This window comes from Crocuta crocuta, unplaced genomic scaffold (assembly GCF_008692635.1).
Source record: "Crocuta crocuta isolate KB4526 unplaced genomic scaffold, BGI_CrCroc_1.0 scaffold32, whole genome shotgun sequence".
NCBI lineage: Eukaryota > Metazoa > Chordata > Mammalia > Carnivora > Hyaenidae > Crocuta > Crocuta crocuta.
In genome coordinates this window covers 6,744,699-6,888,877 of record NW_027529424.1, presented here as the reverse complement: position 1 = coordinate 6,888,877, position 144,179 = coordinate 6,744,699, and the positions used below count along the sequence as shown (strand labels likewise).

The following is a 144,179-nucleotide window of genomic DNA, read 5'->3' as shown; positions in this document are numbered from 1 at the left end:
GCAGATTTCCAGACTTTACCCTTTGGTTTTTGATTCAACAATCAGTGGGTCCTAAGAATCTGAATTGTTTAAATACCACGGGTAATTAAAACATAGGTGGCTTATGTTCCAAACTTTGAACCACATTGGCTGTCCTTGTTTTTTGAGATTCAGAAGTAGCTCTGTGTTCTAAGATAGTCATGTGACCTTATGCTTCTCTTTAATGCATGAAGCTACAGTCTATTAATAAAACAATAGCATTTAATTTAAAATATATACTGAGAACAAAAGACCTATTTTTGTACATCTAAAGTCGATATCATGTATCTTATTGTTGAAAGTTCTATGGTAATGTTGTGCTTTTTCTTCAAATAATTGGCATTGTGAGGTTCTTCTATCTTCATTTTTTAGTGGTTCAATATGATTTTTTCTTTTTTCTCCCTGTTTCAGCTTCCTATTTAATCTGCTATTGCCTGTTAAATCAGCTTCCCTTCATGGCAAAGACTGACACCGCATTTGTTAGATTAAACATTTTTTTTTTTATCTGACCCAGCTCTGAGCTCCATCTAGTTCATTACCTCATTGGTTGGATTACAGAATTGCCAGGATGTCACCCAGTGGGAAAATGGGAAAATCAATTCATGCAAGAAGCCTAGTCCTGGGTGTCCGACTACAGAGTATCTCTTTTTCTTCCTCCGAGCGTATCTGTCTCAGCACACCTGGGTATTCCTCCCCAGGGCTAAGAAGTTCAAATTGTCCTGCTTTTAATTAGCAACATCCCTTTCCCCTGATATTACAGGTGAACATGATTTATTCTCTTGTATATATTCCTAAGAGAGAGACTCACTGAAAAAAGACGCATCACTGTAAAACGAAGAGGAAGCCAGTGGTGAGGTGCCGGAGAGGTAATTTCTCTCTATTGTTCTAGGAGGCTTGTAAAATAAGTGTTTCACATGATATAGCTCAACATAGGAGCTGGGAATGCTTTTGTTTCATGAATTTAGATGTTTCAGAGATGCATCCCCATCTCCCTGACAGTATCTGCTAGTCTGGCCCCTGGTGTCACTGAGTTGGTCTTAATCTGTGTGTATGATATCTCACAGAGGGCAGCCCATGTGTAGGCTTAATTAGGTCCATAAAATTCCCGATTTGTGTACGTGTGCCTTTTTCAGAGGCAATGTTTTTTAACATTTCATGAGATTTCTCTGTGGAGTATATGATACCAAACGATTAAGAACCACTGAAGAAATGGCCCGACATGTTGCCCTGTAAAAAATTAATCCCATGTTGCAATAGTGGTTATTTTTCAAGGGGACTCCGTTAATTTCCATAGGAAGCCAAACTTAAAAGGAAAGGTTCTTCCTCTCGAGGAGAAGTCTTATTTTAGAAAAACTGCAAGATGATCTCCGCCCATCAAGAGCCTAAGGGACCATCACCTCTGAATTAGATTCCGTGAACTGGCTTGTGATCATCCACATGAACCAGATGCAGAGTGTTTCATTGTAATTACGTCTCACACTCAATTTTCAGGTATAACTTTTTAAGCGCATTCTGGCTATTGATCAGAGAAAGTGGCTAGTAAAAAGAGACAACGCATACAAAGTTAGTTACCCCATCCCTCTCCTAGTCTTTAAGGCTTTCTGATACAAGGATTCTTTATTTTAAAAACAATGCTATAGTCAAAAGGGCAGGTTAATGGCTCTTGTGTAAAGGCATCGGATTTCAAATGGACACTGGAGAGAAATGGGATCTTAATGATACCTTCACATTTTTTCATTATTATGGACTGGCTGAGTCTTCTGAGTTTTACCTCAAGAAAGTCACCTTGTATGTCCTGTAGAACTTAGACTGGGATACAATCAAGGGCTTCAGGTCTGTCACCTAAATCAGGGGGATAATGAGACCATATTTTGTACAGGATTTATGTGAAGATTCACACACACACACAAAAAATATCCAAGCACACGATCAGAACAGAGTTTGGTGTGTTTATGTTCAAATAAGTGTGCTATGATTATATTACAACACCTGTTGAATATAACTATTGAAAAATGCAACAATGAGATACTTGGATTAAGAGTTCATTGCCTTTTACTTTTTGTTTAATCTTCATTGGGTTAGAGTTTTGAATGCTTTGCTGGGCTTTGGACAGAGTGAACTTCTGGCTAAATATATAGACAACAGGGGCCTATCTTAATCTTTGCTTATTTGTGTTATTTTTCCTTTATCCTTTCCTTCTCTTATAGCTTCATGTCGATTCCATATTTTTCTGGACCCCTCCTCCCGACCTAAGAAACTTTCCCTGTATTCAATTTCCTTAGGACTCTATTTCTAACAGGGAAATGATTTTTTAAGAAGCTTATCCTGTATTCAGTTTCCTCAGGACTCTATTCCTAAGAGTGAAATGGTTTTTTAAAAATTATTATTATCAAAGCTGGTAAACATTTTGTGCTACTGTATAGACAGTGCTGATAATATTTGTGGTTTGCTAGGGCCCCTTGGAAATTATGTTTATCAGAAGGAGGGGCTCTCCTGGTAGCAGTTTGGGACACATTGAGGAAGTTACTTTAAAGACCAACAGGCACTTTATATAGAAACACTATTCTACCCACCCATGGGCATAATGACATACATTACAGAGACAGTTGAGGGTCTGCCTCCAGATCCAGGCTGCCTGGATTCTGTAGCCCAGGTCCCAGTTACAAGCTGAGTAACCTTTAAAATTTCCTTAACCTCTCTGTACGCAATTTCTCATCTCTAAAAAGAGGAACAGAGAGTATCTATATCAGAGGGCTGTTATAAGAATTAAAGCTAACACAGCACAAAGCACTTAGATTAAGAAGTGCCTTGTGTGTGTGCTCAGATAAGGGTTTGCTCTTCTTATTTCTAGAACAATTCTAATTTCAATTCTGTTTTCACAAAATCATTTCTAATCAGAAACGAATCCTGCGTCAAACCAAGTACCTTGACTCCGAATATAGACTTATCAAGGCATCTTTGTATATGAAAGTTCATTGTGGTTTTTTTTTTTTATCTCTCGTGTTCAGATGAGAGGATGAAAGGCTTAAAATATAATTAAAGTCACCTGATGTTCCACCCAAACAGTGTGCACTGCACTTACTACTCAAGAAGGTGTGGACACATTGTGATCATGATAGAACGCTGTCAAAATATCTGAAGCCATTCTTCTCCACTGCATCAGACTGGCCAACAGACAGACCTATTGTCACCTGAGGACACGGCCATTAGCAGAACAGCGGATGGGCCTTGTTTCTAAAGCAAAATAAGTTAAAAAAAAAAAAAAAAGGAACAGGGACAAACCAAATTCCACTGTGTCGTTCTGTTGGATCTCAATCTGAGTACAACCAATTTCTTTAACCTAAGAGTTTCCCTTGCAGTTTATTTCACCTCTTTCATATACATTGTAGAGAAAGGAGATGAGCAGTGAAAAATTACTTGTCTAACATTTTTAACTCAGATCACATGGAACTGCCCACTTATACAAAAACTAGACCACACCCCAAATGTACGTCCAGTCCCAGCCCCCGGAACAATTGCATCCCTGAGCTGACCCTTTTCCCCTTGCTTAGGAGCACAGGAAACAGGTTTTCTGGGTACAGCCTTGTGTCCATGACCCATTGAACGGGGCCGCTGTGCCCTGCCTGTTTAGCAATTTGTAATCAATCTGTGGCACCCGTGATGGCAAGGCATTACTCTGGCACACCGCAGAGCGTGTTTCTAACAGGGATTAAATATTTACATGTGAAAAAGAAGAGCCTTTGTGGCTGCTCCACTTTGGGTTAAACTACAGGCCTATCAATCTTGATGCGGTGGGACACGGGATCAGGAAGTAATTTTTCCCTCCACAGAATAACTGGATTGCACAGTTAGGTGTATTTTGGGAGCGATGCTTCTGCACAGGGAGAGGAAAAGATAGAAGAAAGACTGCTCAAACTGTAATGAATCCAATCAACCTTCCAACTATGACTTCTTTCTTAGTGCATATCATGGGTTTTCAATCTCTGCCCTCCGGCCTCAGGCTGATGAATCACACCCAGTTCTTTCCTGTTCCTCCTGCTTCACTATCATTGAAGAAGCTGACACGTATCTCTGTAACAGCAGGACAATATGGCCGTGGTTACAAGAAGACTTAGGTTTTATGGCGGTTGTGCTTTTGTTTGCTTGCTTGAGAGGGAAGACAAGGTTGGAGTTAGTGAGTGGATGGCTATCCTTTATGCCATCGTTTTGCTTGTATGGAAGACAGAACCCCATTTCTGGAATCAAACAGAGAATAGATTTTTTTTTCCTCTTTGAAGTTGTTAGTTGATGTACAACAGGCCATCTTCTTGCAATGAGAACCGTGGGCACATTAAAGGCAAAGACAGTCTGATATTTTGGTGCTACTACAAAAGATGGCAAGAGGTGTTCTAGAAGTACACTATCCAGTATAGCACAATAGAGCACAGGTGGCTAGTGAGCACCTGCTACGTGGTTTGTCGGAATGGACACGTGTTGTATGGGTATATTATGCACAAGATCTCGTAGACTTCATATTGGCTCCATTACGGCTCAATTATTTTATATTTATTGCATGTTGAAATGAGGATATTTTGGATATATTATGTTAAATAAAACATATTATTAAAACTAATGCCATAGATTTTTTTTTTTACCTTTTAAATGTGACGACTTAGACAATTTAAAATTATACATGTTCACATTTGTGACTTCTATTATGTTTCTACTGGGCAGTGCTGCTCTATACCATACCACCTGATGCAGCAGCTCAGTCACTGAGGTTAGCAATCTTAGAACACGGAGCAAGTACTGATGGGCACTTCTTGACACAACTGCATGTCAGAACGCTATTTGTGTTCTCATAGCTTGAGAGGAACAAAATGACTTACTCCAAGGACTTCCTTGGTGAAGGTGCTCCACGTTTTCCAAATGTCACCTGTTGAATATGTACATAATCCCAAAGACTGTTTTTTTAATTGAAATTCTATTTTCCTAATTGAAATTGTTTTAATTGAAATTTTAATTGAATAGTTCTGTCTTGTGAAGACAAGAGTTCTATCTGACACACACAATGCCATTAGCTCATGGGTAAGAGAATTAGGGATGATCATTAGACAACGTGAATTGAGGGTGCGTGTGTGTGTGTGTGTGTGTGTGTGTGTGTGTGAACACAGGTGTTTTTGGGCATCTCTTGTAAATCTTCCACAAATCAAAAAATCAGGGGATTTCTCCATTAAGGTGTTGGTAGTAAAAGGGATTTTTAAAAGTGACACAAAATGGGATGACTAAGGACCCAGGTGAAAGTTAAGAATCAATGGTCTGGTAACGTAAATTAACATGCCATCAGCATAGGTTGCATTATCTTATAATTTTTTAATTAATGTTTGGTTGTCAGTATTGAACAGAAGGTGAGCAAATAATGAGAACCATCTTTTTAATTTTGGTACAATTATTATGTATTACCTCCATTTGGAATGCCAATCAAACAGGTGATGTTTGGTCCATAGGATGAGCAAGAATGTGTCAAATATGATGGTAATTTTAGGTGATTTTAGACTTCATTGTTCAAGGTTCTTTGCCTATTCTAAAGCAGGGAATAAGCTGGTTAAGACCTTATGTTCTGCATCATTTGAAATGCTCATGAAATGCCATGAGCTGTGTCACACAGCTCAATTATATGCTATAGAACTTCACAAAGTTTATAATTAACACGCCCAAACAATTTTTGCCCTGTACCTGTTTAGAGTTTGAATAGTGACTGGTTTACAAGTCTCCTGCATGTTTTAAATGCAAGTTTTATTGACTGTTTTGGAGGAGATTAAACCCTTAAAATAACATACCGATAGCAAAAGACAAACAAAAAGGAGAAAACATACGCAGCATAAAAGTATGACAAACTGAACAAGACAGTCTTTGGCGACTGTAAGTTCTAATTGCAGTTTGATGGTAGGTGAAAATTTATTTCTCTTACCTGTGAAGGGCTGGTAAATTCTGTTATCTAGTTCCAAGGATTCTGGCAAAAGAGAACTAATAAAGCCCCCAAATATCAAAGTGCTTGGCACAAATAAAAGTTCTGTATAAACCAGCAGAAAAGCAGTGGCTGATGAAATGAGAAGTTTCCACCTCTGGTTTATGCTCCAGTGAGATGTAAGATATGGTCAGTGGATGACAAGCAAAGGAGTTTATTAAAGAGATTCCATGGGGTGCCTGGGTGGCTTAGTCGGTTGAGCATCCGACTTTCGCTTAGGTCATGATCTCGTGGTTCATGGGTTCGAGCCCCGCGTCGGGCTCTGTGCTGACTGCCAGCTCAGAGCCTGGAGCCTGTTTCAGTCTGTGACTCCCTCTCTCTCTGACCCTCCCCTGCTCATGCTGTCGCTCTTTCTCTCTCCTAGAAATAAATAAAACATTAAAAAAAAAGAGAGAGATTCCAGAAATGTCTGCCTCTGAGTTGGTAAAATTCTGAGTGAGCTTAGAGAGTAGATAATCTATTTCACTACAATTAGTTGGCACAAAATCATCCTTTTTCTTCTCCCAAATTATATGCAAGGACCACTCTGTAGTTAATTTGCATATGTAAATATATAAACAATGATAAGAAGTGTGTCTCTAGATCCCCAAATCCCAATATATCCAGTAACACAAGATCCTAGTATATTGTAATATGGCAAGAAGGGAAACTGAGGAATGTCGCCGACACAAGATGGTATACCATGTTTGTGCTTTCCAGGGAATTCTTACAGCCAAAGCCTGAAACGCAGCCAGGGGAAGAGGCTAACATGCAACAACACAATAATAACTGAATTCCTACTGTGGCCTGGCACCATGCAAAAATCGTGGGCAGTCCTTATCCAGAGCGGCGGTCACTATTGGACTATTACACTATTAGAAAGTACAAGATAGCATGTCATTAAATATAAGCTTGTGTGGTAAAAGTCAGATGATGTGATTGAGAAAATGGAGAGAGTGTTACTGGCAGAGTAGATGGAGAATGAGTTCAGGGGGACAGACATTGTGTGGTGGCAAATGGCATACTAGACCTTGTGGAGGTAACTGTGGTCCGTGTCCTGAAGGGCTCTGGGAGCTCTGCTATAGAATTTGGAGACTGTCCTGTAAGTATGGGGAAGCCACCAAAAAATTAGGCCGAGGAAGGATGTGATTGGGTTTGCAGATGGCAGTTGACAATGGCCACGTGCCCACAGGATGGTTGATAGGTGGCAGGTAGGGAGGACATCAGTAAACTGGCCGTTGCAATGAGTTCAGTGAGAAAATGAATAGAGAGTATGACATTTGTGAGATACAGAGGATAATGGCTTTGTGAGCTCTTCTGAGAGAAGAAAACTCACATCTTGATGGCTGGTTAAAAGGGGGCATTAGTGAGATCAGGCCACCAGAATGACTCTGAGATTTCTGTTTTGGGCAAGTTGGTGGATACAAGAGAAGCCCATTTACGGAAGGGCAGAGGGATGATGATTTCTGCTGGGAACTTGTTGGGTTTGAGGTGCTTGTAGGAGATCCAGGGATAATGATCTAGTAGAAGAGTGGATAAGAGAGATGTCAGAATGTCTACTCGCCTACCACTCAACACCCCATCGGATCCATCGCATTTAGCATGATAAGAGATGCCCAAAACCTTCACACACTGCTGGTGGGAATGCAAGATGGTGCAACTGTTTTTGGAAAACCATTTGAAAAACGTTACACATAGAGTGGCCAGACGACCCAGAAATTCCGCTCCTATGTGTCGTGAAATGAAATATATATTCATGAAATAAAAAACACACGTTCGTGCAAGATTTTATATGTGAATTTTCACAGCAGCATAACTGATAATAGTGAAAATAGTGCCCACAACCCAAATGTCCGTCAATATGGACAAACAACACGTCTATCTATACAAGGGAATTTTAGGCAGGAAAGCAGAATGAGGTAGTCGTGAATGCTACAATATGGATGGACCTTGGAAACCTTACACTGCGGGAACAAAGGCAAGAAACAAAAGGCAGATATGATGTTATTCCACTTATATGAAATGTCCAGAACAGGCAAATCCATAGGACAGAAAGCAGATTAGCAGTTATCAGAGGTTGGCAGTAGGGGGTGGGGGTATGGGGAGTGGTGAGTAGGAGGAAATAGAGAGTGACTGCTACAAGGGCACACATTTTTGGCGACATTAAAGATGCCAAATGGACTGTGGCTGGCTGCACAACTCTGTGAAGAACCTACAATCTAGTGCGTTGAGTGCCTTCAAGTGTGAATTTCACAGTGTGGATTATATCTCAGGAGAGCAGTTAAAAACAACAGGCTGTCGCTGTCCAGGCAGGTGAGTTCTTCTCCCACTGGCCCGCAGAACACGTGGTTCAGGTGCGAGGCAACACGACACAGTAAGTCCATCGACCGAGCCTCCGGCAGCAATATCCGGAAGTGCCAAATAAAATACAACAAGCCTTTTTTAAAGATGTCAGCTGAGCTCACAGGAAAGACAGGGGTTGCCTAGATATTAGAACAAGTACTCTTTGAGCAGGTGAGCCATGGGAGGAGAGGAGGGTGTTGCCAACAATAGCCACAGGGCTGGGTTTTATTGCTGCGCCTAAATGGCAGATAAGACTGTGTGAAGAAGATGCTATAATGGAAGCCAGGCTTGGAGCCAGATGTCTGAAGGGCTATGCACAGAGAAAAAGGGACTGGAAAAAACCTGCTCACAAATGTAAGGAAACAAAAACAATCTTATTTCTTGTCGGTCTCAAGGCAGAGCCAAGTATTCTTCTAAAAAATCAGAATACCATCTTGTTTCTTAGGTAGGGTTGGAAGTTAAATTTCTAGTTGAGAAATTCACATAAAACCAGTCCAAGGCCAGTGCTGTTCCTGGGACATTGGAGCGAATCAAAGTCAAAACCTCTCCAGCGAGGCCTTCCCTAGCCCACGTGAGCTGAGACCTAAAATCCTATGGAAGATGAGCTCACAATCCAAGGCTGAAACAGACACAAAAATCAAACTCATTGCAATCAACAATCTATACATTCAACAACCAAGACTATTACCCTTTTACCCCTAGAACTTGACAGAGTAAAATCAAATCTGAAAGAAACTAAAAAATACAAGTTTTTAAAGAGACAGGTTATTGGATAGGTCAATGACATAAAACAGAGGCATATATGTTAGCATAGATAGGTCTTAAAAACAGCACTGAATTAAAAACACACACAAACAGGGGTGCCTGGGTGGCTCAGTCGGTTGAGCGTCCGACTTCGGCTCAGGTCATGATCTCACAGTTCATGGGTTCGAGCCCCGCGTGAGGCTGTGTGCTGACAGCTAGCTCAGAGCCTGGAGCCTGTTTCAGATTCTGTATCTCCCTCTCTCTCCAACTCTCCCCTGCTCATGCTGTCTCTCTCTCTCTCTCTCTCTCTCAGAAATAAATAAAATATTAAAAAAAACCACACACACAAACACACACACAAAGAACGTGATCTCTCTAGCACAATACCACTTATGTGTAGAAGGGAAGAATGGGTGTGGGAATTGGGATTTAAAAATAACAAAATGGAGTAGTAATAGGCTCCTGTAAGGATGGGAGATGACTGCAGCTATGACCTAAGATCCTGCAGCACAACAGGATGCACACGGGCTCAAGAAGCAGATACCCTCTATTTACATACTGGTGCTGCTACCTCATTGACTGGGTCATGGTTGGCTGGGCAGGTCACTTAATCCCTACGTGCCTCAGTTTCCTCACTTCTAAGTGACAGTTGGTTATAGTACTTACCTCATAGGAGTGTGGCCATGGCAGTGGCTTAAAGCACTAGCCGTCCAGTCCTGGACCACCCTCAGCTGTCAGCCCCCTTGGGGAGTTGCATTCCCAGAAGACGGCTGCCTCATCCTAAGTTACCCTCCCTTTGTGTGTGGCCTGCACCTCGGATGTGACATTGCAGAGGCCAGACTGGCTGTTCTGCTGGAGATGCCTCTGAAGGAGAAGCTTTTCCCTGCTCTTCCCACTGGGAGAGAGAAAAGAACGCAAAGAAGCACAAGGAAAGACACGTCCCCAGGAAAAGATGGCAGCTTGAAAAAGAATGCAATGGAACTTTTGTAGTGAAAAATACATAGAATTGTGGAAGCTAATACCCAATAGGCAAAGCGACTGTGACTTAGATGTGGCTAAAGAAAGAAATTAACTGGAAGGGAATAAATTATGAATATAATACCCAGAATGTAGCAGAGGGAGTTAAAAAATCTTAAGAAATGAAGAGACACGGGAACAGATAAAAACTCTGACATAGGTCTATAAGAATCAGAGTTCAAAGGAAAGAGCAGAGAATGGGAAGAGGAAATATTTAAAAAACTATAGTTGATAATTTTTTTAAAAGTGATGTGAGGTACAAATCTTTAGAATGAAGGCACGCATCAAGTCCCAGAAGGATACATAAAATACCCTCTGACCATCTCATGGTTAAGCTGCAGACCACCCCCAAAAAATCTTAAAAGCGATTTTTGGGAACAGGCTTATCTAAAAAAAAGAACAATTATGCTGACAGCAGAAATCTCAAAAACTACAGCCCAGAAAACAGCAGAATGACCTCTCCGAGCTGAGGGAAAATCACCGCCAGTTGCAATGTCCCGGTCCAGCTCCTCTGCTATTCAAGAGTGAAGGAAAATGAAGACTTTCCTAGATCGAGAGCCTATTCACATGCCTCACCTGCAAGACCTATTAAGAATTATTTTGCAAAGAAATGTAAGAGAGATTTGTTGTGACCTGTCATGCAAGAAGTAATTTGGATCAGAGACACTGGTTGTCATCTGGGTAAACGGAAGCATTGATTAAAACCAATACCGATAATAACAGCACCATAAGAAATCACAAGTGATAGCAGCAAGAACAACCAGAACGACTGATTCCAGATGGCTAAAAGTAAAGTTAAATAAAAAGGCGACTAGAACATTGTAAAAAGAAGAGAAGCTAGAAGCAGTATTTCCCACCTGTTCTTTGTAGAACAAACGTTGCCTGTCGGTCAGTGTGCCATGTCAAAATTGTAACGTTAACAAGGAAAAAGACCCTCTTACTATACACGTTGGATTTTTTTTTCAGCAAGTATAAGTTAGAAGGGCTTAATTTAGGGGTGCCTGGGTGACTCGTTGGTTAAGCGTCCCACTTCGGCTCAGGTCTTGATCTCATAGTTCGTGAGTTCAAGCCCTGCGTCAGGCTCCGTGCTGACAGCTCGGAGCCTGGAGCCTGTTTCAGATTCTGTGTCTCCTTCCCTCTTTGCCTCTACCCAGCTCGCATTCTGTCTCTCTCCAAAAATAAATAAATGTTAAAAAAATTTTAAAAAAAGAAAAGGACTTAATTTAGAAAGAAAAATGTTGGTTATTCCTCTAGCATCGACTAAGCGAATTGTTAAAAACTTCACCCTCTTTTCTGAAGTCGGGCTCTACGATGAAAGAGAAATAAAGATACTACCTGTGCCCTCGGGTCTCGGTTTCCTGACCTGAACTTCAAAGTCTCAGAAGCTGTACCGTAGATCTTTAATGACTGTATCATTTGTTCCTACATGAGTCAGGCAAAGTGGGTAGTGATCGCTGTCTGATGACTTCTGGCAGGCTTGCAGCCTCAGCGTGCATACGTGCTCCAGGAAAATGGCAAAGCTCCCACTTTGCTTCATCAGAACTATACATATTCTCCTCCCTACCCATTGAGCAGGGAGTTACCACCTGCGGTTTCGCCTCTCTCCTCCCTGGGATACGAACATCCTTTTTCAAAACTGTCAGCGCCAATGGAGCTGAGTGTTCAATGGAACAAGGAATGAACGGTATTTCTTCGGTGTGTCCTATGACTTGTAAGAAGAGGCAGTATGGGGGCACCGGCAAAGTCGGTTAAGCATCCGACCCTCGGTTTCTGCTCAGGTCAGGATGTCGTTCGTGGGTTTGAGCCCTCTGTCGGACTCTGAGCTGACAGTGGGACCCTGCTTGGAATTCTCTCTCGCGCTCTTTCTCTGCACCTCCCCCACTTGCTCGTTTTATCTCTCTCTTAAAATAGGTAAATAAACATTAATAAAAGAGACAGAGAGATAGCATGGTACCTTAGGAAGGTCATAGGCAAAGGATCAGAAAACCAGGGTTTGGTTCCATTCTTTGACTGTAGAGAGATAGGAAATCTGTATCATTTTCAGATACAATCTCAAGCCTTGAAAGAAACTTCAAGCTTTCTGGGTTCTTCTACCACAGGCTATGCCCGTTCTTTGTCTTTCTGCATGCTCCCAAACACACACAGGGCACACACGTGTGCCTTTGCCCCGAGCCACACATTAGTAGGAATGTTTGCTAAGCATTGGTGTATGTAAAATGTTTTATCAACTGTAAAGTTGTGTGTATGTAAATTTATCTGAAGGTCTTCATCATTCATATTAATCACAGGAAATAGTTTTTTTTGCTTCCTTTTGGCTGTGTTATATATTCTTCTGCGTGCCTACTGTCTGGCACCCCTTGCCTTCTCCCCTTGAAAATGTCTTCTTTCTGGTTTTCTTCCTAGGACTTTCTCCCCCTCTTGTCTAAGAAGCCTTCATTGTGGTTAATAATGTGGAGTAATGAAAGGCACTGTTTGAGGCCTTACCTACCTACCCCGTTTAGCAGATTAGCTAGTACTTGTAACAAGTAGAATGATTTGATCGCCCCATGCAGAAAGTGCAGGACATTCCCTGTCTCTTCAGGCAACTGCATGGATCCCCGGTGTCTCTGTGTTTGTGTCCTAACTGAACTCACAATTCTTTTTTAAGTAGGCTTCATGCCCAATGTGGAGCATGAAGTCACAACCCTGAGATGAAGAGTCACACACTCTACTGACTGTGCCAGCCAGGCGCTCCTGAAGTCACAATTTTTAAGGAACCCCGAGGGACACTTCTAGAAACTTATCTTATTGCATAGCAAGCAAGCTCTGGGGAGAAATTCCAGGTAGCTGGAGGCCTTAGGAGGTCCCCACAAATACCATGTGTCGTACCTGTCGCACGGATTCGGAAAGGCAAACTTGCTCCCCATTATAACTTGAGTAAGGACAAGGCAAACTTTTACTCTGAACAAAGAGATGATTCATGTCCATAGGGTAAATAGCAGTTTGTGCATTCATTAATGGTTAGTGCGTGATCTAGTGAAGACTGAACTTAAAACACACAAAATGGGCTCTTTTTTCTGTTTTAAAAGTAATTGCTATTAAATGTAGACAATTTGGGATGCCCAGGAAACCATAGGGTGGAAATAAAAATATACAACCCCCACCCCCTGTCCACAACGGCAATAGAAACTTTAGTGGTAGGAATTGTGAACTTAAGGTCAGGCATCATGTGGTCATCTCGGTGGCCAAGAGGAGATGCTGGTCCATGCAGCGTGGCCACACAGCTGGGTTCATAATCCCTTGCTACTGATAGTACTCTCTGACATGTGTGTTGTGGGAACCTAGAAGAATCGTCATGCTAATATCAAAGCTGTAATGATGCTTTAGACTCACTTAGGCCTTACTCTGGGCCAGGAACGCTACATGCATCAACTTCATCAGCCCCACATAAGTCCTGCACATCCGTAGTGTCATTAGCCCCAGTTTTAAGATGAGGATGCTGGGGCTTAGAGAGGTGGTACATTTGTTCAAAATCAAGTTTACACGGCTACTGAGCAGGGACTAAAATAGACCTCTGATCAGCCTCTTTACTCTTGGGAGCCTTGGTGGACATTTCCTGCTTTCCTGAGCTACTGGAGCTGGAAGGGATCTCAGCAGTCACGTTTTCCAAATTGTTTATTTTATGGAAGGGAAAAACGAGAATCAGAGATATGGAACAATTGGCTGAAGGAAATAGAATCAGTTAATGCCCAGGATCACCACCCCGGTGTCCTGGCCACAGCATGGTATTCACGGGAGTGAGCTGGGCTCCAGCTGGGGGAAAAGGTGTTTCTGATCACTGGCCAGGGGCACTATTTTATACTAGTCCCTAAACATCATTCCCTACATCATTGTCTCTGGTCATCCTCGATGACGCACACAAATGTTCTATTTCATTTACTTTTTCCATATGGTAACACTTCACCCAGAAGAGTACAGTTCTAGCCTCCATGATGATAAGATACAATTCTGAGAAACCGAAGGCAGCATCTGAAAGCCAAAACTCTAGTCCTACGTAAATCATGAGATGGACTTTTGACCGTCCAGTTGCGAATGCTAACATACTGCACGTGTGCAGGAGCAGATCAACTGCAGGACAAACTGGCCTGAAACCTATGTCCCCAACCATGGGGAGGAAACCTTTTTTTTTTTTTTTTTTAGCAAAAACTAGATGAAAGATAGCAAGCACTTTAACCTTAGCTCTGGTGAGAGAGATCCAGGTGAAGTGTCTTCATTATCTGCACAACTATGGAATTCTTCTATTTTCTATCCATTTTTCAATCAACAGAAGCTCCTCGTATTGAAGGGCAGAGTAAGGCACAAAGGCAAAGGAATCAGGCAGTAAGGGAAAAATTTAAGGTCACAAGGTGAACCAGTCTCAGAAGCCAAGAAAAGAATTCCTAAGGAATCATCTGCAAGAAACAATGGATTCTGTCTTCTCCAATGTTCCGAATGGACAAGCCCATGTTGGGCAATCTCACTGCTTTCTTCTTGAACTCCTTGTTCTCTGTCTCTGTGTCTCACCCTTTTACCTCTTACACAACATATTTCTTTAACCTCATACTTGTATTGAAGAGTAGGGGAAAGGCGCACAAAATGTATGGCTCAAAATTCTTGTTGCTGGAGTATCAGAAGGATGGCCAAATATTCCCATTGGCTGGGCATCCCCTCCAGTGGGTATTGCTCAATGCAGCTATTGTATTTCCTGAGCACAACGTACAGGCACAGCCTTCTCTTTGCATCTAAACGTGCCTTTAAAGAGTGTCCCCAGGTTTTCCTGTGTTTTGGAATGTCTTGTCTCACTGTGTCACTTAGAAGTGACAAAGAAAGCACCTGTTCTCTTACTGGCTTGTAGGTGTGTTTTTAATTAGACCTATGTATTTGGAGGCATTTCGGGAGCAGTTAAGCTTTTTTTCCCTTTACATGTAGAGAAAAAAAAATCCCAATTACTTCACTTCCTGTGTAAGGCTTTGTTTGCAAAGGTTAGAAACGTTTTGTCGTTGGAAGAGACTGTATCAGCCAAATGTGTATCGTGTTCCCAGTGATGTCAGTTCCATGATTTTTAACAAAGAAAAACCATCTGGGGGTTGATAAATATGTTTGCCAATAATCAAAAATAATAGTGGTTTTATGGACTCTTTATCTGACTTATTAGAAAATTTGGTAGGTGAGGAGAAAACTGCCAGTATTATAAATTTCAACATCACTTAAGGAAAAGTGCCAGAAGATTCACATGTAAAGCTCTCGTTTGTGATGTTTTGTCTCTTCCAGCGCTCTGATCACTGTTACAAGTTTGGCACAAAGTAATGCATTAGACCTTTAACGTCCCTTGGGTACTAAATGCAACCTCCCCATTTTGAATATTTGATGGTGGGTTGGTTTTAAAAAATCTCCCACACGTGTGTTTTCCCCCATGATAGTTTATCAATTCCATTATCATTTAACTAAGTAGAGTGCCCTAGAATTGCCGAAGCTTCCTGAGGAGTTAAAGATAACCATCATCAATAAATATTTATTGAGCACCCTCTTTATGGTTAAGAGACTGTGCCAGACGCTGTACAAAATTGGATTACAGCCCCACAGCCGCTGCCCATAGGGGCTTGCAATCTAATTACAGATGACCAGAGGAGATAAGCACGGATGACAAGCTCTGGCTAGGCAATCACGTACTGTTCACCTAAGACAGAGAGAGAGGCAAAGAGGGGAGAGAGAGAAAGAAGAGAGAAAAGATAGTGCATTTTATTTGGTTAAAAAGATGACCCTCCCCACTTCTTCTCTTTCTATCCTTTGTGTTTAATGTAATCTGAGTATAGGAAACTAATTCGGATTTGGGTGAATGTTGTTATCAATGAGGTCTTATCCAGGAATGATTAAATCATAGCCACACATCATCATTTTTCTTGTCTTCTCCCTCCTTGTCTTCTCCGGGCGTCACTCAATGCCATGTGGGCAGAAACAGGTAATCTCCAAAAAATAGCCTCTTTAGAAGGAACAGTGCTTAGGGCCTTTGATATGTTTTGTTGTTTGTTTTTAGGGTTTTTAATTTGTTTTATTTTAGAGGGAGAGAGAGCACAAGAGAGGGAGAGAGAGCACAAGAGAGGGAGAGGGGGAGGGAAAGAGAGAGGAATCTTAAGTAGGCCCCATGCTCAGCACGGAGCCCAATGAGGGGCTCAATCCCACAACAGTGGGATCATGATCTGAGCTGAAATCAAGAGTCAGATATTCAACCAATGAGACTACCCAGGGGCCCAAATATGATTTTTCAAAAGGCCTTTGATATGTTCTGAATCACCAAGGACGTAGGGAGGGTCAGCCTAGAAACAGAATGATGAAGAAGGGTTAGCAAATACCCACCTATGTTTTATATCAAGAGTTCTCAAGAAGGGGCTCCTGCACCAGCCTCATCTGGGTGTTTGTTAGAAATGCCAGTGAGAGTGTCTAGTGCGACCCCGCCACCTGGGCTTCAGCTAGCCCTGCAAGCGACTGGGTACCCTCCCTAGGAGATTCTCTGCTACGTATACTCAGTGATCACAGTGGTTTTGAGACAATTTTGTTGCTACCCCTATTTGTTGTCAGCTGTATAAAAACCCAAAGCAGAGACACCCCGAGATTGTTGTCTGACTGGAGTTGAAAAGATGTCACCATAATTTCAAGATAAATGGGACTTATGACTTTAAGAAGAAATGACTGGAGAACCTGGAAGAAAGAGAGAGAGAGAGAGAGAGAGAGAGGACAAGCAGGCTTTCTGAAAGGACTTGTTCCTGACTTAGGCTCAGTTTGCTTCAGAAAAATCTGCAGGTAAACACAGGAGCAGAGGCCTCTGCTGGTTGTGACAGTGTCTTTTTGGCTTCTACCAGGGACTTCATGATGCGTAACAGCCACTGCAAGTGTATTGTCCCCAGTGACCGATGATATCCATTCACCGATGAAGACATCATGAGTGACAGTGATCTCAGATGGTGGAAAGGATGGCCGGCCAGTACCTGATGCCAGGAATCACAAAATTGGAGGTCTCCGCCTTAGCAGAAGCAGAGATGACAGGCAGCAGGTAAACAAGACCAACTGGGAGAAAAGGGAAGCCTAACATCCCTCCAGTGAACAGGAAATGCTGTGACGTGTGGTCCTTATATACTGTGCAGGTGTGGGACTCAGTCATCCAAAGAACGAGAATGCAAGGGCCAGCGAGATATTTGGGGGGGCAGATCAAGAGAGGGCCAACAACTTTTGCATGCCTCGTCTCATTTAACACTCGCATTTAGGGAAGTTAACTGATTGCCTCAAGTTCCCTATAGCTTGTCAACATGGGAGCCAAGACTGGAGCTCAGGTCTGTTTGACTGCACCCCCTCTAGAATGCTCACATGGATAAAGTCCCCACCGCATGTGGAGCCCTGAGTCAAGGGCTATAAGTTCTTTCTTCACTAAATCTCAGGATGGCTCTCTTTTTGGTAGTGACTGTCACCTCCAATGTAGGAACCAGGCTGAGGGAGAGAGGAAGCAGTTTCATCAGCAGGAATGGGGGTCCTGGAACACAGCCCTGGAGCTCCCACCATCCACTCTGGTTTGGTGGGGACGTCAGGCCTCTGGTCGATGTAAAAGCAACGTTGGATCTCAGTAATGGGGAAATCACATGGGTGCGAGTGAAGACACTCTCTGGTAACAGCCTTGGGCCATGCTCTGATTGTTTTTCGGGGGAGACCTTATGTTATTCTAAGTAAGTTTCTGGAGTCCAGAGAAGGACCCTGCCTTTAGTGTCTCATGGGGATGACGGAGAAGAGAATAACATGGGGAAGAAACTTGTCCGTTCTAGGCAGCTGGTGTTTATAGAGCCCAGGCCTGCTCTCTCCAGAATCACCAAAGTAGCTGCTTCCAATAAAGAGAAGAACCAACAAACTCACTAGGACAGAAGATGGAAAAGCCTCTGGATTTAGGGTCTCAAGAACTCCTCTTCCTGGAAGGGACTTGCTCCAAATTAGAAGCATCTCCAGAGACCTCTATGACTTATGAATGACCGAGCCAACTGGGGGCTCCGATATTTTTGATTCCTCATTTTTCAAGGACAATTCTTTAGGCGAAGGTAAGCCCTTCTAGAAACATAGGACTTGAAGGTAAATAGGGCATTCTATTAAGAGTTAACTAAAAAAAAAAGAATATGTGTATTTAATTTCAATTTAGATTCATAGGGGCATATTATTATACATTGGTATTTCTGGATGCTCAACAAACATTTAATTTTCAAGTGAATTTACAAGCTTCTCCCCCCCCCAATGTTTTATATAAAGCAGTTTAAAAAAAAAAAACTAACTCATTTAGCCATAATGTGCACATATATATTCTTCGAAAAAAATTTTTTTAATGTTTTTTATTTATTTGAGAGAGAGAGAGAGACAGAGTGAGCAGGGGAGGGTCAGAGAGAGAGGGAGATACAGAATCCGAAGCAGGCTCCAGGCTCTGAGCCAGTTGTCAGCACTGAGCCGGACATGGGGCTTGAACCCACTAACCGCAAGAATATTTATGACCTGAGCCGAAGTTGGACACTTAACCAACTGAGCCTCCCAGGTGCCCCATATTCTTTGACATAATTGTGTCTATATGTCACACAGCTATCCATTTATAGAATTAATTATAGTTTTACAGATTTAAGTAATACAAATATAATGTTTATAGACTTATTAATATTAAACACTCACATCTATGTGTAGCATTGATATTGAAATGACTGCAAAAGAAAACATTAGATACCTTGTTTTCAGCTTGCGCTTTGTTATGAATCAGGGAGTCCCATTTTAAAGATTTGTTTGCTTTGAAATCCTCAGGAAAGTTATCAATTACTATAGTGCATTGGTTTCCTTGATAAAGAATGATGCCACTTAAAGAAATACTGGGTCATTACAGCCTAATGACAAGCATAATTAGGGATGTCTGTCTCCAAATTTCACAAGAATAGAGAAAAAGTTGTTCGCCTGACCCACATCATGCTACCCCATGGAGTAATTTAAGCCCGGGCTGAATCGGGGCAGGGACAGGTGTAATTGGGCTGCTGTCTGCTCCTTCCAGCCTTGCAATTACCATAATAAGATCGACTACAGAGAGGTCAGAAGCTAACGGCCAGTTTGGCTGTGGCCTTCTAAGACTGTCATCGGTCGGAGAACAAGGCGTCCATTCGGTCAGAAGGCACAGCTAAATAGATGCTGTAATTGGCCCTAGTGACAGGAATGTCTGCCGGAAGACAGCGGAAACAGGCAGCAGCATTGAAAGATGAGGAGCAAAGATGCAGTAATGTGGGATGAATGACCTCAGTGAATTTATAATTATATCATAAATGGGCTGGGGAGGGGGGCATCGGAGGGTGGGTGACTATTTGAAAAATATTGTGCATTTACTGCGAGTTCGCTTAAAACTAATCCAAACACATGGCCATTACCAGTTCTCTTGACTGGTCCAAAGTGTCCAGGTCATTGAGCCTCTCTCCAGGGAAGAGGACGCTCTCCCAGTCAATCTGCAGTGTGTCCAGGAATAATGAAGTTTCCTAACCAACGACCCTAGGAAAGTGGACTTTGGAATGGGATTCACGAGGAGGAGTCCCTTTAAGCACAGACTATCTCATTTCTTCTGAAAGCAAATATTGTGGACACTCAGGTTACGGGGCGATCCATTCTCTCAGTACACATATTATGCTCAAGGATGAGATCACGTGACCTTACCCCTCTTTCTTTCTGCTTTGGATCTGCAGGCTCTTCCTAGGGTCTGAAAGCAAGAGCCCATCAATACCTCCTGCTGCCTCCATCCTTTTCTGTGTAGGTCTGTGCACATCTGTCACCTTGGGCTCAGTCCCTCGTGTGAATTAAAAGCTTAAAGAATTCTTTACTGATGCTTCTCTGCCATCCTTTCCCCCTGAGTATGAGTTCCAATTCAACAAGAACTTTCTTCAAGGGGCTCCTTTTTGATAACTTTCTTTTGTTTTACTTTTCTTTAAAGTTTATTTATTTATTTTGAGAGAGAGAGAGAGAGAGAGAGAGAGAGAGAGCACATGCATAGGGAAGGGCAGAGAGAGGGAGAAGAGAATCCTAAGCAGACAGCCACGCTATCAGCATGGAGCCAGACCTGGGGCTCAAACACAGGACCTGTGAGATCATGACCTGAGCCGGGATCAAGAGTCAGACACTAAATTGAGCCACCCAGGAGCCCCATAACTTTCTAATGCTGAACAGTAGTTGCATTTCAGCGGCAATCTTCAACAATGCACTCCAGTGGCATTCCTAGGAGTCATGTAGCGTAATGTAGTAATGTGTTTTGGAGGCAAAGTACCACATGTACTGGAAAAAAGGAAATTGGGCAGAGAAAGTAGAGGCTCTAGTTACTCTGACTGTTGGCCTATAGAACATAGAAATGGCCTCATCTCCTACGGCACGCGCGCTCTGTTCCCCTAGGCATTTTACATATGCATTGCTTTAATAGCCCCTGAAGAAATGACTGTTGAATGGAACAATGAACAACATAAAGAGATCTCTAAATGCAGAAGGACTCTTATGCATTAATAGTGGGTGACCATTGTTGAATGTCGCTAAAATCTTTTCTGGAAAAATTGTATTTCCTTATCTAGCTGTGTATCGATGTATCTATCAATGTTCGATGTATCTATCTTTCTATCATCTATCATAAATATAAAGGAATAAAGAAGAAGCATTTAGTCCAGCCAGGTGCAGCCAGGTGTAGGAGTGTGTGTGGAAGTGAGAGAGAGAAAAGATATGCCTGATTCGGGTTGGAATTTCTGGAAGAATTGAAAACTTGAGAATAGGCACAAAGTCAAATCGTTAGGCAAATGGGAAGAGGAGAAGTGGTGGAAGATGATGTTGAAGAAGATGGAAAGTGGTTGCGTATTGAAATGGATTGAAATTGTAACCAAACGCTTCACTTCCAGGATGCTATCTGATGATTCAAAGATGGGAGTATCTGGTCAGATCTATGTTTGTGGTAGGTGTACCATTGGCAGACTCAGGAAAAAAAAAAAAAAAAAAGGAAAAAACCCCAAGAAACAGGAACCCTAGTTAATTCTGAATTTCAGATAACAAGGAATAACACTTTGGCACAAAACGGACTTATTCTAAAATGTTATTTGTTCTTTATCCGAAATTCAACTATAATCGGGCTTCCATCATTTTAGTTTATACCCCCATTCAGGTGATGGTGTGGGTGATGGGTTTGTAGTCAAGGAAACCAGTTAGATGGGGCAATGAGTGGGTTGAACTGAGGCAGGGCCTCCAGAATACAAGAGGAAGCTGAAGCGACTTCCCAAAGGACCCAGCAAGGCAGAGCCAGATTTGATCCCAGCTCTCTCAACTTGAAACCCCTGCTTTGATCCCCAGCAGTCCACACCCCCATAGCTGTAGCATTCACCCCCAGTTTCTTCAATACATTTGCAGACTTGAATTGATCTGAATATTGTATCATTATGATTATGCAAAATCACACCATCGGATACAAATCAACCTCAAAGACTGGCTTTCCCAGTAAGGTTATCCCTTCTGGATCAATCAGTGGCCACCCCTTGCTCCAGGTCAACCCAGGTTACTTCTCTTAGCAACTGTGCTATAGGCATAGTAGATTTTGTAAGGGGCCTGCTTCGCCCAGGGACAAATTGGAGGAAGTTGGAAGGATTTGAAGGTGACGATTCACTATGGTTTTTTCTTCTCTCCATTGCTAATGGAGAAAATCCTTATTGACTTACTCCTTTTAAAAAGTTTGGGGGCCCCTGGGTGGCTCAGTCAGTTAAGCATCCGACTTTGGCTCAGGTCATGATCTCACGGTTCGTGGGTTTGAGCCCTGCATCAGGCTCTGTGCTGACAGCTCAGAGCCTGGAGCCCGCTTCAGATTCTGTATTTCCCTCTCTCTCTGCTCCTCTCCCGCTCACACTCTGTCTGTCTCTCAAAAATAAACAGTAAAAACAAAATTATAAAAAAACTTTGTATTTGCATATAGCTGACATACAACGTTATGTTAATGTCAGGTGGACAACAGAGTGATTCAGCTTTTCTATGTATTATGTTATACTCATTACAAATGTGATAGCCCATTTAATTATCACATCTACCATAGGAAGAAGGTTTTATTATTATCTTTAATTTATAGAGGAGGAATCTGAAACACAGGTAATATCCCCAGGTAAGTAAATTGGGGTGCTGCAGAGTAGGATGGTCAACGAAGCCTCTGCTGATCTATCCCCAAAGTGTCTGGCTGTCTAAAGATGGAATTGAGAAATGTTTAGGATCATTAAAAGTTAGCTCTAAGCTTTAAAGTTATTGTGGGAACAGATCTCAAAAGTATAGAGACACAGATACAACTTGGGAAAGAATTTCTTATTAGCTGTGTGAGTTTGAGAAGTTTACTTAAACACAGGGGTTATAAAATGGGAAAAACCCTTCTGCGCAGGCTTTTTATGAGGAGAGCATGTTTTTTATGAACCAAGAGTCTTCATAAATTTTGTTATAAACATAGTTTTGGGATGATATTTTTAACTTGATGGTAATTTTCTGCATATGAGCCAAATAGCATAATCACAATTTGAAATATTTAGTTCTATTAAATATTCAGTTATTACAAGGTAATTAAGATGATTCACGATTGATTTAGTAAAAAGATTTTATTATATAGCATTTTATTATACAACATTTTCAGCCCTATTTTTTTCTAATATACTTTTATTATACTTTTTAGAAAGTGGAACTTGTCTTAAGGTTCATCTCCCTTGGACTGCATCCAAAGGGATTTAGTTCTTGAGTACAAAAATGATGTTATTAAATGTACTCGTCACTACCTAAGGTGTCCCTCGTCATGCACCCAGGACGGGACAACATAAAGCCTCCAGTGTTATAGAGTCTTGATCTCACTCTCCTTGATAATAAGAGATAGTAACTAAATAAATGTAATAGATTCCACAAAAATAATCAGATGAAAGATACATGTACATGGAATGACCAGATTGGCCAAGCTAAACGTACAGTGATTAACTGACTCGTCCAACTCATTCAGACTAGTGATGTTCCCAACTTTTGAGCAACGCAGTAGCATAACAGAAACTGAAGCTGCTTATGGTGAAAATACAGAAAACTTAAATCTTATTTCAAGCATCTTTACCTCTCCACACCTCTTTTGTATTCTAAAACCCTAATGACTCAAAAGATCTTCAATAAACGCATGCTCTGTTTTGTTTTGAAGTAACTACAAATGCTTCTGAGTTAGGAAAAACAACAAAAATACTACTTCTTCAGAAAGAAAACCCTTCCTTTTTGTTCTCTGGGAAGTATACAGTTGCTTGAAAGCAAGATTTTATAGCAGATTAAGAGAGGGCCCAAGTCCTTTTACCAGTTTATCTGCAAGTTCACGAAGAGTCAAAGAAATCAAAGAAATGAGGCAAACCCTCCATCGTTGTTTTATGACGTCTGAAAGTACAACTGCAGACCTTAGGGCAGGAGCCTGGCAGATCCGCATTATTTTCAGCTTGGCTGCAAACACAGGTAATTTAATAAAGCAGTTTGTTTCTAGTTTTCCTGGACCATACAGCCCCTCTCCCTTCCCTTCCCTGTACAAATTCAGAGGCCGGCCCCAGGTCAAATTCGGAGGACAAGTCCCTGTAATATAAATATGCATCACTGTTCAGTGTTAAGAATGGAGGGTGAGATCCATGATCCTGGCCCGTGGCTTTTTTACTTCTTTGTTTTTGGAGAGAATGTTGACTGAAGCCTTTAAAAGCATTTTAGGTTGGCACACTTTCAATTTCTCAGCCCAGGTGGCAATTATCTGGAGAAAAGTAGTTGATTGCCTCAATAGAAGACTTTCATCTGGGTTTGCCAAGGCATTTTTATTATAATGAATTAATTACCTTTACTAAAGTTGTAGGTAGAATCCCATTTTTATGGTACTTAATGGATGGGTTATGCTACGCAATTGGGAAGCTCAGTGGCATAATCCAGGGATGCTTGTAGCGGTCATCAACAGTAGTGTCCAGGGGTCCAGAGCAGATGTTCCGATCACCAGCTTGAATGTTTGAAGACCAGTTAAAGACAAAGACAGACTGAAAGCAGTCACGTAAATAATTTACCATCACCCCCATTCTCCCCACTTCTATAGCCCAAAACTATATGAGGAAACTTGCTCTACCTTTAGACATAGATGTGGAACCCCACGATAACTCTATATTGGGGAAGGGTGCCTGGGTGGCTCAGTTGGTTAAGTACGTGAATCTTAATTTCAACTCAGGTCATGATCTCATGGTTCATGGGATTGAGCCCCGAGTCGGGCCCTGTGCTTACAGTGTGGAGCCTGTCTGAGATTCTCTCTCTGCCCCTCCCCTGTTCTCTCTCTCAAAATAAATAAACATTAAAAAATCTATATTGGCAAAATCTGGATACAACTCCGTGTTTTTCCAAATTGCTTAATCTGTCTTATATTTAATACGTTTGTTCTGAGTATTCAGATGTTTTGATAAATTCTTCAGTGGCTACAGATGGACTATTGTGGATATTTAAAAAGAAAGACTCAGATTTTAAATGTTTTATGATGACTTTAAGAACTCATTTATCTTTCCTAGTTAGGGCCGGATCAAAATGAGTTTGCATTTCTGGATAGATACAACCGACAGAAGGAAAGTTGGCATGTTAGGAGATAAGGTCAGGATTAGAAACTAACGTTTAGGTAATTAATACTGGATTAATTACTTCAGCCATTGTGTGAGGTAGGTGCTGACTGGAGTTTTCTTGCCTTGCACTCCAGGGCATTAGGGGCACTTCATGCCTACAGGCTGCCACGTGGGGTGCTATGAATTGGAGAACCTCCATCATTGATTCACTTCTGTTTAATGTCTGAAAATGAGAAAAAATGAGATGGTGATGCTGAATGTAAAAAAAAAAAATCCTAAGGGAAACATATATTACTTGCAAAAATAGTTTATAAATGGGAAACGTGAAATGCTAAATCTGTTTAATAACAAAATTCAGTATCTCTTCTAGAAAGTTAAATATAGTTATTTTTTAATTTAAAAAATTTTTTACATGTTTATTTTTGATAGAGAGAGAGAGAGGCAGAGCGCAAGTCGGGGAGGAGCAGGGTGGGGGGGAGACGTAGAATCCGAAGTAAACTCCAGGCTCCGAGCTGTCAGCATAGAGCCCAATGCGGGGCTTGAACTCACAATCTGTGGGGTTATGACCTGAGCCGAGGTTGGACACTCAATGAACTGAACCACCCAGGAGTCCCAAAAGTTAAATATAATTATGAATACATTCATTGTGAGGAAATACATTTGATGCATTTCCAGTGATTATGGCAATTCTTCATCAGAAGGCAGGAGTCATTGTTAATCTAAAGAAGGGTATGTATGGTGACATTCTATTTCCCTTAAGGAGCCTTTGGAAATTCTCATCATTTGAAGGCCTAGTTATCAATTGTCTTATGGGGACCACAAACTTATCAGTTTTTCCCCCAGCTTTTTACCCGGGTCTGCGGACAAAGATCTTACCTCTTGATCTGATGGTTTTTTTGATTAACAGTTCAATGGGTCACGTTTCCTGGTTTCAATTTTAATATAATCTTTATTATTTATGGTTCATAACTTCCTTTAAAAATTTTAGTTTAACCCGGCAGTAGCACTGCTAGGAATTTACCCAAGGGATACAGGAGTGCTGAGGCATAGGGGCACATGTACCCCAATGTTCATAGCAGCACTCTCAACAATAGCCAAAACATGGAAAGAGCCTAAGTGTCCATCAACAGATGAATGGATCAAGAAGATGTGGTTTATCTATACGATGGAATACTACATGGCAATGAGAAAGAATGAAATCTGGCCATGTATAGCAACATGGATGGAACTAGAGGGTGTTATGCTGAGCGAAATAAGTCAGGCAGAGAAGGACAGACAGATACCATATGTTTGTACATATAGGTGGATTAGGAGGAAGCTAACAGAAGACCATGAGGGAGAAGAAGGGGAAAAATAGTTGGGAAGAGGGAGGGAGGCAAACCATGAGAGACTCTTGAATGCTGAGAACAAACTGAGGGCTGATGGGGGTGGGGAAGAGGGGAAGGGGGGTGATGGGCATGGAGGAGGGTACTTGTGGGGATGAGCACTGGGTGTTATATGGAAACCAACTTGACAATAAACTATTTAAGAAATTTTTTAGTTTAGCCCTTAGTGCAGGCTAGCCATTAGGCAATTTGTTCATTTATTTATTAACTTACCCCAAATAAATATCAAATGGTATGGTCAATGAAGACAATTTTTGGTCTTGTCAGCACATTGACCTAGGATGTAATATGGGAGACCTAGTTGATTGTGGGAGAGAAACCAGCATGGTCAAAAGGGAAGAGAAGTGCCTTGAACTCAAGAGTCCTGGATATCTGGAGGCCTGGCTCTGAGACTGATTGTTTGAGTGACTCCAAAGCAATCATTAAACATGCTGGCTTCATGTGTTTGAAAATACAGTTGCACTAGCACCTCACTCACAATAGGTGCTGAATGAATGAATGTTGCATACAGCTTCCTTTTGTCTCTAAACTTCCCTAATTCTATGACTATTATGATCATATGATTATTATAATTCATAGATTATTATGATCGTGATTGTTGAGATCAAAATCTCAGGAATAGAATAAATTGTTGGGTCCACAATTTCAACATTGATCAATGTTTCCTCCAATGGCAAAGTCCAGGGGAAAGAAACCAGAAGAATCAGGTGTGTGAGTCAAGAAGGCCATTCATCAGAACAAAATCTTTTCCTATGGTATACTCATGTATTTCCTTCAGATGACTTATAAATGTGGCTGACCAGTACAGAAAGGAGTCATCTCTGTCTGGTTGACCTTCAGTCCAGTCATAGCTGANAATTGTTGGGTCCACAATTTCAACATTGATCAATGTTTCCTCCAATGGCAAAGTCCAGGGGAAAGAAACCAGAAGAATCAGGTGTGTGAGTCAAGAAGGCCATTCATCAGAACAAAATCTTTTCCTATGGTATACTCATGTATTTCCTTCAGATGACTTATAAATGTGGCTGACCATACAGAAAGGAGTCATCTCTCTCTGGTTGACCTTCAGTCCAGTCATAGCTGGAACTCTTAGTGTGATTAGGTTATGTAGTTTGTAACCACTTTTCAATTTTTTTTTTTGCATAAAATCTGGCACGGACAGCAACTTTGCTTAGTTGGTTGATGGCTATTTTCTGGTTTTATTGATCTGGAGTTGGCCCAAGACCTCCCTGGTGGACCACATATTTGGTTTCTGAATTAAAACAGGAAATACCGAAGCAGATGAAAATGGAACAGCAACAAAGTGGTATTTTCCAAACATGAGCACAATATGGGTGTAAAGTGGAGGGGATTTCCATGACCAGAAACATTCTTCGTTTCTCTAACTCCAGAACAATTGTTTTCCCAATCTGGAATTGTGATATTCCATTGCCAGGCATTGCTGAAAGGTGAGCTAGAGATAAAGACACACCTGAGGAAGGAATAAAGCCAGAGGTTCGCACCCAGGCAAGGGGCACGGTGCACTTGAAGACAGTCCAGGTGTGTGATGGGGCTTGATGTTCATCTTTTTGTTTTGTTTTATTTTTAAAGAATGCCTCAACAGGGCCAAATATCTGTGGCTTCCTTGCTGGGCTCAGTACAGGGATTTGACTGATAATCTTCCCTCTGGATTAGACTTGAAGCCTGAGCCCAGCATTTGGGGGTAAATTTTGCAATCCCGTCTTTACATCACCAGTGAAGGACTGTTCTCAGCAGATACTCAGTAAGCCAAATCGTGTCCCGGCATCGCATATATAACTGGCTTGGACATTCTTTACGGCATTTCGTGCTATGGAAGTTGCCATTCCAGAAAGAGTGCAGATGAACACTTTTTGCAAAAGATTTTGTCATCCGGGAAACTTTACCTGAAGTCTTAGGATTTAGCAGGTGAAATAAATAGAAATGGTTTCCTCTGTTTAAAATATATGATTAGATGTTTTGGTAAGAAATAAAGAGAATTATTCTGAGAACCATGGCCCATGACAGTGTGGTTCCTCATTGACCATGTTTTTGTGAAACATTATATCTCCTCTATAAACATGACCTAATAAAGATTTTTTTAAAAATGTTAACTTCATTGGCAGAATTGAGGAATAATTTATTTATTATATTCCAAGGGGAATATTTCCATAGATGCTTTAGTTCAAACACCTTGTAGTTAAGGTAAATGATACCTTTATTTATCGATAACTTACTTCTTTACCCCAACAGAATAACTGGGTTGAATGGCCTCTTTGTGGTATTTTATATAATAAGTGACAGAAATGATGTCTTCATGGAGAAATTGGCACGAGGTTAATCTTGTGTTTTTCACGTGCCAGTTGACTTCCTTTTTTGGGCAGACAAGTCTCATAAATGCTACTTCGCTCATATGCAGAATGTAAGAGATGTGAGACGCACAGAGCCAGAGAGTTATTCAGATTTCATTTGGCCTCTTGATAAATTAATGGAATGAAATCATGTATGTGAATGCCCCTTTGATAAGTATGCAGTTCTAAGTAAATGTATGGTATTACTTATTACTGTAACTTTTCCGCTATGGAGTACAGCATGTTCCCCAAGTCAGCCCCCTGAGCCGATCTTTTTCATGATAACTCTATCTAGAAAAGCATTGGCTTCTTCGTTTCCTGGTCTTTAGTCATACACTGAGTAGACTGTCTTTGTAGCAAATTTAATGTAATCATTGGCCCAAGTCTAGACAAGGAAATGTACTTTAGCAGCCCTAAAGAGATAATTACTGTGGAGAGCTTGTTATTAAATTAATATTGAAATAAGACATGCCTTTTAGATGGCATAATTCTAAGACAAGGCACCTGTCTTGCCCTTATAAATGAGAAATGCCTTAGGTTAGACCTATTCCTGACAATCAAGTATACTTTCTCCAAATATAATGAGATATGATTCCAGATGCCACTGGGTTCTATCACTGGATGAAACCAACAAGCTCAGCCTTGCTTCGTTTGAGTCTATGTAGTTCTGTGTCTATAGCTTTAGAAAGAAGATCAGCAAAGTCTGTATTATTCAAGAGAAAAAATGTCTATGATGAAAAGTCCCACTGCTGTTCTTTAGTTCATAATTTCATTAACACTTAAGGACATTTACCACAAAGAAATAATTCTATGTATGTCTTGGAATAAGCAGAGTTGAAAAAATTTGATTAGTGCTGCAAGTATTAACATCAAAAAATATATAAACGCCTCAAAATGGATTAAAGATCTAAATGTGAGACCTGAAACCATAAAAATCCTAGAAGAGAGCACAGGCAGTAATGTCTCTGACATCAGCCATAGCCACAGTTTTCTAAATATATCTCCCAAAGCAAAGGAAACAAAGGCAAAAATAAACTACTGGGAGTACATCAAAATAAAAAGCTGCACAGCGAAGGAAACAACCAATAAAACTAAAAGGCAACCTATAGAATGGGAGAAGATATTTGCAAATGACATCTCTGATAAAGGGTTAGTATCCAAAAAATGTAAAGAACTTCTATAACTAAACACCCCATAACAAATAATCCATTTAAAAAATGAGTTGAAGACCTGAACAGACATTTCTCCAAAGAAGAAATACAGATGGTCAACAGGTACATAAAAAGAAGCACATGACTCATCATCAGGGAAATACAAATCAAAGCCATGATGAGATTTCACCTCACTCTTGTCTGAAAGGCTAAAATAAAAAACACAAGAAACGAGTGTTGGTGAGAATGTGGTAAAAAAAGAACCCTTATGCAGTGTTGGTGGGAATGCAAACTTGTGCAGCTACTGAGAGAAAAGTGTGGAGTTTCCTTAAAAAGTAAAAATTAGAACTACTCTATGATCCAGCGATTGCACTTTTGTGTATTTACCCAAAGAATACAAAAACACTAATTCAAAGGAATACATGCATACCCATGTTTATAGCAGCGTTATTTACAATAGCCAAGATATGGAAGCAGCCTCTGTCCATCGATACACACACACACACACACACACACACACACACACACACACACACAGGAATATTATTCAGTCATAAAGAAGAACGAAATCTTGCCATTGCAATGACATGGATGGAGCTAGAGAGTATAATGCTAAGTGAAAAAGTCAGGCAGAGAAAGACACATACCATATGACTTCACTCTTGTGGAACTTAAGAAATAAAACAGATGAGCAAAGGATTAAAAAAAGAGAGAGACAAACCAAGAAATAGACGCTTTTTTAAAATGTTTTTATTTATTTTTGAGAGAGAGAGAGAGCGAGCATGAGCAGGGGAGGGGCAGAGAAGAAAGCTCGGATGACAGCTCAGAGCCTGATATGGGGCTTGAACTCATGGACCATGAGATCATGACCTTAGCCGAAGTCAGATGCCTAACCGACTGGGCCACCCAGGTGCTCCAACAGACTCTTAACTATAGAAAATAAACTGCTGGTTACCAGAGAATAGAGGCGGGAGTATGGGTTAAATAGGTGATAGCGATTAAGGAATGCACTTGTTGTGATGGACACGGGGTGATGTATGCGAGTGTTAAGTCACTATATTGTACACCCAAAGCTAATATAACACTGTATGTTTACTACACTGGAATTTATACATATATATTCCAATTTTGTTCCTCCCATATCCCTCAAAGTGAAAAGTAAAAAGCAGATGTATTTCATCTTTTTGTTTGTGTGTCTCTTGAATGTCAAGGAGCAAACATTTATTTAGAACCCATAGAAGCATAGGTCCTACCTATAAGAAAATACCCATGTCCTCAAGTAATTTGGTTTGGGGGGGGGAATAAGACCTATAAAGACATATAAAACAAAATATGGCAAGGGTTATAATTAGTTTCATCCTGAGGTGCTAATCTGCATGCCCCTGATGGGAAATTAGATCAGGCCACTTGAGACTATGCATGTGTTCTTTTTTTTTAAAACATAATTTATTGTCAAATCGGCTGACATACAGTGTGTATAGTGTGCTCTTGGTTTTGGGAGTGGGGAAGGGGAAAATAGGCTAAGCATGTCTGCTGGGAAAAATAATAAAGAAAATATTTTTCCCTTTTGTTCAGGTCACAGGATAAAGAGGCTTAAAATAGAAGGGGTAGAAAAGTCTGCTTTTTTCCCCATCAGGGAAAAAAAATCCCCATTGTCGGTTCTCATCTGTTGCTTTAGTATCACTCACTAGACCAGAAGCTTGATGATATCAGAGTATACATTTCTTTCCTCCGTTCTTACCACTCTGAGCCCTGTTTGCACGCACAGTTCACCGGGCCAGTCATACCGTCCTGCCCTTCTCCCTCTCAGTCCCCATCTAGAAAACTCCTATTCCGTCGTTAGAACCTATCTTCCACATCTATTGCATCTCAGAGTAGGGTTAGTGGTTTCCTCTATGTCTTCTAAACACTTCTATGTTTGTCTGTGCCTACCTTTATTATAATACAGATAGAAATGGGTTATAATTAAGAATATGAAGAGCTCATCTGAATAGATTTTCTAGAACTTGCTATTGAGATAGTAGCCTTTTATTTTTGATATTTATTATTATTATTATTATTATTATTTAAAATGTTTTATTTATTTCTAGGAGAGAGAGAGAGAGAGAGACAGCGTGAACAGGGGAGGGTCAGAGAGAGAGGGAGTCACAGACTGAAACAGGCCCCAGGCTCTGAGCTGGCAGTCAGCACAGAGCCCGACGTGGGGCTCGAACCCACGAGGCGCGAGATCATGACCTAAGCGATAGTCGGACGCTTAACCGACTAAGCCACCCAGGCGCCCCTATTATTATTATTTTTAAAGTTTATTTACTTTGAGAGAGAGGGAGAGAGTGTGAGCAGGGCAGGGGCAGAGAGAGGGAAAGAGAGAATCCCAAGCAGGCTCCATGCTGTCAGCTTGGAGCCCAATGCCAGTCTCCATCTCAGAAATGGTGATTGTGACTTGAGCCATAACCAAGAGTCTGAGCCACCCAGACATTCCAGAGATGTTAATCTTTTATTTATTTTTTTAAAAGAATTACTACCTCCCTTGTTTTAGAAATAAAAATATATTTTGGTTCATTATTTTAAGAAATTCAAGAAGTAGAAAATAAACAACAACAAATCACTGCAAATCCCACCACCTTGAATCAAGCAGCATTGACTTTTAAAGGTTATTTGTTCCTTTTGAGAGAGAGAAAGAGAGAGAGAGCATGTGCATGCATGCATGGGCTGGGTGCGGGGCAGACAGAGTGAGAGAGTCTCAAGCAGGCCCCACACTGTCTGCACAGAGCCCGATGTGGGGCTCGAACACATGGATGCGGGGCTTGAGCACATGAACCGTGAGATCATGAGCTGAGCAGAAACCAAGAGTTGGACGCTTACCCCAGAGCCACCCAGGAGCCCTAAGCAGAATTCACTTTTAATGAACATTATTTCAGACATCCCTCTGCAACCGGGGAAAGGGGTGTTGCAGAACAGAATATAAATGTTACACACCTTGGCGAAGGAAGATAAGTAGATCAACAGATAGGTAAAAATAGTTTTATACTAATGGGATCATCATCTGCCCGCTATTCTCAAAACAGCTTTTAATTTTACTTTAATTGAATTGGATAAAGAATTTCCTAAAAGTCAAATTTGTTTCACAAGGGATATTACTGCCTCAACTGTCATTTAAGATATGAAAACATTGACTAAAAATAAACACAACAAAAGCTGAAGAGCTGTGATATTCTGAAATTACCTGTTTCAATTTCGAAGCATTATCAATTGACCATTTTCCCTAAAAGCCTTCACAATTTTGTGGCTTATATGACTTTTATGACCTTGACTGCTATTATGTATATATACAAATATACGTATGTTTGTATTTTGCTCAGCAATAACAGTGTTCCCAGGTGTTTAATTATCAAGCATTTCTTTTTTTTTTCTTTTGTTTTAAACCTTCAAATTTCATTTTGTGTTTCTTGGGTTCCTTGTTTGATTGACTGTTCGTGGTAAGCAGTGTTTCATCAAGTTGTTTTGCTTCTATGCAAAAGGGCTCAAAAGTACTCCGTGCTGATGATTTATGTTTGGGCGTATCTGCATTACCATTAGATTTGAGAGGCAGTTTGGTTCCATTCTCTCCCTTGCCCTCAACCTCTTTTGCCCTCAGGCCGCCCAGGTGCTGCTCCATTGTCTTACACCAAACACAGGGAGTAAAGGTAGTTAAGGAATGGGACCTCTCCTTACTCCTTTATCCCTCCCTCCATTAACATTCAAATCTGGTGGTGATAGGCTTTTTCTTTCCAGGCAAGTTTTGCAAATCATCTGGGATGGTAGTTGNTTGGAAAAAAAAAAAAAAAAAAAAAAGGTTTTTAAAAATCGATTTAGGGTTGATAAGGAGAATTAATCTAGCTTTTGTGGTGTAAATTCATAGCATCAGCACTGATTGTCAGTCAGTGCAGAGCCTGATGTGGGGCTCAAACTCATGAACCATGAGATCATGACCTGAGCTGAAATCAAAAGAGTCAGATGCTTAACCAACTGAGCCATGTAGGCGCCCTTAATTTTTTGGTCTTAAGCCAAACCTTAAGGTTATTCCAGAGGAGAGTCTTCTCCTATGACATCCTTATATCTAGAAGGGTTTCAATTCTTCTGTGATCTATGCAAGTAAAAAGAGTAGTGCATGCTGAGGTCAGTGCCAAACAAGAGATTGGTTGCCATCTTACTGAGTGACATGGGGAGACTGTTTTGTGGGGAGTCTCACACTGCTGCATTGGCTTAGTATTCGCATCCAATAGTTTCCTATTTCCTCTATTTTAATGGGCAATTTTCTTTTGTAAAAAATATGCTAAATAGTATTTATGAGCAATTGATTTGATTTTTGACAATACATTGCTATTTTTCCATGTGCATCTCCATGGTAGGACGGGAAGACATGATGTCACCGGTCCAGGAGCAAGGCCTCAGTTAGATATGCCTATTTGTTAGACTAATTAATAGTATGGTTTTCCATGTAGAAACTGCAACTTCATTTAAATAACTAATTACAAGCAGTGTTAACGTAAACATTATGATGTCTACTTGTGATTACCCTTTAGAATACAATTTGAAGACATAAATACAATTAGATGCATTTATACAAATACAGTGTAGATGCTACTAACCTCCCCACAGATTTACACCCCATGTTGAGCCCTGATAAGCAGCCCAGACCCTGCCTCTCTTCAGGGATGTTAGTGTCCTTTTCTGCCCTGGGAATGTGGTAGGAGAAGATCCTCAAGATCTACTCAATTAGGCTGCGTGAACTTCAAACTCTGTGGAATTGAAGCATGTGGGTTGTTACTCTTCTAGAAAGAAGGCTCTTTGTGCAAATTGACCCAATCCCAACTCTCCTCTCCCCTTGCTCTGATTGGTCAACATTACCTAGTGAAGAAACATATTCTATTATACTTTTTCTTCCCAATAATGGGCATCCACTTCCCTCATGTCTGCATTCCTAAGAGAGGCAACTTAAGTCATTCTTCAAGTGTGTTCTCCACCAAGCTTTCTGCCTGTAGAAAGAAAAACCTACCAGTTTCTCTCGATTAAAAAAATTCTTTATATAAAAAATCAAGGTATGTTTTAAAGTTAGAGTTGAATTTAAAGACAATTTAATTCAAGGCCCTACTTTTACAGATACTGAGTCTGAGTTCCAGAGGTAAGTCACATTATCACAGAGCAAATTAGGAGAACTAGAGCCAGAATCTGGGCGCCCGCTGGTGCCTTGTCACATGATCAAGTTTTTGTTTTTTGTTTTTTTTGTGTGTGTTTTTTTTTCTCTGCATGGTCAGATGTGGTCAAATGGAATGTCTCCTTCAGTTTCTGGCAAGCGCCACTATGAACTATCACTAGCTTTAGCAATGGGGACTTTTTTGTTCTATAGTTACATACATACAAAAATGCAAGATTGGGCATGCAGATAAACCTTTTGTGTGTATAATTAATAATTAATAAAGTGTGCATAATTCACACTTGAGTTTCTGTATCTCATTAGAGGTAGTTGTCTCACCTTTAACTAGAGAAGACAAGCTTTATTTTTGTAGCGCTTTGCCCTATTATGTTCAACAATAATAATTCACAGTGACAGATGTAATCCACCAAACTCATTATTTTCAACCCTGATCCATTTATTTTGCATTACCAATACAGTTTTGATGCCTATCGTTCCCTGGACTGGAGTGCTTGATGAAATGTTTTATTGCAATATGTCAGAGTCTAAATAATTAACAGCAAAAATAGGGCTGAAGCCTTCCAAACTCACGGTGTGTATTATAAAATCGTATGTAATGCACCCTGTACTCACAAGAACATGTCCTAGAGATGTGGTTTTGATAAAATGATTACATTTGGGGAAAGAAGAATGGAATATATCTCCTATATCTCCTATAGCAGGCCACATCTCTTCAAAGATTAAATAAATACACACGCGCACACACACACACACACACACATACATATATATTACTCAATCTATCAAAGAGAAAAGTAAACAGGATTCAAGCCTGTTTTCTTTTGCAAAGCTAAAAATCTCCCAAATCTATTGTGAAAAACCCCAGCCACAATTTAACACATTGCACTACGAAAAGAGTGTACTTTCTTTTCTTGATTTATATTTGGTCGCAATCCTCGAGTGGTCCACAGGGATATTGTCGTGTGGTAGGCAGCGTAGAGCTATGTGACTTTCCTTGACTTTAAAGGAATCGCAGGGAAGTTTGAATTGCAACTAGTCAACCTTGAAGGGAGAGAAACTAAATGAAACACCTGTTTTTCTGATTACTGTACCACAAGGCCTTTTAATTAGTTTGTGGAAATAGAAGTTTTAGTTATTGAAGCATATGGTTATTTTCCTCCAAGAAAATGGACATGTGACTACACATCATTAATTTGTGATTATTATTAAAATAAGAATGTAATTTGAAAGATTGTACATTAATAGATATATTTTCCAGACTAGAAAAGAGCTGGAGAATAAGGCAAGAGGAAAATCCACATAAAAATGTCAATCTTTTATATCAGCACCATGGATTGGCCTCCACGGTGTTTAGAATATTTATTTTCGCAAAAGAACTTCAGTTGGAAATGAATACAAATATTGATCATGACTCTATGGATATTTATTCTTTTAATAGCATCTCATTCCTCTTCCTCAAGTACTCAGAGAGCAATAAATCAGCGTGGGAAACAAAGGCCTCAAAAATGGGAATGGCCAAGATAAATACAGTTTTAACACATTCCGTCCATATTGTTTTCCTCATACAGAAGCGGGGGTTTCTCTCCAGTGTGTTTTAGTATTTACTGTAGGAGTTTGAAAATCCTACTGGGCCTTTGGGAAATTCTTCCACTCAGCTAGATGTCATCGTCAGGTCATCATAAGACCCTCAAGGTCTTAATGTGATTGTATGGGAAAGAGAACCAATGTGGCTTCTTTGTCATTTGTTCATAATCACCTCTGAAACGAGGCTGTTAGAATGATGCTTCTGCTGGGGCCACTGGATATCAGACTCCGTTGCTTCACGGGCATTTGCGCTCAGGAATCCCAGAGTTTAGATGCAAAGTGCGAGAGATAGTAGCAACTTTGTGATCATGTGTTATATTGTATTTTTCCCCAGTGACTCCCTGCTTTGGGCATAGAAGGCATTTGATAAGTATATGAGGTTGGAGTTTTTCTCTGGGAGAGGTTTCTATTGAATTACTGCTTAGCATCCAATGAAATGAGCACATATAACATGGCAGACGTGTAATAATTTAAGTGGAAGAAGAATTGCAAACGAGACGAGCTTTACGGTTAATAAAATCATGAGAAACTACACATAAACTACAAGCATTAACAGCAGCAGAAATGACTCAACTGTTGTGAAATTTGCATTTCTCTCATTGTTTATATCTAAATATGAAACATACCTGGCAACGGCATGAGACAGGACATGCCTTCTCCTTTTTCCATATTATTTACCCCGTGTGTTTGGCCAAAAGTGCTGATTACAAAATATGACTGCAATTGGAGAGCATGGCAATGTGGATTTCCACACCTATGGCATAAGGCTTGGTTTGTTTTGATTAAAGAAATAATTGTGATCCAATTTCATAATGTTGATCACAATTTCATCACCTGTGCCTGGAAGGAGAGGAAAATATATGAGGGGTATAGCGAAGTGCAAACTCATTAAAGACTGTCTGTAAGAAATTATGATCATTACATTTAAAGCAAAGGTGTGGTATTGTGTTTAATTAAACAAAGTTTTACAAAGTGTTTTATGAAGTTTGCTTGGATTGTGCAAACTTAGACAAGGTGCTTTATTAAAACTTATATTTAATGAACTATTTTGAGAACATATAATTTGGGAAGCAGATAGGTAAATTACCATGAAAAAATGTCCTTGCATAATATTTTGCTTAGTGAAAGTCTTATTCCAAGAATGTGAGATACAGGTTGCCTGTTCAATTCCTTTTTTTTTTTTTTTAATGTTTATTTATTTTTGAGAGAGAGAGAGAGAGAGAGCCAATGGAGGAGGGGTGAGAGACCCAGAATTCGAAGCAAGCTCCCGGCTCGGAGCCTTCAGCACAGAGCCCAGCGTGGGGCTGGAACTCACAAGCTGTGAGATCATGACCTGAGCTCAAGTCCAAAGCTTAACTGACTGAGCCACTCAGACGCCACAGCTATTCAATTCTCGAATGTCAAAATCTACATAGTTTTTCATAAGCTGTTTACGAAGGAAATAAGAAATATTCTAACCTATTTTTCCTTGGCTACAAAATAGATTCTTGGAAGATAGCAAACATTTCAGCAGCAAGTTCTTGATTTTTTTAATGTTATTACACCTACGCCCATTCTCACATAATATTCTTAAAAGCTAGTAAACAAACGAGTCCTAGGAAAACATTACCAAACTTTAGCCAACTGTGCTTTCCTCAATCTCTCTTCCCTCATAGTTTCAGTGGACCTCTCAGTCAGATGATGCTGAGGATGTGGTGGAGGAAGCCAGATACCCTCTTGCTGTTAATCTAAATGTTGGGCTTGAAAAATATTCCCAAGTACTTGGGGGAAGAATTAATTGACCAGCACGGTTTTAGGCAGAATCTGCATCCAATTTTGACCCAGGGCCTGTCATTTGAGTTTTGCTGAGAACTATATTTTTAGAGAGATAATTCAGTTCGTCAGTTGTATGACAAATTTCATTCTTTTCTGGTCATTTAGGGTAGAGGGAGGTATTCATTTTGAGTAGATATAGAGAAAGTCTGGGAAATAAACATTTAAATTTTAACTGAAGAAATCTCAAGTGAATGTTTTAATATAAATATTTTAATATAAACTTTATGTTTAAAAGACATAAGTTACTGAGGTCAGTTTTCAATATGTTCACATACCGCAAAGCAGCATCCCAGGACAAGAGGCTTGGAGAGGAAGAAGAGAATGAGGATTATTAGCAGGGATGTACAGGGAGAGGCCACATGACGTACAAACATAGCATGTTATGCCCCACGCACAGTGTTAATGAGCTGTGAGGTCAGTATTGGAGATGGAGGGATCAGTAAGGCATGGAGTTGAGCACATGGACCCTCGTATGTGGTTGATGGGACATGGAGTGGTAAACTTATGCCAATTGGTAAGTGTCATGGTACCAGTAGGACCTAATGATGAATTCGAAATAGACGAAGACAACTGGTAGGTTACAGAAGTTCAGAGTTAGAAGTTCCAAGCTCGAACACCCAGCTAAGGGTCTTCATAGAAGATTTCTGGGAGTGAGTTGAGTCTGAATGGGTCTATAAAGAGGAATCTATTGCAACGGGCTGGGTAGAGGATGTTGATACATAAAGATGCAATTCTAGGAAAGAGAGCAAACATTGGTAGATTAGCGGCGCATAATTACATTGCATAGCGTTAGGAGGCATTGCAGCTTGTGGAACATTTCATGTGTGATATCTCATATAATTCTTAGTGCAGCCCAGTGAAATAAGGTGGGACAGTTGCTACTATGCAGTTGTACAGATGTGCAAACTGCAGTTCAGCTGGAGCTGAATCTCAAACACATGCACTCGACACTTTCTGGCTGACAGCAATAGCAAAGGTGTTGGGTGGATGGGCTTACATGGGAAGAGCCAGCAGAACAGCAAAGCAGCCCCAGCTCATACAAAAATAGGACAAAAATAACTTTTTTAAAAGCCCAAGCATAATCCGAAATAATTCATGAACTTATGGTAACGACTAGTGAAAAGAGAAACTTCCTTTAGCAATTATTTAAACCTAAAGCTAGGAGGAAGTGCACCAGAAAGATTGGGGGGCAGGGGGAAGGCAAAGAGAAAAAGAAGCATGGCCAAAACAAAACAAAACAGTGAAGAATGGTGAAACCTATCAAGGCATAGCTGAGTTGTATGCTCTTGGTCTTCTCTTCCCTTTACGGCCCCTTGGAGATAATTGTTCACCTGTTGTTCAGTGACCGCCATTCACTGCAAAGCGGAACACGACCTCTGTGCATTTTACTAGGGACGTGTGTGACCTTGCTACCTGGAGATGTGTCACCCAGCACGAGGCCATCTTTCCAATAGGTCAACAAAAATAAATCATTTAAACAGAGTGTCCTCTTCTTTGAGGCCAATTTGTCCCTAGACATGAGTTTGCCTATCTCAGAACAACATACAGAGAGGAAAGAGTTTCAAATGAATGCAAGTATGTTCAATCCATAATCAAATGAAAATGTTTCGGGTCGGGTGCCGGAACGTATTCCTGAATGAGACTTTCTTCAGCACCTAAATTTGGCCATCTGGCATCCTATTTTAAGAATTATTCAAGTGTTTGAATTGAAGGATTTGCCTTTTAATGAGGAAATCATAATTTTATTGTAAATATGGAACACGTTGTCCTTGACTCTGAATGTGCTAACTTCAGAGGATGAAAGAAGTGACATCATTAGCCACCCGCTGTACAACCGGCAGTGAAGAGAGAAATTGTCAAGCAAAAAAGGAGTATTGTCCTAGAATACTGGTCATGTTGCAATGAAAAATACTCCCCCCTCCAAAAAAAGGGTCCAGGCTTGTTATTAAGGGCTGAAGAATGATAAAATAGAAGCAGTGTACCAAGGAAATCTCTCAAACTGTTGATTACAGTGGGAAGATTTCTGAAGTTTTGATAAAGGGTGTAGTGTTCTTACATTGTTTTTCCATGAAGATTCTAAAGTTTACTCGGAGCACCATTTGCTATTAATTGGATAGTCTGATGGTATCACAAATACTTACTATTAATACTAGTTAAAAAGTTAGGATATTTTAAATGCAGTTCAATACTAGCAAAGATAGTTTTAATGAAAACTTCTGCAGGGATATTATTGTATGACTGAGAGTAGTCCTCATTTATTTAGCAGGTAGTATTATTTGACTATTATATGTCAGATATTATTCTAGCTGTTGAGGCTATAATTGTGAATAAGAGGAATATAATAATCTCTGCCTTCCTGAAGCTTATAGTCTAGTGAAAGTTATAAAGAAATAAGTGAACAGTTAATACAATATGGTGATGAGGTTCTGCCAGCATTCTTGGAAGATGAGTTCATAAAAATACATGCTTCAGATTAAATTATTTTTAAACAAACTGCTTTGAATGGTTCCAATACTCTATGTGGATTTAAGTTTGAGTAATTTAATAATAAATTAATAAACTTATTATTTATTAATAAATAAGTAGCCACAGAACAACAGGGCATCAGGAGCCTGCCAAGTGAGCCCCACAGAACCAGGGAGAGAAAACGTTTCCTCCTAGACAGTCTCTACAGCGCCCTCTATTGACAAAGCTTAACATAGCGCCAGGTGGCAAAGGAAGAACGTTTAAAGAGCAGTATACATTTTCATCAAACAGGCAAAGAAAAAAAAAGGATGAATTTGGAATTGAGAAGCAGTAAATCAATAGCCCAGTAATATACCATCACTTCTGCCATAATTTGTTGCCCACACAGATGATCTCTGGTACCCTTGGGAAGGGGCCTACATCAGGGTGTGAATACCAGAAGGCGGCCATCATTGGAGGCCATCTTGGAGGCTGGTCACCAGCCACAGTCTACCAGCTAGTACTCCGTAATTCACATCCCTCTCACATGCAGAATACACTTGGATTAGTTTCTTATTACTGTTATCACAGATTCAGTTATCACAGATTACTGTGTTATCACAGATTCGGTAGCCTAAGACAACACAAATTTATCCTACATTTCTGTAGGTCGGAAGTCTACCCTGGGTCCCTAAGATCAGGGTGTCCACAGGAAAAATGTCTTCCTCTCTGAAGACAGTAGGGGGGAAACCCTTTCCTTGCTTATTCATGTTGTTGGCAAATTCGGATTCTTGGACTCACAGGGCCAATGTTCCCTATTCCTTGTTCATCCCCAGATTCCATAGCCACCCAAATTCTCTGCATCACGTTCCTCTTCTTCTGTCTTCAAAGTCAGCAACAGCCCATGCAGCTCTGCTGACTTTGAATTCATTCTGCAACTGTTTGTATTCAAGGAGACAGAGATCATTGGAGACAGCTTGTACGCTAAGTCTTGGAAAAAAATATTTTTCTGGTTATTATTCCTCTAAAGAATTGTAAATATTCCTCTAAGGAAACAGCAATCACAAAATTACAGTTGAAATGAGTTTGCCTCCTAGTTTGAAAAATAAATAGCTTGGTTACATGATTTATAATGGGATTTTCATAACTACCCAATAAACGTGATGATACATCCGGCACAAAAAAGACATGTTGTGATGTTAGGGGTTTATAAATACATTATGGAATAAAAATTTTATGAAAAGTATTAATGAATTTAGGAATTAGTTTAGTTAATCTGGCTAATTTAGGCAAACATACTGAATAACTTCTAATTTATTGGCCTGTGAGTTTTAAAGGTTTGCTTTTTCACATACTTAGTTTTAATTTATTACAAGACACTTTCCTGCCAGAAACTAGTCTATTTGTATTCCCCCATCATTCACAAGCTACTCCCAATTCAAGCAGCAGAGAGTCTGAGGTTGTAGACTATTTTTCACTTCCATGTTCCTTTTCATATGATTCCATCTAGCAGGTAGGGACCATCACAGTGAGTGAGCTTTAAAAAGCACAGCACATAAGATTCAATTGAATAATGGATTCTATAGGATCACAAATAATGGAGTGATGACTGTGTACGGGAAATTGATAGAAAGGAAAAGCTAAAATGTGAGATAAACCATTAAAAAACCCTTTTCTTTAGTTTTTTTTATAATTTTTATTAATTTCTAGGAGAGAGAGAGAGAGAGAGACAGCGTGAGCAGGGGAGGGTCAGAGAGAGAGGGAGACACAGACTCTGAAATAGGCTCCAGGCTCTGAGCTGGCAGTCAGCACAGAGCCCGACGCGGGGCTCGAACCCACGAACCGTGAGATCATGACCTAAGCGAAAGTCGGACGCTTAACCGACTAAGCCACCCAGGCGCCCCACCTTTTCTTTAGTTTTAATTTTTATTTTGAGAGAGCGCAAGCGAGGGGGAGGCAGAGAGAGAGGGGTCAGAGGATCTGAGGCAGGCTCTGCACTGACAGCAGTGAGCCCAGTGTGGAGCTTCAACTCACAGATCATGACCCGAGCTGAAGTCAGACACTCAACCTACTGAGGCACCCAGGTGCCCCTTTCATTACTTAAACTACCAGCTATATTTTCAATAGTTTCCAAAATATTAGTTAACCTAGAGTATCAGTTACTACTATGTTTTCCAAAGAGTCTGTCTCCTTTGAGAATATTATAAAAGCTATGACTGCTTTACCCCCCAAAATGCACACAGACGTAATTCATGCAATCGGTGAATTGCACGAAGAGGTTCATTTACGGTAATACCTGTTTCGTGGGGATATTATGGTTGAGAGACATTATTTTTCAAGGCCAAAATGTACTAGAACACGACATGATTCTTTAAAGTTAGCCTCCCCTAGAATATTAAACTGAAAAATTGTGGGATATTAAGTATTTCCTGTTTTGTTGGCCAGACAGCCCAAATTGCTTATTTTCGGGGGCATCTCAGCATGTGGCATTAAGAACACTCCTCCTACACCACCGTACACATATATTTACTAATTATCCAATTTCATGTAGAAGTGAGGCTGGGAGGTTAAGCTAAACTTCTTGTAGAGGTTTTGTGCAACAGTGAAGCCAGAAATTTCCAGAATGCCAGTCCACATTCCTCTCTGTACAGCTTGTCTGATGGGCAGCATGAGAAACCAAAGCAGCACGGAATAAAATGCAAAAAGTTACTGATCCAGTCATGATGGCATTGGCTTTTTGAGAGAAAATTAGCCCAGGTAAGAAAGTGCATCAAGAAGCACGACAAGCCAGGGCAGCTTTTTGCACATTCCAGTGAAAGTTTTCAGGCAGTTCTGTCCACGGATATACCCTTAAAGGATGTGACCCAGGTGAGACTTACCTGCTGAAGGCAACTAATCCACAATGAGCAAATTATCCTTCCCCGCGGGGCAAGCTATCCTGTCAGCCGCTTGCTTCAGAAAGAAAACAATCCCGTATTCCTAGAAGAGGAGGGAGCCAGGGGCTAGCGGAGGCTCGTCTACAAATGGAATTGAAATATAAGCTGAGAGTTGCTCGTTGATTTAGGATGAGAGGGTGTTCCAATTAGGTTACTAAATGCTCCTGACAAGCAACAGGTTCTAATAAGGGAACAAGAGTGGCCTCGCACAGAGAGGAATGTAACCAATCTTGGCACCTTAATGTGCCCTAAGGAGACTGTTGGTGGAGGAGAACTGCTAAAATTGGGGCTGATCTGGTTCCGATACGGTGTGGAAGAGCTGAAAAGTAAGAAGTAAAGCACGTGGCCATCAAGACAGAAAATACGTCTTCTTCATTTCCTCCAGCCACTCTTCTCTTTCTGTACATGTGTGCATGGGCCTGCCTACATACACACACACACACACACACACACACACACATTCCTCCCTGATGCACAAACTGCCATACGTTTACGTAGGCTGCACAGAAATGATAGTTTGGGGAGGACGTCAGGAAATGGGACCTCCAGTTACTGACTCCAAAAGAGAATTCAAGGCTTCGGCCATGGTTATTTCCACTTCTACCATGTGTGTTTATGGATAACAAGAACTGAAAGTAAACCCCTCGTCACGTCATTTAACATGGGTGCGAGTATATAAGCACGCGGAAGCAGAGGAGGCATGTCTCTACCTCAGAAACTTAGAATGCAGTTTTGTAGCCACAGTCTACATTGTACAATGCGCTACATTGCATCGTAGTGACAAGACATGGAAAACACTGTCAAACGGATAAAAATGCCATTCTTTAGTAAGCACAATCATTGCATTTTTGGCTTATTTATTTTTCGGTAACGCAGAAGATATAATTTAAAATCAGTATGCTTAAGTCAAATGGATGACAGACAGGGTATCATGATACAGGCGTTAACATTCCAGCCCTGTTTTGACACCGTCAAGCATAAACCACAGATGGCTCAACAGGTAACGTTCAGAATGGCTGACGTTTATATCAACTTTTTACTTCCTGTGTCCTTGGTATAAACCTTTACCTATCTCAATGATGATATGTCTCTTTCAGAGCAAGTTACAGCAGTCAGAGCGAAAAGCAGGAGAATGAAGCTCACTTGTTAGTATGGGATTACTAAAACAGTGGCTTTGGATAAATGAAATGTTCATTTTTTTTAATGTTCATTTATTCTTGGGGGGGGAGGGAGAGAAGACCGAGCGTGAGCGGGGGAGGGGCAGAGAGAGAGGGAGACACAGAATCGGAAGCAGGCTCCAGGCTCCAAGTTGTCAGCACAGAGCCCGATGTGGGGCTTGAACTCACAAACCATGAGATCATGACCTGAGCTAAAGTCAGATGCTTAACTGACCAAGCCACCCAGGTGCCCAGTCAATATTCACTTTATCATCAAGGTGCTGGCAGTTTCATGATAGAAAAAAAGCCATAGACCAGTTCAGATAGATATAAGCATAGATTTAAATGCGGATAGGGATATGCATATACATGCATAGGGATATGTGCATAGGGCTGTTAAACATGCATCGACTGTTCATATCAAATTGAATTACTTATAATAGCCAGAAGGCTCTTTACAACTTAAACACGAAGAAAAACATATATGTACTATACTTCTACATTTGGCCATGTGATTTTGTGTTCTATTATAATTTGGTACTTTAAAATATTTGCACACACAAATCTTAATTCTTTGCTATTTTTTTATTGAGCCTTAGAATTAACTGGTTTATCAGCTATAGTCTCCTCTAAAATCTTGTGGGTTTCCTATGCATCAGATTATAGTCAAATACATTAGAGAAAAGCCATATTTACCAACCTCTTCAAGCCCGGCCCTTCTCTACTTTGGCCTGTGAGTGGGATTGTGTGAGATACTACCCTTAAGAATCTTAGATGCCCTTTTGTCCAGATGAGAGAATCTTTGATTTGCTGACTTCTGTCCACCCGGTCTTTACCAAAGAACTTTCAGCTGCATCCTTGAATTAGTCTTGACCCTAAGGCCAAGTGTTACTGGCAGTCTTGCATTTGTTTGTTTCCTCAAAGCCACTTGTTACTTTGAAGATTTTTGGCTAACTGGAGAGACGTCCCCAGACACTCTATATGTCCATTAAACTTTGATTCAAAAACTCGAAAGTTTCTTTTTTTAGCTTATTTCTCTCTTGCAATACGTTATACATAGTTATAAGACAGCTGGAACCTTCCACATTCCTTCCTGGAATCTCTTTAGCCAGGTCTACAAGTTTTGAGATGCTCTATCCATCTCGTGAGTTACTCAGGTAGCAGCTGCATGAAGTTTCCTGCCACTGCTTAACTGGCTTTTGGATTTTTTCCAGCCTTCAAAGCAGTCTCCTTACTACCTTTCCAGGTTCCACTGAATAGTCAGTCTCCTTGCTGTTTTTCCAGACTCTTTCTACTCCCCTCCTCCTGCGGACAAATGCTCATGTGTTGGGTTTCATTACAGGAACATATTGACTGTATGTGTCCATTTCTTCATCAATTTTTTGATATATACAAACACTACTAAATGACTGGCTTAAAACAATAGCCATTTAATTTGCTAATGACTTTGTGAGGTAAGCTTTTGAAAAAGGCCCAGCCAGGGTGGCTTGTGTGTCCCACAGTGCTCGAGGCATCAGTCAGGATGGCGTGGGATTTGCAGTCTGGCTCAGTGGTTAGCTCCTTCTCCCCTTAGTCTCCCAGAAGAGATCGGATGGGATGACAGGACCCAATGTGGACTCATACGGCGCTGGTCGTTGGCAGCTTTGCCTTGGTTCTTCATGTGGCTTCTTTCTCTTTGTGGTCTTTCCTCATCAAGTAGTCTAATGTGAGATTCTTTCCATGGTGGCTGGTTTCCAAGAAAACAAAAATGAAAGCTGCTTTTAAAGATGAGGCTAAAAAGTCATGCAGAATCCTATCTTCTGCATTCTCATGATGGGAGCCACCTCAGGGTTAGCCCAGATTCCAAAGAAGGGATGTAGGCTAGGTTCTTGGTGGGAAGAGGGGGCACACGGACAGTAGTGCCACAGACTGTCGGTGGCCAGCATGGCCAATCTGCTGTGTGGAGCTCTTTAACTTTAGCAGAGACGGTTGTCATCACTGATCATCATACATACACACCACATGCATATATATGTGTGCGTCTATGCTCAAGTTTAACAGCACATGTGTCTATTATCCTCACTCCTTGTACACATAATGTGTGGTAATATGTAACTAGTATGTATGTCATAGTCCTGGATATCACTCCCCACATGTGGCCTGTGGGAGAAATGGAATTTTTAATTTTTAACTTTTATAAATTGAAATTTACATTTAAAAATTAGTCATTTTAGATATTGGGACTTTTTAAGGTATGTATGGAATAATCTAGGTGATTCAGCTCTTGCATCTAAATTTCATGGCATCTAAACCCAGATCACAAATTTCCAATGAGGGGCACCTGGGTGACTCAGTTGGTGAAGTGTCTGACTCTTGATCTCGGCTGAGGTCATGATCTCACAGTTTGTGAGATTCAGCCCTGTGTCAGTCCCTGCACTGACAGCATGGAGCTTGGTTGGCATTCTTTCTCTCCCTCCTTCTGAGCACCTCCCTCCCTCTCTCAAACTAAATAAGTAAACTTAAAAAGATTTTCGATGATAATTCACCTTCCAAATTGAGTTGGGCTCTAGGTGGCTACTAGAAATTTGAAACTACCTATGTGGCCTGTATTTTATTTCTTTCTTTTTAGACGATCAGAGGGTGGGCTTTTCTGGAGGTGAGAAGTAGGTTATAGAGATTCAGTGATGACCGTACAGTCAGAATAGAGGAGAGCTGTTTAAGACGGAGAATACATAGGAATGTTAGAGATATTGTAAAGCTGAAACCAAAGATTACATTTAGAAAAGGATGCATTGGGGATAAAACTTGTTTGGGAAACTATTTTATTGTAATGGAGTGTCTTGAAGCTACAAAAAAACACTACTTGTCTATTAAATGCATTTTCTTTCTTTCTTGAGAGAGAGGAGAGAGAGAGAGAGAGCAAGTGAGCTGGGAGGGCCAGAGAGGGAGGGAAAGAATATTAAACAGGCTCGTTCCCCATTGCAGATTCTGATACAGGGCTCAATCTCATGACTGTGAGATTTCTTTCTTTCTTTTCTGTTTTACTAGCTGTTATAGAAAACATTTCCATTTAAAGGCACTACCTCAGTTAAATATTTTATACAAATGTCAGGGCAGTTGCTAAAGTATGTTGATAGGATTTTCCAATACTTAGGTGTCCAAAAAACTTCAAAGTTTATCCCAAAAATAAAATATTAAAAGAAAGTGCTTGGTATAAAACTAGTCCTTTATTTATTAAAAAAAATTTTTTTAATGTTTTATTTATTTCTGAGAGAGACAGAGACAGGGTGAGCAGGGGAGGGGCAGAGAGAGGAGGAGATACATAATCTGAATCAGGCTCCAGGCTCTGATCGGTCAGCACAGAGCCTGATGCAGGGCTTGAACCCATGAACCATGAAATCATGAAATCATGACCTGAGCCAAAGTCGGATGCTTAACTGACTGAGCCACCCAGGCACCCCTAAAACTAGTCCTTTAAGCCAAAGAAAATTTTACAGTCTATTTTTTTTTAATATTTCTAAGTGATTTTGCCCTTTATGGTTAGTTAAATTTTCTTTATCTTTGGCCTCTACATTATTTTAAAAATATATTACAATGACTTCAAATGCCAAACCTCTAGAATGAAAATAAATAACTCTGAGAGCATGCCCTCCTCTAACAAGAGTGATCCATCACTCTTGGATATAGACTGATATATCAGTAACTGATATAGAAAAGCATTGTTAAATATTTGTTATAATGTAGTTTTTTTAAAAGAATACGTTGTTTGAAATCACATTGTATCTTTCAGATCCAGAGATAAATAAAATAATCACTTGGCCTTTCTGTAGTGGATTTATAGGGGTGGGGAAAAGTGTTTCAAAACGAGTAAGTGGAAGGAAGGTAGTAAATATATATACAGTAAAACCTTGGATTGCAAGGAACTTGTTCTCTGAGTGTTCTGCAAGACGAGCAAACATTTCTAATAAATTTTAACTTGATAAATGAGCGATGTCTTGCAATATGAGTATATGAGTAGTATGTGACAATGAACTTCACATGATCACAACTGAGTCAATGGTTCTTTCTCTCTCTCTGTGGCATTGTGGGTGATCATCTCCCATGCTTGGATGCTGGTCCCAGGCCATGGAAATTGGCAGAAATCAGTGATTTTTCAGAGAGTTGGAAGGTGCCCACAACTGGCACTAGTGTATTTTTTGTTACTTAAAAGGCACCTATGGACAGTCCTTTCCTTTTCCATACAAGAGTAAGGTTATCCTTCATTCTAGGTAGGCTGCCTGCAGATATAGACCCTTCCTTCTGCCGCCTTATTGCCAGCCACATTATACAAGGTAGATGACAAGAGTTTATGAATACTGTAGTGTAGTCAACATCCGTGTGAGCGTACACAATGGCTCTCTTGCAGAAAAAGATTCCACTGAGCCAATAGATAGCAGTGATTCCGTTAGCGATAGCGCAAGTCATGCTACACAGTGGCCCTCTCTCCTATCTCCCTCACACCAGCCACGAAGGTTTTCATAGGTAAGTGCAGGTCAGTTGGTTTATTTCTCTTGACATTTGCATTTCCTTCCTTAGTTTGTATTATATTACAGTACTATGGTCATTTTTATATGAATATTTTGGCTTGTGGAACAAATCATCTAAGTTTCCATTATTTCTTATGGGGAAATTTGCTTTGATATGCAAGTGCTTTGGATTACAAGCATGTTTCCAGAACGAATTATGCTCATAAACCAAGGTTTTACTATACTTGACTTCTTCTTCCTCCCCTCCCCCTCTCCTCCCCCTCCATTCTCCCTCTCTGTCCTCCCCCCCACTCCTCCTTCTCCTTCTCCACCTTCTTCTATTTTGTGTTTTGAAACATTTTCCCACATGTCTTTTGGTTGTGGAAAACCTGGACATTTTTGAGGGGTTAATGAAGGTAGTTGGGGGTCTTCTGTTTTCAAAGACACTATGATTCAATAGCTCCTGATGAGTTATTTAGCATCACCTAGCTTCTTTTGTATTAAAAATTTGCAACTACATGGATGGAACTAGAGCATACTATGTAAGCAAAATTAGTCAGTCAGAGAAAAACAAATACCATATGACCTCATTCATATGAGGAATTTAAGATGAACATAAGGGAAGAGAAGCAAAAATAATATAAAAACAGGGAAGGGCACAAAATACAAGAGACTCTTAAATACAGTTAACAAACTGAGGGTTGCAGGAAGGGTTGTGGGAGGGGGGATGGGCTAAATGTGTAAGGGGCATTAGTGAGGACACTTGTTGGGATGGACACTGGGTGCTATCCATAGGGGATGAATCACTGGAATCTATTCCTGCAATCATTGTTGCACTATATGTTAACTAACTTGGATGTAAATTAAAAAATAAATAAGTAAATAAACAATAAAAAGTGCCAACCAAAAAAATACTTTGGCTTAAATATTTGTATGTCTCAATATAAAAACAAAAATTAAGCATACAAAAAGATAGGATTAAGAATTGTCGGAACTGTCCAGATAGTTGAGTCAGGGATATCATTTCTTTGGCTTTTGAAAATTTTGGCATTTCGATGGAAAATGATTTGTGTGGAAACGAGAATGATTTCATTAATTGCTTCGGGTCTCCACTTCACTGCCCCACACCTTGAATTTCAGTGAAAGTGGATGGAGTGTCGACATTGAAAGAGATATGTAAACCTTGTGCTCAAGTCAGGATCTGCCCGATGCACAGAACAGTTCTCTGACATGAGAAGAGAAATTTTTCTAAAGACTTCTGGGCTACAGTAGTTATTAAAGTCCACGTTTACGTGACGTTATTTTAAAATGTTTTTACTTTTAATGTTTATTTACTTAATGTTTATTTTTAAGTGAGCACGCGGGGTGGGGGGAGAGAGACAGGACCCGATGTGGGCTCTGCGAGGCAGCATTGAGCCGGATGTGGGGCTTGAGCTCAGGAACTGTGAGATCAGGCCCTGAGCAGAAGTTGGACGCTCAACCAACTGAGCCACCCAGGTGCGCCAAGTTCACGTGACTTTAAAAAACAACCTACATAATTTCCTCTGCTTTTACTTAGTTATGAAGCAGTAGTAGCATTTATATGTAAAAGAATATTTATCCAAGGCAATTACAAGGAATATCTCTGAACATGAAGTTCAATAGCAAAGTGAAATGAAGTCTTAGACAGTATTCCATGAATACGCATATCTTATAAAGTGGGGGCACCTACATGGCTCCGTTGGGCATTTGACTCTTGATCTCAGCTCAGGCCTTGATCTCAGGGTCTTGGGTTCAAGCCCCAAACTGGGCTCTGCATGAGCATGAAGCCTACTTAAAAAAAAAGAAAAAGAAAAAGAAAAAGAAAAAGAAAAAGAAAAAGAAAAAGAAAAGAAATGGTATAAGGAAAATATCTTTACAACTGATATATAAAATATTTTTAAAGTTGTATAGTTCATAGTACACTAACTATTTAAACAATGGTAATCCAGAATACAGCTTGAGGCAATGTCACTTACCTAAATTTTCTTTCTTTTTTAAATGAACTATAGTTGACATACAATGTTGTATTAGTTTCAGGTGTACAGCACAGTGGTTTGACAATTCTATACATCATGCAACACTCACCATAGTAGATGAGTTGTTCCAGTATTATCAAGTATATATCTTATGCCATACTTTTCATCCCTGTGATTTATCTGTCTTGTAACTGAAAGTTTTTACCTCTTAATTCTGTTTACCTATTTCATTTACATCCCACCCCCTCCCTTCTAGCAATCAGTTTGTTCTCTATATTTATGAATCTGTGTCTGCTTTTCTTTGTTCATTTGTTTTGTTGTTAAGATTCCACATATAGGTGGAAATATTTGGTATTAGTTTTCTGTCAGACTTATTTCAATTAGCATAATTTCTTCTTGGTCCATGCACGTTGTTGCAAATGACAAGATTTCATTATTTTTTATGGTGGAGCAATATTCCATTGTGTATGGGTGTGTGTGTGTGTGTGTGTGTGTGTGTGGGTGTGTACAACTTTATCCATTCACCTATGAATGGACACTTGGGTTGCTTCAATATGTTGACTATTGTAAATAATGCTGCAATAAACATAGGGGTGTGTGTGTGTCTGTATATATATATATATATATTTAAATTAGTGTTTTTCTTTTCTTTGGACAAATACCCAGAAATGAAATTGTTGGATCATATATTGTTCTACTTTTTACTTTTTGGAGGAAACTCCACACTGTTTCTCAAAGTGGCTGTACCAGTTTGCCTTCCCACCAACAGTGCATAAGAGTTCTTGTTTCTCTACATCTTTGCCAACGCTTAGTATTTCCTGGTTTGATACCAGCCATTCTGACTGGTGAGAGGTGGTATATCATTGTGGTTTAGATGTGTATTTTCCTGATAATTAGAGGTGTTAACCATCTTTTCATGTGTCTGTTGGCCATTGATTCACTTTCCTGAATTTTCATTTGAACTAGAATGTCCCAATTCCTAATCTTAAACTGGAGAAATGAGAATCAGTTTCATGGGCTGTGATGTTGTTAATGATTTACATTAATATATAACTATATACATAATATGTATAATATATGAAAATATATAAACTATGTAGTTTATATTTAAATATTTGCAGTGTATTTTAGCATATATTATCTCATTTAACTTTATATATCCATTCCAATTGGCTCACAGTCAAAATGTTCTAATCGATTACTGATATTATTACTTAGAACCATAAAAATTGTTATAGAATACTGTGAATGACAAGCATGTATGTTCCTGGCATATTTAAATCATTATCATAGTTAATCAATCAGGAAAAGGGCCATCTAAAACTAAAGAATATGCTAAGATTCTACAAAGGTCCCTGGCTTCACTTCATCAAAATTCATAAAAATTCCTTCTACAATCCCATCCATGGTTAGCACTCTCTATCAGAACCTAGAATACAACTCCTTCGGAGAGATACCAAAGTCATCCCTTTCACCGTGAATCACCTCCAGTCAAGGAGAAAAAGCGCTCCGGGCTCTAGGAGCCTTTCGGAAAGCTAAAGGATCAGGATATGTTGGAAAAAACATTATCATGGTAGAAAACAGTGATAATTTTATAAATATCAGTCAGGTTTCTCCTAACCATAATTTTTCCACTGGTGAATACATAATTGTATGCTGAATGCTCTCCCAAACGTAGAAGACAAAGTACGGCATATTCAAAGGATAGTTGATTGGGGATAGGGCACAGGTTATCATTTTCAATTTTATTATTGTGCATAGTTTCTTTATTTTTAATGAAACTATTTTATGTTTTTGCTATTTTCCTCTGCATCCTATTGCCTATAGGAAAATTCCCTACACAGAATATCAGAGAATAAAAAAAATGTATTACAAGTTTCCAAATGAAATCTGGCCACAAAAGGAAAATAATTGGAAGGTAGTTTTTCTTCTTTCAGCAGGGCTAAAGATTTCCCAGGTAGGGAAGAAGGGAGACTGTAAAGGGAAAAGGGTTGAGACAGATGCTTGGCTTTTGATACGGGCTTTTGTGCTTATGCCTCTCTGCTCAGCCAAGTTCACGATGGGCAAAGGAGTAAATACCAGAATTCCATGTGTGTTAGAGTCCCTCAGAGAAACAGAACCAGACAGACAGAGTAGATTTACTATGGGAATTGGTTCTCACATGACTACAGAGGCTGATATATGCCAGTGGTATAATTCTCCAGGAACCAAGAGCTCTTGTGTCCCAGGAGAAGAGAAGACAGATACTCCACCTACAGAAGAGAGAAAGTGAATTTGCCACTCTTCTGCCTCTCTGTCCTATTCGGGCCGTCAGTGGACTGGATGCTGATACCCACCCACAATGGTGAGGACAGATCTTCTTTCCTCAGGTCACCACTTCAAATGCTCATCTCCTCTGGAAACCCTCAAGGAAATGCCCAGAAGTAATGTTTATCAGCGATTTGGGCATCCTTAAGCTCAGTCAAAACGACGCAGAAATTAACTGTCACACCATGATACACTTGAGGACCTGAAAGGAGAAAGGATCTTTGTGCCCTTTCTGGACGAGCACCAGGAGACCAGGAGGACCCCAGAATGAAACCAAACTGTGCTGAGTGTGCTTGAGATAGAGTGGTCTGAATTCTCAAGGGCCCCCAGGATGGGATCAGAGATTAGAAGTATCACACCCTCAAGCCTGAGAATAGCACCCGAGGTAGAAAACGATCTTGTATGGCCTCAGTACATATCCCACAGACCCAAAGCGGCAGGGAGTTTAAATTAAGTGGTCTAGGGTCCCCAGGAGTCTCAGAGTCAGCAAGAAGAGGAGAGAAGTCTCTACTCCAAGGCAGTGGGATGCCTGCTTGAATATATAAGTATTCCAAAAATTCTTTTTTGAGCTTTGAGTGTGATTTTTTTTTGTAGTCTAATTCATTCATTCATGGAGAGTTGTGTCTTTTAATCTTGTATCTCCTGGGATCATTTGTCATACTTTAGTGCAGGAGAAATGCCAAAGAGCCACTCCCTCTTTTCTTCTTTCCTAACAGAGCCTCAATTTTGTTCAAGTCTCAGGTCACCATATATATCAGGGAAGGCAGGATCCCTACCCAGCCCCAGGAGGTCAGTCAGTTTCAGCAGGCTTTGATAGTGGTTCTCAAACTGTGGTTCCCACAGCCAGCAGCGGCATTTCACAACACCAATTCTGGAGCGTCATCTCAGACTTACTGAGCAACCCAAGGTGTGAAGCTCAACGGTTTGGTTGTAATAAGTCTCCAGGCTACTGTCATGCAAGTTCAAATGTAAGAAATCACTCACTGGTCTAAGGTAATCGCGATCGCGATAACTCCATTCTCCCCATCCATGATTGGTGATGGATACACATAGGACACAATTCATTAGCTGAAACATTTTCCTTATTGTTCAAGGTGGCTGCGCCAGGTTTTCTGTGAACTATAGCCAACAACATGGTAATTGTTACACCTGATCAAGGAAGGACCTCTAAGGCTGTTGTTCAGTCTTCCCTTCAGTCAGGTGTAATTTTAGGGAAGTTATTGCAGTTCTCAAGAGCACTTGTATTTTAGATCTTCTATTTGTGAATGAAATGCACTTGCTCTGTTGTAGGAATTGGAAGCATCAGGATAGGGAAGGGGGTGGTTATACTGCTGTGATTGTAGGTGTACCTGTGTGTGGGAGCGTGGCGAGGGGTGACTTGTAGATGGCCCTTCAGGACGTTCTGGGGCCATATCTTAGACTATGCATTTTCAAGGATGAATCCCCTATCTAGGGCTCAAGCACAAGTTTGTGTTCCCAATGCACAAAACTGCTTGTAATGCTTCATATTGAAAATAGAAAAGATAAATCTAGTTGTTTGAAAAATCATTTTCCCTATTGTTTGGACAGAAAGAGGGCACAACAAAAGCACATTGAAGGTTAACACCTTTCTGGGAAGAAAACATTTTGTGAGCCATCTTCCTATATCATGGGAGTCAAATGAGGCACCCCATTCTACTGATGTAGGGCAGACTGAGAAGGACCACCCACTGATGGGAAGAGAAACGTTTCCCCCCTCCACCCTGCATGGGTGAGCAAGACAGGACTGGTGGCAAGTGGTGTTTTCCCTCAGCCTCGGGCAGGGGAGAGGGTGAACACTCAGAAGGGCTTGACTCCCCTGAGGTCTCTGACAGCACAACATAATTTATAAAATAATTAGGCATAGGTTTTGGCTGGTATCAGGGGTACATAAGCCTGTCAGCTGTCAAAAAAGGAACAGTTTTTCATCAGTTAACTAAAGAATCATCTGATTTTCTAGACAGTGCATGGGCGTGCGTACATCCAGAAGGTGTGCCCGTGTGCCCTACTCTCCTACCGGGTAGGGAGCACAGCGGGGCCCGTGGTCCCCGGAAACTGTCCTGACAAAAGGCATGGTTTGACCCATGTTGTTCATTACACATGCCAGTCAAGGGTCAATTAGGGGCTTACTTTGTGAGCACATCATTCCTTTCCCCAACTTCAGTCTAATCCTTGGATAAACTGAAGAGTTGATGCAAATGGCCCAGGAGAGATTGAGAGTTCTGTAACCACCCTTAAAGGATCATATAGCCTTGACAGAACTTGCAGATGACCTCAAATAAAGGTCTTATTTCCCGCAGCCCCCTCCTCCCCGCCGCCCCTGCTTAATACTTTCATCATCTGTTTTGTGGCAGTACTGTGGATTACTGTTGTTTAAATAGTTAGTGTACTATGAACTATACGACTGTAAAGATACTTTATACATCAGTTGTAAAAATATTTTCCTTATGTCATTTCTTTTTTAAAAAAAATTTAATGTTTATTTATTTTTGAGAGAGAGAGAGAGATACAGTATGACTAAGAGTGAGGCAGAGAGAGAGGGAGACAGAGAATCTGAAGCAGGCTCCAGGCTCCAAGCTGTCAGCACAGAGCCTGATGAGAGTCTTGAACTCATAAACCATGAGATTGTGACCTGAGCCAAAGTCAGCCACTTAACCAACTGAGCCATTCAGATGCCCCTTCTCTCTCTCTCTTTCTCTCCCTCCCTCTCTCTGTCTCTGTCTCTGTCTCTCTCTCTCCTAAGTAGGCTCATGCCCGGAGCCCAACATGGGGTGTGAATCCAAGACCCTGAGATCAACACCTGAGCTGAGATCAGGAGTCAGATGCCCAAACAACTGAGCCACCCAGGCGCCACCTGCCCCCACCTTAGATCACTCCTTAAAGCAGAAGGATATGCATATTCATTTACAAGATATGCATATTCATGGAATATTGTGTAATATATCATTTCACTTTGCTAATGAACTTCACTTTCAGATATATTCTTTGTAGTTGCCGAAAATAAATATTCTTTAACATATACATGCTACTACTGCATTGGTAAATAAATTGGTAAATGGTTGGTAATGAATAAGCTGAACCCAAGTTTTTCCAAAGCTGATACTACACGTGGTGATATTGGTTGGTGGGGAGCAGAGGGAAAGAGTGGAAAAGAAAACTAGTTAGTTTATTTGCTGTGGTGAAGAAAAAGAAACATGTCAAGTTGATTGACGTTCTATACATTCAACAAACTAATTGAATTTATCAGTTTTAACAAGACGTCTGACATACTAAGAAACCTGACAATGTGAGGTTGACTAATTTCCTCCATGATGGTAAATCTAAAAGATGCTTGTATACAAAGTGCAAATGTCAAGGGAAAGTTACAACTGGCCTCTTTTGTTCAGTGTCAAATTCCGCTCCATGTGACTTCATGGTGATTTCAGAATAAGTGACCTTGAGCTAAGTCAACCGGATACAATATTAGAGCAATCCAAGTACTGTGAATATCAGAACACTTGAACAAAAATAATAAGTTCCAGCTTCCACTGTTCAGGAACAATAGTAACACAGGAGGCATCTGAACATTTTCTAAGCAATTTAGGAAGAAAAACAATGACTTCTAACATTTATTTTTTCATATTCTAAATATTTCATGTTAATGTAGGTCTAGATATGAATGTTTAGATCCTACAGTAGTATGGAACATTCGGGTGGGCTGCAATGTTGTCAGATCAACACTTAATAAAGTGTTTCTTAAACTTCTCATGGATGCTATGCCCTGTAAGGGACACAAATCATGTAAGTCATCATCCTTACTTCCCCAGATTATGTAAATTAGGTGTGTGTGTGTGTGTGTGTGTGTGTGCGTGTGTCTGTGTCTGTGTCAAAGAGGGTATAACTCGAATGTAGGGAAGTACAAATGGTATGCCCAGAGCTTCAATTGGTTGGTGGAAGGAGTGGCAGTTTCTTTGTACCCGTGGGGTTTTCATGGGTAGGATGTTCATAAGCAGAGCAACTTTCCCTTAACAGATAAACACGTGTCAAATTGCATAATGGGTTCGCTAAGTTCGCTGAAAAGAAGCCAATAGCATCATGAGTTCTGTATGATTTCACATGATGATGACGACGATGAGGATGGCGGTGGGGGAGGTGGAGGTGGCAGCAGTACAGTGGCTGTGTTTTTGTTTTGAGACTTACACTGATGCCCCAGGGACTCTTCCAAGTACTGTATGTACAAACTCGTTTACTCCTCACAAAAATCCTTGTTGACACACAAGACCGAGAGAGTTTTAGTAACTCATCACAGAGATAATAATTCAAGTCCATCCTCTGGTTCCTATCTACTTAGATCGGATTCTTTTTTAAGTTGCGTGAAAATCCCTCAACTCTGTAAAACATTTTTTTAAAATTTAAAAGTCAACTGTACATTCAGGCATTTTTCATGGGTAGATAAGGAAAACTATTCATAAATTCCTTATGGTAGGCTCAGCGTGGGAAGTACTCTATTGTATCGTGAAAAATTTTGAAATTAATTGAAAACACTTACGATCCATGGACTATTTTAAATACCCTGTACAAAATATCCCAGATTATTTGTAGTGTCTTTTAGGAATAATAATCATCACAATAATGAAATTATGGACACGCCCCCTCTCCCATGCCTTTTCTTCCAACATTGCTAAGTTGATTTCCACTGGGGTTTCTCTCCCCTATCCCAGAGCGAGAGACTAATTTTGACTCTGGCTCCTTTATCTGACCCCAGTGATAAAGTAAACAGTGGAAGAAGTTTTTAAATATAATGAAATCTTGTTCCAATGTAAGAGAGCCCATGTGCTTTAAGAAGAAAAGCAGGCTCTTTAACTCTAAAGTTTGTATTGCAAAGGAACAATTTTACAGTAGTATCATATTGAATAACAGGCAATAAGCCTAATTGAATTACAGTCATTATGGGTTGAAAGAGGAACAGTGAGTAACTTGTTTTACCAAATGCTATGCAATTTACTCCATGTCTATTTAGACTTGATGTATAGACCCAGGTCAATTACTAGGATTCTTCAGTGGCTCACAGCCTCCTCCTTGAGGAAAGGGTGTGCTCTGGAAATAGGGGCTTGTTCTGGGGAAGCAACTATTGAACCAGTCTCTGGCAGTAACATATGTTACTCCTAAATAGTCATATTCACCAATTGCCATCCAACTGACCCGTGAAACAAGGTATATGTTTACTATGAACATTTCTCTCTGTAGAAGCATGTTTTAAGGCATGTTCCTTTATTTTGAAAGATACACTTTAAGTGAAAAGGGAAGAAAGAACAAGACCCCTGGGTATACAAGCACCTTTCCCTCCAAAATTAAAAAAACAAGTCATTGGGGCGCCTGGGTGGCCCAGTCGGTGTAGCGTCTGACTCTGGATTTTGGCTCCCGTTATGATCTCACAGTTTGTGGCTTCAAGCCCCGCTTTGGGCTCTGCACTGACAGCCGGGAGCCTGCTTGGAATCATCTCTCTCCCTTTCTCTCTCTGCTCCTCTGTTGCTCATGCTGACTCTCTCTCTCTTAAAATAAATAAATAAACAGTAAAGAAACCATTTATGGAACCTAGCGAAGTAGAATGCTCCAGAAGAGGCTGAAGTTAGAATTTTACAGACTGCAAATGAAATGTACCAAAGAAAAAAAATTCAAAAGTACCAACTGCACAGCACCTAATATTACGCATCACTTTATGCATTCTGTTACAGGATACCTGGTAATGGAAATAGCCAAACAGCTGATCAACATAGGAAAACATCTAATTTTTAAAACTTTTCTACAGTAAACCAGATAACTATTTGATTGATGTTTATTTATTTTCTTATTTGTTTATTTGTATTTTTCTAAATTGTGTTGGCATCAAACAGTTTTCCCAAATCAGCCCAGCCCGCCTTCAAGGTACAGAGCTGCCTCCCTTGAAGCTCATTTGCAAGTCGGTGGGTGTTCAACACCAAGAACACACTCTCCCGGAGAAGCAGTGCGGTCCATGGGAGATTGCTCTTCAGGATGGCCCGTGGAAGTTAGAATGTGATGTGCTTGATGAGAAAATGGAAATTCAGTAATGACTGATTTTGATCCGGTTTTAGCTGCGGATCCCTCCAATCCCAGGTTCTAGATTCTTTGGGGTCCTTGCTAAGCGTCTCTGCATGTACAGCGTGGAATCACCTGAACCCTGGCTGAAGGGGGCTGAAGATGACATCAGGGGAAGAGCTCTTTGGAAGGTGGAGAAGCTGAGGGCAGGGTAAGGACGGAACACACCAGCTGAGGCTCTGCCGAGGTCACGGCTCAGGGCTGGCCAAGCCGTTCTGGGGTCCGGGGAGGAGGGGAAATGTGCATCCCCACATTCCTTTATGAAAACACCTTCTCAGATTCTGAAGCCAGTAGAAACAGGAACCTCAGCTCTCCAGTACAAAATCATGACTATAGAAAGCCTGTGCTGCCCTGTCTCTCTGCCATTTGTCATATCTCATCATCCCACTGCCAGGGTCACGGTGGCCTCTTCGTGAGCCCAGGGCCGAATGGAAATGATTGTTCTCTTTGCACAAGAATGCAGGAGAATAAAACAAACACCGATGCGTCTTCATTCTAAAATTTGATATTTTGTTCATTGTGGATTTTTTGCATTCATTTATATTTAATATATTGCATTTCAATATTGCTCATCTTGATGACTGACTATTTTGGGCATCCTTTTAAATCATGTGCCTCAGGGGAGTTCCTGCCTCATCTTGTCTTCGTCGGGCCCTGCCACAATTTATGTGGGGGTGGGGCCCAAGTCAGAGACAGTCTACATTCGGAAATGTTCTGAGATCTTCAGTATCAATCACGTTATAAAAAATTAAGGAGGAGGACGGGAGCGCCTGGGTGGCTCTGTTGGTTGAGCTTCTGACTCTTGATTTTGGCAAAATGATAATAAAGAGGAGGAAGAAGAGGAAAGGAAAGAGGAGGGAGAGAAGGAGAGGAAAGGTAAACTTTCCAAAGAATTGTATTACTTTAAAAGTCACTGGAATCAAGTGGAGGTTTCAGTTAAGCAATTCAATGATGTAACCAAATCCCCCCAAGATGGCTGGCAGGGCAGGATTTAAATCAGTGCTTCTGAGGTGTCTTTAATGTAATTCATTTCTAAAACAAAATTATGCTCTGAGGAAAGGTAGCACATGTACAAAGTAGCATTAGACATGACCAAAAGCCTTGGCTATGCCTTTTGACTGTGACCTGGAAATGTCAGTCCCCACAGCATGAGCTGTTTAAAACTCATGGTGAGAAATCAGAACAAGTAGATATTTTGCCACATCCAATTGTGACCTTGCAGAATTAAGCCATCGGGACAAAAAAAGAAATACAGCGGTTTTTAAAAAATGTTATGTTTCTCATAATCAGCAAAAGGTACTTCCGAAGTTCTGATTGCACAAGGCGAGATTGTAAGTGCTACACCAAATTCATTGCGTCCAATCTCTCCCAGTGAACGTAGAGACAGGCACCCATGTGATCCAACAGAACAACTTAGTGATTGGTTTACAAGCACGCAACTAATCAAAAGCCTAATGCCTGTGATGTGAAAGAAACAAAAACAGTATACACGACCTACACGTAGCGGCCACAAGTCTTGGGCTTCTTGGAAGGAGTCCAGTGTTCAAATTTTATGTTCCATTGTCTCCAGGGTTGGCTCATACGTCAAGATGCCCAAGTGAGGCCATATTGGCAATGCTAGCTTACCTCCGTGCCTATTCGGAGGCATTCTAGGAAGGATACTTTGCTTCCTCAAGCATCTTCCCACATTCTCCATCTGCCAAAGGTCAAGGTGGCAATACTTCCATCTCGGGACTCCCAGGAGGATCTAATTTATGCCTGGCCGTGGCAGATAGTCCATGTTCACCAGCTATCTTTTTCTAGAAGCCAAACGCTTCCAGACTAAGATCAGGAACCAACTTGGTCTTGGAAGGAAATGCAGTGTCAAGGTAACTGAGCATGGAAAAATAAATACATTGAAAACAACTCTTGTGTCATCAAAATCTCGGAAGTTGGAACTGAGCTGAAGAGCTGCACAGTCCCCAAAGAGGGCCTGTCCTCTAAAGGTCACTTCATACGTGGCCACATTGGAAAATGGATGAGAAAGAAGGCCCCGAGGGTGGCCGGGATGCAGCAAGGGACAGAACCAAAATTTTTTGAGCTCCCACAGTGGAGGACTGCCACCGATAGGATTTCAGAAGTGCCACGGAATCATGGCTACTTCTTCCCATCTTCCCCCTTCTGAATGGGAATGTCCATCAAGGTTATCCTGTCATCACTGCACTACAGCTGTTGGGGTGTGAGTATGTGGGGAAAATGTGTCCGTTTTAGTCCACGCATCTCCAGATCATAAAGAGTCACATCGAATTTTGATGAAGATTCCACTGAGTACTATCTAGACTTTGAGTCATGTGCAGGGACAGGCCAGGAGTTGGGATTACCTATTGTGGGGAGATGGGTGTGTTTTCCGTGTAGGAAGAAGGGAGCAAAGAGTAAGCAATGAAGTCAAGATCATTTCTTGTTCAGCCAAAGAGCCACATGCTGCCCACATTTCATCACTTCCTTTGTAATTAGGTTGAGGCACCTGACTCGTCCTGGCCAATGGACTGGGAAAGGAAGAAATGACTCGCAGGCAAGAAAGAGCCAGTGTGACTCCTCCATCTCTCTCCTTCCCTGTCACCGACCTTGGATGCTCCATGGTCTAGACCGTGCAGCTACAAGGTGCATGCCTTTACATGAGTGAGAAACAGCTCTCTGAAATTCTTTAACAAGGGCACATTCTTTCATTTTAAGAGAAGAGATAGGGTTTAGAACACAAATACACCTATAAGAGGGAATGCAGTTTGTTTTATCAGAAACGAAGTCAGATTATTTCTTGATATCAGGTTTTGTTCCTGAAAGGACAGTAGCTGTTTTTAAATGAGGAGAGAAAAAGTAGAGGAAACACCAGAGAAGAAAAACAAAAAGGAAGCTGAATGTGTTGATGGGGAATTAGGACTCATGGTGCCTGTGTAGCTGGGCTTTGGACTGGCCCCGAATGTGGGAGTGAGGGGAAAAATGTCCTAATTGGACTTTTTATAATTGAAAAGGAGAAGAGCTATCATATACACAACTGTCCTACATCTGAATCGGGCTCTTTTAAGAGGACGATCTCAAAGAGTTTTGTAAACTGGGCACCGTACTGAAGATCCCAACATTCGCCTGACTAATCCTATCGTGCTGTTTGAAATACAAAGAGGAAGCTTCTAACGTTTTGTAGAAAAAATAAAAAAGATAAACATCACTCCAAAATTAAAATAATTCAGGTGTAGGAAAGTGAAACATAGCCTCATTCAGAGAATAGTGTTTACGTTTCATCGGTCTGTAAAAACAAACCTGACAAATGTATAACTTTGGAATCACTTAGGATATGGGCAGTTATTTTAGTATTATGCATAATGAAAGTTTAGTTGTATAAAATTGGATATAGTGAAGTGTTAAGATATTTCACCAGGATTAAGCTAATCCTTCTCTAACACAAGGGAAAATAGTTGCCAATAAACTCTCTATTTTTAACAGCCACTTGAGAGAGACAAGATGAGACTTATAAAAATCCCTTTCAAGAAGTTTTCCAGTACAATAACAGTTTACACCCAACACATACATAAATACATTTCAAAAACTTTGCCTTTGCCAAGTTACAAAGTCTGACTTGTCAGACTTACATCATGTTTTTAAAAGCATGTTTGAAATGAAGCTTGTCATACATCAGACTTCAGTGAGTCTAGAAAGGACTGTCCTTTTTTGGGAAACTGAATGGCTTCGTTCCCTTTGAGTTTTTCAAAGAATGATTTTAGTAGCAAAATGCTACACATGGAATGAGAAGCAATGCATTTTGTTGCATTTTTTTTTGGTAATACACTGTTTTTACTTATTTCCTGTATAAATGGGCCTCCCCCTAGCCTCTATAATGTTGGTATCAGAACACAGAGATAAATGCATGATAGATAAAATGGTTTGAAACTGAGCCCTTCAATATGGACTTTCTATATTACAGTGTTGGGCCCGTGGGTCAAGAACTGGTGTGATCATCGCAGAAGAATCTGAATCTGGATTTCAAGATTTGCTCATGGGACAGAGCATTTAAATGAATGGTGGGGGTAAATGGTGATGGTGGGAAGGGCAGAGACTAGGCCACTCTGTGAGGGCCAGCCTGATAGCAAGGATCAATTTGGGATAAAGTTGTATTCTCTGCATGTGTGTTCTGCTGACATGTTATGTGATTTAGAAAGATGGGCTCTGGGATCAAAATGCATGGGATCACATCCCTGCCGATCAATTCAGAATGCTATGACCTGGGGGCGCCTGGGTGGCTCAGTCAGTCCATGAGTTTGAGCCCTTGGATCAGGCTCTGTGCCGACAGCTCAGAGCCTGGAGCCTGCTTCAGATTCTGTGTTTCCCTCTCTCTCTGCCCCTCCCCTATTCACACTCTGTCTCTCTCTTTCTCTCTCAAAAATAAGTTACCATTAAAAAAATTTAGAATAGTATGATCTTGGGGTATGTGTCCAAACCTCCCTGATTTTGTTTCTTCATATTTTTTATAATCTCCTAAATATTTTCCTTATAGAAATCATCACGACTTGTGATTATGTTCTAGCTGTGAACACGCAAGTATTGCTTATCATTCCTATTGCAGTGAAAGCTGATGACGGTGAGTCCTGTCTGTGTGTAGCTTGCCATAGCTCTTGCTTTGTGTCCGCACTTTGTTGGCACTCCGTAGAAGCTGGTTAAATAAAGGAATGAGTGAATGAATGAGTGAGATTTTCTGATATATCCATCTTTGCAGTAGGATATACCTAACATCAGGGTGATCTTACTAGGTATGGCCCTGGGCTGACCAAGTGAGCTTTCTAAAATACAGTGTTTCCAGAAATTAAATTCGAACTGTTCTTTCCCTAAAACTTCGTCCTATTTGAATGGACAGTGCTAAGCTTTACTTTTGTAATTCCTTTTCCTCTGGTTCAGAAGCTGAGCAGCACCCTTCTGTCTACACATTCTCCTTATGAGTGGACTCATAGACACAATCCAATCCATCTACTATCTCTTGCTGGCTTGGAATTCCTTCTATCTTTTTAATATGGCTTTAAGTATTTTAGTTGGATTGATTAACTTTTAATTTTAAAGCTTCTCAAATTCCAGTTCCTATTACTTAAGAGGTAGAAGTAGGTGTTTCAATGTGTCTCCTGCATGCCAAAAATACTAGTGCATCTGTCTTTATTAGATCATAGAGCACTCTGTAGCGATAAATACAATACTTGAGTCTAATGGCATCAATAATGTATACAGTTGTACTAGGGCTTTACGAATGAGAATTAAAGGTAGGTTTGTTTTACAAAAAGAGAAACAATTTTATTTACAGATCATATTTCTGATAAGATAAATGACAAGTGTCTAGATATTATAACCCTACACTAGATATTATAAAAACTAAAAGAAATCTAAATTGAGACTGGTTGAAGTCTCTTAAACTAGCAACAAAGGGATGGCCTGACCCATATATTCAATTGTTTCTTCCTCTGTCATCTGCTTTCCAACATCTACCTTCTAATTCTTTTTTAGGGGGACGAGGGGGTGACACAGGGAAGAGATGGAGACACTGAGAGAGAAAGGGAGGCCAAACTTTCCTAAAGCAGATGCGATGAGATGAGCACAAGCACACAGGTCACAAGCACACAGGTCAGCTGACATGTGATGGTAGACACGTGCGGTCCCGCCATAGAAGGTAGGCCGTAGGTGCTCACGGGGACAGTAGAGCTTGACTTCTTAGCTTCCTGCCCGGCCTCTGCTGTGGGACCACAAGGAAACCACTGGATCTCCTCCTCTGTGCTTCAAAACCCAGAGCCAGCGTGCCCTTTGCACTGATACTGTCTCCCCTGAGGGGCGTGCACACCATTCCTGGAAGTAATGCCGGGTCCATGCATAGAGTGACTGGAGCAAGCCCCTGTTCCATCTCCCTGCTCCAAAAATCCATTTAATATACTGTCTTCAGATAGAGGATGTATCAGATATTAAGCTGATAAGAACCGATATTACACTTCATCTTGAGCAAAAGACGGGGTAATGATTATCTTCCAATTCTTAATCCCAAATGCAAACACATCAACCTTAGATTACAAACTCTATGAAGTACACATGTATGAGCATGCTTCACTATCTCAAGACCTCCTCTGTCTGATAGATATTTCTGGATCATCAACTTCTTAGCCTTTACTGGTAAGCATATTAGGCAAATGAGATGATAGAAACTCCCTGAATTCTGGTTTATCTTTGCAACATATTTGTAACAGATGTGGTCGCAGACCCTTTCACAATGCCTAAATTAGCCACGACGACTGTCACCCTAAGTTGTTCGGGGGTGGGTTTTTAAAACAAATCAGTTGAAATTGCAAAATGATTCTCCAGTGTTGAAGGTCTGTGGACTTAGTATGGAAGTTCTCTGTATAGACAAAGATTTTCCAATTTCATTAAAAAAGAAGGTATCGGGGAGTCTTCACTTTGACAGTCTCAAAGTGCCTCTTAGAAAATGATATTTGTAAGTGTGACTTTGACCTTAGGACCTTCCTGTCTGGAGTTCTGCTTTTGTTTATAGTCAAGTAAGCTCCAAGCAGAATAACTTGTTGCCGATAACTGTATATTCTGGACAAAACAAAAAGAACTAACTATGCGACGGCACTGGAAGGAAGCCCAAAGCAGGCAGATCCAGGAAGCAGGCTGATACAGGGAGAAGGGAACAGTGTGTGTGAGCTTCCTTTTCTTACAGCTTCGAGACTGTGGGCCGTCTCCAGTCTACATTCTGCTCGGGTTACAGTTGAGTGGAAACCCACAGAGGTCCCGGCTGGAGGAATGAGTTTGGAGTTTTCAGCAACCAGAGCTGCTGGAAAATGAGAAGGAAAAGGAGAGAGCCAGATTTTTGTGTACAACCTTAGAGTTCGTTATCTTGACTAATAGAGGACTCTGGCACAATGAAAATCTACGGGGAAAATGTGCTGCAGCAAAATAGAGCTACAGATTATAAATCAGTATAATTCAATCTACACACTGATGATGGTCTAATAGCTAAAATACATAGTACTTCATATGCTGAGAGAAATTCAATCCTCTTTTCTCAAAATACAAAGGATGTATATACATTAAAGATTTTTAGGAACAGACTTCTGATTCTATAACTATAATTAATCCTTTTCCACCTGGTAGAGCAATATGGAGACACCATTTTTTAGGGGATGGTCTTGCCAGTGTAATGACTAGTAAACTGTTGTTGCATAAGACTTTAAGAAGGAGAAAAATTAAAAAAAGAAGGAGATATTTCTTTAAGTAACCCATGACTTTTGTCTTTGTATGTCTAATATCAACACATTGATGATTTGGGTTGAGAAACTCTATTGAATTTCTATCATGACTTCTCTCATGGGTCTTGAATTTTTCTTCCACTCACTGATTCGTCCAAAGAATTCATCAGATGGTACCCATCTCTGTGATGCTACTCTGCTTCCTAACTTGATTTAATTACATTTCTTTCAAAGCTTCTCTGTTTCTCACATCACTTGGGGATTTATGCCTCTGGTTAATATACAAGTCACCCTCCTCCATCAGGTGGCTTGCACCCACAGGGAGATTTATCCAGGTTGAGTACATAATAAATACTTAATAATTGTTAAATGAATGAATGAACAGATACATCATTAAATTTCCTACACAAAAAAAGCAGGTCATGTTAAAGAGGCTAGAAAGGAAATTGTTTCGCTGGTCAGAATTTTCTCTGCTAGATGCAGGTATCAGATTTAGCTTGAAGGCAGTCTATCGGAAGAGACTTGGAGGATTTCTTTCCTCCTTGTCTTTGGAATACCAGGCTTCTGGACTTCAGGGAAACAACAAAACTCCAAGTTTCCCATCTTGCTGAGGGAGACACAACAGGCTGAAGGCAGAGATTGGCGTTTAAATTCTGGTTCTGCTGCTTATCCACCGAACCTTCTGCAAATGTCTGACCCTTGCGGAGGCTGTCTCCTAGGTCTGTGAAGAGAATGGATTGCTCTGGGGACTAAGAGGGACAAAAATGGAGCACTTCTAATCAAATAATACATGGGGCACAGTAATAATTATAACAGTCTTGTTGAGTTTTCCTATGGGTTAGGCTCTTACACATATCATTTCAGAGAATGCCCACAGCTGGTAGGTACTATCTTTAAATTCACTTTACAGAAAAAAACAAAGACTTAAAGAGTGGTTCTTTGCCAGCCAGATTCCTGTAATTGGACTGCAAAGTCTGGGCCCATCACTATTTTTCCATGCCACCTCCTTACAAGGTAAGCAGGAGTCGGAAGTAGTTATCACCAACATCATCATCACAGTTTTTCAGTATCTTATTTATGAAAGAGTTGAGCGTCACTGATTTCTGGTTTAAAAGAGGACTATAATCAGCTTCATAGCATTTGGGAGACTAGGGATTGGGAAATGTTTGAAGTTGTCATTAAGCAAAAGTTTGTCCAGATCTCTCAGTGATGACACAGCTTCACAAAGTTGAAAAAACCTGAATGTCCACCATACACAAATCAGAGGATTGTTTTGTTTTTCCCAAAGAACTATTGTCTAAACTGCCTGCTAGCTCCACAACCTAAGAATTTGTGTCTGTGTGTGTCATAAAGATGTTTAGAATATGCTTACATCAATAAAGATAAATGTTCCTTGGAGTTAACTATATTTAGAACATGGCTTGTTTTTAAGATCTCATCAAAAACCAAAACCAAAACAAACTCACACACACACACACACACACACACACACACCCCAAAAAAAGACTGCCCAAAAAAGTGTTAACCACATGACACTGTCAACTTGGAAACCTCAGGGGTTGAGTCAATGATGGTAATATTTGAGATAGTCAATGATGGTAATATTTAAGATCTTGGCTCCAGGATGTCTAGTTGTATCTGATAGACTGGATACCCCCATAAAGGGCTGCCCTCCCACTTCACCTCTGCTTGGTAAATGCATATAAAAAAGGATATCCTGAAAAGCGACATTTTTTAGAGACATTACCCTTCACAGGCTTTAAGGATTGCCTGGTAGAAGACAAGCTCATGCCCTTTAACTCCACCTCCATGCTCGAAGGTTGGATCCATCAATTTTCTCTTTCCATAAATATGTCTAAGCTGTCTCTTGAACTAATTTATGTTTCTGTTCTTATTTGGCAATTTACTTTCCTGGTTGAACATCCCAAACAAACAAAAACAGCATTTCTGGAAAGTCTCCCCTATCCTTATTTTATTATTATCTCTTAAAGTTTGCATCACAGATCTAAATATTTTGTACTTCTTTATCAAATGAGCCAATGCCTTCTTAAGTTTGAACATGCCATGGTGGGAGCATTTCCTGTCATCATTAAAAGCTCAGTGAGATTGTGTTTTAGTGCTTTTCATGTGTTAGATGTAGAAATTGAAAATATTGAGATTAGGAAGAGCCTTAGGTTTCTAAAAACAAATACTATGAGCTAAAAATCATTAAGAGCTCAAGATTATGGTACTGTTTTCAAATACAGAAGGAAGTTCTAGACTGGTTTCTAAGTGGTGGGTTTCTATTTTAATTACATTTGTGAGTACCTTCTCCTGAACCCTATTTATTAAATTTGCAATATTATTTATATACTATACAGGCTCAGGTAAGCCAGGCAGGTAAAATATATTACTAAAAAATTTCCAAATTTTAATCTTGCAATTTGCATCTGACATGTTGAAAATGTGAGTAAATGAAGCAGCGTTTCATAGCTCTGGTTTCTATGTCTGCAGCATGAGTTCGCTGCACTATGGATAAGCCTTAATAGATTGTTAAGAAGAGAGTGAATAGACGTTGTTGGACTATTGCAAACAGTAGAAGGAATATCCCTAAGCTTCCTCTCTAAGGTATTTTATTTTATTTGGCTACAGAAGAATTATTTCAGACGTGGTTAGATTTAAAATGTTAACCTCCATATCTTAAGGCTAAAAACTGTAATGTATCTGGCAGTCTTGTGAGTGAAAGGGTATTTCTTCTTTTCTAAAAATGTTTATTTTGAGAGAAAGAGAGAGAGAGCAAGAGAGAAGCAGAGAGAGAGGGAGAGAGAGAGACAATCCCAAGCAGGCTGCATACTGTCAGCACACAGCCCAATGTGGGGCTTGAATTTACAAACTGTGACATCATGAGCTGAGCTAAAGTCAAAGAGTGGGATGCTTAAACAACTGAGCCACCCAGGGGCACCCAAAAAGGGTGTTTCTTTATGTCTCCCCCCAGTCTGACTGAAATTGTGAGGAAAGCCAGACTTCCAAATGCGAAAGCCTATGAGGCAATATGATGGGTCAGGTTTTCTAAAACAGTGGCTACCCGATTTGAAATGTCCAGGATCTGGACACCTGTACCCTTAACCCCCCCCTCCCCCCAACCATTTCTTGGGTCCACCCTTTTTCCTGATTGTCTTACTCAATAACTTAGGAGCTGTACATCTTTGGCTGCTGTTGACTGGTCCAGTGACGGACCTCTGACGTTAGCTGGGCCAATTAGACTCTTTCCTTTGGGTTTTCCCAGCTGGTACCAATGAAAAGAATCCATTCTTTGCTAGTAGTAGTAGCTAAATGGTGTACAATTCACAGGTTGTTAGTGGCTGTAGTGGATAGACTTTATGTAATATTATTAAGTCTAGGTGCATCATGTGGTCATATAATCCCTTACCACTGAGTGTGAGCAGGATCTGTGACTTGCTTCTAACCCATGGAATATGGTAAAGATGATGGGTGCTACTCTGGAGATTATAGTATAATATGAGTCCATCTTGGGCTGCTTGGCATGCTCGATAGAAGTTGGCTACTCGCAATGTACTGATTTAGGCAGGTGTATTAGAATCTCTCCCTAGTTTAAGCTGATGTTTTCATGTCAAGTACAGGCTAAGGTTAAAAGTAACCATATAAAAATCATTGGCTCTACCCTTTTGACTTAATTTTGTTTCATCTTGTGAATTTTGGTCATTTAAGTGTAAGAATCATGGGAAGCCCCTAGCCTCTTTTCTTTCTTGTTTTTCAGATCTATTTTCTAAATTTTAGTCTGAATATAGTTCACCTCAATTATCAAATTGCTTACGTCCTTGCCATCAGTAAATAGCAGCAGTTCTTTGGTTTAAAAAGTCCTAAATGTCTTTCCCAGTCTCCTCATACACAGCAGGTAACAGAAATATTGTGAAACACAAAGTCATCATATTAACATAAACTATGAGAATTTCATTTGACTCTACAAAATTACTTAATAATATCATGGGCTTGTAGTTAATTTTATGGTTGTTATTCCTTTCATTCCTGGACATAATAGCATTGCTCAGCTGGCCCTTTCTTGTCTCTCTTCTGCCCAAAATGCTAGAAGTTGGCTTCTCATAGGGATATTGGTTCAGGTGTCCTAATATCAATGTTTTTCTAGAAAGACAAGTCTTAATGGAAAACAAAGAAACAAATCAACAAAACCTCATCCTGAATTGTATTGCATAGAGCATATCCGTGAGGCCGGCATAGGACTGGGTGGAATGGAGTACGGAGGCCTTCTCAAGCGCACTCTGCATTTGGTTACGCTTTCTGTTGTGAGGTTTGGTCTTAAAAACAACGAGAAAGACACGATTGTTAAAGATGATCATCATGTATTGACTTAAGTATTCATTTGAAGACTCTTTACTTAAATATTTTAAACATAGATATACGAAGCACACACTTAATAAATACTATTGGATGATAAACAAATTAGAGTCTGGAAATTTGTAGAAGAATTGAAATTCATGAGGCACACAGATGTTTCTATGTGGAGCCTTTTCCTTTCTTCAGTCAAGAAATACCTCTCTCCTGTGTGCTGTCAAGCAAGTGCTTATCACACAACAGATCAGTGAGATCAGTAGATGCTTTGATTCGTAATAACATCTGTATTGTTCCTATCAGATCACTGCAGACACGTTTTATTCTCATTTTATAGATGCAGAGCTAAATATAACACCAGAGACAGAGTTACTCAGGACAGATCACCCTCCCGTAATGGTTCCCGGGCACCACATATCTCTTAGTGGGTGCTTCCAGAACAAAAGTTTCCATGAGCAAATCAGCGCGGCAAATGCTCTTCATGGACAGTAATAACAAACCGCAGCATATGGTAAAAGTCTCTGAGAAGCTCTAATATAGAAAATCAGGCAAGGAAAGGACAGAGAATGGAGAGAGAGTGAAAGGGAAAAACTGCTTCCAAATTAAACGATCAAACTTCATTGTCCAAGGTAGACTTTTCCCCAGCACACTTCCTGATATTCTTTAGCCCCTGCCAGCAAACTTGCCCTCCCCACCCCATCTCCAAAGCTTTTCTCTGGAAAGCAACATGAGAAGCCAGGCCGCGGGTCGTTCATCAACAAAAACCAACGTCCACTGGGGTCGCGCTCTGTGCCAGTCACTGTGGTAGGTACCAGATGTTTGGCATCGGGCTGGAACAATGGCTCCTGCCTGCCCTCCATGAGGAGAGATTAGTTGAGAAATAAACAAGCAGTTGCAATGAAATATGATATAAATGGCAATCAGAGAAAGATAAAAGATGTTAACAGCGGACATCAGCGGGGAGTAACATAAGATGACTTGGGAGGGGGCGTGGAAGGCTTCTTGGAGGAGGAATTAAGGAAGATGATTTAATCTAAAACCTGAGTGGTAGGTTTCTCTTATAAAAGAGCGATTTCATTGTAGGACAGAAGGCCTAGAAGGGGATCCTTTCAGTGTGGCTGTTGGATAAGCCTTGGACAGGCCTTGATGGATCTTTTATTTTCTTTTAATGAATCAGTTTATTGTTTTTTAAAAATTTTTGAAATGTTTATTTATTTTTGAGAGAGAGAGAGACAGGGAGACAGAGACTGAGACCGTGCCGGAGCACGAGTGGGGGAGGGGCAGAGAGGGAACACAAAATCCAAAACAGGCTCATGGCTCTGAGCTGTCAGCATAGAGCCCAATATAGGGCTTGAACTCACGACCTGTGAGATCATGAGCTGAGCCGAAGCCAGAGGCCCAACCGACTGCTCCCCCAGGCGCCCTAAGTTATTGTTATTGTAATGGTTCCATTTTATCGTAAAATTTTTTACAAACCTTTTTAAAATCTCGCTTCACTTAAGTGAACTGATAGGTGGCAGCGTTCAGGAATATCAAAGGCAGGGATGCCCACATTTCCATCTGACTTTTGCTAGACTTGAGAGTATTATATGACTGTTCATTTAGCAGCAGTCTCTAAATAAGAAAATATTGCAACACATGCTTGAGGTTTTTTTCAATTAAATTTTAAATGAATGTAGAAATCTGTGCGCTTACTCCCTTTAAATGGTTTAAATTTTAACAATACATTTTGCATTGTGCAATAAAGAACCAGCTGTAAATGCAATGAATATTTGTTTATGATGTCTTGGTGGTAATTGGGTTTAGGAAGGCATGTAAAGAGCAGTTTTCTTCAAATGACTTATTGGAAATGTAAACAGAGGACAAGTTTCCTTTCTACAGGCAAGCTTCCTTTCTTCAATCCCAGCCGTGGTATTAGGAATAAATTGCAGCTCAGATTTAATACCGAGCATAAAAGACCCTTGTCCCAGATGCATGGACATAACTTATAATTACTATACTATGTAAAGTATGCTATTACTATTTGACTTACATTTGCTATAATTACTGGGTATTATTCTTCAAGTAGCTAGGAATAAATGATCATTAACAGATGATGTCCTGTGTAATTCTGATATACGATAACCAGCACAAATTTATTCTTCCCTCTGGAGGTAAAATGCTTAGCTTATAATAACAATTTGAGAATGGGGGTGGGGGGGGACTAGAACCTGCTTCCTGAAAATGTTTTGCTGCTTCTAGAAAATTCCGCGAGTTTATTTTCCTTTACCATTTTTTTAAAACCAGTGTGTGTTTCTCTAGTTAAGAATCATGATCCATCAGAACCTACTTCGCCCCAACTGTGGTTCGACCGTTTTTTTTTTCTTTTATTGCTGTAGGAAGAGAATCACAGGATGACACACAATTGTCTTTAAGGTTAGAGATTCCATACAACTGGGATGCTTTTTTTTCCAGTGACTGAGTTTTCACCTTCAAATCCCAGAGGTCATACAAAGGTAATGTTTTCCTTAAAACATACCTATTAAAGTGACCTAAGCCTTAACATAAACAAAATCTTTTAGAATGCAGACATCCGAAAAATCCAGGATTTCAGTCCTGACTCCCATGTTCGAATATGAAAAGGGGGACAAGGCGTAATGAATTCCTCCTGAAGCAAGACTCCTAACCTTAATTTGAATGAAGTAACCCGATGTAATCGCGCCTGCCCCCACCCATCCTTAGCTTAGATTTTCTTCTTTTAATGGAAAAAGAAATCACTTGTCAACCATAAATACTAACTCTTACCGATGATTCTCTCTTTCCATGTACGTGACGTATTCCAACCGTGTTGACTAGTAGGTCATTAAAAAGGGGAGAAAAAATCCCAACCTTCCATGGCCTAAACTTTGCCCACCGTATTATCCCAGGGGTACCTTTTCCGACAATTTGACTCAGTTATGCAAGTCTGTGAATGAGTGTTGTCTTAAGATACGATTAAAATAGATAAGGAAGGAGGACAGAAACGAACATTTATTAAACGCTTACTATGTGTTGAGTGCCTTTATAGAAATAGCTTTACTATTAGTCACTTTGTTTTTCAGAAGAAAGTTTAGGAAGCCAGCACCCTTAGTCTTATTTCTTATGTGACTTGTGGTTTCCTGAACTTTGCAAGGTTCTTGCAATCCACCTTGTAAATTCGCTGAAAGGCTGTTTGTCTCTCGTGCTGGAACTGCCCGGACATGATGGACACGGGACCGTAAAAGCTGGATGGCCTGATTCATCGCAGGCTCTCTGAGAGGCAGAACTGGTGCAGCCAGTTTCTGGATGGGAGACCAACTGAGTGAGAAGTGGAGTTCACTGAATGCTACCACTTAAATTAATTCCGCTGTTCTTCTATGGTAAAGGATTTCATTCCACAAACAGGGGCTGTGGCTCTGAAGACATGTGGGAGAGACCTCCGGTGTAAGGAAATATCACAATTAGCTATTCTCATGCCACTTGAAGGAAGGGCAACAAAGTATGCGGGGGAGATTGTTTTCATTCCTGTTCTTTCTTTAGCCTTCCCTTTTTTCCATGTTTAAATTGAAGTGTAACTAACAGACAGTGTTATGTTAGTTTCAGGCGTGCAATATAACGATTCAACAATTCTTTACATTACTCAGTGCTCATCCCTGTTCCTTTATTTAAAAAAAATTGTTTTGGTCATAAAAAATGCACATTTTTTAGAAAACAACGACATATAAATAAGACAATAAAGGTTAAATGTAGTGCTGCCGCCAGGAAGTAACTACGTTCATTTAGCTATCACTATAAATAGGCATTTAGAATTGGAATACTATCATATGTATTTTGAAAATTGGAGATCGTAATGCAAGCAGGACAGACTAAGAAACCTACTTTGCCTGAATCTCTCTTAGGTTTTTATTCCCATTGTAATTAGAGAAGGCTAAAATTTGGCCTGGCAAGCTATGTAGCCCTGGGGGGAAAGATGTGTTTGTTTGTTTGTTTGTTTGTTTGTTTGTGAGGCGTCACTGGGAATATCTCCCGGTGCTCTTAAATGTACTTGACAACTTGATTTTTCATGGCCGCTTAGGGTTTAGTCCTACGGACATAACGTGGTTTATTTAAACAGCCCCGTGTTATTGGATGGTTAGGTTGGAAGCAGTTGCTGCTGTTGTTGGGACTGTAAGTAATGCTTCAGTGAACACGTGTGGAAACTCAGAGCAGCGACCTGGTGTGGTTTGCTGCTGTGCCATAGGGTCCTGACTTAGGAACGCTCAGGAAACATGTTTTGAATGAGTTAGTAATTTTTTTTTTCCTGAATCTCTTCTTATTTGTTTGATAAAGATTTCTAGAAATGGAATGACAGGGTCAAAGTTAATACACTTCGATGAGATTCCACACAGGGGACTGCATTTCACCTCCCCATTAGCATCACTGGGAATCCATAGAAAGTGGGACTTCTTGTTACTGAGCTACTGATTACATGGAAGTATAGACATTGTACAATATAAACATGACCTCGAGGTCCTCTGTACAACAGTGGAACCCTCCTGATCTTCCATTTCTACCTGCCAGACCAAACCAATTCAATGTCTTCTTCCCTTTTAAAGATGTTCTTCACTAAGTTTTAAAAATTTCTCCTCTTGAATTGCTCAAAACTCTTAGTAATGGTAACGCTATGTTTCCCTTTCAATATATTATTTAGCTGTGCTATTCTTTTTCTGTGTGTGTGTGTGTGTGTGTGTGTGTGTGTGTGTGTATGTTGGGGATACTTTTGGCCAGCATTTTGGGTAGCAGTATCTTATTTCCTCAACAAGACTGGAGTCACTGAAGATGGAAATTACATGAATTGAGAACACATATGATAAGGTTCTAATACCTGATGACTCTGATTCTGTGCAAGTGACTTAGCTCCCAGTCTCCTCAACTGTCAGCGGGATTAATGATATTGTCCTCTCACGAATATTGTAAGGATTAAATGGGAAGATGTATGCAAGTGCTTGACACACAGTCGAGCACATATTAGGTGCTCAATAAATTTCGGTTCTGTTATAATCTTGACCTTGCCTGGAAGTGCGTAGACATCATGTTGGAGAGTATTGCATGACTCAGTGAACTGGAAATATGGCCTGTGGGGTCAGCTAGTGTCCCATCAGGACCAAATAAACAAATGGGAAAAGAGTGATATAACCTCTCAGGGTACTTACGTTCCTACCTCTAGGATGTGCACTATCAGCACTGACACTCTACACTATGCTTCTTTTAAGTGCCTCAGGAGCAATCTGTAGTCAGAAAAATAAAAACAAGCAAACAAACAGGACAGTGTTTTCAGGTAAGTTCCTCAAAGCATCTCTGGATGTACACCTCCAATCAAAGCACCTGCCCGAACCCAAAGCTCGATGGAGGCTTGTAAGCATTCCCTCACTGGGGGAGAACATCGTGTTGGAAATTCACCTGGCCTTCTTTTAAATACCATTGGTAAGAGCATATTGACTCACTTAGTATTCTCATGGCACTCGTTGCTTAACTCTGTTTGCCAAGATCCCTTTTGATGAAACATTTGGGAAAGATTGATTAGACACGAGAATCCTGTTTTCTTGGCTCCTGCTGTCAATGTGTACTACCACTCCAGAAACAGAGCCTCTTTAAAAAGCTCACTTAGCTTGGGTCCCTGTCCCAGCCGAGTTACAGAAGCCCAAAATGTGACCTTGAAAGTCACATAGCCTTATCGAGAAAGAACTATAATTCTGGTCCTAGAGATTCGTCAGTGATATTTGGGAGGTGGGAGGTTTTGTTTTGTTTTGTTGACAAAACAAAACAAGTGGTGGTTTGGAAGTCTTCAAAAATTGCATTTTAATCACAAAAAAGTAATTTTCAGAAAAAGCTACAAAAGGCTGTGGCAACAAAAATGATAGGAAACAAGGGATAGAAAAATAAGGAAAGCATCTCGAGGTAAGTTTTTAAAATTTAAGATCCATATGATGAAAAAGATTTAGAAGTCAAACCTTGCATTTTACATTTTTATATTTTGCTTTATAGCAAGAACAAAAAACGACCTAGGAAAATGCTTCCATGTGAGATTGATTTTTCCTATTAGTGTCAAGTAATTATTTTCCAGTGGAAAATTTGTGAATGGACAGAAGGGGTAGGCGTGTGTCCAATTTCCATGTGATGGAGAATCTGCTAAAGCTTCTAAGAGGGGCACCTGGGTAGGTCAGTCGGCTGAGTGTCCAATTTCAGCTCAGGTCATGATCTCATGGTTCGTGGGTTTGAGTCCCCTGTCAGGCTCTGTGCTGACAGCATAGAGCATGCTTGACATTCTCTCTTTGTCCCTCTCTCTTTGCCACTCCCCTGCTCATGCTCTCTCTCAAAAATGAATAAACATTTAAAAAAAAAACCCTCTAAGACCCACATTTAGGGAGTTGCTGACAACCTGCTGGGAGAAAGCCCAAGTGGGTCTCTGAGATGCAGCATTAGGAGTAGATCACCTCTCCAGCAATACCCTTACTTCTTCCATTCCTCTTCCATTTTCTTTCCTTTTTCTTTTTATTGGCAAAGTAGCATCACAAAGGTAAACCCAAGTTAGTTAGGGACAGAGTTGGGAATAATTTTTACCTGAGAGAAGAGGATGCAGAATGGCAAGAAAAATTTAAACTTACTGGTTTTTCTTTTTCCTCTCCTCTCCCCACTTCTCCTCTCCTCTCCTCTCCTCTCCTCTCCTCTCCTCNAAATATAGGCTAGTTGTTGTTGATGAAGGCTGTTTTCTTGAAGGGAATTCTTTATAGAAAAATAAAACATCAACTTGACGTGACAGTGAAACCAGTCTCAAAATCGTTGCCACACTGTCAGGTAGAAAAGGAAAGTGCTCTGGGAGGGGGAGCTAAGACCAGTTTGGAGAAGACTCAGAATGACATGGATACCGAACGTACCAGAGACTTTTCATGCTTGTGGGCCTGGTTGGTTCTCAGGGCCCTTCCTAAACGGCAGTGATGACAAGCACACGTCACTGTCCTTTGCACTGGAGTTAGTGTCATTCCATAAGCATGCAGAATACAGCACACAGAACATGCTGCACGGTCTCACTGAGCCTTGCATGTCGGACACAGCCCCTCTCTTTCCGTGTACGGCCAAGCTTAAAGTTCTAGGTACTGGAGTGTTAAAAGCAGCCTTGACAATTACTGCACTCCAGAGTTTGCCACCATGTCATGACAATACACTGGAAGGACCCTGCATTCCCTTTGGTGTTTCTTGGGAGAACTTGAGCGTAGTGATTCTGTTCTTCAGATACTTTTTGGGGGATAAAGTTCAGGCCAATAGAGGCAAGTATACTGATACCAAAAAACAACTAACAGAGAACTCATCTGAACTCTCTGAAAACCTGTCTGTCTTGGAGTTTCATGGGTGGAGGCTAGAACCCCTTCCCTGCCGCCCAACTGGGCAATCTTAGGCAGGTCACTGAAGGCTCCAAACCTGTTCCCTTTTCTGTAAAATGAAGACAGTGATGGATTCTTGAAGAGTTGTCGTAAGGAGTGAATGAAATTACTTGAGACGTAAGGCATGCGCTTCCCTGAGTGCCAAGGAAACAAAGGACATTCAGAAAGATGGCAATTACTACCATCTCCAAACAGTCATCTTTTCTCAATGTAGATGGGCCCTTGAATTGTGGGGTCTCAGAAAACGTGTTCTTGTTCCCTTAATTATATCAAGGTTTCAGGAAATGGGGTGTCTTTGTCTTCTTTAGACCATAAAAAAATCCTATCATGACCATCAGAGCCTGCTGCCATTTTTCTACATTTTGAACACGAGGACTTTGCTTTTGTAGAAGCTGCACTTTTGTGGAGTTGGCTGGGCATGGCATCCTTGGGGAGTGAATGCATGGTGTTCAGAAAAGACACAGCCACTGCTATGGTTACTGAAGCCACCTGCGCAGTATGTATCAGAAGTGTTTCTGCAAATTCAGCATGCAGGATCAGAAGACCTAAGAATCACAAAGTATGCTTTTTGGGGAATCCTCAAATTGCAAATAATGTCTAGAGAGACTAGACTCTGCCAGAAACAAATTGAAATGGCATTCTTCTGAAACATCAGGGGGATTGTCTTATACAGAGGAAACCATCCAGGGAAATCTACCGAGCCTTTGGTGAGAAAGCAGAAAGAGGGGATGCCCAGCAGAAAACTCCCATTTGGCTTTTGCTAAGTTGGAGACATTGACTCATAGTCCAACTCTTGCCTTTTTATAGTACACTTCCTAACTTGCATTTTTTTTTTGAAAAATGTAATAAAAACACAGCATCTTATATTCATGGGCTTAACTATTGTTATTATTTTGTAAATACATAGGATTTGTTCATACTTTGTAAGACACTGAATTAATTTTCCATTCTTTCTTCATCACCTTCCTCTTAGGCTTGTTAATCCTTTTGACTTTGATTATTGTAAACATTCATAAAATTAACATTTTAAGTGGCCATTTTTTATAAGTATCTGTTTAGTTTACAACTGCAAATAAAGCTTAGGAAAAATCTTTCTAATAGCTGCTATTATTTTTTACAGGGTAGAAATAATGTCGCTTACATTTGTAGTGACATCAAGTCAATGGAATTTATTTTCTCTGGACCAGGGGCCAGAGGAAAATGAAACTGCCCTTTCTGCCATTTCCTATGGAATTAAGTTCAATCTATCTATCTATCTATCAGCTTTCAATTTATCTAATTTTTCTGCCTATCTGTTCCTCCTTGCTTACAGAGCACTGTGTATTCCTCATATGCAGGGACTATGTTCTAAATGTTTTCATATCCGAAAAAATAAGCACAATATTTGGTTCCTGATCTAGGTGGAAATCAGCATGTGAGTGAATTTCCTGGCCTTGACTAAATGATGTGCTTGCTGGAGACGGTGAACGAGTAGTATTCTTTCCATTGCCGGTGTCTAGCATAACATCTGATACATAGTAGGTCCAGAATGTGCATTTGTGTTAAATAAGCAAGTGAACACACTCAAAAGATAAAAGCTAAGCATTGAACTTCACTGTCTACCTTTGGCAACTATCGGACTCCTTAATGTGTTACATGTTGGCTTTGAATCTTTCAATGGGACGGAAGTGATTCAGCTACTCCTAGTTTTTCCCTTTTGTGACAATTGTCTCCAGGAACTAGTCTAAGAGTGGGTGATGTGATGCCGGGGTTGGGAGACCAACAGGTATCTATATGCTTGAGTTGATTTCTGAGTTGGATTTTATTGTTGTTACTCAGACTAAAGGGAGGAGGATTTGGGACTGGCATTTGGGAACAACCTAGAAACAATACTTTTAAAATGCGATATACTATCTGGTCTTGTGTGCATTTTCTTGTCAAAAATAAATTGAGTATCAGAGTAAGGCTTTATTTCTGGTTTCCCGAGTCTACTCCATTGATCCACATGCTAATCTTTTATGCTTGTACCACTCTGTCTTGAAAATTTTAGCGGTGTGGTGAATTTGGGACTAAGGAAGTATGAGTTCCTCACTGAATTTTTCCTTTAAAATTATTTATTTATGTGTCTTGGGTACGTGGGTTCCTTCAATTTCCATATAATTTTAGAATCAGTGCATCAATTTCTACAAGATCTGGACTCTTGACCTGGATTCCACGGAATCTGTACATCAACTCAGAGGAGCATTGCCATGGCAACAAGAGGGCGTTTTCAAATCCACGAAACCCGGGTGTCTTTCCACTTATTTAGGTCTTTGTAAGTTTATTTCAGCGGCATTTTGTAGTTACAATACGGAAATCCTGCACTTCTTTTGTTAAATCTATTTCCAAGTACCTAATTCTTTTTGTTGCTATTATAAATTGAGCTGTTTTCTTAGTTTTTGTTTCCAGATTGTTCATTGATGGTGTAGAGACATACAGTTGATTTCTGCATATTGATCTTGCATTGTAACCTTGCTGAGTTATCAGCTCTAACAGTTTTGAGTGGATTCTTTAGAATTCTCTACATACATAATATATACAGAAATGTGCAAACAGACATTTTACCACTTCCTTTCCAATCTGCATCCTTTTCAGTTAATGGTTTTTGTCTATTTGCTAGAATTTTGAAAGTATGTTGGATGCTGAAAAGTATTCAGACTTCTTTCTTGGGAAACATTAAACACCTTATTTATCTGTTTGTTTATTTGAAAGGTAAGAAATGCTATCTTAATTTAAATGTCTTCCAGTCCTGAAGAGTATTCATTTTCATATGCTAAGTGGACATTTGTCTTTCTTTAACAAATTCCTTTTTGTATCATTTATCCATATGTGCATTGTTTTCTTTAAATTAATTTGTTGGAATCTCTATCTTAAGGATAATAGTCCTGGGGTGGTGAAATAAATTACACATGCATTTACTCCATTGTCATTTCATTTGTGCTGTTTTTCTGATACCTAGGTGTATTTCTTATGGGTCTATATATCATACATGCCAGTCCTTCGATTTTCATATTCAGCTTCTGGTGTCAGACCTGGGGAGACCTCCTCTACCTGGGGCTATACCACAATTCACCCACTTACAGTGTCCTTTTGTAAATACACTATTTTTAAGAACACACACTTGAATGCTAACAAAGTGTTTTAGATACTTGAGTCTGTAAGTCTTTCCGAGAAGCAGAGCAGACTCGCACTGTTAAGTGAAAGCGGGTTGTCAGGTGACTTCCGAGGCTGGGTTTCCCTGCAGCATCTATTCCTGGGCAAGAGCCGAGAAGGGTCCCCCAAATGGAGTTTCAGCAATTTGCCTCACGGTCAATTCCCTCTGAGACAATGCCACCTTTGCTGACTCTAATCACAAATACAATCCAATTAAAAGCTATTATGTTAATGCGAATAGAGAGGGAGATAAAACAAGACAGTGAAATGTTTCATTTAGGCTCAAATGAGTTGATTTCTCAGAGCATAAAGAATCCCCGTTAGATTCCCTGCTGCAGAGACACAAGAAACATGCAAACCAAGCTACTGATTAAAATCTGGGAAAAAGAGATAAAAGGTTTATCGGTGTGACAAGGGCTGGTTGATGGACTATTAGATGACGCATTTGTGTGTTTGCTTTAAAACCTTTTGGCTTCTGTCACACATGGGCTTTGGAAAAACTGCCCTTTCGTGTAGACTCATAGAGCGCTTATCTGGAAAGCAAAATTGATGTCCAGTGCCTTGAAAATGACAGCATCATTTCTCTGTGTTCATATCACTTTGTATATTTGATGAAGGTGGCCTAAAGGAGAAAGTTACAGGAATAAAGGAAGTCGACTCCTTTCCTAGGATCAAATGATGTAATATTATCTGTGAGCATAAAAATCTGCACTGAAGAATAAAAAAAATTGGACGCTAGAAGTTTACATTCTTTGGTTGCTCTCAATTTTAGATCATATAGCTATTGGGTCGGGAGAAACATCAAGGTTTTTAATAACTAACATCGAAGGGAAGACGTTAACATCGATTATATTAATTCTTAGGTAATTCAGTTTTGGGTCTGTATCTCATTCTAATCCCATATAAGATTACAATTTCCAGTAAGTTAATGAAATAGATTTGTCATGTGAAATCTATTTTATTATGTTATCATTTAAAAAATATTTTCCCTTTGTTTTTAATCTTCTTGACTGCTCTTCTGAGTAAGATACTGTAAATATCCCAAGAAACCGTAAGTATGGTAGTTTAGCTGGGGACTACAGTTGTCTGCCCAAATCCATTATGCCTCATTTTGATGTGAAATAGAGGCACCAGGCATAGGTCTAGAAGGCCAGAATACGCCCCTGACGCTCCCTTGGTTCCCATGAGGACACGCAACTCAGTTCTAGACAGTACAATGTTAGACGCAATGAGATACACCTCTTTGGGATCAGTTGCCTCCATATATATATAAAGCCCATCATTTGATCTTGCCTTTCTCTATAGACATAGGAGTGTAAGCCAAATATTGAAGAGAAAAACCAGGAAGAGGCAGCCTCAGATTAGAAGGGGACTGAGGGCACTTGGATTTGCATTCATAGTATTCATCAGTAATGACAGCTTTGCCAGAGTTTGCTGGGGAAGGCGTCAGTGGCAAGATCAGATCTGCTGCTCCCTGTCGGAAATTTCTACCCATCTTCTGCTTTTGACTTAGTTTAATGATACCAACTCGCTTCCATTAAGGTTTTCACCGCACACCTTAGAGTTTGTTTTACTAGCCTATAGATGACGTAATGTAAATCTTCTGTGCTGAAAGGGGTCATTGGTAGAAAATGCACGACAAGGCAGAGGTGGATCTAGCTTATGTCCAACCTACTAAATAGTCATCTGGAACATTCGTCTTCAGCGCACTTAATGTATTTGGTATCCGTGTTTGCCATGGGGCATTCAGGTCTGGGGGCTGGCCAAAGGCACGTTTAGTGAAGGATAGTGACAGCCAGGGGAAAGCCCACTGGGTAATTCTGGTTTACACTGAAGTTCATTTACTCGCTCACTCACTGACTCACTCATTCATTCAAAAATATTTATTGAGCCAGAAATATATAGCAAATATATCTTTGCTAGACACTGCATAGTGATAATAAATTATAAGTTCAATGTCATTGCACTCAAGTTGCTGCAAATCAGGTAAAGAAAATGTCTCCACTACTAGATGGAATTTCTAAGGGCCATAAAGGCTGTATAAAAAGGAGCTAAAGAGGTTTGGAAAAGTTGAGGCTGGTGCTTGGTATATATGGAAATAAGTGGTAATATCTACACCGAAGAGGTTCTCAACACATTGTCGAAGGGCAAGGAGGATACTATCAGCATATGTATCGTCTTCCTCCCATCCCCACTGTGCTGCTCAAATCTGGAAAAGCATCTTTCAAGCTTATTAAACATTAACCTCCGAAGTAGTCCAAAACAGCACAGCATTTTATTCGGTACGTGAAAAGAAAAATAGGGCCAGGGAAATATCTAACTTTGCCTTGTTTTATAATATTCCTTTATTACAGTAGGTAGTTAATATCCGTCATTCATAATATCAACATAGACTGCATGAACCATATTCTAGGGTGCTTGCACATGCTATGTGTGCCACGTGTGGTGGCATTCTGTGCCAGAGCACTGTGGCACTCCACACCGGGCACGTTACTAACTGATGGGGACTGAGGAACCATTACCGTTTCAGAGCCACATGCCAAGCCAGGTTTGGGGATGCTTCAGAAGAATGTGATCCAGGTAAAAATCCAGCTTCTGGGGGTGCTACTAATCACGTAATAACAGAGCATAGGAAGTTCTAAAGGCACAATGCGATACTTACAAATTGCCTCACAAAAGGCCAATATCTTTTGGGATTCAGGCCACTGTTTTAACAAGCTGGGGCGGCTGTGCATGCCTAGCGCCCTGCCACAGAGTGCTAATCCGCCCCGCCACTGAAGGGATGTGCACTTTAGTGACTGCTATCAAAGTGGGAAGGTACCCTGTTACCTGGAGGTTATCTTTATGTAGTTTTCTCTGCACTGCCAGGGGGTGGGGAACTGGTGGATTCCCTAGAAGTCAGGTGTGGAAGGAAAGAAGTGAGGGCCCAAACTACCAGCTCAGGAGTGTCCAATATACCGGATGGCAGTGCAAAGGAAAGCTAAACACAGGGCATGTGAAGAAGGAAGTCTATAGCGTCTCCAATTTCCACCGTGTGCTTAGGGCAGGGGAAGAGCAGCTAAGAGCCATCGCAGGTGATGCATGTTATATAATTGAAGACGATGAGCTGGTGTGTGTCCCAATCACCTAACTTTAACTTTTGGGTTCATTCCTAGACCTTGCTGAGGGCATCTACTATAAAGTCGTGGAGTATTAGATCTGGAACTGTCCAGCGTGCCTGGCATCATTTATTGAAGAGATTGTCTTTTCTCTATTGTATATTCTTGTCTCTTTTGTTGTAGATTAATTGACTATATCAACATGGGTTTATTTCTGGGCTCTCTAATCTTTCCCACTGATCTATTTTTGTGCCAGTACCTTCTATATGATCCAGTAATTCCACTATTAGATATTTATCCAAAGAAAACAAAAACAGTAATCCAAAAACACATATGCACTCTTATTCTTATAGCAGCATTATTTATAAGAGCCAAGAGAGGGAAGCAGCCCAAGTGTTCCTCAATAGGTGAATGGATAAAGAAGATGTGGTGTGTATATATGTGATGGAATATTACTTGGCCATAAGAAAGAATGAGATCTTGCCATTTGCAACAATATGGATGGATCTAGAGGGTATAAGGCTAAGTGAAATAAGTCAGTCAGATAAAGACTAAGACCATATTATTTCATTTACATATGGAATCTAAGAAGCAAACAAATGAAAAAACAACAAACAAAAAAACAGACTCTTAAATTCAGAGAACAAACTGGTAGCTCCATAGGGAAGGTGGGCTGGGGAATGGGTGAAACAGATAAAGGATGAAGAGGCACAAATTTCTGGCACTCCTGGGTGGCTCAGTCAGGGGAGTGTCCTACTTTGGCTCAGGTCATGATCTCGCGGTTGGCGGGTTTGAGCCCTACATCAGCCTCACTGCTGTCAGCCTGTCAGTGCAGAGTCTGCTTCAGATCCTCTGTTCCCCTCTCTCTGCCCCTCCCCTGCTTGTGCTCTCCCCAGAATAAATAAATATTTAAAAATATATAAAAAAAAAAGAGGCACAAGCAGTTATAAAATAAATATGTCATGGAAATGAAAAGTACAGTAAGGGAATACAGTCAATATTATTACAGTAACATTGTATGGTGACAGACGTGACAACTTCTTGTGGCAAGCACTAAGTAATATACAGAATTGTTGAATCAATATGTTGAACACCTGAAACTAACAGAACATCGTATGTTAATTATACTTTAAGAAATTGGATCTGGAAGAGGCATTGGAGGTCTCCTGGAGCAAAGGGTCGGTAAGCCCTTTTACTGCAGTCAATCCTGTCTTTGTTCATGAGAAATTTGGAAGCTCTCCAGGATCATGTGGGAGCTTCGGGAAGCATAAGGACTCGCCCCTGCGCAGTGCTTGGTAGCCTCACAGAATCCATGTTGGTCTCTGTTCTGTGGCCACACCGCACAGGCGGGGAGGGTTTCTGTGAGATGGCATCCCCTCCACACCTGCTTCCTTCAGAGACCCTCCTGGGAACTGAGGCACAGCCAGATTTCAGCTTGGTCCCAGAGCTTTTGGGAAGCCTACCATTTGCTTCTCTTAGGTGGAGGACCCGCTGGGGAAGGGGTGGGTCATAGAACTTTCTCAGTCACTTCACCAGATGGCTCCTTGCTGTCTCTGTATCTCCTCGGATCACGGAATAATTACCATGGTGAGGGCAGAAAAACTGGCTTTTCTACCATCAAATATAGTTCCCACATCTATTATTTACAGCATAAACTTCAGCTTTTATACTACAATAAATTCGGGATTTTTTTTTTAATTCAGAAGACTCACTCTCAAAATATTGTTCCTGCCCTGAGTGTTTGAATGCCCACTTTGACACTTAAGAGCTGAGAATGGACTTCCTTTCTGCCATTGCCTGAGACAGGAAGTCCAGGAAGCCTTGGCCAGAATGGAGAGACCAGAAACACATAGGTTCATATTTTAAAGTCTTATCTACCAGAATTTATTGTGTCATATAAATGGGTAGAATACATACTCCCTTCTCCGTAGAGAAGACATAATGGCTCTTGGGGGAAAGGCAGGGAAGGAATGCAGGTTGGAAGGACTCAGGTCCCAGGTGGATCAACTGTTTTCCTGCACTGCTTGTCATTTATTCCCTCCGGATCTGTTTTCTACTGCTGTATAACAAGGCCCCACTATTGCAGCAGCTTGAAACACAAAGTTATTACTTCACGGTTTCCACTGGCCGAGAGTCTGGGTTCTGCTTAGGTGGGTCCTCTCCCCAGGGTCTGACACTGGGAAATCAGGGTAGCAGCCTGGGCATGTGGAGTATGTGGAGCTTAGACTCCTCTTCCATGCCCACTGATTGCTGGCAAAATTCGACTCCTTGTGGCTTGATGACTGATACTCAGCAATTAGAGTTCATCCATAATCCCTGCCGTGTACATGGCCCCCTCCACAATATGGCAGCTGGATATTCAGGCTGGCATCTGCTGCTTCATATCTTTCTGACTCCTTCTATATTGGCCATATAGATTCTCTTTTAAAAGGCTCCCTGCTTAGGTCAGGCCCACCCAAGATAATCTCCCTTTGGATTAACACAAAATCAACTGTTGAGGGACTTTAATTATACCTGAAAAGACCCCTTCCATTTGCCACATAACACATGGATTGTGAAAGTTATGATGGTTAATTTTAATGTGTCAATTTGACTGGGGCCAAGGGATGCCCAGATAGCTGGCACAACATTATTTCTGGGTGTGACTTTGGGAGTGTTTCTGGAAGAATAGCATTGGAATTGGTAGACTAGGTAAGGAATATTTGCCTGCACCGACATGGGGGGGAGGGCGAAGCATCATCCAATCTGCTGAGCACCTAAACAGAAAAGGCAAGGCAAGATGAGATTCTCTCTTTCAAGAGCTGGGATGTCCATCTTCTGCCTCTTAGACCTCAGACATCCTGATTCTCGGGCCTTTGGACTCTGGGACTTAGATCCTTGGCACCATTGATCCTTAAGCTTTCGACTCAGACTGAATGATACTGGCTTTCCTCATCCTCCAGCTGCAGATGGTGGGACTTCGCGGTGGCCATAGCCATGTGAGCCACCTCCAATCATCTCTACCTCTATCTAGATTATCTATCTATTATAATCTCTCTTTTTGGTTCTGTTCTCTGGATGCTGTAATGCAGGAGTTCTCTATCATCTTACTCGGACGTCCTGTCCATGCTACAGGGCGGGAGATTTACAGGGTGTGTGTATCAGGGGCAGAAATCTTGAAGGCTGTCTTGGAATTCTGCTGATCACACCATCCCAAGTCCTATCCTTTCTGATGACGTGTTAGCTCTGTACTTCATTCTCCTCTCCAAATCCACCCTTCCCACAGCTCGGCAGAAGGAGCTGTATAAAAAACTCCTCACAACATACACTGTAAGCTGATTCTTGGTCATGTATGTTCCCTGTTATAGAAAAGAACGGTGATAAAATGAGAGAAAGCACATGCCTGCACTTGGGAACACCTGTTCATGAGAACAGAGAAAAGACCGTCTTTAGCTAAATGCCGGACTTAGACATCAAAAGGGAAAAAGGAACTATAGCTTACTTGAGCCCGGACACACTAGAGGATAAAATAATTTTGCACATGATCTTGTTTTATTTCACATGGATCCTTGCCTTGAGTTTAGTTATCATGACATTTTACCTTTATCTGTTCCTTTCCATGGTGACGCAGCAAATGACAGCATGTCAGAAAGTCAACCTGGTAACCACATTGAGAGGTCAAGCTCTTGACATTATTCAAAGTTCATGACCGATCCTCAGCAAGTTTCCCAGGAGAAACCTCCTGAACTCATGAAACTAATTCTTGAGAAATGTAAATGTTTTGTAAAATAGTTTTGGATTGTGTCATGGTTGTCCATGGCTCATGAAATTCATCCAGCATGGCTATTTTATAACATTCGCGGCTTCACCTGTTTCTGACTAAAATGGTTTGGGATGGTGTCACGGAGGGACCTGAGACCTCTTAAAGCTGGGAAAACAATACATTCTCGTAGAGTTGAGTGTATGGTTAGATGAGATTAACTTTAACTTTCTTCAGAGACCAAACACTTGATCTAGAATTATGCCCTTGCAGATACAAAACTGTTTGATCCTGAAAGAAGGTATGGTTGTATTGTGATGCTAAGCTATCTGGTGTGAGAAAAAGAAAATCAGGTAATTTTCTGTTGAATAACCTATTTACTTAGTATCAAATGCCGAAAATATTGCAAGATATCTTTATTTGCATCTATATCTGTATCTATCTATAGACCTAAAATGTCTTGTAGAAAAGCTTGGGTTGCCGTTTGAACAGCAACTAGGAGTTTCTTTGGGACCAAGATTTCCAGGAAAATAATGGCTCCTAATGCTCACATGCGGTCTCTCAAACATATTTTTTCCTTTATCAGCAAAGTACATGATCACTGCCAGCAAAAGTACTCTTTGCTGCCAAGGTAAGTTCAACAAATGTAACTACTCTGCTCATTCTTTCCTTGGAGATTATGCTGGTGGTGAAATATATGAAGGTAACATCTATTAATTCTCCAGCCTTAAAATAGTCAATTACCTGCTTCCAAGATTAATACGTTTCTTTTTTTCAATGGGAAAGAACTTGGATTTTGTGACTGGGTCTGGCTGACATGGAAACAAAATAAAGTATCACAGAAGATCCCAGCCCTCTGAATACAATGTGTTTGTCTTTGTTAACGAGAACGGTGGCCTTGACATTACCTAAAACCTGGATCAATGTCTAGACAGCTCTTTCTCTGGCCTGGCACAGTTCTCAAAATTGTCACCATCAGAGTTATGAACTCGGAGTTTTAAAGATTTCTAAAGTTCCTTCTAACACCCATGAAGGGGAGTGGACCAATATTTTTCAAGATACTACATTTATCTACGTCTTTAGATTCATAAAATGTTTGCTTATTATAAAAGCAATATCTGCTCAAGACAAAATTTTCAAATAGTAAGATGCAAAATAAAAATTATGTTCCTGGGGTGCCTGGGTGGCTCAGTCAATTAAGGGTCAGACTCTTGATTTCAGCTCAAGTCACAATCCCGCTGTTGTGAGATCGAGCCCCGCGTTAGGCTTTGTGGGTGGGGCCTGTTTGGGATTCTCCCTCTCCATCTCTCTCTGCTCCCCCCTCTCAAAATAAATAAATAAACAGTAAAAAGAATGATGTCTGTCCCACTATCCAGAAGTGTGTGTCTTTGAAGAAATTAGGATTTCTTTTTCTCTCTCTCTTTTTCTCTCTCCCTCTCTCTAACTCACACAAACACCACACACATGAATAAGATTATATTTTTAGAAGTCAAAACTCATTGAATAAGTTGTGCTTATTTACATTTGAATGTTTCACAAAATTAGATGCGACTCAATACTAGCGCTTCTCAATTTTGTTCTATCCTGGTATAGAATATATATGCATTTGGTACAAAAAAGAAAAATCACCTGAAGATATCATCTTCACGTTGAAGCATTACAAAGCAAAATTTTAACACCTCAAAGGTAAACAGCACACACTGTTTAGTTCTCAAACCGTCAAATCACTTAATCATCTCCTCCTGTTTACAAATGCTATCAGTACTTGTGGTTTGCAAAAATCTTCAGAAGGTGATTATTTTGTTGCCCCATTTCTTAAAGATGTCCAACTGGTTTTGAACCAAATGCAACCAGAATTTTGATGACTCATTTACAAAAGGCTCAATGTCATTGTTGAACACTTAGGTTGATTTATAAAATGGTTCTTCAAAGACGAAAACATGTTAAAAATCCTTTGATGGTGGCAGCAAAAAAGACTGAGTCACACCCATTATAAATTATGTGCGTGTGTGTGTGTGTGTGTGTGTGTTCAAGATCAGCTTCATCAGAAAAATATTACTGTAGGATATATGTATTTGCTGATTTTAAGAGAAATAGCTTATGTTTCATTTGGTAGAATATTATTGGTCTATAGTTTTCTTACTAGTAAGAGCATTGCACTTACCATGATTCTACACTCCACCCAAATCTGTATTTACATCATCTTAAAAACAAAAACCCGATCTTTAGTGTTGAAATTTTTAACTGAATTTAGGATATCATTTATAACAATATCCAATTTGGTGCCATAAATAAAACAAATTTCCATCTATAAGTGGGATGAAAACTGAAAATAATTTTGGAAGTAACTTATTTAAGACACATGAAATTGACACAAAGCTTTTTAAAAAAAAAATATTTCTTTTGAGAAAGACACACAGAGCTAGAGCAGGGGAGGGGCAGAAGGAAGGATAGAGAGAATCCCAAGCAGGTTCAGCACTGTCAGCTTGGAGCCGGATGGGGAGGCTTGAATCCCTGAACCGTGAGATGCCGACCTGAGCCGAAATCAAGCGTCAGACACTTAACCAACTGAGTGACCCAGGTGCCCAACCTTTTGTCGTTTACTTTTTACAAATGTATTTTTAGTTTTTTGCAAACAGAGCCCAAATATTAGTAGTTAGCATGTTTAGATGTGTATGAGAAATTGTGGAATTCAAAATAATCAAAATTAATTTAGAAAAATGTCATTTGATCTAAATGAAAGTAGGGATGATCTACTTATTATGACAGTTATGAGAGTCAATAAATTTCACCACTCCTCTTCTTAAAGCTAGTTTGAATTGTATTTTAATCATTCAAGGCCAACAGAATCCTGTCTAATATCAGCTATTTTGATGTTCAGTAAATTCTTAAACAACACAGGTTTGAACTCTGTGTGTCCACTTATACTGGGATATATTTTTATGTTTGTTTATTTATTTTGAGAGAGAGAGCGTGCGTGAGCTAGAGACAGGCAGAAAGAGGAGGAGAGACAGACAATCCCAAGGAGGCTCTGTGCTGTCAGCGTAGAGCCAGACCCGGGGCTTGATCTCACAAACCGTGAGATCATGACCTGAGCTGGAATCAGGAGTCAGAGTCTCAACTGACTGGGCCACCCAGGTGCCCCTATACTGGGATTTTTAAAGTCAATACAGTATAGTACTCTAAATGTATTTTCTTTTTCTTATAATTTTCTTTTTTTTTTTTTTAATGTTTTATTTATTTCTAGCAGAGAGAGAGAGAGAGAGAGACAGCTCAGGGCAGGGACAGAGAGAAAGGGAGTCACAGACTGAAGCAGGCTCCAGGCTCTGAGCCGGCAGTCAGCACAGAGCCCGACGCGGGGCTCGAACCCACGAACCGCGAGATCATGACCCAAGCGAAAGTCGGTCGCTTAACCGACTAAGCCACCCGGGCGCCCCTCTTTTTCTTATAATTTTCTTAATAACCTTTTCCCTAGCTTACTTTATTGTAAGAATACAATATATAATATACACAACACAAAATTGTAACAAGTTGTTACAGTGACAGATATTTTTAAAATGTCATTGCTATATTTCTGTGATATTTTAGATATGGAAATTTTGGAAGCAACATACGTGTTGTAAGAAAGGAAATCATTCCATAAATTATAGTACCTCCAAAGACCAGACTACGAAATCTCATTTTTCAGGAGAAAAATGAATAAGACAGCAACAATATTTAATAAAACTTTAAGTGGAAAGAATCAGGTCTGAAATGTGTAAGTACCTTTGATTCTAATGAGAAATATACATCATTATGTTAAGAGCCCATCTCTGAAAAATGAGATTATGGGTGATTTTTGTTTTTCTGGTTACCGTTTTGATATATTCCACATTTCCCACAACAGTAAGAAAAACACATCTTTATAAATTATCTCATGGAATCATACTAAATGTCTCTAAGGAAGAGTATTTAATGACCTTCTTCAGAGCTCATTCTAAATGCTTTATGATGCTTCTAATCTAGTGGGGAGGAGACAACAGAAAAGTCCAGAATATCTATAAATGCAAAATGAAGTGACACACAGACCATGCTGAGGATTAATCTGGCTAAAAATGGTTACACGNTGGTGGGGTGGGGTTAGAGATGCTGAAACTCTGGTCCCACCTTAGCCTTTCTAACGGCTAGAATCTACATTGTACCAAGATCCCCAAGGGATTGGTGAAACCTTACAGCTGGGGACACTGATAGAAAACTTCTGGTTATGTGAATTTTGGTTGGTTTGTTTTACGCTGCCCTTGGGGATGCAGTGTTGGGGCAGGCGCTGTAAGTCAAGGCCATTTTGTTTTCTCATATCCATTACTGAAGATTAAAAAAAAAAGTTTGGGGATCATTTCTCAACTTTTTTCCAGGTTAAGAGCTATGCCCATCAAATCTTCATAATTTTGGATTACACAGCCTGCAATGTTACTGGAGAAGACTCTTGTCTTCTTCAGTGTTCTTTCCAAAATGTCTTTCTCCTTTTAGTTTTGTTGTACTAAATTGAAAAAAATAAATAAAAAAACTTCAATGAAGGCAAAGCAAATCAACAACGCTGGATGCAACATTTCTTTGCTTCTAAGTGGCTGTGCGGGCGAGTCACGGAGGCTGAAATTCCTGCTGCGCTGTCTTCATGGTTTTGTTTGTAGCGAGGCACGCCTGCTTTGTTTTTTCGTTTCGTTTTATTTTGTTTTTGCCCCAACCTGAACACAGGGTTATACGGGCAGTTGGCATCGCAGCTAATTACCCCCCGATTTGGCTGAGGATGTGAGTTGAGGAATAAATCAAGGTGTTGATGGTTCAGTTCATGCCCCTCCTGGTTATTAGATGTGTGTCACTGAGCAAAGTTCTGATCAAAGCCGGTGGCGAGGCAGCGAGGGGTCACGGAGCGCGCCCAGGCCTAATTGCTGGGCTGCGTACTAAAGGAAGTTTGTAATAAAAGGCCATTAACGACCAGCCTTTCCGATCAGTGAAGCAAAAATACAGAGAAATTGTGTATCAACTGACAATTTGAAGGCAAAGCCTTAATGTAAATGTTTTCCCCCCTCTTTCCATTCCTTGCTTGAGAGGAAAAAGAAAATCACAGGACGTGCAATCAATCTATACTATACTATCGTTAGATAGTACAGAATTCACAAAATGTACTTTTAGAGGGTAAAGGGAAAATTTACTGTTCTCTCTGAATCATTAAAGTTTTCTTCTCTGAAGCATTGTATGCAATTCATCTAGTTCATTTTTGTAACACACGGGTTTGTTAAGGAAAGCTTGTTGCTGTACAAAATGCATTTATTACTGCAGAAACGTATTCTGGTAAGTCAGCTCTCACAAAGCGTTTATAACGTATGAAATATCTCCACAAGAACTCTCTCCTGCTTTTCTCATCAACAGCTTTCCTTCCACTGATACCCTTTCCATTCTGTTGGGAGAAGCAGCAGAGTCTTTGTGTCACAGTTATCAAATGCAAGGGTCACTTGACATCACAGCTCTAAACTCTACTCCTTATGTGGGCAGCGGAATTCTCAAACAGCACCGCTCCCCGGGCTGCCTGATTCAACGTTGGCCGTCATTTTGCCCTTTGACATAAGTGAATAATGATCCAAGTTATAACTGACTCGTTGGTTAACCTTATTAAACAAATGACCCAAATTATACTTGTTATTTTCCTCTCAATGTTTATTAGCGAATTATAATGGGGTATGTGCAATGGATTAAAATTACAGGCCCTCTTCCTAAAAACAAACAAACACTCAAAAGCCCATGCATACCAAGTTTTGTTTTCCAACTTAGGGCTTCCTGGTCTGACCTCATAAAGCTCTTCTGAGAATATCTAGTGGATGCATGAACCACAGGCAAACAGCCACTCAGTTAAAGGTTAAAGGGAATTTGGACTTGAGACTCTGAGACAGGGACCTACAGATATATTTTCCTCTTCCTAAAGCTGCATTTTTGATGACTTGGTTTTTGACACTTATTATCACTTAAAAATCAGTGATCAACATGTAGTGATTTTTATCTACCTTAACACATAGTCTCTTCCACCAGAACATCATGGGATTTGGGCATGGGTACAATTACCACCATCTAACAAACTTGAATGTTGTGCCTTAACTACAATCCTAGTCTGATTTCAACGAGATGATTTATGACAGGACATTTAATCAATGACACCTGTTTCCTAAAATTTAAAGCATGGTTAAGTAGCGAAAGCAGTTTTATGTAGCTACATACACAGGATGCTGTATAACCAAAAACACTTCTTTCTCCCTTTCCGCATTAATTTTTCTTTCTTCTTGTTAGTTTTGAGCACTTATATGACAACACATATTGGTGGACGTACTGAAAGATTATTTTCTAACTTGGAAATAAGCTGCATTCTCACCAAGTGAGACTCTGTAGAAGGTAAGGAACTTTCTATCTAATGGATACACTGGAATATCACTAAGCAGACATATAAAATGTAATGTGTGTAACTGCTTCAAAAGATGTTCTTATTAATGAGAGATCAATCAAACTAATCCTGCTGGTACCTCGTCTCCTGTCTTATTTTCGACTTTCCCTACTTGTCTTCCCCCAATCTCAACTTAGAAAGACAAAAAAAGCACAAAAAAGGAAGAAAATTAGAAAACGATCTTATCTTTGGCCTTTCTTAAGTGTTTTACTCATCTCTTATATGAATACTGTGCACCTTTAAACATTTGTATAAATGAATGAATCTCACTTTGATCCAGGAAGCATTTCTGGTGACAGGGTATAGATGTCTGGTTTTTCAAAGAACTAGGATATAGATTTTTGTGTAAGATGTTCTTTTGTAAAAACTATTGGCGGCTAATTCAATTTTTCTTTTTTTAGCTTAGGTTAGCCAACTACAGTACATGGAGTGCTTGAATTTGGCCAGAGCGCCACTGTTTAGTGGCACCTAACTAAACACTGTTTATTCACCAAAGACGACAACAGGGACAGAAATAACTATGAATTTCATTTTCATTCTTACTCTCACCAGGTGCTGTGATCATCACTTCCATTCTATTACTAAAGCATGAGCTTGAGCACATTTGAACACATTTGCATAGAGCATCCACTCAATAATTATGTATTAGTTCTGCCAGGGATAGAGAATCCAGATCAAAATTTCCTCATATTATCTTCCTTCTAGTTTATGTCTACATGATTCTTTTTAAAAAAATTTTTAACATTATATTTATTTCTGAAAGAGAGAGAGAATCTCTCAGCGTGAGCAGACGAGGGTCAGAGAGAGAGGGTGACACAGAATCTGAAGCAGGCTCCAGGCTCTGAGCTGCCTGTCAGCACAGAGCCTGACATGGGGCTTGAACCTACAAACCGTGAGATCATGACCTGAGCCGAAGTTGGACACTTAACCGACTGAGCCACCCAGGCACCCCTATGTCTACATGATTCTTAGGACAAAATGTAATATGTGGATATGTACTTGGCTGTGTTGGGAAGTGGGAAATCAGGAGCGAGTCTTTAATCTTTGTTGAGCAGGACCTACATTGAGCAAGAATCTATGCCTACCCTACGAATTTTGGAGGATTACCAAGATGCTGGCCAAAGCAGGAATTTAGTGTCTGACCTACTCCTTGGTTATTTGTAGAAATATGCTCATTGTCCTTTCTGGAAAGGACATACCTTTATTCTCATCTTCTTTAGTGGTGTGTCTCATCTCTTATAGCAAAAGGAATTTAAGAGAATATTCTTTTGAGAGAGGTGGAATTTGTGATGTAAAATAAATTCCAACAGAGTCAGAGGTTAGGCATCTGTATCTAATTGACATAAAGACTCTGTCAACCAATGACTGAAAATGAGATTTGAATTCCAAGTCATGAGGCAAGTTTTGATTCTTTTAAAAGATGTCAAAAATGGCCCCATTATACATTTTATACTTTTCAAATACGGAACATTGACATGCCTAAAGGGATAAATTTATCAACTCTAGTTAGGCCTTTTATTAACCAAACACGTATTAAACTCAAAATATATTACTTTTTTTTCAGTTTTGTTAGCAAATAATGGTCTTGGGATAGGGAAATGAAAGTCATTAAATGGTGGCAACCAAACTTGCAAGCCAGCAATATATGTTTTCCCTTTTTCCAGCTCGTTCACTTGCAGATCATCATTATTGATCTGTGATGACCAGGAACACTTTGCCTGGGGCCACAGGAAGCAACATGGAATGGGTCAAGATTACTGGAGCTGTACTGAGCAGGCTTCAGACAGGGGCTCGGCCCTTTACTAGCTCTATCATTTTGGACAAGACATTTAAATTCAGTAGGTCTTGCTTCTTTCAACTAAAAAATGGACCTAAATCACAGCACCTCGCAGGGTTGTCGTGAACATCAGAAATAGTTTGTGTGGCTTACAGCGTTAGTCATGATCTATTAATGATAGCCATCTCTACTATCGTTATGTTTAGGATTTAGGAAATGTCCCTTTAGAGGCCCACTAAACAACCTTTTTGGAAAATAATATATTGGATCAAACCAGTGCCCTTGTTTCAATGGCTTTCGAATTTAAAACTCTTTAAGAATAATTTTTAAAAATAAAAGATAATGTTTTGNTAGGAAATGTCCCTTTAGAGGCCCACTAAACACCTTTTTGGAAAATAATATATTGGATCAAACCAGTGCCCTTGTTTCAATGGCTTTCGAATTTAAAACTCTTTAGGAATAATTTTTAATAATAAAAGATAATGTTTTGGGGGTTTCTATTTATTGGTTGTATTGAGGTTTTTGTTTTGCTGTTTAATTTTTGTGTTTAACTACTATGAGTTAAGTTTTTATAATTTCTTTAAAGTAAATAACTGCACACATGGTGAGATGAAAAAAACAAGTCCCCGTTTGAAGGGCAAGTGAGTAAGATTGTAAACAAGGCTGGGAGTGGACCTAGAGATCACAATCTCCGTTTGACTCTTTCACAGGCAACTTACAAGAAGCTTACATTATTGAGGAAACCAACCAGGTGAAAAATAGCCTCTTGAAGCTCTTTCAAAAGTGAAGGACAGAGTGTAAGCAGCGGAGGGGCAGAGAGAGAAGGAGACACAGAATTCCAGAATCTGAAGCAGGCTCCAGGCTCTGAGCTGTCTGTACAGAGCCCGATGCGGGGCTCGAACTCACAGACGGTGAGATCATGACCTGAGCCAAAGTCGAATGCTTAACTAACTGAGCCACCCACACAATCCGAGAGCATTTCATTTTAAATAAAAAATTCACTTCATGGGTTTAAATGAACACATATGTAAGGGTTTGAAAGGAAGAAAAGAGAACAACGTGGGCAGGTTCCTGCTGCTATTGCAAGCCATTTTGCAGCTTCTAGAAGTTTTCAATGTTCTGTTGTTATAATTCTCAACTAAATAACTCAAGAAAGGCATTTTCCCAGAGATGAATATCTATTCTTGAAGCATTACAGTATATTATTCTCATATTCTCTGTTAGAGAATTATAAAATGCTCTAAAGGAACACAAATAAATAAATAACTTTGTGTGTACCATGATTTTCATTTTATAGTTAACAGCTGTTGCTATTATCTCCTGAATATTCAATTGAACTGTTTGTGTGTGTTTTAAATTTTTTAAAACGTTTTATTAATTTCTGAGAGAGAGAGAGAGAGAGAGAGAGAGACAGCATGAGCAGGGGAGGAGCAGAGAGAGAGGGAGACAGAATCTGAAACAGGCTCCAGGCTCCGAGCTGTCAGCACAGAGCCCGACTCGGGGCTCGAACCCATGAACCGTGAGATCATGACCTGAACTGAAGTTGGACGCTTAACTGACACGCCCCATGTGTGTGTTTTAAATGTCAGTTGGCTATGAGCATAGCATGGTTTGTGGGAAGGTATGGTGGGTAGAACAAGACATTTAATTCAGGTTTAGGACGGGCTTAATTCAGCACCTGCTGCAGAAACGCAAAGTAACTAAAAAAGAAAAGAAAACGAATCAGAAAACAGTTTTACAAACTGAATGAACGCAGGCTAGGAGCAGGCAGAGCACTGGTAACTGCTAGTTAAGAGAACTAAGAAACATTTCTGAGAGGTTCCCCAGAGAGCATTATTCCTTAGGCATCGGGACCTTCAAAAGGCAAGACACTTTTCCATTCTTCACTGCAGGCAAAGTGCTATGGAAACGGCAGAAACAATCTTTCTTCTTCATTGTCCAAGAGAACGGAGACGGGGCCCTGGGCGGATGTGAGGGGAAGCGGGGGGAACTTAAGCCAGTTGAAGAAGGGAGAATGAGGTAAGAAGAGGTAAGCTCAGGGGGAAAATGAGATACTGCCTCACACTTCTCAGTTTATTTCAGAAATGACTGATCTGGATTCTGCTTCCCATGACATACCTCTCCTACCCCTGCAATTTGTCCGTCAGTGGCTCCAAATTGAAGGTAGTTTTTGCATCTGCCCTTTGCAATGTCTCACTGTGGAGGAGTCAAAGGGTAAAAATTTATCCCAAAGTCAGAGTTTGTTTTTTTTTAATTTAAGTTTAATTATTTATTTTGAGAGCGAGAGAGTGAGGGAGGGAGAGAGAGCGAGCGAGTGAGCGAGCAGTGGAAGGGGAAGAGAGATCGGATGAAGGAGAATCCCAAGAAGGCTCTGCGCTGTTAGCAAGGAGCCTGATGCAGGGCTTGAACTCATGAACTATGAGATCATGACCTGAGCTGAAATCAAGAGGCAGATGCTTAACTGACTGAGCCCCCCAGGTGCTCCCGAAGTCAGAGTTTTAACAAACATTTCTGTCTGGCAACCTGGTAACAGCAGAAATGACAAGTGGCAAGAAGGGCTTCCAGTGCCCCCCTCACCCCCCCTCCTGTCTTGGGGCATCTGTGATTATTTTTAGAGCAATAACTATGTAGCAAAACTAAAAGATGTGTATGGTTAAATTAGTGATTAAGTTTACGTTCTATGACTAGCGCTTTCTGTGGCCAATTTTACGATGCTTCTTTTTTTTTTCTTTTTTTTAATCAGGGCTTAGAAACAATGGAATGTCTTGAGATTTACAGTAACAATTAAGCTTGTTAAAGTAATATAGGGCTGTAACCTGACTTTTTATTAGTGAATAACGTTTGTTATTCACTCTGTGTAGCATCTCTGGGTTTTAGTTTATCATCTGTAAAATGGGAATAATATTCAGTTTATGGAGACGTTGTAAGGAGTCATGAGATAAGCAAAGTATCTATCTTAATTTCTGGCATCGGGTAGGTAGACAATAAATTGTACTAATTGTCAACACTGAGTGCATGGTGAGTGGTTTTCCCCATTCATCTTTGTACTTAGAAATAAAATCATTTAATTGGGAATAATGGATGCTCTATCTGGATGTAGTCTGGAAGCTTGTCTCTAACAGAGCATGATCCGATTCTAAATTGCACAATTTTTAAAAAATGGAAGAAAAACAGCTTCGAGGGAAGTAAATACAGTCTGCTGCTGATGTTCATGGTTGGCCGTTTATTTAGCAGTGATGCAGGCCTAAAGAAGGGCCTGTACCATTGTTCAACCTCAAAGTATACGCAAAACAAGACAGAGTTTAATAAGCGGAAAACGGAGTCTGGAAACCATTTTGAAAAAACAATAACAAAAAAGGACAACTGTCCAGGAGCACAAAGGCTGGGTCCTTAATCCAACAGGAAACAAAATCCAGTTCAAATTTTTCTAGTGCCCAAAGGTAAAAAAAAAAGCACATTGATGGACCAACTCTTCCAAAAAAATAACTAAGCATGATGGTTATTTTGGGAAGCAGTCAGAGAAGTTCTCTCTGAAATACCTGACCGCTGCATTGAGCTCCAGCTACAAACTCCTTCTGCTCTTCTCTCCTGTAGGAACGTCAGATGGCATTTAGCCGAGATGTCTACACGTTACGAGCACATGGAGGGTCAAGTGTGATGCCGCCTTCCATTATTTTCCCCTGTTACCGGAATGCCGCACTCTCAGGAAGGGAATACACCACAGAACTCCCCCTGCCCCAGCTTTGAGCCATGAGCTAAGACTTCGAAAACCTCTCCCCCATTTCACATCTCTCGGTGGTTCCTATTCACAATCACTTGGTAGAGGGTCTTCCAGGCAACAGATCGCCAAAAACATGTGTTGAAATGAATACAGAATGTGAGGAAAATGCCTAGGAAAATAATTCAGAGCTACTTAAAAATATTTGTGTTAATGTGGCCTCAGGAATTACAGGTTCTCATAGTGATAGAATTTTCCCTTCCATAGCTCAGACCCAAGACTAAGGGAAGCGAGTGTGAATTTTAGAAGCTGTGGGACCTTGAGCAAACTCCTTAAATTTGCTAACTCCAGTTTCTTCATCTATATAAAGCCTGAAAAATAATATTACCTATGTCATGGAGTTATTGTAGGGATTAAATGTGATAATTTATGTAAAATGCTTAACATAGCACCTAGCACCTAGTAAATGGGCAAATAAATATTATTTCTATTATAATTGAATGTTTGATAAGCAAATGATTAAGACTGTCAGTGAAATCATCTTTACTAGATTGGACTAACCATTTATGATTTTAGACCAAATAAATATTACAAAAATGCAAAGGGTAACATGTTAATCAAATAAATCTTTGTATAGAAACAGACTGTTTTTCATTATATGTTAACTAACTTAAATTAAAAAAAAAAGAAACAGACTGTTTTTATTAAGATCTTATATCCTCAGCTGTGGAAAGAGGGTTTGGATTCAATAATCACCAAGGAGCAAACATTTAATTTCTACAGAGTATTGGGGGCACCTGGGTGGCTCTGTCGGTTACGCTTCTGACTTTGGCTCAGGTCATGATCTCACGGTCTGTGGGTTTGAGTCCTGTGTCAGGCTCTGTGCTGAGAGTTCAGAGCCTAGACCCTGCTTCAGATTCTCTCTGAGAATTAAAATTTTTTTAAAAATTTAAATTCTATAGAGTATTGATTCTTACTCAATTAAGAAATATTTATTTATAATGACATTCAAATTAGATACCTGATTCCTTACTTAAATTTATCACTGACCTAAATTTTATTACTGATCCAAAAATGTAAGACAGAGGTGTCTTAATCCAATCTGCAGCCACCTTCTCTGACTAGAGCATAGAGCAGGTACTGGGAACATTTTAAGTTACATTCTAATTACTTTTGCCAACTCTTTCTGAAGTTTGTTTCCATTGAATCTGCCTTCACTCCATTGTTGTAATTTTTCATTTTATGGTAAAACAAGGAAGCAAGAGGAGTAAGATATTGCAGGAAGGACTCAGCAGGGAGACACTGGAACTCTTGATGGAGAAACGACTGTGGGGATTTGCAAATGATTTCTGGACTTGGGTTGTTCAGATGAAGTCAGATACACTTCAGAGAAACGACTGCACTTTGGAGCATGTATCTGAAAGACAGACAATTTTGGCAGCTTGCCCATCCCTCTGTCTAATTTTCTCCTGAGCGAGTAAATAAGAATTATGTTCTGTTGCCATTCCAACCACTCTGTTGCCCTCTGTATGCAACCATGGTGTATATACCATGTGAGGCTGCACATGTAAAATTGAACGATAGACATTTGGCTCTTTATGCTTATTTGTTCGCTTGGTTATTGTCCATAACACCCAATCTAGACCCTTCGGCCTCTTCCTTAGACCCTCCCTCAATCACCCAACTGATACCCTGATCCTGTATTCGGTTCTTCCTAGCATCGTCTCACTCAGACACCTTGCTGTTCCCAGGGGTCTGTGTGGTTGCCGTAATGAACAGTAGTGTTATAACTGCCGATCTGTAGCTGCGGCATACTGACAATAGTTATTGGTTTTGAGAGGAAGAGTTAGTGATTTTCCTTCTACGGCCCCACTGGGGAGGAACAGAGCTGGGCCTTCAACCCAGCTTGAGTTCACAGTTTCTGCCCTAAAACACCCATGGTGGTTGATGCAATGACACACCGAAATCACACAGGGAGAAGGTGCTCGTTACTATGAGATGGAAGTTCGGAAGGAAACACTTGGAAATACACAAACTGAAGGCAAGCTTCTTGGCAGGTAAGCCAACAAAAGAACCTGAGGAGAAACAGGAAGAGACGTGCGATAAAGGTAAAGAGAAAGCAGTGTCATGAACCCCCAAAAGTGAGTGTCAAAGGTTGCAGAAAGGTCATGTTAATAAGGGGGAAAAAAGTCTACGAGAATGAACAACTGGGTGATTATCAGGAAATTCTGGGAGAGAAGCAGCGGCAGAAGTCAGTGTCTGTAGACGTAAGGAGCATGCCGGGCTGAAGATGTGGAAAAGACTCCTTTTGAAGGAAGGAAAAGAGAAAGACAGCTGGAAACAACAGGAGCCATGGTCAAGACTTTTATTTCCATTTTTCTGATAGGAAAGAAACTTGAGAACACATACCAATTGTTGAGGAGGAGACAGAAGAGAGGAGGTTGAAGATGAAGACAGGACAGTGATGGACAAAAGACTGTAGACATGAAGAGAGAGGAGGAAGACAGATCAAGGACAGGTGTGGAAGAACAGGACTTCCGTGGGCTTAGGGTCTGATGAGGCATCGCCTCTGAATTCCGGAGACAGACCAGCGAGTGAGTGGCTCTCACCTGGCGGTGCCTCTTCTCTCTGACACTGAAACGGAAGTTGTCTATGGAGACTGATGCGGCGTATGAGAATCAGAGGCTGTAGAAGACCAGTGAAAACCCTTCCAGAAAGATTTATGCCTTTTTATTTCCTAATTGAATGTTTTCTTTCCTTATTCATACATTTTGCTTAGAAGGTAGGAAACCAAAGACGCTTGAACGAAACTCAGTGAGTCAATTTCATCTACTAAAAGGCCTTATTGATGGTGCAGTCAGAATGTGCAGTTGACCTTTGAGCAATGTGGAGACAGGTGCACCAAGCCATACACAGTCCTCCAGAACGTAACTACTTACAGCCTATTGCTGACTGGAAGTCTTGCCGATCACATAAACAGTTGAGTCACATGTATTCTATATGTTATATGTATATATATCTCATACAGTATATAAAAGATACTATTAAGAAGATCATAACGGAGACAAAATAAATTTACAGAACTCTATTGTAAAAAAAGTCCTGTGCACAAGGTTTCTCAAACCTGTGCTGTTCAAGGGCCAACTGTCACTTAGGTGGCCCAGTACATGGCCACTTTCAGGGCTGTAGGTGGGGATCTCAGGACCTCTGAGACCAGCCGGGGCTGTGACCAGGTCTGAAGCAGTGTTGAAGCAGAGAGCATGTCGCACAGGGAAAACAATGCATTGTGTCTCCTAAAGACGGGCATGAGTGAAAACTACAGAGACGGATTACACAATTACACTCCCGTAGTGATTAACAAAGCACCAGTGAATCATTACTCTTGCTTATTTAATCTGGATTCAATCCTGACATTACGTGGATTATGCAACTCTTCTGTAATTTGCCAGCACCCTCCCCTTGTTTAGAAATAGTTATTTAAAATGATAAAATTGGGCCATAGGCCACGTCTGCACATGGTCACACACTCGGTATTTTAATTACAAACCTGCAAGAATGAGTCGATCTCCTGTTCTTTTCAGAAACAAGGGGATGTGAAAAAGGAAGTTTCTCTCCATACTTCAATCCAAGCTATCAAGATTACATTGAATTATTTCTACTAGAAACCACCTAACGTCGCCATATTAAATTCAAGACACTCTGTTAAACTTGAATTTCAGATCAACCAAGTAGAAGAATGGCTCCAATAGTGCATGAGAGATACTTATACTAAAAATATATTTGTTCTTTATCTCAAATTCAAATTAGAGTGGGCATCCTGGGTCTTTCTTTGTTGACTATTCTTACCCTATAGTCCTCATTGCTCACAGACTGGGTTTGATGATTGTCAAACTGCTGTGGAGGGGGGTCTGACCAAAGCAATGGTACCAATTCCTAATAGAACATTCTGCTGATAGAAAAGCACAGCACTTTATTTAGCTAAGATGTGAATCCATCATAGTGGTTTTCCTTCTCAAAAGAGTCCATATGACAGGGCGCCTGGGTGGCTCAGTCGGTTAAGCGTCCAACTTCGGCTCAGGTCATGATCTCATAGTTCGTGGTTTGGAGCCCTGCATCAGGCTCTGCTGACAGCTCAGAGCCTGGAGCTGCTTCGGATTCTGTGTCTCCCTCTCTCTGCCCCTAGCCTGCTCATGCTCACTTTCTCTCTCTCTCAAAAATAAATAAACATTAAAGAAAAGAGTCCACTATAAGTAAAATATCAAACCAGAATACTTTGGATTCCTGTTTTGCTTCTGAGGTTATTACCAGTATTCCTTTGGACCATCTCTAACCCAAGGTATCTGGGAAAATAGATCAAAGGGAGAATTCACAGCAGTCACAACAAACACAATTATCTATTCTGATATTACATCGTATGTTTATTAAGAGGAAGAGTGATCCCTGTGCTCTTTACTTTCCGCTCAGTAACAGGCTCACTTTGAAGCGAGACTGTGTCTAGTTCTATTTCCCCTCCTGGTGCCAGGCCACCAGCGCGCATGCACGGACTTGCACCACCAAGGACCTCATGGGAATTTTGACTTGTTGGAATATATTTTTCTTTTCTTTCTTGTCTTTGTCTGTCTCTCTCTCTTTTTATCTTTTATTTTTTTATATTTTTGGTTCACAGTCTAGACCTGAAAGGAATATGCCCCCAGGGGGTTACAAATGCAGGGGATCCCGTTTACCATAACGGGTCCCCGTGACCAGGCCACGGCACTGTTTGCTGCCTCACGTGGGCATGCAGGGCCCTATGGTTCCTAACCGATGATGTGTATCCTCTGTTCTCATCATTCCCTTTCTCGTTCCTTCTTCTGGTTTGACGGAGATCGTGTCCCTTCCCTGACACCCACACTCCCCCAGACTAAAGCTTTCACCTTCCTCCTCATCCAACACAACACATGCTCTCAGAAAAGGAGAGCATCATCTTCACCCAAGGTGTGAGTACTTAATAAAGCTTCAAAAGGCAATTTATTTTCATACTTTCCCATAACAGGCAGAAGAAGAGAAAGGGACTTGAATTCTGAAGAAGGCCTCAGTTAGAGGTGGAGGGGAAAAAGGAAAGGTAACATCTTTCAGTGACTCAGTAGGCACTATTTGGGGGACTCCATAGTCTTTCTCCACACGAGGTGGGTTCAAACCAAAGGCATGTGTTAGTGAAGACTTAGGTTCAGATGCTTCAATTTCTGGCTTGTTTTACTACTACTTAATTGACCATCTTATGGCTGAGGAATGAAATGCCTGATGATCACATAGATTCTTCTGATATTCAAGCTCTACACACAGCTTATGTTATTAACAGAACACGCTAGACAGGCTTCTGGAACACCCGGGCATGGCTAGTCACACTGAGAAGCATGCAGTTACTCTTAGGGTCACAGAGCTGGAAGACACTTCTCTAATTTACAGAGGAGGAAACCGAGATCCAGAAATGATATGTGACTTGTCTGAAGTAGTATAACGATTTAGCGCCAAAAATGAAAGTAAAATATACTTCCTGATCTTCATGTTTAGGTCTCAGTTTAAAGACTAACTTACTTCACATACACCTAAAAGCTTATTTAAAAGCACAGGCAGATAAAAAGTGATTTTTAAAATAGTAAGGGTAGTGGGGCACCTGGGTAGCTCAGTCAGTTGAGTGTCCGACTTTGGCTCAGGTCCACATCGGGTTCTATGCTGACAGCTCGGAGCCTGGAGCTTGTTGTGGATTCTGTGTGTCTCTCTCTGCTCTTCCACAGTTCATACTCTGTCTCTCTCTCTCTCTCTCTCAAAAATAAATGAAACATTTAAAAAATAAAATAAAATAGTAAGGGTATGTAAAACTAAAACTTTTTCAAGGAAATAAAATGAAATCCTTTCGAAGAATATTCTAGGTTGGTCAGAAATGCAACTATTTTAACCACTACATTTAATTCCAGATAATTTTACAATTAGAACTTATCTTTGCGCCAAATAAATAACGGCCAAACTTTGCTAATATAGATTAGGATCCAGGCAATTGGACTTGCATTTAAGGAAATGTCCAGGTTTGTTTTAATTAAGTAGAAATTATTACAAACACTTTTTTCCCCTTTAATTTAGTAATGATTAAGAATGGCATGTTTCTCAGAGCTAAGGAAGGAAGAGCAGGTATGCTGTCTTATGATTAGAGATATAACTAGGAGCCGGAGCGTGTGAGCCTAATTAGAGAATTTTGTAAGGCCCTTTGAAGATGAAAAGAAGTATAAAATCCCGAAGAATACTGATATTTCCAGGCTCATTCTCACTTCTGTTTTCTGTGGTCTTAAGAAAAAAAAAAGCAACCACTAATCACTAACTTTGAACATGAGAACACAAGGGTATATTGTGCTTTAGTGAGCATGTTTGTTTTCTTTAGTTTTTTATTTTCAGTATGAATTTAATAGGCATACCAAAAAGAGACAGAAGAACTTGGGTACCTTAAAAAATGTAATATAGTTGATTTTTATTACAGATGCTTTTATCTGGACAATCCCAGCTAAATTTCATTTATTTAAAATATATATCTGATATATATATATATATATATATACCTGATATACATGTTTAATATTTAATATATATTTAATTATATATATATTTACTATAATATATAAATCAATATATATTTAATATCAATATATTCACTATTTAGTATATATTTAATATTGGCAGTCCTCTCTTTTTGCCATATTTCTTGACCTGACTCTTAAAGTTTGGTGTTTCAAAGAATTATATGATTATTTATTAAAAATACAGACTTCTGAGCTCCTAACTCAAAGGTTCTGATTCAGTGGCTCTGAAAAACCCCAGGAATCTGCTGAAAAAGAAGGATCTTGGGGGGATTCTAATCCGGGTGTTGCAAATACCTCAGTCTGAGAAATAACTTGCTAGACACACACGCAAAAGTTAATAAAGCAACTATGTGGCTTCCAGTGTAACTCAATGTGCTCTGTTGTCTTCAGCTGGTTTGACACTGGAGGTGTTAAGGTCTTAACGTTTGAAGAAAGACAAGGTGATGGTTACTATTGGTTTTCAGTCAAATGGTGAAGAGTTTTCGGTTTTGTCTTTTTAAATTCAAAGCAGTTTTATGGTTTGTTTTTTAATGTTTATTTATTTGCTTTGAGAGAGAGCACAGCAGAGGAAGGGCCAGAGAGAAGGGGAGAGACTGAACCCCAAGAAGGCTCCATGCTGAGTGCAGAGCCCGACTGGAGGCTCCATCCCACAACCTTGAGATCATGACCTGAGCTGAAATCAAGAGTCAAACGCTCAACCAACTGAACAACTCAGGAATCCTGGTGAAAAGGTTTTAAGAAAGGAATTGTTCCAGAAAAAGGCATTTTTTCCCCCTTAAAATTTCCAAGCAATTAAAAAGCATTTACATTCTTGGGGTGCTTGGGTGGCTCAGTCGGTTAACTGCCTGACTCAATTTCGGCTCATGTCACGAATTCACAGTTTGCGAGTTCAAGTCCTGCATCAGTCTCTGTGTTGATGGCATGGAACCTGGTTAGGATTCTCTCTTTCCCTCTCCCTCTCTCTCTGCCCACTCTCTCTCTCACAAAATAAAAAACAAAGTTTTTTAAAAAAGAATTTACATTCCTTTAAACCTGCATAGACAGACACTTCAACCATGTGAAGACATTTTAATATTATCTTATATTTCTTACTCAGACTTGACGTATTTCTGAAGACCTTAAGTTAGCCAATCTGACGTCCATGTATGACAGGAAAAAAACCTCATCTTCAGACTCTACCAACTCTGTCTCAGAGGACTTCCATTTTTTTCAAAGGAGTGATCCAGAAATTCGTATGAAGGAAACAATTTAAGTAGATGCTTTCTTTTGGAAATAAATGTTTCAGAGATCATATCCTGCTGGTAGAGAGTCAATAGCCTTGATGCATAAAGTTCGTAACTCCTCAGTGAGTTGCAGAAGATGTGCAATGCACTAATTCTCCAGGATTGGAAACTTGCTTAGATAGTCTAAGTGGAGATTCATTTCAGAGACAAGCATGTCCCTGAGATTACAGCGCACCCAATGCGAGAATTGAGAAGTGTGGCCTTGACAACCCGCACAGAAAGCAAGTTTGCCTTCCCACCTGGTGTTCCGGTGCACTCTCGCCAGAACAGCCTGCGCATATGGCATGTGATCTTGCCAAGAGCAGAAGTGGGTGTCAAAGACTTCTCAGTGAAGCAGGGAATTGTGGCGCTACTTCAAGGGGTGAGGAGAGCAATGAGCTCTGAGGAGCGGAGGGAAGGAACGCCTCGCCAGGTTAGTGCAGACTGTGCTTATGATGCGGAGGTGACTGAATCCAGAGCATGGGACATGTAGAGATGGGAACGTGCTGGGCTGCAGGAACGGGGTAAGGGGGGATCTATGGAGATCACGATAACAAGGACGCACTGTAATGGTTTCCAAAATGTTGTACACAACCTGATAAACCAAGGACTTCGTTTTGCAATTCTGGTGACAGAAATACAAAAATTTAAAAAGCTTTCTGGTAGAGAGTGTGTGTGTGTGTGTGTGAATGTGTGTGTGTGTGTGAATGCGTGTGTACATGCATTTTGCGGGGCGGCAGTATATGCATGTGGAGCGTGTGTGTGGGAAAGAGAGAACTGTTCTGGCCACACGGCGCTGTGCTGTGGGTGCGTCAGGAAACACTACCCTGTACAGAACTCTGTTCCTGGCTTTCCTTAGTAGAAAGTGCGAATAGTAGTAGAAGGTTCGGGGACCATGGAGCAATAAAATATAAGAGAAAGTAAGCTGGGAAAAATATTGTGTAATAGGATATACATTCCCTCATCTGTCAACTCCTTGGGGACAGGTCACCACCACCACCACCACCACCACAACAACGATAACAACGGCAACAAAAGCCACAACAAATAGCATCACTCTTCCCTGAAGAGATGCCAGTTTGATAGAGAGCGTTCCCAAACTCCTAGCAGGGACAGAACCTCTTCAGAAAACAAACTTGACTGCATATAATCAGCTCAAATTAGCTTCTTCCTTAGTCATGGATTAGAGAAGCGGGCCGAGTAGATGAAAACAACTGCGTGTCACGTGTTCTCTCTCACCGCCTGTGGTTTCTGACCATGACAGTATCATCTAGTTCACTGAAGTTGCCTCCTCTTTCCCTATCTTCTGAGGCTTGGCCAGAAGGGGAAGGTAAGTAAGGGGTGAAAGCTGAGAGGCTCTACGCTTGTGCCAGAAACGTAGCAGCGGCCAATGGTTTTTGATCATTTTCTATGTCGGGGCTTCTGTTTCTAGGCTTCGTTGGGACTCCTAGGTAAGGATATGCTATGCAGCATGTAATTGACAGCAAGTCACTGTGTGTAGTCATCCCACTAACAGGAAGTGAAAACAAAAATCAATCCAATCTGAAAGGGGAAAAAAAAAAGAAATATAACCAAAAAGTCACCTTGCATTCTGAATGGTGTATGGGGTTAGTGAGATGTTTTCCTGGCCAAGAGCTGGGTGGCACAGACAGTCATCATAGATCATACGACTTTGGGACATCATATGCTGTATTTTGGAAGTCTTAAATTTGGAATTTACAATCACCGAATGTGTAAAAAAGGGGAGCTCTCCCAAGTGCCCTATTTCGATTTTTTTGTTTGTTTCAAATTTATGGGAAACTTTTATAGAACCTTTATTGCCAAAGATAAAACTTTCTTCTCTGTCTGCTGGTTGTGTTTTGACTTCCAGCAACTGTCATCTGAAGCACCTGTCTTCCCATGGAAGCCACTCGGCCGTCTACCTCGGCCGTCTACCTCAAGTTCATCCTGAGACTGATATTCTGTTTCCTAGGGAGGGTACTCTGCCCCTCGCTGTGTCTGTTAAGATTAGGTTTGGCTCCATAGTAACAGAGACCCAAGGATAGTGGATTAAAACACATTAAGGTTTATTTCTTATGCAAGAGAAGTCCAGAAAAGGTAAGGGTATAAGTGCTTGCAAAGAAGTAACTGTTGTATAGGTAGAAATTTAAAACTCTTAAAAAAATAGATAGAAGAAAAACAGCCATTTGAAGGTATTGGAGGGGCGCCTGGAGGGCTTAGTCGGTTAAGGGTCAGAGTCTTGGTTTCAACTCAGGTCATGATCTCGTTGGATCAAGCCCCACGTTGGGCTCCGCACTGACAGACAGCACAGAATCTGCTTGGGATTCTCTCTCTCCCTCTCTCTGCCCCTCCCCTGCTCATGCTGTATCTCTCTCCAAAGGAATTAAATAAACTAAAAAAAATGGATTTGAAGGTTTTGGAAAGAGACTTAAAGCAAGCAGAAGCTTGAGGAGATTCAAATTTTAAAAGCATAAAGCTATGAGATAGAACATATGTTTAGAGCATTTGTCCTGAAGGCACTCTCTATTCCTTAGGCAGCAGTAACTAGAGCTCAATCAGCAAGTGCAGTCTTACTGATTTGAGATGTCTAGAGGTTAGAGTTCAAGACTTCTATAAATGTGTGAAAATAAAGGGAGGAAATTGTAAATAGAAGAGAAACACAGAGGGCAGGCCCTCCAAAATCGGCATCCAAATCCTCAGCAAATCTTTGGCTGACACTGTGTATTCATCAAGAGAAGGCAGGGGCATGAATAAACAAAACAGCTGGGAAGAATGAAAGAACTGAGCAGAGATCTCAGTTCTTGCCCACTATGGGGGAGACTGAGTTTGGCATCTGAGTCTTAGAATGGCTTAGTAAATACCTCACAAAGCACTGGAATTCCTAAAGAGCTATGTCTTAAGAATTATGAAAATCTTAGGACTAAGAGACTCCTACTAGAAGATGAATAAAACCATACAGAGCCATAAGAACAAAGTTAAAACCATTCTTCCATAAGTACATGATGATCAGCCAGAGATCTGATTGCCCACAAGATCAAAAATTAACACTTTTCTGAGGAACTGACCGAATCCCTAGAATTCAGAGTTTCTAAAAAGTATCCTGTACAATTTCCAGCATAAAATTAAAATTATTTGACAGGTGGAGAAACAGGAAAACACAATCCATATTCAAGGGAAAAATCAGTCAAAAGAAATAGACTCAAGAAGATCAAGATGTTAGGTTCAGCCAGTCAGAATTAAAGTAAAAATGATCACAATGAATGAACAGATGATGGCTCTCACAGAAACATTAAAAAAAAAACTATAAAAAATGAAATAAAAATTCTACAAGTGAAAAGTAAAATACTTAGAAATACAGATTCATTGGCTGGGTTTAACAGCCCTGGGAAATTCATCTGAACAATTGCTTCCAGGGTTGAGATTCAAGGACCAAATAATGCTCTTTGCCTTTAGTTTTTTTTTAATGCTAGTTATCCTGACTTTTTATTTGTTGAGTCTCAATTGTTTTACTCAAGTTTCCTTACTAGGCATATTTCTGAATAACTGCACATAATATAAAATCATATATTAAATTATACATTAACTTATATTAAAGATACCTTTATGGACTTTCCATAATGTTTAAGAAATGAAGTTGGGTAGAAGAAAACTTAACATGTAACAGCTATGGTTATAAGAAAGTGACTACTGTCATTGTCAGTGTACATTTACATTTTGCTAATTTTTCTAATCATTATTCACAAGGAAATTTAATATTTTGTAGTTCACTGTGTGCAAAAACAGAGTGTAAAGTCAGTCAATATAGTATTATGTTCTGATAGGGTAATCACAACTGTAGCACTCGCTGAATCTAAGAATACAGAAACCTGCTCATTTGAGACAAAGATTTAAGATCAGGCAGTATAGACATGGTAGGAAAACACTTTTTACAAGCATTTTTATGTGAATATAAAGAAAATTTCTGGATGTGTTGTATTTCATGTTTGTAAGCAGAAATAGCACCACCTTACTTCTTTTCTCAAGGATGTGCAGACTGCAGCCTGATCCTTTAGCAGCAGAGGACTCTTCAGGTCTGAGATATCGTATAAATGTGACTCTTTGTTTGTAGATATTGGCATTAGAGAAGCAAAAGAAATGAAAGAAAAGTCTGAGGCCCTAATCATAACACTGATGTCAACTGGGTACTAGAATTAATAAACAGGACAATCATTTCCTCATTTTAAGGAGAAAGGACACAAAGCATTCCAAAGACTGACTGAAGAGGATGTCAAATCACATGATTTAATACTACCTCTAAAAACAAAAGCATTAGTAATAAGTGGCCAGATAGTCAACAATTTGAACTTTTAATTTCAGTACTGTTAATAACTAACTGCACGACGTGGGGCAACAACTTTAACCTTTTTGCCCTTCTGTCTTCCCATCTATAAAATAACGCAGGTAGGTTTTTTAGATCACTTCCAAGTCCTTCCAATGTTCTTTGTTTCCGGGAATTTTCAGGAAAGTGGTAATTTTCCAAGCGTGGTTTCTGGATAAGAGTTAGTGCTCTCTTTCTGTTTGATTCATGTAAAAATTACTTAAGGAGGTTTTCAATCAACATCCTAAGCAATGAAGGTAGACTGAATTCATTCTCTAGTCATGCTGCTGGCTAGCTATAAATTCAACAAGCCTGTAGCGGGTTGCTTCAGCAAAAATGTAGAGTAGATAATTAAGATGAATGCTTAAAGTTCTCAGGCTGCACAGAATTCAAGTTCAGCTTAATGCAAAAAGCTTTGATATTCATGCCTCACCTTTAGGCTGATATTCTCTCTGTATGGAAACACCTTAATTCATAAGCACAGGTGAAACTGACACTTAGTAGGTTAGCATGATGTGATTTTGAATAGGGGATGACATAATGTGGTTTACAGAGAACAAACAAAACAAAACAAAACAAAAAACATCTTAGGTTCTAATTCCAGCCCTTATTAACTTTGCAACCTTGGATTTTTATTTACTTCTCTGTAAAATGAGGGACCTGAATCCACTCATTTTAGTCTTTTCAGTTCTAATATTATGTCCCATTTCAATTTAATTGTAAGTTTGGCAATATTTTCTTTGTGGTCGTTTGAAATAAAAATTATGGTTCAAATAACTAGTATTTTGTGAGTACTACATAAAAACACTCATTCACAAAGAACACAAAAGTGGGGTACATTCCAAAGGGTTTGGGATAATTTCCCCAAGATTTAAATTTAGCAAGCGACTTGAGCTTGTACACTCCAAACACCTGAGCTGACATCAATATCTCCTGGGAAGTGTTTGATTCCTATTTCTATACGATGATTTTTATTGTATCCATGAAATTTCTTTTTGAGGTGTGTCCATTATTGCAAAATAACCTGATTAGCCTGGGGAACTTCATTATCCACTGAAGCATAGTATATTTTAGGATTAAGTTACATTAGTACTTAAATAAGTTAGTTAGTTAGTAGTTTAAGCTAGTATCTAAATAAATTAATTAGTTCTTAAAATTATTTAAATGGCATTTTCCACATAATTACTTTTGGGGGTTCACATTTTCATGAAATATTATAAAAAACAGAGAGCTTCCTAAGAGTTAATAGGTTATATTTGGATAGGTGTATAATGTCTTCTTTGCTAAGCACTGTATAAAGTACCATCTCAAATACTCTATTACTTTTCCTAGGTACAGATATATAGGTGGAAAAGCAACTTCATTTACTTTAAAGACATGGGGGCAGAATCTCTAGGGTAAATAATTAGATCCTTGTAATTAAACTCGTTTTGAGCTGTTGTTGGTCATGGTGTTTTAACTTCAAACCCTTTACCTGCATTACTCAGGAATGACTCACTTGGATGCAACGCGGGAGTCAACTGTGCCGTTGCAACATTGCATTTTGGAAGTTCATTCATGGGGCGTCATTAAGCAAGTTGAGAAAATGTAATTTGCAGGTGAACAATGGTCTCTCGGGTGGATGTGAGCGTGTCTGGAGGTCACACTGGGATTTTCCACTTTACCACCTTGGAATTTTCCAACATGTTCTTTTTTTTTGCCTTTAAAAAAGTAACTTGCCTATTTCAAGCCTCGATGTTCTATACTGAGTAAAGAAAGAAACAAATGTTCTCTAAATACCATGATAACCTAAGTGGTAGGAAGCCTGGGCTAGAAATTCCTCGTGCAGAATCTAAGCGATATCCTTATTCTAACACTTGAAATGATATACCCTCAGGTGCGTGCGCACACGCGCGCACACACACACATATACACGTAGTGATATATATGCAATATATATAGTGATATATATGTCTGTGTGTGTATATGTAGAGTTCCAATTATATATATGTAGTTCCAATTCCTGGGATAAAGCATTCTAGGAGCCAGACTGCTTGCCTATCTTGCTGAAAACATGCTGAAGCCATATTTTAATATTTTTCCGAAGTGTCTCAATCATTTGACAAGAAAGTATAGAACACTCTGGTCAAAAGATAAACACTGCAGATGGCTTATAACTTGAGGTCATGCAGAAACTGAATTTTAGTTTTAATGGTTGTTTGGGAGCTTGGGGGACATCAGACAAATCTCAGGGCCCTTTCAATTGGGAAAAGTTAAAAAGAGTCCTCCTCAAGTTGGCACTCAAAGGGTACGCTCTCAATTTACTGAACTAGAAAAAAACCCTAACACTCTTTCCACCACTAGTTCTCAAATGAAGAGCACTGTATCAAAATGTGGCCTAGGAGGAAAAATATCTTCCTTAAGAATTCATGACTGTAGGGGCACCTGGGTGGTTCAGTCAGTTAAGCATCCGACTTCAGCTCAGGTCGTGATCTTGTGGTTTGTGAGTTCGAGCCCCACATCAGGCTCTATGCTGACAGCTCAGAGCCTGGAGCCTGCTTTGGATTCTGTGTCTCCCTCTCTCTCTGCTCATCCCCCACTCGTGCTCTGTCTCCTTCTCTCTCTCAAAAAATAAACATTAAAACAAAATTAAAAAAAATAATTCATGACTACAAGCCACCACCCACACCACAGGTTTGCAACACACATCTAAACTATAGTTTGGTGATCAAAAAAAAAAAAGAAAAGAAAAGAAAAGAAAAAAGAAAACAAAAAGCCTCAAATGGTCTTGGGTTTACACTGTCCCGAGTTCCTTGGAAAAGTAAGTACAATCTTCTCTGGAGAAACACACAACTTCATCCCAAGCCTCAAAGAATTCATAGATAAATTCTGAGAAACGAATTTTCAGGCAAAAATTATGACCTCCTTCTATCCAACCTTCTCAAAGGCACCGTATGCAGGGGACAACAATAAAAGAAAGAGAAAAATTATATGCAGAAAGATGTCAGAATAGGAGAATTCCATAATTCCATAATATAAACTAAACATATATAATGTAATTAAAAAACAAAAGGGGCCTTGCTGTGTCAGTGCCAAGTGGCTCTAGTAAAAATTGGGAGTCGGAACAATGACCGAGCAAGTCTTACAAAGAACCAAACAGGACTTCAAGAAATGCACAATATAGTAACTGATATGAAACACTTAATGAAAATATTTGATAGAAAGTTATTTTACACTGCTCAACCAGACAGACTTGGAAGACTCTCCTTCTCTCTACCACTTTTGACTTGAATGAACCACTGTCCTGTAGGACTGGAATCAAAGGAGCTGGATGATTTGACCTGCAAACTTCCGACCAATCCGACACAAGAGGCAGGAGCAGTCTTTACAATGATGCCTTGTCCCCACTTCCCTCCCTGGACTTCTCTGAGCCTCTGTCTGGGGGCGAGGGGAGCTGTTCAGAGACACCTCCTGAGTAGTTCAGCAGACAGACCTGCTGCATGACTGGCTGTCCCACTCTGCAGCATCTAATGACTTCACCTCCAGAAAAGTGATGCATCATCTTATTGTTTTCCATCCTTCCTTGCCTCACCTTGTTTCCCCTTACTCTTCTCTCTTCCTTCCTTCCTTCCTTCCTTCCTTCCTTCCTTCCTTCCTTCCTTCCTTCCTTTCTTTCTTTCTCTTTCTTTTCCTTCCTTCCTTCCTTCCCTCCTTCCCTCCTTCCCTCCTTCCTTCCTTCCTTCTTATGATTATTTATTTATTGAGAGGGAGAGAGAACATGGGCCTGCATGAATGGGGGTTGGGCAGAGAGAGAGAATCCTAAGCTGGCTCAGCGCTATCAGCACAGAGCCTGATGCAGCGCTCAATCCCATGACCATGAGATCATTACCTAAGCTGAAATCAAGAGTTGGAAACAACAGACTGAGCCACCCAGGTATCTGTCTATTCTGGGGTGTTGTCTCCTAATTAAAGCATGACTACTTAACACATGTTCCAAATTCAGGCTCTCTCACTAGGGCACGGGGACAAAGACACCATTGAATCTTAGACCAGAGTAAAAAATAAAAACACACCCAGATGCATCAAAGTAAAATTCTAGACACCAAAGGCAAGGAAAAAAAATCTTGAAAACAGCCAGGGACAAATGATGGATCAGCTTTAGGGAAGTGACAATTGCAACAGCAACTGAGTTCTCAAAAGAAATAAAGACAGAAGGAAGTAAATTTAATGTGCAATGTTCTGAGAGTAAATAACCAAAAATTGGGGAATATATTCCAAGAAAAAGGACAAATTGAAACTTTTAAAATACATGAAAACACAGAGAGAGAGCGAGCGAGCGAGAGAGAGAGCCATAAACAAACCTCATTAGAGAAAATTCCTGTTTATTTCTAACAGAAGGAAAATGATCCCAAATGGAGCATTTGTGATACAAGAAGGAATAAAAAGAAAACAAACTGAGAAATATTCAGGTAAGTCTAGAATGATATTGACTTCTTAAAATAATAATACCAGTGGCACGAGAAATAAAAATAATACAAGTACTAAAATACACAATGACTCTATCATATTCATAAGGAATGTTCCAAATTGGACAAAGTATGGGTATTTAAAAGTTTGGAAAAGAGGGTAAAGATGGCGATTGGGGGTAAAAATGTCTAAGTGGCCAGGTTACACACAGAGGAACCGCTAAAAATGACTACAGCTTTCCTATCTGAAATCCATGAGCAAGAAAGTATGTTTAAAATGCTGAAACCATTGAAAAGAAACTGTCAGCCAAGAATTATTTATCAAAAATGAATTTTTAGGTGTGCCTTGGTGGCTCAGTTGGTTAAGCATCAGACTTAGTTTCCGCTCAGGTCATGATCTTGGATTTGTGAGTTTGAGCCCCACATTGGACTCTGTGCTGGCAGCTCATGGAGCCTGCTTGGGGTTCTCTCTCTCCTTCTCCCTCAGCCCTTCCCCCATTCGCACTGTCTCTGTCTCTCTCAGAATAAATAAACTTGAAAAAAATTTTAAAAAATTTAAAAAACCAAATTAAAAATAAAATTTTTAAATTTATTTATTTATTTTGAGAGACACAGAGACAGCACAAGTGGGGGAGGGGCAGAGAGAGGGAGAGAGAGAATCCTAAGCAGGGTCTGCAGTGTCAGCCTAGAGCCTGATGTGGGGCTCGAATTCACAAATCCAAGGTCATGACCTGAGCTGAAACCAAGAGTCAGAGGCTTAACCAACTGAGCCACCCAGGTGCCCCTGAGGTTCTTATGTTCAATATGAAGTAACAATATATTTTTGGAAGACACATATGGTAAATTTGACAATAACCACGAAAACAGTAAAAGAGAGTTAGAGTCAATAATCCAACCAGGTAGAAGCCCTCATTTAGTATTCTTGCTACGGTAATACATTATGTTATTCAGCTTACTACAGTCCGCACTCTCCTTGGCTCCTCCTCCAAATGTAATCCATCCTAACAAGCAAAATACAGCCACCTAATGCAATATCCCTAAAACTCTCAGTCCACTGCAGTATAAAACTCAAGCCCCAAATCTCATCTGGGTCTCATCAGCTCAAAAGTCCCAAATCTCATCATCGAAATCATCTAGACTAGGGATGGTAAGACTTTGGGTGTCATCCATTCTAGGGAAAAAGCTTCTGTCCACCTGTGACCTGTGACACTAGAAAATAAGTGGGCTTCCCCCTAAATACAGTACTGGGCTAGACATAGGATAACAGTTAAAGACATTCTGATTCCAAAAGGGAGCCCATTAAACAAAAAAGGGCGCCGCTCACTGGTCTCGAGCAATTTGGGAATCCGACTGGGAACAGTCCTTTAGATTTCAAGAGCTGGGAATTACCTTCTGTAGTCTGAGGATCTGCCTCGGGCACACAGTTCTACACTTGGAGTCATCCTTCACTTTGGAATGAAAGACAGAGCGTACTGGAAGCTGGGTTGTTTTTATTAGCTTGTTTCCTGCCTGTAGAATTTAGGGAGTCTAATTTTTTTTGTTTTCATTTTGTCTTCTTTCTGTGTCTTTCAATGTATCCAGGCCGGGTGTCTACTGACATACATTCGCCAATCCTCATGGGTTTCCTGTGTGTGTCATAGGAATTCACTAGTCCTAGACAACAGGTTCCCCCATGGTTCTTTCCGGGGTAATCCCATCTCTCCTCTTAGCTTCTGCTTGGATGGCTGCAGGGATCCACTGACATGCCTCCTCTCTTAAATCTCACGCCTCTGTGCCACTGAATATTCGGAACTTTCCATCAGGGTCAAGGCACCAGCAATGGTTATTCGGTGACACTCCTGGCTTTCTCACCGGAGCACGCATGTTTTATAGCAAATCTCCTAATTTAGAATCTTTTATAACCTGAAGGCTGAGAATTTCCCAAATCATCAAGTCTTGGCTTCTTTAAAAAATGTTTTTTAATGTTTATTTATTTGTGAGAGAGACAGAGCATGAGCGGGAGAGGTACAGAGAGAGAGGGAGACACATAATCTGAGGTAGGCTCCAGGCTCCAGGCTCTGAGCTGTCTTCACAGAGCCTGATGTGGGGCTCAACCACGAACCATGAGATTATGACCTGAGCTGAAGTTGGCCGCCCAACTGACTGAGCCACCCAGGCGCCTTAAGCCTTGGCTTCTTTTGCTTAAAGCTTCTCCCCTCAATTTTTTTTCTTTCCTCTCACATTTTGCTATAGGCAGCAGTTAATAAACCAATCTATGCCTTCAACATTAGGTTTGGAGCTTTCATTCAGCTAAATATCAAAATTCATTGCTTGCTAGTTGTTGGCTTTCTGCATAACTACAGGACACAGTTCAGCTAAGGCTTCTGACACTATATAACAAGGACTCTCTTTCTTCCATTTTCCCCAGACATGTTTCTCATTTCCATGTGCGCCCTCAGGAGCAATGCTTTAATATACACACTCCTACCAGCAGTCTACCATGAGTTAGGTATTCTCTAAGACGACAGCAGTTTTCTCCAGTGTGCTCGTCTCCTTCTGAGACCTCACCAAACATTCTTTAGCATCCATATTTCTACCAGCTGTCTGTTCAAGAAGAAGCCAATCTAGGCTTCTTCTGTATCATGTGTCTCCAAAGCCCTTCAACCTTTGCCCCTTATCCAATTCCAAAGACACTTCCAAATGTTTAGGTATGTGTGGTGGCCACGCCCCCCTTCCAGCTACCCACATCTGTATTCATTTTGGGTTGCTCTTGTAACATGTTACTACATGGTTTAAAGTAACAGAAATGTACTCTCTTTTTATCAGAAAGAGAAGCCTTTGGGTCAGAAGCCCAAAATGAGTACTGCGGAGATAAATTCAAGTTTCTGACAGGACTCATTCCTTTGAGAGATTCTGGGGGGAAATCTCTTTCCTTGAGTTTTCAGCTTCTGGTGACTGACTGCATTCCTTGGCTTTTGGTTCCTTCCTATTCTCCCCCCAACATCTTGCTTCAAACATCACATCTTCTACTACTACTGGCTGTAATCCTCCTGCGTCCCTCTCATCAGAAACCTTGTAACTCTATCGGGGCCATTTGGATAATCCAGGAGTATGTCCCCATCATAATTCCCTTCATTTACTCACATCTGCAAATTCCTTTTTACCACGTCATGTGGCATATTAGTGGGTCCTGGGCATGAAGATGTGGACATTTTTGGAGTGCCTTCATTCACTCCACCATAGTAGATAAAACTAAATACTAAAAAACACCCAATTTGAAAAACACTCCAGGGAAGGAGTGAAGAATGAGGCAAATACAAAACAAACAGAAAAGTATAGCCTCCAAGTCAAACATTTCCAGAATCACATTATCAGACAATGGTCTAGACTCCAAATTTAGGGCAGAGAATATCAGATTGGTTAAAAAACAAACAAAAACACAAGACTCAGTCATGTCCTCGCTGAAGGAAACAAGCTTTAAATAAAAATAAAAATAAAATACACTAAGAGCAAAAGGGCAGAAAAAAGATACATCATGCAGAAACAAATCATGCAGAGTCTGGAATCCCTATATTGGTAATAGAAAACGAGTCTTCATCATGAAGTATCTCTGTTTATGCCCAGTAACACACTTTTTCTTGGATCAAGATACAATAATCCCAAGTATGCATATTATTGATAACCGAGCTTTAAAACCAAACACAAAGAGAGAAATCTTTAAAGCATAAAGAAGAAAAAGACCTAGTATCTTCAGAGAAGGGCTACTTATACTGATAGCTGACATTTCAATTTAAATGCCTAAAGCCAGAAGAAAATGGAATAAATACTAAAATGATGAAGTTTATAACTGCTAACACAGAATTCCATATGAAGTGTAAATATTCTTCAGAAGTGGAGAAAAGAATCAGAGAAATCATTTCCAGTAAGCCTGCACTGTATCTCTATTTGTATCTGTGCCTTTATCTCTGTCCTTCTTCAGAAAAGGAAAAAGATCCCAGATGGAAATACGAAAATCTAGGAGGATAAGGGTAAACATAGGAATCAAAAAAAGAACCAAATCAAGAATGGCTAATTAATACAGGAGGGAAAAACTCACTCTAGTTAGTCATCAAAGCAATGACAATTAAAACTAAATCAGTTCATTTAAATTAAAAAAAAATTAAAAGTCAGAGAGTATCACATTCTGGTGAAGGTGTGGATCACCAGAATGCCTCATCTGTTGGTAGGCATGTAAAGTACATTTTTTTGGAAAAAATTTTTTTGACATTATTAACAAACTTGAATATAACCCAATTTTTCTCTTAAGTGCACTTAAAGACATAAACAAGTTTATAGCAGAACTTTTTAGCAGTAGAAAACTAGAAACAACTCAAATATGCACAGCAGTAGATTAGAAAAATTAACTGGATTGTATTCATACAATGGGATACTACATATCGAGGAAATTAGGAAAGCTTATAAATTTAATCACATGGGTAAATCCCGAAAACCATTAAAAAAAGGCATGTTAATTTTTGTCCAAAGCCTGTTTAAAGAAATATATTCAATTTAACTGAAGTTAGAAAATGTGCAAAACCTAGTAACATGGCCATCCGTACCAATGGCATTTTGTTTCCATACTTTACCTTAACTTCCTAATTTCTCCCTGGAAAATAGATGTATCTTAATTTATTCTGCCTCACCTAGCCCTGTTTACAACCAATGATGACCTCAGCAGAAATCTTTTATAAGTTTAATGCACAGCTCAGATGTGGGATAACATGGAATTATGTGAAGGATTCCAAGCAGTGACTTAAGCATTGAGGTTCACAGTTCTGTGCTCTTAGAGTTTCTCAATATTAGCACTGTTGATATTTGTGTTGGGATAATTCTTTGTTTGGGCAGATTATTCTGTGCAAGTAGGATATTTATCAGTAACATTTCTGGCCTCTATCCTTTAGATACTAATCTCCAGACATTGTTAAATGTCCTTGGGCAGGTGGAGGGTGGCAGAAAATTGTCCATGGTTGAGAACCGTGCTTTTATGTGATACCTCTCACTGCTACCCCTGGTGGAAGATTCCATTTTAAAAATGAACATTCTTTGGAATTTCTTTAAGTGTGCCAGAGATATGGGTGTGGGAAAGACTTGCTGTGCTAGCAACATTTACATTATAGAAGGCTTTGGAAGGCTTCCAAGAAGTTGGACAGTCTTTGAAGTACTGCACAGACTTTTCCTTTGGTCAAGCCTGGTCACCTGAGGAGGAAAAGCTTATCTAGTGTACCTTTAAGATATTCAGAGCTTACCTATATTCCTAATGTGTCAGACAGGTCATCAAAACTGCATGGGACAGGATCCAGTCCTAGGAACACTTTATTCCATTTTCTGACTCAATATCTGTCATCTCGTGCAGACTTCAGAGCTAATGCTTCCTGATTCCAAATTCAAATTTCTCATTAACATTAATACCCTCATGGTCTAGGACAGTGTTTTTTATTTTTTAACTCCCCTCCCTTCTCCCTCCCTCCCTCTCTTCCTTCCTTCTTCCTTGTTTCTCTCTTCCTGCCCCATTGTCATTGTCTCCTTCTCCTCCTCTGCCTCTTTCCCTTCTCCTCCCACACTCTTCTCTCCATCTCTTTCTCTTTTTCTCACTTCCTTTTTCACAAATCCTTCTTTAAATTGATAGAGTATATATGTCTCTCAATATGTAAAAGAAAAGGTGGAATATTCAGTCCCTGGTCAGCTCCTCACAAATGATCTTCCATGGTGGTCCCTGAAGTAATTTTGAAAAATATTTTTGGTGTGTGACTATTAGATACACTGGCATTGGAAAGAGCTCTATGGTACCGACTTTGAAATCACAGACATAGGAGAAATGAAACCTCAGGAGAAATGAATATATACATAAGATACATAGACATAGGAGAAATCTCAAGAATGTTAAAAATGAGAGAAACAGGGTTCTTCTCAGTCAGGAAAATGGAGGACAGAGGTAAATTTATTTATGTACAAAAAGGCATTTAATAAATCAATGAAAATAGAATTTTCAACAGTCTAGTATCTCATTTACATAATCTATTTTTTTTTTTACAAATTTTTATTTAAATTCAAGTTAACATGTAGTGTAGGATTGGTTTCAGGAGTAGAATTTGTGATTTATCACTAACCTATAACTCCCAGTGCTCATCCTACAAGTGCCCTCTTTGATGCCCATCATCCATTTAGCCCATCCCTCCTGCCAAACCCCTCCAGCAACCCTCAGTTTGTGCTGTACAGTTAAGAGTCTTTTATGTTTGTTTCCCTCCCTGTTATTATCTTATTTTATTTTTCCTTCCCTTTCCTCTGTTAATCTGTTTTGTTTCTTAAATTTCATGTAAGAGTGAAATCATATGATATTTGTCTTCCTCTGACTGACTTATTTCACTTAGTATAATACCCTCTAGTTCCATCCATGTCATTGCAAATGGCAAGATTTCTTTTTGATGGCTGAGTTATATTCCATTGCGCACGCGTGTACACACACACACACACACACACCCCCCCCACATCTTCTTTATCCATTCATCAGTCGATGGACATTTGGGATCCTTCCATAATTTGGCTATTTTTGATAGTGCTGCTATAAACATCGGGGTGCATGTGTCCCTCTGAGTCAGTATTTTTGTATCCTTTGGATAAATATCTAGTAATGCATTGCTGAGTCATAGGGTAGTTCTATTTTTTAACTTTTTGAGGAACCTCTGTACTGTTTTCCAGAGTGGCCGCATCAGTTTGCATTCCCACCAATGTTATGAGGGTTCCCCTTTCTTTTCATCCTCACCAACATCTGTTGTTTCCTGAGTTGTTAATTGTAGCCATTCTGACAGGTATGAGGTGGTATCTCATTGTTGTTTTGATTTGTATTTCCCCGATGATGAGTAATGTTGAGCATTTTTTCATGTGTCTGTTGGCCATCTGGATGTCTTCTTTGAGAAATATCTGTCCATATCTTCGGCCCATTTCTTAAGTGGATTATTTATTTTTTGGGTGTTGAGTTTGATAGGTTTTTTAATAGACTTTGGATACTAGCCCTTTATCCAATAGGTTATTTGCAAATATCTCCTCCCCTTCCATAGGTTGCCTACACAACCACTTATTCTTAGAATTAACCAGGGAGGACCATTTATTACAAAAAGTCAGTGTTGTGCTTTGGAAAGAGCTTATTACCAAAATATCAGCTTTGGCTTAAATTAACCCTTATGCTATGGCCATAGGAGAATCAGCCAACTGTCTCAGTGTATTTGTTCCAAATTGGAACTAAGCCCCATGGCCCACCTCTGAGAGCAGTTCAGAAAATTTCATGAGGTCACATATTGAAGTCATTTATAAAGTACTGTCCCACAGAGTATAGAGTAGAAAAGATTTTGTCAAATTCTCCTTGTATCTACTCTACGAATTCTAAGAAAGACAGTGCTTGAGTCCCTCTCTCTCTCTCTCTCTTTTTTGAGAATGTATTAAAAATGAAAGTTTAAAGTTGTACTATCTTTAGAATGTATGAACTCCCCTTTCTACATAGAGCACCAAGCTCAAAGCAAATGTAGAGCTTTTACATTTGTAAAATGTACTTTGCAGTAACAGTAGCCCAGATTTGAATCAAGCCCTTCTTTAGTTTTGCTCTGGCGCTAATCTGCCGCCTTGTGACATGCCTGGGGTCCCTCTTGAGCTGGTGGAAACCGGCAGGCTTCTCTGCAGATGATTTATAAATGTATAGCAGCTGCTCTGAAACTAGGGCAACTGGTATCTCTGGCTTCATCTGTTTAGTACTTCAGACTTGGTCCTGATGTTACTGTTCACGTATTAAAGATTGGCTGTGGGCCTTCCGAATGTCAATGTATGCGGATCGATGGCCTTAGGTCCTTAACCATAAATGTTAATGCTAAAAGTGATGATTTTTTTTGCGACTAGATACACTGAAATTGAAAACAGCAGGAAGGTATAAACAAGATATGTTTACTTTTCTTTTTTTTTCTTTGAGACTGAGAAGGTTTGAAATGCAAATGGAGAAGATGAAGGCAACATTACAGGTTGAAATGATGTAAACTTGACTTTCCTAAGTCTTGAAATAGTTCCTCTTTGGTTAGATGAATCTGATCTCTTCTGAAAATAACGCTCAGGGGAATTTAGAACTACATAAATGTGTTTTCAACAAAATAATTTCTCAACACTTTTGATTTCCAAATGGTTTCAGATGAAGTTGTTGAAAGATCATATTCTTTTTTATGTGAAATATTGACTATTTCATTAAAGACTAGGAGATAGAATGTAGAATTTTTTTCTGTTGAAACCTACTATTGTTTATTGTTTATTTAGACTTATAAAAGTCTAAATGTGTGTGAATGTTCCCAAAGGATTTATAAACCTCCAGATGCAAGAGATGCTATTACATGGAAGACTTTTTTTCCCCTTTTCTATATACCAGATACATCAAGTAATATCTGCCTTTGTGTGGTTTGTGCTCTGACAGACTGCTGCTAAGAACTACAGTACCTTGACCATTCTTATAAAAGCCAATGAAAAAAGACGTATATTCCCACTTGATTTTTCCTCTAATTTTAAAAAATTCCTTAACAGATGGAGGTAAGGAAGTCTTTTATGATATGATGTTCAACTGGCAATGTTCATAGAATTTAGGAAAAAGACAATTTATGATATTTTTAAACTGTGGCTCTATCTTCCTAAGTTGTCTTACACTTCAAATTGGCAACAATCGCATATAAAAAAAGGAATAAAACCTGAAAAGAGTATCTAAGGTTTTTCCAATGTGAACATTTCAAAGTATTGGAATTGCCCCTCAGTAGAATACCTGGTTTTTATTATATTACTCTGAGGCTAACAAAAAATAAATAAAGTGGGAATGGCATCGTAAACATGTAAGATTTAAATTCTTTCCAGTTTGTTTTAACCATTTAGGTATGAGGTCATCTAGGGGCCAAAGTCAGGAAATTCCTGGCTAAATGCCCGCACAACATGCCTTCATTCGATGCAGTTTTGAAGCTGTTTTGTCAACATTCACTGATGATAAATTATATTGCTTTTAAAACAAGTATAACCTATCAGTTGTCTCCACTATTTGTCATAAAATTAACATGAATTATTTTATTTTTATTTTTCCACTGTATTATTGATTCATTCAAATTTCTCTTCATAGTGAGTTGTTCACTGAAAGACGGTTTTTCTGAAATGAGACTCAACATATTATAAGTTGTGGTAGAATAATCTGTTTATCCCTTTTAGAGGTTGAAATCGGTCATTATAATTCTCCGATCACTGACAACATTCTTATGAACTAAGCTTACTGTAGGTTTGTTTTCCTTGAAGTCAGATATATTTGTTGATGTTTGCAAATGCTTTCTGTTTCTCAAATTAGTGAGCAGATTCACCACCCCAGAAAGTCCAGCTTTCTTCAATTGTAGGTGAGGCGATTTCCATCATTCATATAGTTTCTTTCATTTAATTGAATATAGAGTTCTTTGCTTTCCTAATATTGGGAATGAATTTTTAAGGTGCCATATGGCCACATGCTCAGTCTATACAGAAGCTCTTTATCACATAACTGTGTAGGATCAGATTCTAGTCTGGAAATTAGCTCGATGCCCTGAAAGTCTTGGAGTGTTAGGGTTGGGGAGGTCTGGAAATGTCATTCTGGTACAGAGATCATGAAGCCAATGCCAGACCAGCTGGGAGCTCTATGTGGGAGTTGGCAGGTAAGAAAACAGGAAGGGCTCAAAAGGGGTTCAAGCCCAGTGAGCACTCTTCATATTCAACCATGGAGAGCATCTTTGTTGATTAGCTCAGTCCACCAGCCACCAATGTGATGCTTGGGATTCCTATCTGGCTGGATTATTCATCATGTGAGGAAATTTGGGTCCAGAGGACAGAAATGACATGCCCAGGTTCATACTATTACTTAGAGTAAGACTCATAGGAGTCTTCCTGTTCACAACTGATGTTTAGAAAGCCGAGTAGTATCACATTCATATACTGCAGATGCATTATGTCTTGTGGCACCGTGTGGGTGCTGTAAGAGACAGGCCATCTACTTATCTTAAATATAAAAATGAATGAGGTAGCAGGTATTGAGTCAGTAAATGAAGTAGTCCTCAAGGCCCAGTGGGATTTCCCTTTGGCGAGATGGAGGCATATAGTGGGTTTTCTCAATTTCACAAATATAGACTGTTATCTGTTTAAATGAAAACAATGCATAGTTACTAAATTGGTTTAGAGAGCAAGAGTCTATTCTGTCATATAAATCAGATGTGATTTGTTGTAATGGGTAACATTTAGGAGATCTGAATTGATATCTTGTTTCCTGCACAGAAGTTTCACGCACTTTTAGAAATTCACAAAAGCATGTAAATATGTATTAAAATGTCACCAACCATTTTTATTGATTTCTGAAGGTAACACCTTATGCTATGGGAGTCATTAGATCTTGCACAAAATCTAAATTATTAACCAAATAATGCTTGTATATACTTCATGTTACAAAATGCATCCTCAGTGTACATATTCATATAAGCCATTTATCTGAAGGTCTTGTTTTTGCTTTAAAAATAAGACTCCCAAATTCTCAATTTAGAAAAATAAAATCTCTAAAGGAAATGTAACTGTTAACTTTCTACAGAGGTTAAAAGAAAATGAAAAGCTGTGATCACCTGGCAAGAAACTGCATAGAACACTCACTTTGATGAAACTTTATGAACCTGAAAGACTGGCTTCCTTACCTCAGTTTGCTCATAAACAAACCTCCGGGAATAAGAAGAGTGATGAGTTTATGTTGTAAGTGATCGAGGATCTGATAAGTCATGAAACAGATTCTGTAATCTGCACACATTCAGGATTTCATACATAGTGTAAAAGAAAGAAGACCATCTTATAGGTTGCCCTGTCCTTCAGATATTTGCATAGGCCATAATGTGAATTACTTATACTTTCACAATTAAATTAAAAATGAATAATTTCTAGAATGCACACTGCAAAACCTACGTAGAGAATAAGGTATGCAGGGGCGCCTGGGTGGCTTAGTCGGTTAAGCGTCTGACTTTCGCTTAGGTCATGATCTCGCGGTGTGGGTTCGAGCCCCGCATCGGGCTCTGTGCTGACTGCCAGCTCAGAGCCTGGAGCCTGTTTCAGAGTCTGTGTCTCCCTCTCTCTCTGACCCTCCCCTGCTCACACTGTCTCTCTCTCTCTCTCTCCTAGAAATAAATAAAACATTAAAAAAATTAAAAAAGAAAGAGAATAAGGTATGCAAATGTCAAACTGAACTTGCTCCAGATGCTACCATATCCCATTTGTTGTCACAGAATTGTATATCCTAAGATTGGCTCAAAACAAACAAACAGCCAAACAATCCATTTCAATAAAGGAAGCTTTTTAGAGTAAGGCTGGTTTATAGAAGACTAGAAATCAGCTGAGTAAATTGAAGAGTCCTGAGTTGAAGAAAGACCTCTAAGAGGCTGGCTATCAGCACATCCACACAGTTATGGTAAAATGTAACCAGTCTACTGCTACTATCACTTGGTGTTTTACTTTTCCAGCCCTTCCAAGATCAATCTGTCGGGTGGATTTTTCTCAGTGATGTGAATAAAGTTAGACAAGTCTTGAGGATCTTTCTCCTTCCACCTAAAACCTTTGAACCAAATTATGTGTGTGTGAAAGGCAGTGGCTTTCCCTTTGAAATAGGAAGTACATTTACAGCACCCCGTGTAGCACCTGCTTATAACGAGGGTTCACTATTTAAGAATTAATAATACTGATGTTATTTCTATATTGTTTTACTTCTAACATTGGATGGTAGAAAAGAGAGACCTAGAGAAAGCTTACATTGAAGCCCAAATTTCCAGAAATGCTTTTTTTCTTATACAGTTCCACTTCCATAGAGTTTTTATGTAAAAGTACTTAATCTTATTATATCATTTTGTACTTCAAATGCAACCACCAAAGATGTTCACGTTCCTAAAACTTCTTAAAACTAACTACAAATTAGCATAGTCTCACAACTGCAGAACTGAAAATAAAGTTCCATCAGTTGAAATAAGCTTCTAGTACGGACAAGTACAAAATGATCCTCAATAGTCTAACCTGGCTGTGCTTTGCCCCTCAATTCTCACACTGCTGATAGAGCAGCACTGATAAACAGTGCTGATGATGTAAAATAGTAAATGTGTGCAATTATGCATTTTCCTAACCTTTCAGTATGCTCCATTTAATTTATCATAGATACATCAAAACCCCAATGACATAAAACATACAGTCCAGTTATTTCAGATGTAAATGTGGATGAATATTAAAAAACTATTCAGATAGTTGTAATTTTCTGTTTCATGGTGTTTTGGTATTACACTACATATCTAAAGTAAATTACATTTTTTCAATGATATTGCTCCCAATAGCCCCAAATTCATTAGAAATGTATTTTAGTTAGGGGAAAAAACATGTATTTTAATTAAAAAATATTTATATTAGAGCTTGACCAAAATATATGTTCAGAGCTAAGTCCAAGAAATCTCTTATGTATTAGAAATAGGAAATTAGACCTTGCAAAATAACCAGTGTGTCAATAAAAAAGGGATACCATTTAGTTTAGCCTTACAAATTACAAGATTTATATAGTACTTAACCCTATCATACCTAACGTGCTAAATAATTAAACATATATTTTGGACCCCAGATACCTGACAGAATGTGTCTGTAAAGAAACGTGTTTTTAAGTCAGAGTATTTACTAAGTTGTCCTTCCCTTATCCGTCCCGCATCACATTTAATGTGCTTCTTGCTTCACTGAATAACATCCAAAGCAACAAAGCCATTGAAAAGCGTTTCACTTCCTTTGCTGGTGAGGTGAGAGTGACCTCATCAGCTTCAGAACAGGAAACTGGATAGTTCTAAAATCAGCTGTTTCCAGGAGAGGGGAAAAAACAATTTTTTGGTCACTACCTGATCATTCCTTTTTTTTTTTTTTAAATCTATCTTTCATTTGTACTTTTTGAAACTGATAGATCTGACAAGGGCTCTGGGGATTTTGTAGTCAGTAGTATGTCTATTTCACAAGAAATAATAAGTCATGGGAAAACACAATGATTAATATTTATGAGTAAGAATTGTGTTTGCTTTTCCGGTTTTTCAGTTGCAACAAAAAGGTATGCCCCATGGAAAATAGGTCTTCTTGAGCTATAAAATTCTTTATGCCAATCTTAACATGTTCAGAGTTTCTCATAATCTGTAAAAAGAAGCTTGTATCTGTTCAAAGGAAGAGAGTCTGTGAATTTTGCCTGTACCCACTATGTAATGTTACATTGGATGAGTAGCTGGGGAAACAGAAACCCACAATGTGCAAATGACAGAGGAGCGGTCACAACACTGAGCAACATACATCTTTCCAAAACATAAAAGTGTTCTTCTCTTCTCCTCCCCCACCTTCCACGACAACCACATAGTGAAAATTCTCTCCGAAATATTAATTTAATCTCTGACACTGAAAAAAAAATGGCATTACTTATTTACTTATGGATTTTTTTTTAAACGTAAAATAAGAATTAAATGCCGTCTTGCTGGCTTCTTTGTTAATAAAATCAACAGCAGATTCTCTCCCAGTCTGATCAGTTCAGTGCCCAACTCTTGAAGCTGTTGCGAATGAAGCTTGATTTTTACACGGACTTTGTCTTAGCTAGCACATAGGCAGAGCCGTTACGTAAAAGTCATAATTCTAAATTCCACTTCTCTACAAACAGCAAGTCAATGAGTTGATTTCCACATCTTGAAAACAGAAACTGGTTTCTAAACCGTCAGCTGTCCTTGAAATGCCAGTTGCTCTGAACAATAATAGAAGCAGGCTTCTTCCCCAATATTTGGGCTTGGGAAGTATCTAGGCTCGTTTATGCTTCTGCAGTCACCGGGGAGCAAGACTCCTGCTCTCCACCCAACTCCTGAAAGAGAGATTCCTGAGGACTTCTTTGCTCAAGTGAGTTTTTATTTTCAAGAGGACGTGCTTTAGGCAACAAGCGACATCTTAGAGATAACCAAAGACACTCAGTATTTCGGAGAGATTTGGAAGAGCCATACGACAGTACCTGCAATGGAAGCTGTGGATGCAAAAGTGGAGAATGGCAGGCAGCTCCTGGATGATTCTGGATCCCTGCCTACAAAACAATGTTGTTAATTTGACTCTCAGATGGTCTCAGACACAGGGAAACCAGGGCGTGCTTCTTCGGGGCAGAAGGAGCTCACGCGTCTGCATTCCCTGGGCAGCTTGGAGAAGTCTGCAACTTAGGGAAAGTCACTTCTGTTTATGCCCATGTGTAGGTGTCATTGGCGTGTATGTGGAAGAGGAATAACGGCCCCGTTTGAATATCACTTTGAAACCTCGTGGTGGAGAGGCGTGGAGTAGAATCGCATTACTATGATGGAGTTTTTGGCAAATGTACTGTAAACTATCATAAATAAGTCACCCTGTGCAGGGACACAAATAAATCTGCTTCCACAGAAAACTGCTCTCCGTATTTATTAAGATGCAATTCCCCATTATATTAAATTTCACGTTGGGAAGCTTTTCTTTCAAGTCTGGAACTTGGTTAACTATGTTGCCCTTTGCTTCTGACAAGGCCACAGTTATTTATTTTCATGTCTGGCCTGTGAAACACATCACAGATATAAAAATTAATTCTGTGTACTGTCTGTGTGCAATAATTATAGTGTAGAAATCAAAAACCCAGGGGACTAAAAAGGTGTTCGTGTTTAAAAAAAATTTCCTTAACATTTATTTATTTTTGAAAGACAGAGACAGCGCAAGCAGGGGAGAGGCAGAGAGAGAGACGGAGACACAGAATCCAAAGCAGCCTCCAGGCTCTGAGCTGTCAGCACAGAGCCTGATGTAGGCTTGAACCCCTGATCCGTAAGATCATGACCTGAGCTGAAGTCGGACACAACCAACTGAGCCACCCAGGTGCCCCAAAAGCTGTTAATGTTTTAAAACTACAATCCTTTTCTCTTATAAAGAAATTGTTTGTGTTGATTAGATTTGTTCTACCATATTTGCCTGAGAATTTTCATAATTAAACAGAAAATAAATAAATACATTTTTGTATAATTGCATATGTTTATAGTAATTTCTCACATTTAAATGGTGAAAATATAAGCTATATTATATTAAATGTACTATGAATTCATGGTTTACATGTATTTTCATTAAATATTAATTGAAATATAATAGGTATGGAAATGCTTTAAAAATCACTGTGTGCAGAAATTCTTTAAATGATTTCTGTCAAGAAGCTCAGCTTGAGCCCTGGAAAATTATTTCTATTTTTCTTTTTATTTGTTTTTGTCTTTCTTTCTTAGAGTGAATTGTATTATTCTTACTACTTATCAGAGATATCAAAGATGTTCATTTTCGTTAATAGTTGTGCCCTTAACTATTCATGAATAACGTGAATTCAGGTATTTACATCTTCAAGGATTTGATGATTGTTTTTCTATGATGAGGTGATTACTTCAAAGGTAAAACATGTGTGAAGCTAATCTTGGGTATGATTTCTAATTTTCTCTAAGTCAATATTTCTTATTAAGCAGTAATTCTTTTTCAATTCCTCACTGTAAAAATACAGCTTTTTTTCCCTTTTTTCACTTTTAATGATTTTTTTTTCCAAGCAAAATTCTACTCTGCAGTGCTAATAAAAACTAAGTCTTACTTATTGGGTGTTTACTGAGTATTTATTGGTTACTATGCTAAGTAGCTTACATACGGTAGCTCAGTGAATCCTCGCATTAAATCTACTAGGCATTTGTTACACTAATTTAAGTGTTTAGGAAACTAAGGCATTGAGAATTTAAATAATGGGTCCAAGATTATATAGCTAACGTGTTGAAAACGGATTTTAACGCCTTTGTCTGACTCCATAGCGCACAGTTAAATCAATAGTTCTATATAGGATGACATTACACATGTGCCTGGCAGAAGTTCTACAAGGGAATATTCCAACTACCTTAAATAATCACAGAAGCACTTCTGCAGTGAATAATTTGATGTTTCTAGAACATCTGATGGTAGAACAATGGATATTCCTTGGCAAGGAAGGAAAATTTGGAATTCCTTTGCCAAAATGAGTATTTTAATGAGGATGAAGTATTTTACATCCAGTTAATAGTTTCTAGAGATAAATGATACTTTTTAAAATTTCCCCAACTGTATCTGCAATGAATATATTCAGTAATTCGTGGTAGAGACATGGGGAGAGAATCCTTGAGGTAAGTTGCGTACACGGCGATCCATGCCAAGTACTCAAGCCAGAATGTCAGCACACAGCTCAGGTGAGATTTCGGGTCATAGATGCTCCTGTTCTGTAGATGTTGGACGCCACTAAGAATGAATGGTTCAAAGTGATCAAGTTCATCTGAAGATTGCGTTACAGAGCATCTCACTCTATCTATTCTTCCAGCCTCAGTTTAGCTTCCCTTCAATTCATCCTCCATACTGTGTTCAGCCAGAATTTCTATTAACCATTTGTACTTTTGTTTTAAATCCTTTACTTGTTTCTAGCTGATTTGAGCATAAAGTGGAGGCTTACAGAGAGTGTTTAATATTCTGGTGTCGGTACACTGCGCTAACCAAATCTCTCGTTGTATTTGTACAAACTGCCTAAGCCAACTCTTCTATTTGCCGTTTTGAATGTCTTTTTCTCTGTGTCTTCCCTTTGTCTGGGATAAGCTTGTTTCCTATAGCAATTCCTTTAAGATCTATGTAAGAGTCATGTCCTTCTGAGATGTCCTTTGGCTGAGTTCAGTGTCCCCTTCTGAGCATTCCATGGGAATTCCTTAACATTTTGGGCATATTTGTAATATATATGTAGCATACAACATTATGATTATTGTTTTATATCTCTGTCTCTTCTAGAATATCTTGATATTTTTGAGGGCTGGAACTCAGTTCTGATATTAGCTGAACTCTGAGAAATGTGCTCAACACCGTGATTCCACAAGTGCTTAATATACACCACAAATGTCCAATAGGCACAAAAACAGACCATTGATGTAATGTATTCTTTAAAGCAGGTCCGATCATTTTCTTTTTTCCCTGCCTTATACAATTTTCTCTTCTTCATCATGTTATGCATTAGATTCCCAGACCATATTCTTATTATAAGTGAAACTTTGTACTCTTTTAGCAAATCTCTTCCTATTTCCCCCAGTTTCAATATGTAGCAATTTCCCAAAAAATATTTGATTTTTGTGTAGTATGTATTTTCATGGGAGACAACAAAAAGTGTAAAAACCAAATAACTTTCTGCAGGAATAAAAGTGAAATCTTTAAATTATCTGTCATTTGTTCCTTAACATGTACAAAACAATTTGAACAGATATCAGTGTATGGAAGTCTACATGATTCTGTGCTGTATTAACATACACCAAACACATGTATTAGGAACCATTTTCTCCAACCTGAGTTTTACTTATAGTCACTTATTCTATTTTCCATTTACAGGTAAAAAGTCAAGTTTAACATAAAGGCATGATCCACACGTTTACTAGGTGTCTCCCTCATGTGACACATTGCTTCGGAAGCTGCTGCAAATGGCCTTCATATAAAATGACCTGTTCCATATTTTATTATGAAATTGACGGACACTCTGCTCTTTTAGTAAATGTTGTATTTGTAGGGGGAGGGCTTCCTTCAAAAATTTTAGTGGTTAATGTCTAATCTATTAATTCCCCCAGCATGACAGCAGCAAACAAGTTTTTAAGGGCTTCCTGAGTATAAAATCTGGACCCAAATCTTTAGCTATATAATTTCATCAGCAGGAAGTGCCTTTTTGCAGACCTTACTGCTGGTCTGATAAAACCACTGATTTTGCTGCTGTTGATAAACTCCCTACATTAAAGTCTTCAACCTTCAACAATTTTCAATTCCAAGCAAAACCTAACAATTTTATTTTCTGTGTGCTTCTCATTTACCCAGAGTAATATGCTGTCCTTTCCCACAGCGTATCAGGTTAGTTCAGCTCACGATGGTGAGAAAAATTTCCTAAGGTTCATTTTCCAGAACACTAGCTGCTTAACATTGACTGGATTGAAACTCTTCGTTCCCCAAACTAATAATGAAGGCGCCTTTATATTTTCATCCGTGGTGGAACGAGAAAACTCAGACCGATAGCTAACTTACAGTCAAACTTTCTCTCTAGTCTGTGGCTTTTCAGTAAAGGCTACTCTGTAAAGCTCTCCTAGGGCTTTAAGCACAAAAAGCTGAAAAATAACAAAGAGAAGCACCCTAAGAGAAGCACCTTACCTAGGCAATCAATGACCACAGGACAGCTGCAGAAGGTGGATGCTAATATCAAGTGAGATCAGGATTGGGATGGACTAGAAAATTTTGAGTTTAATTTCTGAAATCAGAGTCAGCTGCCAGAACAACTCTGGGGCAAATCAAATGCAAAAGAAACTGAGGCCAGGTTACCATATTTCAGATACACCAGGAATCCAGTGCAATTTTAATGGGGATGGGAAGAGATCTGTGTACATCTCTTTCTATTTACTAACAGACATTTCTATAGAGCAGGCCAGTACCAAAATACTTCTAGACAAGTTAAGACAGCAATCCACTTAGCTTCTGTGGGTCAGAGTATCCTGTAGATGAAAAATTGGGGGTGGATGAGTGTGTCGGGGGCAGTGGTGGTGGTGATAATGTCCACGAGTCTCAATGTCAGAGGCTCATAGGCACCCTGTATCACGTGCAGGGAACTCCCATAAATGAGTGTGGGGTGGTCACGTGTGCAAATGGACAGCACAGCCGTTTGCCTCTACCTCCAAACTAAAGACTTATTTTGGAACAGAATGTGTGAGGGGGCATTTGGAGCCATGTTGGTTGAGTTTCAAGAAGCCCACCTTAAAGAGCAGAGACGTGTTGGGGCCCAGTGTTTCTTCAGACTGGGAAAGGCTGATTGGCCTGGTCATTGGCTTAGATGCCTGTGACAGGAGCATATTTGAGCAGACGTTCTGACAGCATTTACATCAACATCCCCTTTGCAGTCAGTTTGGTTCTTTTAGTTCAGACTGGGGTGGGGGGTATGAGGTCAGCAATTAGCTTGGTGAAGGTGTCCACAATCACTGACCCTTTTGTTCCTAAGCCTGGTGACTCACACAGACCTCCACACATGGCCTCTCACACCCAGAAGTCGTTTCAGCTAGAGTCAGAGCAATTTTCTAGAGCTTTCGACCAACCACAGAGCGTGAATGCTTCAGCTTTTGTGTGTTTGTTTCACGTTTCCTTCGAACTCTCAAACCGTGTTGAGGTGACAGTGAAATTACACAGTGAAAAGGGACCGTGTAATAACCAGGGTTGAAGAACCCAAACTGTACACCAGTAAAGCTGGTTAAAGACATGAGTATTTCAATTTTAGGGATCAACATTTTATTCCAAAAAGGAAAACCTCTGTATGTGAAGCCCTAGAGAAAAAAAGGAATCAGCTGTCAAATGGTGTGGCTCCAAGCAACCATGTATACAGTCTTGTGACTCCGTGAAAATTTTCTTAGATTTAATTTTTTTTAATGGAGCTAATAACATCTGACTCATCCCCAATTTTTAAGAGTGAAAAGAAGAAACGATGTGCAAATGTTTGTCTTTACATTTAAAAAGGCATTCTTTCTGTTCATTTATCAAATAAATGTAGCAGTAAGGTGAACATACAGAAGAAATAGAAATCATCATTCTTCTACTACTCCCACACACAAAGCACTCCCTTGTTGTCATTCTCTTCTAGCCCTTTGCCAGTAGCATATAACGTCCCCTCCAGGGACTTTTACACCGTGCCCTTCTGATGACATGTTTCCAACCACCTCTACTAAAATATGACTTTGCAGAGCCAGTGAGAAGTCCACTCTCTTCCACCTAAATTTGGGAACTTCCACAACATTGACCCAAAGGCTAGTTCTTCCACAATTTACCACATATTCCTTTGACTTTTTTTTTTTAAAATCTGGGTAGCCATCTTCAATTGCTATTAGATGCTAAACAAATAAAGACCAGAAACCTGGGCAGTGTAGGTATGAATGTTTCCTTAAGGGGAAATAGCATACAATTTTATTTTATTTTTCATTAAAAAAAAAAAGTTTCTAGAGTATAATGCTATCTTTTTAAAAGTTACAGAAAGAAATAAACAGTAAGTTTCCATGTTAAGGGCTACTCCTAAATTTCTTTTCTTTTTAATGTTTATTTATTTTGAGAAAGAGAGACAGGCAGAGAGAGAAGGAAGGGAGAAAGAATCCCAAGCAGGGTCCACACTGCCAGTGCAGAGCCTGATGCCAGACTTGATCTGAAGAACCATGAGCTGAAATCAAGTCAGACTGAGGCTCAACCAACTGAGCCACCCAGGCGTCCCTACTCCTAAATTTCTTGAACAACATTTGTTTTTGAAAATCTGCCATTATTGCCTAAGGACAAATTATATTACATGCTTCACAAAAATTCAGTTCCATGTTATAGCAAAATGAAATCTCTTGCAAACTCACAGTATATATTTGCCAGATCCCAAAGCAAAAGTAATCATAACAAAAGCCACCAGATCTAAAAACAAAAAGTGCAGCTTTCATTAGACAACTCTAGCACAGTATTGCTTGGTTCTCTTCTAGACAAGGGGTAGAGTGGCCAGGAGCCCAGCGAGGTTGCTCTCTTGTGGACAATGAAAGGTAAGCAGAGAAACAAATTCCTTTTCCACAGACAAGGAAATGGAGATCCAGAGAGAGAGGGAAATTTGCCTGCTGCTGGAGTATTTTAAAGGTAAAAAGAGAAGTCAAATATTGTGATCGCACACCCTGTTTGTGTGTTTGCTTTTTCTAAACAATTCTGCTTTAGCTATGGGCACATGATTTTCCTTATAATTGGGACATGGATCGATCGGTTTATCTCTATAGCCATATATAGCTACTTTAATTTTAAAAGGCATAAAAATAAAAACGTGGATTATTTTCTTTTATGGAAGAAGAAATGAGTATAAACATGGCAGGAAGGATTCAGGTTTGATATAGGAAGGAAACTGACTAGTGCTCAAGGAATCAGCTAAGTTCCTTCAAGAAAAGATGATTTAAACACATTTTCCAAGGTACTTTAAATGAATGTAGGGTAAAGATGGCAAATGGAGAAGATGACTTTCCAAGGCCTTTTCAGGGCAGATACGTTTAATCGTGAATAGTCATCACAAATTGTTTCCTTGAAACACAGGTAAAGACACGTCTACTTCTCCACCCAAGGACTGTTGTGTTAGTGAAACAAGTATGAAACAATAATTTTTCAGAAGTACGTAGAATGTTACACTCTATATTACAGCATGCACGTAGAAATGAGGTATTTTCTTGTTTAGGGCTGGGGTAAAACAAATAATTCATAGCAATTATTTCAAAATATGGGAAATCTAAGTACCTGACGGCTTACTAGCACCATCAAAGGGTTTTACAATTCATCGAATAAAAATCCTAAGTTGACTTTTAGACAGTCGGTTGCCCTTGCATTTTTTCCAAGTTCAGTTATTGTTGAGCTTACTCCAGTTATCTCCTTTTGCCAAGTACAGACAGCAAAATTTAAAGCCACAGCATATAGAAAAATAGATTTGAAGCTTAGCCAGGACCACTTTGGATATTTCTAGAAAAATAAATACAAACTTTATTTTAGTTGGGAGGAGGGAGCAGGGGAGGCATACATAAAAGATAAGTAAATGCATTTTCATGACAACTATAATAGGCTGATGGAGAAACAGTCTTTGGGATTTCAGAAGTTAGAAAGAGATGTAACTATGTCCCTTTCCTCTTACCTACCATCTTTTCTTTAAAAAGGGAGTGAAAAATGAAAGAAGCAGAAATTTCCCTGGAGTTCAAGGAGATGAACATCTAGAAAAAATTAATGTCATTTGTGATGTTTTCCCTAGGAATCCCTTGGAGAGTAGCGTGGCTGTTTCCATAAAGTTGACTGAAAGTGTTCTTGGTACAGTTGGGCTTTTCTTAACACTGGACACATTTGTATATACTACCTTGGTTTCCCCTTAAGGTTTTTGAAAAAGACTGGAAGAATAGACAAACACAGAACACCTTCTCAATTTTTGGATAAAATTTCACTTAATGCAATCGTGGTGCCAGTGCTATGGATAGGAAGGTCCGGTTCAAAATAATGTTTATATAACATGGCTGCCTGGATTCAAGATTTTTAAAATTCTTTCCTGAGAGCTTCAGTCACTCAGTATTCACTCAGCCAAAACCCTTTATATTCTCAAATATCTCAGTCATTTTCACTGTCAGAGCCAAGCACTGAGTAGAAGGAGAAAATAAAATAAATGTAGATATCTCCAAGTTCTTTACTTTCTCTTTCATTCTTAAAGAGTAAAGTGGAGATATACTTTAACACAATAGCTCTGGTACTCCAAAATATATAGCTTTTAATCTCAGACTATCAAATAAAACCATGGAGTTTGGTGCCTTGGAAATCATAATTTCTTTTTCCTTTCTTCTTTCTTTCTTTCTTTCTTTCTTTCTTTCTTTCTTTCTTTCTTTCTTTCTTTCTTCCTTTCTTTCTTTCTTTCTTTTTCTTCCTTCCTTCCTTCCTTCCTTCCTTCCTTCCTTCCTTCCTTCCTTCCTTCCTTCCTTCCTTTCTTTCTTTCTTCACTAGGAAAGACTTTGACTTCATCTGTATCTTGTCACTGAAGAAATTAAGACTCATAGCCCTCATGTTATTTATTTTATCCACAGCTGGGTAGAACAAGAATGCAGTCATTCCTATTTCAAGTTCAATGCTTTCTGCACTACATGATGCTACCATTCTGTTTAACTAGACGTTCAGATCTGGCCCGCAGTCATAAATATGAACATTTCTTGTCACCGAGATGTTCAACAAGCAATATAAAATGAGTTGTATTCTTCCAAGGTATTGATTGCATTCTGAAAATCATTCAATTGATAAAAATTAGCAGTTTTAAATGAGTGGATGAGTATCATGGAGTGAGGATTGAAGCTAATTAATGAGGAATTCTGGGAAGTCGTGTTCTTCCTTTCCCGTTGGATGGTTAGACATTAAACCTTGGAGTTGTCAAATGAGTAACACCTTTGCATCAGTATTAAATTCACACACAAAGAAAATTAATTACAGGAAAGCTGTCTCAAACCCACTTTGTCAGCTCTCTTGACAGGAAATTCTCACTTAGGCAGGAAAAGTCAAGTACCGCTGTCTTAAAATATCCTTGTTTTTGTAAGCCTGCTCTCTCTCTCTCTCTTTTTGCTTGTGAAGGAGAGATGATGCTGTAGAAGCTTTTATTTTGTTTTGGATTACAGACAGACAAATACATCTGTCTGAAAGATTAAGGTTTAGTGAAACAACAAACCAGATCTTGAGCTAATTCCCATTAGAATGTCATCAAGTGGTGTCCCCACGAATTCAAATTGTAAGAACTTGAAATGTTCTGCTTAGCACTGAACTCATACTCATACCATCTCTGGACTCTGGAGAGTCATGTGTTTCTTATCTTAGAAAATGATTAGCAAGGCAGCACCTATGTCCCAACTAAGAGTAGGGAAATGATAATTAGCTAGAGTCACCCTGGCTCATCTAATTTCCATTTAGAGGCTTTTATTAGAAGATAATTCCACTTAACTTGTCCTTTTCAAACAACTGCATTGAGACATTTTATTCTTAAACTCTAATTACTTGAAGAAAGTTCTCGAGTTTGTATAAATATAGATCATAAGTGTTGAATATGCTGATTGGAGGGTTTTTTTTTTTTTGGAGGGTTTTGATAACCTTGGAAATGGTATCTGTGGCAGTAAGTCCCAAGTTCCTTGCTGTAGATCTTCATAATTTTCTAGGAATAATGCACTCAAAATCTCTGTAATTACCTCATAATGTATTCTGTATTACACAACTCACTCAATTTTCCAAGGTGGGCATTATGTTGTTCTGCATTTATTCCTGGGAGTTGAAGACATTGATCATGGCTCCTATAGGTTGCTAAGTGATAAGGGGATGCATTACTCTCACATTTTAAAAACCTACCACCACTCAGACTTTTGTCTGAAATGTAGTTATTGTTTTGGAAAATCTCCATGCATACTTAGGTCTTAGTAAAACAATGCCAATGAATGGTCTTGACTGGGCATAAGTTAATGGTAATTAATATTTGAAAGCTGTTTCAGATAGCAAATTTGGGGTTTAACCTGTGATTAATACTGTCAAGTCAGTGGATCTCACCAAGTTTTCTACCATTCATCCCCCCAAAAATCATTTAGATTTTGGAAGCAGCTCTTGCTTAAACCCATTATACTATCCAATAACTATGGTGATAAAAGTTAGACCGGCAAGAGTATAATAAATTAAAGAACACAGATATAAATTTATAATGTTTGCAGGTTAAATTTTAAGGTCATATGCAACTTCATGTTAACACACACAAAATAATAAGAATATGTTGAATAATTCATAAAATAATTGCGTTGTCATTTTGCAAATGAGTAATATACAAAGTTAAAGATTAAAAACCAGTCAAAAATTATTTTTTATATATTAATATTTTCCTGGTAAAGTATTATGCATTTGAAAAGGATAACATATTGTCTTTTACCACTCACCAATAATTTCCTTCACCAAATATTTATTGAGTGCAGATCTATGTAAGCATGATGAATGGGATATGAAAAAGACCACTCAGGAGCCTCAAGCAGCGTAAAGAAGGTAACTGGACAGGAAAGGTATAGATGATGAGTTCCATTTTCCAGAATACATGTCCCTGGTGTGTAGACAAATATCTTCTAGTGTAACACATATAAAAATAAAAGATAAAATCTATGAAACATCTTTTTCATAGCATGAATGAGGAAGAAGGAAGTAAGAGAGGTAACCGTAGATAAAAAGAGAAAGTACAGTGCTCCAAAGGTAAAGTAGTGTTGAGCTGGGTTTGGCTTGAAAGATATTTCAGGTGTCTGGGTGGCTCAGTCAGTTAAGTGTCTGACTCTGACTCTTAATTTTGGCTCAGGTTATGATCTCACACTTGTGAGATTGAGCCCTTGTAAGGCTCTGTGCTGGGTGTGAAGCCTGCTTGGGATTCTCTTTCTCTCAAAATTTTTTTTAAAAAGTTAAAAAAAAAAAAAAAGAAAGACACGTTGATTTCTGGTGGGCTTTGGGCTGAGTTTTAAGGGGTCATGTATGTAGATGACAGAAGAGAAAGCTCATGTTCCAGACAAAGTGAGAGCTGAAATCAGAAAGCCCTCCATTAAATAAAGACCTGGAATGTGTGATGAACTCATAGGGTAAGCAAGAAAAATGTACCCATTAAGGAAGAGCTATGTGGATCAATCACTGTCCAGACAAGAGTAGAAAAATCCTCCCCTGAAATTTGCCAATTTTAAGCCCATAGTCATAGCTGTGGGTGAAAGTCAGACTATTTGCATGACCTGCAGAATAGCAAGTGGAAATTCAACTTAGTATGGCCAGCTTGGAAGCATCCCAAGGGCCTGGAAGAAGTAAACACAAGTCTCTCCGGTGACATATATTTTAAAGTAGGCCTCAAATTACTTCTGATAAAATTCCAAGGAAATTAACTTCCATTGGAAAAATTATTAAGTACATATGAAAATGAGATTTTGTGAGCATCAGTAGGTACCACAATCTTAACCATTAGATCTGCAAATATTTCCAACATTGAAACGATGACATATAGAACACAAAATAATTTCGTTTAGCTAAATAAAGAAATGAAAGAAAGGGTTGAAAATAAAATATCATAAATAAGAGACCTAAACCTTTTCCAAACAAATCTGAAAAGATATCAAACTGAACACATGGATATGAAAAATATATTAAATGAAATTGAATAAATTGGTGACTGGATTTCTGTTTCCTAAAATGCAGCAGACCAGATTATTTGGACCAACCTTGACACTGAAAATAATTTCAAATGGTCGATAAAAATATTTTTTAAATTTTAACTTCCATGTTGTAAGAAATTACTGGGTCAAAATCTAGAGGAATCCAGAGATGTAAACAGAGCCCTCAAGTTACCTCACCCCTTAAATCATTTGATAATTTTGGAAAAGATGGACCTTATGGGTATGGAATGAATAAGTTAAAGCCCGGAACTACTAGGAGATTCTTTTCGTATGGCTGGAACCCCCATATAGCTACAAATTTGGAAAACATATGAGTCACAAATCTAATCTCAGGGTCACAAAGAAAGTCATTTTTGCATTAAACATAACAGAAAGAAAAAAAAAATAACACTTCCTAATCCTTGTGCACATTTTTAATCCAAATTTGTCTCACTTGAGTGGTCCAAAAAAAAAATTCAACTATAGCTTACAATGTTCCCTGATTGGTAAAGTTCCTATGTGCCTGACCAAAGGAAATGTAGCCATTTGTGGAAGACGGCATTTACTTTCATTGTAGGTTTCATAGAAACCTCCCAAATAATTTTTCAAGGACAGTGAGAGCACTCAATCAATAAATATAAGTATACAAGAACATCTGAAACCATGGCAATGAATCATCAGGTTAAGAAAACAAAACAAGACAGAGAGCCTCAATGGACCTTTAAAGATGTCAAATGTTAGAAATATCAAATAAAGATTGAAAAACAACTATTCTTACTATGTCTAAAAACTTTAAAATATCAGTATATAATAAGCAACTCTAAAGTGACAGCATTTTTGAAAAACAACAGAATAGATTTTTTAGAAATAAAAATTTAATAACTGAAATTAAAAACTCAGTGTATGGGATTAATTCCCCATTAAATAGCCAAAGAAAGAATCAATGAATTTGAATCTGTTAAGAAGATATTATTCAAATTTAGTGTGGACAGACAAAAAGAAAAAAGAAATAGTGAGATATTATGAAACATGA

General features: G+C 39.6%; 1 non-coding gene across 1 annotated transcript; it reads right to left on the bottom strand.

The window, feature by feature from the left end:
* Positions 1-65,511: 65,511 nt before the first annotated feature.
* Positions 65,512-65,693, bottom strand: LOC144227045 (U2 spliceosomal RNA). Its single transcript, XR_013333837.1, has one exon. It is a non-coding gene; the product is annotated as a U2 spliceosomal RNA (small nuclear RNA).
* Between the last annotated feature and the right edge of the window lie 78,486 nt (positions 65,694-144,179).